Below are 144,179 nucleotides of genomic sequence, written 5' to 3' on the forward strand. Positions count from 1 at the left end.
CTATACTTTTTAGGCCTCTTAGGGGACATGTACAGTACAGACCAAAAGTTTGGACACACCTTCTCATTCAAAGAGTTCTTTATTTTCATGACTATGAAAATTGTAGATTCACACTGAAGGCATCAAAACTATGAATTAACACATGTGGAAATAAATACATAACAAACAAGTGTGAAACAACTGAAAATATGTCATATTCTAGGTTCTTCAAAGTAGCCACCTTTTGCTTTGATTACTGCTTTGCACACTCTTGGCATTCTCTTGATGAGCTTCAAGAGGTAGTCCCCTGAAATGGTTTTCACTTCACAAGTGTGCCCTGTCAGGTTTAATAAGTGGGATTTCTTGCCTTATAAATGGGGTTGGGACCATCAGTGGCGTTGAGGAGAAGTCAGGTGGATATACAGCTGATAGTCCTACTGAATAGACTGTTAGAATTTGTATTATGGCAAGAAAAAAAGCAGCTAAGTAAAGAAAAACGAGTGGTCATCATTACTTTAAGAAATGAAGGTCAGTCAGCCGAAAAATTGGGAAAACTTTGAAAGTAAGGGCTATTTGACCATGAAGGAGAGTAATGGGGTGCTGCGCCAGATGACCTGGCCTCCACAGTCACAGGACCTGAACCCAATCGAGATGGTTTGGGGTGAGCTGGACCGCAGAGTGAAGGCAAAAGGGCCAACAAGTGCTAACCATCTCTGGGAACTCCTTCAAGACTGTTGGAAGACCATTTCAGGGGACTACCTATTGAAGCTCATCAAGAGAATGCCAAGAGTGTGCAAAGCAGTAATCAAAGCAAAAGGTGGCTACTTTGAAGAACCTAGAATATTACATATTTTCAGTTGTTTCACACTTGTTTGTTATGTATATAATTCCACATGTGTTAATTCATAGTTTTGATGCCTTCATAGTCATAAAAATAAAGAAAACTCTTTGAATGAGAAGGTGTGTCCAAACTTTTGGTCTGTACTGTATATGTGATCTTCCGATAGCACGTCCCAAAGACTGAGATAGAATACTGTTGCAGTCTATGGGATTTTCACAGGCTGCCTGTCAGACTGTGCCTCAGGCTTGGCTTTGCAGGCAGCTTACTATGACAACGCTTGGAGCCTCCACAATTGCCACCTTCACTATTGACAGCAGAATCTGAGTGGTTAAATAACCCGGATTGGAGTAATTTCCATTCCTGATAACTGCCGACGCATGTCAGCTGTATTACTCATCTGGCACCTGCCATGTATGGAGTGAGCTTTGCGCTTGAGCCCCCCTCAGTACAACCCTTTAATTCACGGGTATGTCACAGTGGGTTAAGCTATTTGGATCTTTGAGCTTGGTTTTATTTTGGCTAGGGCTCCATAATGATGCCGTCACCTCGTAGTTTTATTGTGACTTGGCCACATTCTCAAAGTTCCCTACAAACAGGGAAAAAATTCTTGACATTGGTGTGGGATACATGGCCACAACCTTTTCACTTGAGAACTGTGGTAATTCTGGGGATTTCACTACAAGTCGCAGGCAACCCCATTTTAACGTGAAGCACAAGCCTAGAGGTGAGACAACCCCTTTAAACTCTTGGTGCACCCACTTGATGATAGCTTGGCAGACACGCATTTAGTATGTGGGGCACAACAAATAACATCAGTCCGGTCATACCCACTATTTTCCAGTGTTCCAGCACTATTCTACTCCAGAGTGTAGTCTTGTCTGAAATAATGCCATCCAGTTTGATACAATAAGATCCTTTTCCATTAGTGTGTGTGCGTTTTCGTGTTACAAGTACTGAACATGGCTGTCATTAAAGTGAACTTCTAAAGCTGATCAACAATAACGTGAGCTATTTTAATTAATACCATTGTATAAAATATATATTTTTATTGAGGTACAGGAGAAGTGGTTGAAGCCTGTTGTACAAAGTAGCGCTACTAACCAATGAACACTTTGATCGTATGACTCCAGTACAAAAAAGCACGCTTGGTTGATACATGGCTTAGAAGTGGGGCTATGAATCTCCAACTTAAGGTGATGTTGGTGGTCAGTCAAGTAGTGGGGTGCAGATGATTTGAACTCGTTTCATAGTTCTTGGCTTTCCAGGAGTCATGGAGCTGCTGGAGATGTTTGTATGCTGATAAGCTTACATTCAGTGCTGGGTGTACTTCATTAATACCGGATTCTCCCATCAATGAAAGGCCACAGATTCCAAAGTATGCATGCAAGGCATCTAGGGCATTGAGAAAAAAAAAAAAAAACAAGGTGGGGAATGAGGAGACACATCTAATGCACATACATATTTGTCACAAATACAATAGATTGTGTTGAGCCACTAGAAGAATTAAAAAAAGGAGGGGGGGGGGGGAACCCAAAATCAACATCTGTCACCAACCCATCGGATAGGTCAGGGATCAGCAACCTTCAGCACTCCAGCTGTGATGAAACTACAACTCCCAGCATGCACACTCTTAGCTGTTTTCAGAACTCCCATAGAAGTGAATGAAGCATGCTGGGAGTTGTAGTCTGACCACATCTGGCGTGCCAAAGGTTGCCGACCACTGGGATAGGCGATACATGAATGATCACTGGAAGCTGGACTGCCACGATTATGACTAAAGGGAACCTCTGTATGAACAGGGTGGTCGTGTACACGAGTGCCCACTGCTCTATTCACCGTCTATGCAACTGATGGAAAGTATACGAGTGCTGTACTCCGCTATCTCTGAATGAACAGGTAACCACAATGCACACTACCACTACTTTTATACAAGGAACCTGGGTCCCCCTATTCTTGTGACTGATGGGGATCCCACAGCGTTTACACATAATTTGTTGTGCATAGGTGATAAATAAGGTCTGTGTGCCAACACTTTTAAAGATACAACTGATTCATATTGCTCTTACCCTAGTGTAAACTGCCAGTGATATGAAATGAGCCTAGGTGCCACATATAGCTAGGACGATACAAGCTGGTGAACACTGCTCCACAACATTCCATAGGAAGACATATGAAATCTGTCAGCAGCCAGTAATGTACAATTGGTACGAGGATGCCTTCCCTACAAGATACCCTTAGGGATCTTTCACACGAGTGAAAAAGAGAGCCAAGCCCCGTTCCGGACAGCACATACACAGAGCTTTAACATGATTAATAATACTCTCTGCCTCTCTGATCTTTTTGCTACAAAATCACAGTGAGATAAAGTTGTCACCGTGATTTTGTAGTAAAAAGTTCAGAGAGGCAAAGAGCATTATAAGTCATATTTATGCTCTGTGTCTCTGCTGTCCGGAACGGGGCTTAGGCCTCTTTCACACTTGCGTTGTCCGGATCCGTCGTGCACTCCATTTGCCGGAATTACACGCCGGATCCGGAAAAACGCAAGTGAACTGAAAGCATTTGAAGACGGATCCGTCTTCAAAATGCGTTCAGTGTTACTATGGCACCCAGGATGCTATTAAAGTCCTGGCTGCCATAGTAGTAGTGGGGAGCGGGGGAGCAGTATACTTACAGTCCGTGCGGCTCCCGGGGCGCTCCAGAATGACGTCAGAGCGCCCCATGCGCATGGATGACGTGATCCATGCGACACGTCATCCATGAGCGTGGGGCGCCCTGACGTCACTCTGGAGTGCCCCGGGAGCCGCACGGACAGTAAGTATACTGCTCCCCCGCTCCCCACTACACTTTACCATGGCAAACAGGACTTTAGCGTCCTGGTAGCCATGGTAACCATTCAGAAAAAGCTAAACGTCGGATCCGGCAATGCGCCGAAACGACGTTTAGCTTAAGGCCGGATCCGGATCAATGCCTTTCAATGGGCATTAATTCCGGATACGGCCTTACGGCAAGTGTTCAGAATTTTTGGCCGGAGCAAAAAGCGCAGCATGCTGCGGTATTTTCTCCGGCCAAAAAACGTTCCGTTCCGGAACTGAAGACATCCTGATGCATCCTGAACGGATTTCTCTCCATTCAGAATGCATTAGGATAAAACTGATCAGGATTCTTCCGGCATAGAGCCCCGACGACGGAACTCTATGCCGGAAGAAAAGAACGCAAGTGTGAAAGAGCCCTAACACAGGATAATGGACCTTGGCCAAATACATTTTTTGTTTACACAAAACCCACTGAATAAGAGTTTGTAAAATCTGTGGCACTTGGCATACAGGCAGGTCAGCTAAATGGGAGGTTTTGTAATCCAGGCTAAAGACGGTGACCACATTAAAGGGAATTTGTCACCTCCGACAAGCTCTAATAAGTACAGTAATATATGTACAGAACAACCCCATTCTTTTGCTGTGCATATGCAAACTAGCCATGGAATGCATTGAGAGGACACCTGTGCATGCGTACATGATGGAAAGAAGAAGTCCTCTATGCATTCCACGCCTGGTTTGTGGGCACAAAGTGGGTGAATAAGGCGAGTACTGACATGGAGTCAGCGGCAGGTATTCCACATGTATATTACTGTAGTAAGCAGGGCTTGCCGTATGTGACAGATTCCCTTTAGGCCACCTGCACACGAGTGTGGTCGAACACACACAGATCCGCACAAATTTCCGTAAAGACTCAGGCGTGTTTCTGCACCATAGCCACACCAAAAACTGTCATTTTTAATTTCGGTGCAGATTAGATGCGGTTTTTACGCGCATCTCAACCTTCATTGGATAATGGTGAAAGCTGCAGCTTTAGAAATCCGCAATGCAGGTCAATTTCTGCACGGAAACAACCCGCAAAATGTACATGAGATTTGCTTACTCATACACTGTGCTGGTACTGTACTACGCTTCATTTTTTTTTAGAACACGGAATTCCCAGTGGAAAAAGCATGCATATTCTGCAAGGTGTTCAGATGCCCTTAAGGGGTTTTCTGGGGAGATTTTTTATTTTATTTTTTTAAAGGGCCACAAAGGGTTAAAATAAATGGCTTGTAATGCCCACTCAAAAAAATCACTGCCAGGTCACTGCAGCAGCCATTACAAGCAATTTCCTGTGTGTTGAGCTGGGACCAGGAAGTGGAGAACAGCAGGGACCAGAGTTCCATCAGAAAGGGGGGGGGGGGAACTGTCGAAATTAGTGAGGGTCAGTAATGTTTTTTAATTTTTTTTTTTAGCTCTTTCTGCTCCCATACCCCAAGAAAACCCCATTAAACCATTGTGAATGATGCAGCAAAAAATAAACTGGATGTGGTCAGCTTGTGTTCTCTCCATTTTGGTGAATCTTCTTATTTAGCGAACCATTAGGGCTTATGTGCATATTTTGATTTTAGAGATATATTTACATGCATAAGTAATAGTAATAAAAAAAATGTACCTGGATGGCTATCTGGCCACTTAGCAAAACCACCAACTAGACGGTCTTGAGTAGATAAAATAAAATTTCTGTTTTTCTCAAAATTTGTGTACTTGAAGATGTCTAGCAGCTGCAATAACCAGCAAAAAATAAAAGATTCAAAGAGATTAGTAAATGAAGAATATAAGGCAATGCAACAATAAAAAGGTGTCATTATAATAAATCAAAAAGGCATGAACTTCAATCTGTAGAAGACATTGACACTATATTCTATTACTAGAAGAAGCGTTACAGCTGATGCAAGTCTTTACGGCTACAGAAATCTTTACCGTCAAAGTTGCTCCCACCCAGAAGGAATAGCAGGTGTCAACTGGTTTGTTAGGTCGCCCATGGAAGCCATTCTGTTGCCTCATGATGCACCATCTTCTTATTCGGTCGAGTTCTTTTACAGAGAATATATCTTCAAGTTTTCCCATCAGACACAGAGAAGCAACGCCACAAAATGTTGACCCACCTAAATTAAAAGAACGCCAACCAAAATGATATATTTATTGTTCTGATCCTTAAACAAAATGTAAAATTAGGCAAAAAAATATGTTTAAATAATGTATTTTTTATTGAACCTGTGACACTGAAAATGCAATTCAACCCATACACACACACACACACACACACACACACACACACACACACTCTCTTAACTTCTTTTGCTCTAGAAACATGCACATTGCACCATACATGCAATGTGGTGACGGGTTCACTTTAAGAAACAATGTAACCCCTTCCTGACTGCCATACGGCTATATACGTGCTATCTGCACATGCACCGTACAGCTAGCACATATATAAACATTCTGGAAGCTCTTTAAACAAAGCGCTGCAAAACACTTGGATTAAAGCTTCCGCCCCTGGACTGCCGTCGTCAGGGACAGTCAACAGTCCAGTAATTCCAGCAAGGGACCAATCAGAGTGGTCCCTTGCCGGCGATCGCTCCGATTGGTTAGTCTGTGCAGACTAACCAATCGGATCGCGGCAGTGTAAAAATGCCGGTTTCAGGCTTGGTTCTGCACTCTGCAGATCGGAGCCTAAAATCAGGCACTTGCTTCTCCATGCCCCGCTTTGTGCCCCCTGATGTGGCCTGTCTGCCCTTTGATGTCTTGCCTGCTGCTCCCTGGTGTCTGGGTGCCCCATCTGTGCCGACCATGCTCTGTACGTTGTGGCTGTGGGCTGTGTTTCCTCCATGCCCGCCCTGCATCCATCTGTGCCGGCTCTGCCCCCATTTCGACTTCCCCCAGCCCCTGGTGGGTCCCCCTGCACTTTGTGATGGCGGTGGCTCCGTTCCTGAGCCGCCGCCATCAGAACCTTGTGTCAGCTGTATGCTGACACTGCTGTAACCCCTTAGTTGCCGTGGTCAGCGGCATCCAAGGGGGTTAACAGAGGGAGGGGGCTCCCTCTCTCAACCATCGGTCTGCCGCTCTGCAATGGCAGCGGCCCGATGGTTGCCATGGCAACCTGACACCTTGCAAAGGCGTCCGGTGTTGCCATCTATCAGGAAACCTGATAGTACTGTACTATACTATACTACTAAAAAATAAAAAAAAAAGAGTCAAAAAAAGCAATTTTTGTCACCTTACATCACAAAAAGTGCAACACCAAGCAATCAAAAAGGCGTATGTCCCACAAAATAATAAAACAGTCTTCTCATCCCGCAAAAAATGAGCTCCTACATAAGAAAACCGCTCTTAGAACATGGAGACACTAAAACGTCATTTTATTTGTTTCAAATATGCTATTATTGCGTTAAAGTTAAATAAATTAAAAAGTATACATATTTGGTATTGCCGCGTCCGTAACAACCAGCTCTATAAAAATATTACATGACCTAACCCCTCTGCTGAACACCGTAAAAAAATAAAAACAAAAGCAGTGCCAAAAAAAGCCATTTTTTGTCACCTTACATCACAAAAAATTGCAACACCAAGCGATCAAAAAGGCGTATGCCCCCCAAAATAGTACCAATCAAAGTCACCTCATCCCGCAAAAAATTACACCCTACCTAAGACAATCAGTCAAAAAATAAAAAGCTATGGCTCTCAGACTATGGAGACACTAAAACATCATTTCTTTGGTTTCAAAATTACTATTATTGTTTAAAAACTTAAGTAAAAAAAAGTATACATATTAGGTATTGCCACGTCCGTAACAATCTGCTCTATAAAAATGTCACATGACCTAACCCCTCAGGTGAACGCTGTAAAAATAAATAAATAAAAAAACTGTTTCAAAACAACCAATTTTTTGGTCACCTTGCCCCATAAAGTTTAATAATGAATTAATATGTACCCAAAAATGGTACCAATAAAAATATCAACTCTTCCTGCAAAAAACGAGCCCCTGCACAAGATGATCAGCAGAAAAAATAAATTAAAATAAGGCATACTGAGACAAATTTTTTTTTTCAAAAATGCTTTATTATGTAAAACTGAAACAAACAAATAGAAAGTAGACATATTTGATATCATTGCGTCTGTAACAACCTGCTCTATAAAAATAGCACATGATCTACCCTGTCAGATAAATCTTGTAAATCTTCAAATGGGACATTGCATCTAAAAACCAGTCCAGCAAAATCTGCCTTCCAAAAACCATATGGCATTCCTTTTCTTCTGCACCCTGCCGTGTGCCCTTATAGCAGTTTACGACCACATATGGGGTGTTTCTGGAAACCGCAGAATTGGGGTAATAAATATTGAGTTTTGTTTGGCTGTTAACCCTCAATGTGTTAAAATGGAAAATCTGACAAAAAAGTGAAATTTTTAAATTTCATCTCTATTTTCCTTCTATTCTTGTGGAACACCTAAAAGGGTTAACAAAGTTTGTAAAATCAGTTTTGATTAACTTGAGGGGTGTAGTTTCTGCAATGGGGTCATTTATGGGGGGTTTCCACCATGTAAGCCCCACAAAGGGACTTCAGACCTCAACTGGTCCTTAAAGAGTACCTTTCACGGGTCCGAACATTTTAAGATAACTATGTGGACATGTAGAGCCGCGCCCAGGGATCTCACTGCACTTATTATCCCTGGGAGCAGCTCCGTTTGCCCGCTGTGGCCCAGTTACCTTCTCCCGCACTGTATGGTAATTGCTACCATCTGTAAACCAGGGAGGAGTTTGCCCTGTTTCTCCCTGGGAGTTCCTTCTCCCTGGCTGTAGTGCTGTCCAAATCACAGCGCAGAGCTCACAGACTGGGAGAAACAGGGCAAACTCCTCCCTAGTTTACCGATAGTAGCAATTACCATACAGCACGGGAGAAGGTAACGGGGCCACAGCGGGCGAATGGAGTGGCGCCCAGGGATAATAGTAAGTGCAGTGAGATCCCTGGGCGCCGCTCTACATGTCCACATAGTTATCTTAAAATATTCGGACCCATGAAAGGTCCTCTTTAACCCCTTAAGGACTCAGCCCTATTTCACCTTAAGGACTTGGCCATTTTTTGCAAATCTGACCAGTGTCGTAAGTGCTGATAACTTTAAAATGCTTTGACTTATCGTCACATATTGTACTTCATGACACTGGTAAAATGAAGTAAAAAAAAAATCATTTTTATTTATAAAAAAAATAAAATACCAAAATTACCATTTTTTAAAAAAAATTGCAAATTTCCAAGTTTCAATTTCTCTACTTTTATAATACATAGTAATACCTCCAAAAATAGTTAGGGCGTTGTGACAGGATGCCTGCTGAATGATTTCAGTGGACATCCTGTTGCGATTAACCCCCGCCGCATTCGCAATTTAAAGTTAGGACGTAGCGGTACACCCTAAGTCCATAAGGGGTTAAAGAGTGGGTTCTGGAAATTTTCTAAAATTTTTTTAAGAATTGCTTCTAAAATTCTAAGCCTTCTAACGTCCTAAAAAATTAAAATGACATTTACAAAAAGATGCCAACATAAAGAAGACATATGTACATTTTACAAAAGTAAAAGACCTGCTCATCTTAGAACTAATGAACATGATGAAAGAGCGCTCTAGGCCAAACTGACTCCCGATATCAGGCGGAACACGCACCCACCGCAAAGTGCAGAAATATGGGTGCTACTATTACCCTTCATGAACCTTTGGATGCTGGTTACAATCTAACTAGACTACTTGATATGGTACATGAGGTTTTAGCTCAGCATCAGTCAATCTAGAATTACATGGTTTACATGTGGAATACACATTCTGTTCTACCTGTGCCAGTACGAAGGTGGTTAATGGAGCCCATTTGGGTGTGAATTTTGGATAAATTCCACATGTTTTAAAGTGTTAAAATAGGCTCCTCATTTTGGTATAATGCATATAGTTTCAGATGACTGGACGGACTGTTGGGCTGGTGGTGTGAGTTTCCCTCCTTTTTACTTGATTTGTAGTGTTTATAATATTTTTTTTTTATTTTACATTTATTTTTGACATAATATGTCCCCAAGCATTCATAACAGACAAGTATTTTTGGAACCTTTGGCCAAGAGTTCATGTTTATGAGAAAGGGACAAGCAGCTACACATTACAATGTCTTTGGGTCACTGGCATTGAAATTATGAGCTTAGACAGCACTACAGTGGAATTATTGTAAAAAAATCATGACAGACGTAAAGGCAGCTGTGCCAGGTCAGAAAAAAAAAATGCCTTCTGGTAACACGTTTTATATGTATGTGTAACTATATCTTGTAATGTCCTATTATTTCTGATTAGACAGACGGACAGATAGCACACATTTGCCCGCTGAGCGCTGGATGGCACACAGAAAGCACATTACCAATTTTGGGCATAAAAAGTTCACTTGGCAAAAGTAAAAGCATCACTTTCCCACATTTCATCTCCTTTACTAGGATTCCACAGACCAATGGCCCTGGACCAATGACAATATTAAGAGGAATACAATCTCACTGGTTCACAGGGGTGATGACTTCTCTCTCACGGCTTAATTTATAAATCTGGGAAAATGCACACAGTTTGGCGTCCTTGGATGTTTACACTTATTATATTAAAGGGGTTGTCCAAGATAATTAAAAATCTCAGACAAGCCCCCTCATTGACAAAAGTATATACATCATCCCCTCTTTCTCTAGCGCTGTGCCGCTGGTCTAGTCCTCCTACAGCTACTTGTTACAAACTGTTTAGTGATTTGTCGGTATAGGACACATGACGGCTGCAGCCAATCACTGTCTTCAGTAGTCTAAGGGCTCATGCACACGGCCGTTGCTCAGCTATGCCCGTATTGCAGCCCACAAACAGCAGGTCCGCAAAATCCAGGCACCGGCCTCGTGCACCCGCATCACGGATATCCGGAAGGTGCAGAACGGAGGCACGGAACCCCCACAGAAGCACTACGGAGTGCTTCCGTGGGGTTTCTCTCCATGCCTCCGCACCGCAAAAAAAACATTTTTTAGTTATTTTTTGCGGTGCGGACAAATCACAGACACATTCAAGATTATTGGGTCTGGATCAGTCTGCGGAATCTGTACAGATGTTGCCTGTGCATTGGGGACCTCAAACTGCGGACCCCACTGCACGGAACGGCCGAGCAACGGCCGTGTACATGAGCCCTAACACAGGGATTAGTGTTTAGTTGTCAAATAAATACTTAAAACCACCAAAATGAGAGTTCTCCCCAGGTTGTGCCAATTTTGAAGTTATCCCCTATCCCCTGCTGCTCCATTCATTCGCTCCCATAGAGAATGTAAAGAGCGGTAGGGCACATGCCGGACCTGCTACCCCATCAGATTGTGAGAAGAGGACCTCCGTTCTCTGGATCATTAGAGGTTCCAGTGGTCGGACCCCCAATGATCACCTAGTTATGACTTATGAACTTGGCAGAATCCCTTTATTTAGAAAAAAACAATAATTAAAATTGCAACCACAGATAGAGAATGACATCATCACTGCTGCAAACCTACGCTCACCCTTCTCAGCAAATTCAGCTTTGAAGGGGTTGTCCGGGTTCAGAGCTGAACCCGGACAAACCCATATTTTCACCCAGACAGCCCCCCTGATGTTAGCATCGGAGCATCTCATGCTCCGATGCGCTCCCTTGCCCTGCGCTAGATCGCGTAGGTCACGGGCTCTTTTGTTTACAATAACACACTGCCGGGCGGTGGCTTCCGCCAAGCAGTGTGTTCGGTGACGTCACCCGCTCTGATGGGCAAGCTTTAGCGCTGCCCTAGCTGTTTTACTGGCTAGGGCAGTGCTAAAGCCCACCCATCAGTGCCGGTTACGTCACCGGGCTTCCTGGCAGCCCCATGGAGAACGCTCATGTTGCAGTGTAATACTACCGCGGATGAACGAGTAAACGCTGCCTAATGGCGATCTGCCGCTGGCAAACCACTAGACAGTAAAAGACACTAGACAGTAATAGCAGCAGTCTCCGTTAGCTAGCAAGCAATTGCCGGGAGAGAACGCTTCCCTTCCGAGGATTGCTTGCTGATCTGCCAGTCTAAGAGTCCATTCACACATCTGCAAGTGTTTTGCTGTCCGCAAATTGCAGATCCGCAAAACACAGACACCGACCATGTGCATTCCGCATTTTGTGGACCGCACATGGCCAGCACTTTAAATAGAAATGCCTTTTCTTGTTAGATGTCCGCATCTTTTACGGCCCCATTGAAAATTAATGGGTCCAGATCCGTTCCGCAACGTTGCCGAACAGATCCAGACCCATTTTGCGGACGTGTGAATGGACCCTAATACAGGCTTAGGTCACAGGAGGTCACTGATAACAGATTGCCTTTAAGCCGCCTGACTTTAATCTGTTATCAGTGATCTCCCTTTCCTATTATTTTCATAGCCACATAGCTGTGGTTCATGGGATTAAAATGCAGTTTTTCTTTTGTTGAGCTGAGGCTCCGTTTCAGAGTTATGATACTTTTTCTTAAAGGGGTTCTCTGGGAATTAAGAAAATGAAAATACTTAAATATTACTTTATTATAGATATATTCTCAAATACCTTTCATTAGTTCTAAATGTCTCGTTTTGTCTCGGGAGCAAATCATCAGTGGAAACAAAACGGCTGCTGTCCCATTAGTTCACACAAAACCTGTCCCAATCACACGAGGACAAGTTACTTTACAACACTGAGGTAAAGAGTTGCCTCATCCTTCTCCTCCTCTCTACTTGTCAGGGATTATGTTCCTGAATACAGATAAGAACTTTAGCTGAATCTCTGGGGAATGTAGTTCATGAGGAGACATGAAGTACAGAGAGGACGGACAGGACAGGCTATGGTAATTTTGGGCTGTGGTAATGGAGACTGCACACAAGGGCTGCTGCTCATTAGCCACACCTCACCCTCCTCATCTTTTCCATCCCCACAGAGATTTACCTGTAATCAGGACCATGATTCCTGACAAGCAGAGCAGCAGAGAGGAGGATGAGGCAGCACTATGGCTCATTGTGGTTAATTAACTTGTCCTCCTGTGTGATTAGGACAGGTTTTGTGTGTACCGATAGGACGGCAGCCATTTTATTTCTTCTAATAATTGCTCCCTAGACAAAACAAGCCATTCTAAGTAATTAAAGTGCATATTGGTGCATTGAAGGCATTGAAGGCCTTTGGTGCATTGAAGGCATCACCATCACTTTTGTTGCACCCAAGCTCCACTCGTTTCTGTGACCAGACCCTCTCTTGCTGCTTTACCACTGCCTGGTCCTGTCAATCAAAGCAGTGAGGGAGGGGCTGGTCACAGAAATGAATAAAGTATGAGTGCAACAAGAGCAATGGTGATGCCCTCATTGCACTAAAGGACCAATCTACATATTTGGAAAAAGTATCAATTATTGAACGAAGCCCCGGATCAATAAAAGAAAAACACACAGTTTTAATCAGGTGAACCACAGCCATGTGTCTATGCAAACAGTTTGATAGGAAGGTCGCTGGTTAAGGTCTCCCTTTAATAAACCCGCAGATTTTTTTCTGGTACACGTACATAAGGAAATCAAAGCAGCTTATTCACATATCTAGACAGAAACCCTAACAGTACTGAAGAAAACCTATGTTAAAATGACATGTACATCACATGATCTTACCGTGAGCTTCTAGTCCAGCTCCTTGCCCCAGTGCATTCTCGTATGACTGGAACGGAAATAAAAAAAATGGCAATTTATGGATGAGCAAAACTTTACTCCCACCTTCTCAAAACAATCATTTCGGAGGTAGACTCAGGAACTGCTCCAACTCGCCACAAAATTTTATGTCAAGCAAGAGTTTCAGATGCTGAAAAACACTGCACACCAACAGAAAGTATACAGTTGAACGAGTAGTGAAAGACAATGGTGTTACATTTAAGATCCCTTTCAAAAATAATTTCTAACTTTTTTGTTTGATCTGAATACTAGTAGATAATTGCATACAAAGAACCAAAAAGCAAAAAAAGTATAAACTAATTACATACTGCCAAGAAGGCACATTACACCAGTACATAGTAAGAATCTCTCTAGTGCAGGGATCAACAACCTTCGGCATGCCAGCTGCTCTAAAACCACAACTCCCAAAATCCCCCCTTCACTTCTATGAGAGTTACAAGAACAGCCGATTAAGTGTGCATGCTGGGAGTTGTAGTTTCACAGCAGCTGGAGAGCCCAAGGTTGCCGATCCCTGCTCTAGTACAATAAATGTTCCACTAACACAGTTATACCTCTCTGTCAATGTATTATCACAGACTATTTACTATTACAGTAAAAATAAATCTACCAAATACATATATTTATCTATCTATATAAAGAAGGATGTATATATGTGTGTATGTTCCGCGATCACTCAAAATGCAACCATCGATTTCAACTAAACTTGGTATACACACCCCTTGCCATCTGGAAAGAAATCTCGTGGGGTCATACTCCCCTACACAGCAGATGCATGGAGTTTGTATGCTCCAACAGTTTTTACCACACACATATTGCTCTGTAAACTCAAAAACTCATCGATCAATTTCTACTAAACTTGGTACACATATCACTTACTATCTGAGAAAGAATACTGTGGAGGTAACATGAATAAGTTTGTCTGTCCTGACGTCTGTCTGCCTGTTCTTTATGCGCGACCAATTGACTGGACCGATCACCAAATTTGGCACACAGGTACATCAGGTGTCCAGGAAGGTTTTAGAGCGGGTGTCAGCTCTCTACGATGTACCGTTTCTGAGCTATTCCCAAAAAATGACCTGCATTAGCCAATAGAAGCCTGAAAGTCATTCTCTTCATATCCCAACTGCCATACACACAGTCACATGTCCCTTATCAGCCAATAGAAGCTCACAGGCCCTTAGTCTCCACATACACACAGTTTTACTCCAAGTTTCCATAACAACCCAGCCATTTTTCTTCACTGCTGTAGGTCAGCTTTAGGCTAAGGCTACACAACGACATGTGTCACACGACACATAGGGCACAACTAGATTGCTACATGTGTTGCGTGACATTGATGTAACACAACAATTTTTATAGTGATAGGCTATGGTGTCGCATTGCGACATGTGACATGCTGTGACTGCGACACGACAGTCGCAGAAAAAACCCCATCTTGGATGGATTTTTGCGACTGTCGTGTCGCAGTAGGTCACATGTCTCAGTGCGACACCATAGCCTATCATTATAAAAATTGTTGCGACAAAATGTTGCGCGACACATGTCGTCGTGTAGCCCTAGCATTAAGGGGGCAGGCGCTGTGGAGGTCACTGTTAAGGTAGCAGGGGCTACTATTAAAGGGGCAACTGCTGTGGAGGTCACTGTTAGTGCAGGAGTTCACTGTTAAAGTGGCAGGGTGCTGTAGAGGTTACTGTTAAGAGGGATACTGTCGATATCTTTTTAACGACACACACAAACATTTAATGAAATAGAAGAAATATACCCGTGCAAAGCCGGATCCGTGTGCGCATATATATATATATATACATATATACACATACACACACGTGTCAGCTCATACAAAGAGCCTTTTTCAAGCGAAAAAGGCACTTTGTACGAGCTGAAACGTTGCCTATAACACATGGGTGAATAAAACCACTTATTTTTTTTACCTGGAGCGCTGTCCGGTTTCACACATTATATATATATATATATATATATATATATATATATATATATATATATATATATATATATATATATTGAAGAAAGACACCGCAGCACGTCCATTTGGTGAAAAAAGTGGGACCCTTTATTCACCTGTGCGACTTTTCGGTCCACTTACTGGGACCATTTTAAAATGGTCCCAGTAAGCGGACCGAAACGTCGCACAGGTGAATAAAGGGTCCCACTTTTTTCACCAAATGGACGTGCTGCGGTGTCTTTCTTCATTATATATATATATATATATATATATATATATATATATACATACACATACACACACACACACACACACACACATATATATACAGAAAATGGCAGGGCAGCACTCCTTGCTTCAAGTAGTTCAGGTGCCAGCGTTTTCCCCTTGGTCCTGGGGTCCAAACACAATCCAAGGAGTGCTGCGTTACATTTATTTGCAAACAAAAATCAAAAAAGAGAAAATGGGTGCACAGCCCAGTGGGAATAAACTCACCCAATATGCAGGATACAAAAAGTGGGCAGCACTCCGGACTTGTGAAACAATGTAGAAGACTTTATTCACCCATGTTGCAAGGCAATGTTTCAGCTTAATATACTTTTTCAAGCTAACAAACAAGGGATTCTGTCACCTCGTTTTCGGCTATAGAGATGCGGACATGCACGGCTAGATTGCCGCTAGCATGTCGGCAATATACCTGTCCTATAGGGCTGTGTCCTTTTATTTTGTTTAAAAAATGTTTCTATAGATATATAAATGACCCTAGTAAGGAGCCCAAGGGGCTGTACTAAACTTCCTGGTGCCCAGCCACGCCGCCCTGTGAAGGAGCCCAGCACCGCCTATGTCCTCCGAATCTCCTCCTTTTGTCACAGTTAGATTGCCGTAATCTTGCGATGCACGAGCTCGCGCATGCTCAGTGCCGGTATAGTGTTCCTTCCCTGTGCTGGCATCAGCCTCAGGGAAGGAACTGCGCATCGCAAGATTACTGGCAATCTAACTGACGAAAGGAGGAGATTCGGAGGACACAGGCGGTGCTGGGCTCCTTCACAGGGCGGCGTGGCTGGGCACCAGGAAGGTTAGTACATCCCCTTGGGCTCCTTACAAGGCTCATTTACATATCTCTAAAATCATTTTTTAAACAAATAAAAAGGACACAGCCCTATAGGACCGGTGTATTGCGGACATGCTAGCGGCAATCTAGCCGTGCATGTCCGCACTACTGCGAGAGCTGCGGCCTTCTCACAGCTTTTCCTAGGCCAGTGATGACACATTCATCAGTCATGTGGACTAGGCGCAGCTCAGCCCCGGAGAAGTGAATGGGGCTGAACACGATACCAAGCACAGCTGCTATACAACGTACGGCACTCTGCTTGGCAAGCTGGGAAAGCAGCGATGCTCACAGGAGTGCCAATGCCTTCTCATACAGTGGTCCTGAGTGTTCGACCACCACCGAGTAGATCCTGAGGATAGGGCATCAGTAGTAAAATCTCGAAAAAAAACCTTTTCATTTTACTGTACTAGGCTTGTCATAATACATTGAGGGGTACAAATGTGTTCGTATAACATTTATAACACTTGATCGGTAGATGTTAACTAGGTTCTTGATACTGTTGGAGTGAAAGGAGGTCACCTAAGAAGGGACAATGAGAGGGCTGCAGAGATGTGCTAGATGCTGTAAGGAGTGCACTACAACGTCTGGCTTTAGAAGGTGTGGTCTTCTTGTTTGCTGGAGTCTGAGGAGACAGCCAGTCTGTGCCTACAGGCTACGGAGATGTAAATACAGTGATGCTACTATAATGCTAAGAGCACTGGACCCATCACAGTAGTGCATTAGAGCTCACAAGCTGGTTACTTGTATTATCTCATGACCAGCACAGACTATCATCCCATGGATATAAACAGTGAAGGTTCACATTCAATGTCAACAAGCAGAGATTTTGAAAGCTGTGAAACACGGATACACAACCTAACACATAACTTTCCACTATTTATTTGAAGAAACCAGAGTACTCCATGACCGACAGAGTTACCAAGATACTGTGCAGGCCACCTAAAACACACAATGATGGACTGTTCTGATGAAACGGTCAAACAGGCTGCCTAGGACATGGATCTAGCCAGTAACAGTCTGCCAATGTAGTGCCCTGTAGCAGGGGTACTGTGAAGTCTGGACATTTTTCTGACCCCCCCAGTGGGGGCCGCCCTATAAAGGTAGGATAATAATTAGACTAGAGCTAGCCTGATGAAAGGTCCTCTTTAACCTCTACAACAATGTTGGCAGCACTCACACGTCTATTTTAAAAAGACAACCTCTGGATAGGACGCCGTTAGAATTTGAAATCTCGCGCCTGCGCCGTACCTGTCTTCAATCGGCGCAGGCGCACTGAGAGGCGGCCGCTCGCTCGACCGCTCCATCCTCAATGCGCCTGCGTCGATGACGTCATCAAGTACACCCGCAAGAGAAGACGCCGGCATCGCTGGAAGGAGGCGGAGAGTCTGGTGACGTCGCTGGATGCTCGAATCAGGTAAGTATGTACATAATAAGCATGCTGCCACAAAAACCACCAACGAAATGGGAATAAATTTTATAAAAATGACAGTTATTAACACTATACCACCAACGATTATTAATAATAAATCTCTTCCGGGTGTACTTGATGACGTCATCGACGCAGGCGCATTGAGGATGGAGCGGTCGAGGGAGCGGTCGAGAGAGCGGCCGCCTCTCAGTGCGCCTGCGCCGATTGAAGACAGGTACGGCGCAGGCGCGAGATTTCAAATTCTAACAGCGCCAGCAGAGAACGATTCCCTTCCCTGGCCCTGTCAATCAGCATGCCGAGGGGGCGTCATTACCATCGGAGGATGCGGCTGCTACCAGCAAGTAGCCGCCCTACTTGCTAGTAGCAAGGTAATTAGCATATTTTAAAAATCGATTTTTAGCAAATTCTACTGAACCAAAATGATTAATTTGCTTATGTATCATGAGATTGCACTATAGGGAATATTAGTAAAGAAAAAAAAAAAAAAAACGGTTTAATGGGGTGACAGAAACCCTTTAAAGGAAATCTGTCACAAGAATAATTGCTATTGAAGTAAAGCCATGGCCTAATAGCACTTAGCACCTTATTTCAAGATGTGCCTTTGATCCAGCAATAGATGTTTTTATCCTCTGAAAATCCAGTTTATTTGGTATGCAAATGAGCCAGTAAGATGCCCAGAGGGGCGTCACTCTTGCAGGAAGGAGCCCAGACACGCCCGCCACCACAATGTGTCCACCCTCAAAAGACAAACTTAAAACCCCGCCCCCATGCCCACTAAACCACGCCCCCTCCCACTCCACAGCCGACGGGGATTGAAAAAATGAAGGTAAAAATTAACTTCTGTTAGCTGCAGGGGTGGGAGGAAGGGTGACTTTTTCCCTGCATCTTACACTCAGACAGCACAGTGCTGCTGTCTTAGAGTGAGCTGTTGAAAAGGACATGCCCTGATCTGGTTAGGCCACGCCCGCTCCCACTCCTCAGCCGACAGGGATTGAAAAAATAAGTTAAAAATCAACTTCTGTCAGCTGCAGAGGTGGGAGGGACAGTGACTTTCTCCCTGCAGCTCACACTCAGACAGCACAGTGATACTGTCAGAGTGAGCTGTTCAACAGGACATCCTTGTGTCCGTCCAGACCCTGCGCCAGATGAAGGACAGGGAGTCTGAAAACTTGACCTCTGGCCACCCTAGGGGCAGGCTGCTGTGGAGGTCACAAATAAGGGGATAGTCCGCTATGGAGGTCAGTTTTAAGGGGCAGATTGCTGTAACGGTCACTTTTAAGGGGGTCACTGTCAAGGGGGTGGTGTGCTGTGAAACGCACTGTTAAAGGGCAAGGCTGCTGTAAAGGTCAAAGTTAAGGGGGTGGGCTGCTGTGGAGGGCCAATTTTAAGGGACGGGGCACAGTGTTAAGGGGTGGGGAGCTGTGGAGGTCACTGTTAAGGGGGCGGGGTGCTGTAGATGTCACTGTTATAGTGGATGGTGTTGATATCTTTTAACAACACACACAATAAACTATAAAATATATAAACTACAAGTTTTACAGAATGAGCGGGCAGCTCCTTCTGCTCTATAACATGCTGCCCGCTGATTGCACTCCATTTTCATGGTGACAGGTTCCCTTTAAGTGTTAGTCAACCAAAACACAGAATGCAAAGATGCCCATTGTTCAATGAGAATATTTCCATACAACGGAGTGCGGTTTCTACATCATGAAGTTACTATTATTTGAAAGGTGATTTATTCATAGGGACTTGTCATTACTCGTGTTAAAACAGAGTTGTAATTTGCAAGTAGTTCATGGAAATCTTGAAGACCTCACAGTGGATCTGATTGTTAGTGCTGCACAACGTCACACAGTGCACACATAAAAAAAAAAATCCATGCAAAACACAAGCATTTAGGCAAATATGTCAAAAGAGGGACATTTAGCATTTGCATATTAACAAGCATAAATATTTAACCAGGTCAGGAACACTGTCAGCACCATTTTCTGCTATATTGATCCTACAGTAGCAGCCTAAATGAATGCACCTACAAAAACAGAAGGTAAGAACAAGAGAGAATAAACCTGGGTTAGATTGTTCATACATACTGGCAAGGGCCCAACCAAATTGACAGAAGCCATACCATCTTCCAGCCTGAGGTCTTAGATGCCTGCGTCATCTGTACACTGCCTCAGAGGCTTCAAGCTTAGTGGCCTGCTTTCTATGAGGGATGCCATGCGGTCCTGTGCCCACCACAGTATTCGACTGTATCACCGTCTTGATAATGGGGATACAACTGAATTGAGGAGGACACCTGTGGTGCCCGGCTGGGGACATATGTACCTGTAGCTCCCTTAGTTAATTGAAGAGGTTTTACCATCACAGACAATGGGGGCATATCGCTAGAATAGGCGCTCCTACACTGAGAATGGAGCAGGGAAAGGTGGTAGAGGGCGCAGTGCGCAGACCGCCCTCTATTCATTTCTACGGAGCCGCCAAAAATGGCTTAGCACTGGCTCGGCTATTTCTGTCGGCCCCATAGAAATTAATGGGAGTGGTGGCCGTGCAAGCGTGGTGCACTTCTATTATCTCCAGCCTCCGTTCTCGGCGTAGGTGCGGCTCCCACCTATCAGACAATGGGGGCATATCCTAGCGATACGCCCCCATTGTCTATGATGGTAATACCCCTTTAACTCTGGGAGTGTCAGATTGTCATGTACCGCAGAAGGGCTCAGAATGCCCCCTGGGTATCAGCCCATCAGGAAATTTCCTTGTCCAGTCTATGGCCAGTCCATGCAAACTAGACACGTGGCAAAACGAAAATGTGAATTGGGACTGCCTAGCTGTTTCCTTCACCTGCAGATGTACCTTTATTTAGAAACTTCTAGCAGGAATAAACAGAGGAATGGCACATCATAGAGTCTTAAGAAATAAAATAGATGCTCCAGAATTGTTATTACATGGGAAATACAATTATTTGCCAAGACAGAAATGTCAGGCTAGGGGACAGGTCCTTTTTCGCAATGTTGCATTTAAAAATCCAAATCAAACTTTACAATCTGATTCAGATTTTTGTGTTCAATTCAATAAACGGTTTACATTTAACCCCTTGAAGGGGTTGTCCGGGCTAAAATAAAAAAAAAAAATAAAAAAATAAAAAAATTATAAAGTGTACTCACTATTAACAGCTTATTCAAGGTCTCCCCATATGTTTTTAGGTATTTTCGCCAGTTTTACAGGGCTCAGACGGTCCCCCATGCACTGTTTACATCTATGTTTATGTTTGCCTAAATTCCTGCCGCACTGCCCTGTGGGTCCCAGCACAGCATCACGTGGTTTCAGATGACTAATCTGTGCCACGACTCATATCCCCCCTCCTGCCGAACATATTGCCTCTTTCATTGAGAAGAAAACGCCCTGCCCAGTGAAGTCACCGGACCGGAGGGGCGTGGCTTAGCGTGATCTGTTACCGCCTAGTTACCACCCCTCCAAGCGCTCTGCATAATCACCGTGGCTGATTGGTGACGTCACTGGGCTCCCTGCGAAGCAGAGGCTTCTCTGGGCAGAAAGGGACCCGGTACGTCACTGAATCTGAGAAAAGACTCAATTCCGGCTGAGAATTTGTGCAATGAATACGGGGAATCAGAAAAGTCTGGCAAAAGGTAGGACAGTCATGCATGTAATATTTATGTGCTTGTTAAACAATTACACCAATGTCCCCAATCCCGGACAACCCCTTTAAGTACTGTGCCCATTTTTTGTTTTGCATTTCTTTTTTTCCTTCCCATGTTCCAGTAGCCATAACTTTTTTAATTTTCCATTCATGAAGCCATATGAGGGATTATTTTTTGCGAAAAGTTGTATTTTCTTTTAGAATTAAAGCGTTTGTTGGGTTTTACACTTTTTTTTAAACAGAGAATTGTACAGGTGACAAAAGTAGGACGACTGATTTACATAGGAAATTGCAAGTACAATATTGTAGAGTGACATAACCTTAGAATTTGAACAGATAAGAGGTATGTAGCAACTAATAATGCATGCATATTTAGCACTTCAAGTAGAGTCTAGGCTCTACATAAAGTATTAATATAAGCACTCGCAGAAGCTGTTTGGAATATCATTCTAATAACAATGCTGAGAGATACGTCTGCCCTTCTAGTGAAAAATAGGGCCTGATTGTACATTCTTGTTTATATACAATAAAAAACCACAACAATTGAAAAGGGAGAAAGAAAATTAAAATAAGATTTATTGTATTGGCCCCCCCCCCCCCCCCCAATACAATAAATTGTTCAAGAGGAAGAGAACAATAGGAGGGAAGCAATACAAAACAGAAGAAAGAGAAGTCAGAGACATATAGAAGGAGATATGTTTAGAAGTAAACAGATCCCATCATTGAGGCAGACTACAATGTCCTGTATGTCCCCGAGATACGAAAATCCTCCCAGGAGCTCCAAGTCTTCAGGAATCGTGCGTGTTTCTGGGGGGTATGGGCTATGCCTTCGTCGCTTGGATGAGAAATTTGAGCAGTGAATTTTTATATGCAGGGATATTAAAGGTCGAAAACGTATAAGAGAAAGGCTTCTGGTGTGTTTGGCAATGGGAAACCTGTTATTTTGAGTATAGCCTTGTGGACCGAGTCCCAAAACGCTCGAAGGGCCGGGCATTGCCACCAAATATGTAGAATCGTGCCCTCAGCCGTCCCACACCTCCAACGTCTGTCTGTGACAGAGGGATACCATTTATGTAGCAGTGTCGGTACCCTGTACCACCGGGACAGGATCTTATAGCAAGTCTCTTGTGCTCTTGTGGCTAACAGTGCTTTGTGTGAGAATATGTAACATCTGAGCCAATGAGAAGAGGACAACTGGATGCCTAAATCCTTTTCCCACGCCGCACAGAACGGAGGAGGTAGGGAGGATCTCTGCTGTAGGTAGAGGTAGGGGGGGAGGGGGAAGGAAATAGGTGGTGATCAGTAATGGGAGTGAGGGGTCCCAGCGGATCTATGAGTGAAAGCTCTGAGCTGATACCCCCCAAGAATGGCAAATGTATGGTTCGAAGTAAAGGAAAGGACAGATCGCTCCACAGCCACGGGAGAGAGGTCAATGCTAGGAAGAAAGTCGGGGAATGTCCAAAAGCCTGGAGTATGTTGTGGAATAGTAATATAGAGAAGTTGTATTTTTAAAGGGCACTATTTAAATTTACCATGTCTGTTATTGGAAAACAGGAAAAATACTTTGTAGGGTTAAACTGAGAAGAAAATAAAATAAACAACTCTAACGTTTAGGGGTTTTGACATCACAGCGTTCACTGTGTGCTAAAAATGACATGACATTCTGATTATGCGGTTTAATATGAATACAGTGACCCCAAACTTGTATAAGTTTTTTTTTTGTTTCACTACTGTTTAAAAAAAAAAAAAAATAATCTAAAAATTTTCTTTGCATCCCCATTTTCTGACCGCCATAATTTTTTTTTTACATTTTTATCCAGAGTTGTATGAGGGTTTGTTTTTTGCGGAACAAACTGTAGTTTTATTGGTACCATTTTGTGGTGTGTACAACTTTTTGATCACGGTTATTAATTATTTTTTTACTGTTACGGCGTTTACAGCACAGGATTTTTTTTTTTACATATTTTAGTTCAGGCATTTTTGGACACGGCGATACCGGATATGTTTTATTGTTAATATATTTTTAAAAGTAAAATGAGGAAAGGGGGTGATTTAAACTTAAGATTTGTAACTTTTTATTTAATAACTATTAGCCCCCTTAGGGGGCTACAACCTGGGATCTTTTTCGCCTTAGACATCTATTAGGGTGAATAGGATTTTACACTGTCCCTGCTGCGCTGTGTCTCATGCACAGATCAGCAAAGAACTTACTATGGCAGGCCTGGAAGGCTTCAGCAGAGTTCAGGCCGCCATGGTAACCGATCAGAGGACCGTGATTTTACTGCAGGGGTTCCGATCGGAAGGCAGAGGGAGCTACATCCGACTGCCTTGCCTCAGTGGGTAAAAGACCTGGTTCAGTGGGACCGCCATTCCCAGTCATTGCGGCTGGGTGCCTGCTGTATTATAGAGCTGGCACCCACCGCATATGGAGCGGGCTCACTGCAGCAGGCCACTCCATACTTATTCCATAAAGGTGATCGCGCTGCTGCGTGCAAGTAAAGGCTTCTGAGTTAGGTCAGATTATATCAGGCTCTTCTTATGCAACCGAACATCCGAGTTCCAGCAGGGATAGTCTCATCACAAACGATCCTTCTGCGGAGGTTAGAGTTTCGTGCACATAGTGAAGATCCACCAAAGATTAAATCTTTAAAAAGTTTTATTATACTCACAAAGGAGATGAATAAAAACGCATTGAACAAACATCCACACTCATGTATCCGCCTGATCCAGGTTTCCCCTAATTTGCTTCATCCCGCTCCATACATTACCTCAATCACCGTGATGTATGGGTACTGCATGGTGGTTGAAGGCATTAGTATGGTTGAAGTCCGTATGGACGGACTTTATATTTTTGGGTATCAATTTGGTATCCAATATTGTGATAATTGGTATGAAAATCAAAGTCAAAATTCTGGTATCGTGACATCCCTACTGCATGGCAATTAATGATACAGACTGACTAAAGCCTGTTGCACACGAGCGAGTCCATTGCAGGAATTATTCTCTGTGTGTGAGCGCGATCCTCCATTCTGGACGTGCAGGCGCACACGGCATTATCATGATTTATAATGCTATGTGCCTATGTTTGACCTTACTTCTACAAAATGAGGCCTCATGCACACGACCGTTTTTTTTTTGCGGTCCGCAAAACGGATTTCCGTTGTTCCGTGAACGTTTTTTCTTCCGTGGGTCTTCCTTGATTTTTGGAGGATCCACGGACATGAAAAAAAAAGTAGTTTTGGTGTCCGCCTGACCGTGCGGAGCTAAACGGATCCGTCCTGACTTACAATGCAAGTCAATGGGTCCGCGAAAAAAAAAAACTGAACACGGAACAACGGCCGCGGATGCACACAACGGTTGTGTGCATGAGGCCTGATAGTGACATAAAGCTATTAGTATGATTCTGACCTAAACAGTCCAGGCCTGAATAAATAAGAGTCATTGTGGATCATACGGCCGTATCGTACTCAATTGCAGCACAACAGTGTCGCAACTGTGGGACAACTGCGCCATGTGGTCATACCTTAAATGACATTTGGTGCTTAAGTGCAACCAAGAACAGTCTGATGTCTTAACTGAAAGCAGTCGCCTCATGACCGCCATCCCTTTAATTAAAAAAAGAAAAATAAAGCCCCATGATCATCTGATTGTCCCAGTCTGGATTCCATAGCCTCCTGGAGATCGGCTGTGATTGCATTACATGCTAAGGGTACTTTCACACTAGCGTTCTTCTTTTCCGGCATAGAGTCCTGTCCTAGGAGCTCAATACTGGAAAAGAACTGATCAGTTTTATCCCCATGCATTCTGAATGGAGAGCAATCCGTTCAGGATGCTTTAGGATGTCTTCAGTTCAGTCTTTTTGACTTCTCAGGACAGAGATAAAACCGCAGCATGCTACGGTTTTATCTCTGGCCAAAAAAACTCAACATTTGCCTGTGCATACCGAAAAAAAAAAAGTAAAAAAAAAAAGTAAAATGCCGGATCTGTTTTTCCGGAAATGCGGATCCGGCATTTGAGACTGATCAGGATCCTGATCAGTCTTACAAATGCCATCAGTTGGCATACGTTTTGCCAGTTGCTTGGAACTGCTTGCCGCATCACTCTGCCGCAAGTGTGAAAGTAGCCTAATGAATGGACAGGCTCGGTCTGCTGAAATGGGAGACCATCTTAGGCTGCGCTCACACGGGCGAGATCTCCGCGCGGGTGCAATGCGGTAGGTGAACGTATTGCACCCGCACTGAATCCTGACCCATTCATTTCAATAGGGTTGTTCAGATGAGCGGTGATTTTCACGCATCACTTGTGCGTTGCGTGAAAATCGCAGCATGCTCTATATTCTGCGTTTTTTCACGCAACGCAGGCCCCATAGAAGTGAATGGGGTTGCGTGAAAATCGCAAGCATCCGCAAGCAAGTGCGGATGCGGTGCGATTTTCACGCACGGTTGCTAGGAGACGATCGGGATGGAGACCTGATCATTATTTTCCCTTATAACATGGTTATAAGGGAAAATAATAGCATTCTGAATACAGAATGCATAGTAAACTAGCGCTGGAGGGGTTAAAAAATAAATAAAAAAATTTAACTCACCTTAGTCCACTTGATCGCGTAGCCGGCATCTCCTTCTGTCTCCTTTGCTGAACAGGACCTGTGGTGAGCATTAATTACAGGTAAAGGACCTTTGGTGACGTCACTCCGGTCATCACATGATCTTTTACCATGGTGATGGATCATGTGATGACCGGAGCGACGTCACCAAAGGTCCTTTAGCTGTAATTAATGCTCACCACAGGTCCTGTTCAGCAAAGGAGACAGAAGGAGATGCCGGGCTACGCGATCAAGTGGAAGAATAATAATAATAATAATAATAATAATAATTATTATTATTTTAACCCCTCCAGCGCTAGTTTACTATGCATTCTGTATTCAGAATGCTATTATTTTCTCTTATAACTATGTTCTAAGGGGAAATAATACAATCTACAGAACACCGATCCCAAGCCCGAACTTCTGTGAAGAAGTTCGGGTACCAAACATGCGCGATTTTTCTCACGCGAGTGCAAAACGCATTACAATGTTTTGCACTCGCGCGCAAAAATCGCGGGTGTTCCCGCAACGCACCCGCACATTTTCCCCCAACGCCCGTGTGAACCCAGCCTTACAAATTACCTATCAGTACTGGCTCAGAGCAAATCTCTATGGCAATGATGGCGAACCTATGGCACGGGTGCCAGAGGCAGCACTCAGAGCCCTCTCTGTGGGCACCCGCACCCTGGAGAAAGTCTATGGTGTACCAATATGCCTTAGACTTTTCCTGCCATTCATCAGTGCAGGACATGCTATGAACAGCACAGGCAGCTGTAGGCAGGTTATTATAGCTAAATGATAAAGTACATGGAAGATATATGATATTGGTGTTCAGGTTAAATTGCCGTGTTGGCACTTTGCGATAAATAAGTAGGTTTTTGGTTGCAGTTTGGGCACTCGGTCTCTAAGAGGTTCACCATCACTGCTCTATGGTATCCATATGTCCTAAATGCACTAATTGTTATAAGACAACCCCTTTAACATCTATAAGACATGTCTATTTTTATGAGCAAAACAAAGAATCTCCCAAAATATGTTCCAATGGTCAGAGGGCCTGGCACAATAAAAGGATGACTGCGCATGTGTTCAGTTCTAATATCCTCCTGAGGGCCTTACTGTACATTACATTTTCAATGTTGCAGGATACATGCAAGTAAGAGAGGAAAAGGGTACTCACCATACTTCTTCTAATGTATTCTATTGACTTTTCCATATCCATCCCTGACCAGTCGTTGAGCATATAACAAATGCATGAAGCACAGTACACAAACCTCATGTCATTCTCGCTTCCCTCCGGCACCGCACAAAAACTGCGGAGATAAAGACGACGGTGTTTTGTATCTGCAACCACAGTGATGACCCACATCTCCTCCTCATATTTCTATCACACATTTATAACCTTTCATTTAAATACACAGCAACAGGTTTTCAAGGGTTTTTCTGAGAATTAGAAAAAAGAAAAAAGAAAGAAAAAAAAAAGAAATATAGTTCACGCTTCCTGAGGCTTACCAGCAGCATGGTCCATGACCTCTCATGCTCACACACAGATACATAGAGCATGAGAGAGAAGATACGATAGATAGAGATATAGATATATATATATATATATATACACACACACACATAAAAAAAATCTTTATTAAACTTTTTTCCATTTTAGCCCCTCTGACTCCTTTATTGCAGTATTGGACTGGCTTAGGCCTCATGCACACGGCCTTTGCTCCACAAATTGCCGTCCCCAATGCACGGGGCAACATCCGTGTGGCTGCCGCAAATGGATCCAGACCGATTCAACTTGTTCTATTTTGTGCAGTGCGGAGGCACGGCGAGAAACCCCCCACGGAAGCACTCTGTAGTGCTTCAGTGGGGTTCTGTGCCTCCATTCCAAACCGCATCTTCCAGACTGCGGACCCATTCAAGTGGATGGGTCCGCATCAGTGATGCAGTGTGCACACAGCTGGGGACCGTGTACTATGGACCCGCTGTTTGCTGCCGCAATACAGGAATGGCCGGGCAACGTCCGTCTGCATGAGGCCTTACCAGATGGGCCCTTCCTTCCTAATGCTTCCCACCGATAAACAGTTTTTAGCAGGAGTCGTAAGCTGCTACCCCCGATTAGGGCCCCTTTACATGGCCCGATATAGCAAGCAATTCTCTGGATGGAAGCGTTCCTTCCTGACAATCGCTTGCTCTTTATTTACATAGTGATCTCCTCTACAGTATGGGGAGGAGTGATTGCAAATGCCATCGCTTGTCCCCATACAGAGTCATTGTTTGCCAGCAGCAGAGGCTGTGCAGATCTGCTGCCTGCAAAAACTAATAGACCACACACTGGCATCATTCCTCCTCATTGATACAGACCCTGCATCTGCTGACGGAACGGTGAAGTAGCCTTCTGTATACATGAGGCTGTACGCGCATGTGCCCGTCGTGTGTATACATGAGGCTGTACGCGCATGTGCCCGTCGTGTGTATACATGAGGCTGTACGCGCATGTGCCCGTCGTGTGTACACATGAGGCTGTGCGCGCATGTGCCCGTCGTGTGTACACATGAGGCTGTGCGCGCATGTGCCCGTCGTGTGTACACATGAGGCTGTACGCGCATGTGCCCGTCGTGTGTATATGAGACGGTATGTACACTACCACAAAATGAACATCTAGACTAGAGTTAAGATATAAAAAAATAAAATTATGATATGGCAATGCTGGAGGGTGTTACATGTAGTGATCAAAGTTCCAAGATCCTTACTTTACACGTTCTACACACATAGATCCAGTATGTATATCACGTAAATGTGTGTATAATATCTATACACACACACATGTAAAATATATGTGTTATCAGAGGTCACACTACATTTTTTTCCGAAAGAGTAAAATACTCCTACCATTTTTGAGGAGTATTTTTAGCCTAGGAGGAGAAAGAAAGTTGTAGTAATTCAAATAAATAACACGTCAGCCTACTTAAAGGGAACCTGTCACCGGGATATCGGGTATAGAACTGAGGACATGGTTTGCTAGATGGCCGCTAGCACATCCGCAATATCCAGTCCCCATAGCTCTGTGTGCTTTTATTGTGTAAAAAAACCGATTTGATACATATGCAAATTAACATAAAAGAGTCATATCTTACTTGTGTGACCAGAGAAGAGTCATATTTTCAAGCTCTGACTCATCTCAGGTTAATTTGCATATGGATCAAATCGTTTTTTTACACAATAAAAGCACACAGAGCTATGGGGACTGGGTATTGTGGATGTGCTAGTGACCATCTAGCAACCCATGTCCTCAGCTCTATACCCAAAATCCTGGTGACAGGGTCCCTTTAACGTTAAGGACTTGCTCACATCTGCCTTGGAGGCTCAGATCGGGGTATTTGTCACAGATACCGTCAAAAAGACCGGACTAAAAAGCCTTGCATGCAGGACTGGTAAACAAGACAGGATCCAAAACAGTAACTGAACGGATCCCATTATTGTCAATGGAGCCTGTTCAGCTTTGTTCCTGTCAGTTATTTGCCCGATCCAGCACTTTCATTATTTCTGTTGTTCTGCTCATCTAATGGAAAACAGAAATAAATATGTTGGTATTTATGCAGGGGAACCATTACAAGTCTAAATAACATCGCTCCCCTCCGTTCAGACTCCCTCCAACATACAGTCCCATGTAAAAACCAGCCTCCCTTCCCTCCAGGATAGGGTCTGGAGTGAATACAGAGCAGGCAGTTATAGACAAGTGATAAAGTACAGTCCAATACACTGTATATGACTTCTCTGTACTTTATCCCTGGGCTATAACTGCCTGCTCCGCATTCATTCCAGACCCCTCTCAGGGGTTTACTAACCCCAGGCAGGCACCCTGAGCAACATTCTAGGGTTGTCATGATACCAAAATTTTGATTAGATTTCGATACCATAAAAAAGTATTGTAGTACTCGATACTATTCGATACCACAAGAAGAAAAAAAACAAACAAAAAAAAACCTGCATGCTTTCTGTATTTTATGGAACGTCCGGCCCATAATAGAACAGTGAAGATGACAAAAAAAAAATGGCATATTGGGCCTTTTTTTTTTTTTTTTTTTTTTTTTTTTTTTTTGTTATGGCGTTCACCGCATAGGAAATATTTTTATAGTTCCCACTTTTTCGGGCATGGCGATATGTAATATTTTTATTGTTTATAAATTTTATATGTAAAATTGGGAAAGGGTTTTACTAACTATTAGCCCCCTTAGGGGGGCTAGAACCCTTGTCCTATTCACCCACTGCGCCACCAATGGTTATAATTTATAAAACTAGGGTTTGGGGAAGGGCCACTGTGTCACCAATGTTTATAATACTTAGTAAGTGTAGGCTGCGGGTGCCTGCAGCGGTATGGTATCACATACCAGACCTCTATGACAGGCCACTGCAATCCCCGTCAATTTACCCCTCAGGTGTGACACCTGAGTTTTTTTTTGCCGTGGTTCGGCAGATCGCCCTGCCCTGTTATTGAGGCCAGGTGTCGGGTATGCGATTCTGCCGCCAGCACCCGTAGCCTACATTTGAATTAATATGTAAATTACATTCATTGGTGGCGCAGTGGCCACAGCCCCTCCTCCTCTCTCTTCTCATTGGTGGCAGCGGCATAGTGGGGAGGGAGAGACTGCCTCCTTCTCCACTGTGCTGCTGAGGAGAACATGGTGCTCGCTGAGAGCGGTGTGTGCCATGTTCTCTAACTGATACTAGGCTGTGCAGCATATCACCTGCTTAAGGCCTCATGCACACGACCGTATGGCTTTTTCAGTGTATTGCGGTCCGTTTTTCACGGATCCGTTATTCCGTTTTTTGTTTCCGTTGTGTTTCCATTTTTGTTCCGTTTTTCCGTATGGCATATACAGTATACAGTAATTACATAGATAAAATTGGGCTGGGCATAACATTTTCAATAGATGGTTCAGCAAAAAACGAAACGGAAACGGAAGACATACGGACGCATTTCCGTATGTGTTCAGTTTTTTTTGCGGACCCATTGACTTGAATGGAGCCAAGCACCGTGATTTGCGGACAAGAATAGGACATGTTCTATCTTTTCACGGCACGGAAATACTGAAATACTGAAACTGAATGCACACGGAGACACTTCAGTATTTTTTGCTGAACCATTGAAATGAATGGTTCAGTATATGTTCCGTATACTGAACGCAAAATACTGTCGTGTGTATGAGCCCTAATACTAAGGAAATCCTGAAAACATGACTCGTAGGTGGCTCCCGAGGACCGGAGTTGAGAAACCCTGGCTAACACATTAATATGCCAGCGGCGAGCAGGAAGAGAGACTGGAGATGGCACATGCGCGAGCAGTCTCCTCGTACAGAGGATCGGCGGGGTGCCGGGTGTCAGACCCCTGCCGATCTGGTATTGATGACCTATCTTGAGGATAGGTCATCAATATCAAAAGCTCGGAGAACCCCTTTTAAAGTCAATGTACATTATGCATCAGAGTCATCTGTTCAATGCATACGTTCCAGGCATATACATTAAATGGAGCCCATGTAATATGAGCGTTATATGTACAGTATTTTTATTACATTTGTGAGATACATGAAAGGTGGGCCCAACGTACCCCAGTCCAGTACCGAGTGTATAGAGACCATCTAGGTCAGTGGTGGCAAACCTATGGCACGGGTGCCAGAGGCGGCACTCAGAGCCCTCTCTGTGGGCACCCGCCCCCTGTAAAAAGTCTAAGGTGTATCAATATGCCTTAGACCTTTCCTGCCATTCATCAGCGCAGGGCGCACTATGAACAGCACAGGCAGCGCACTGAATGTACAGTGCTGCCCATAATTATTCATACCCCTGGCAAATTTTGACTTAAAGTTACTTTTATTCAACCAGCAAGTAATTTTTTGACGGGACATGACATAGGTGTCTCCCAAAAGATAAGACGATGTACAAGAGTCATTGTTGTGGAAAAAAAAACATTTATCAGCTTTTATTTACATTTGAGCAAAAAAAGTGTCCCGTCCAAAATTATTCATACCCTTCTCATTAATCAATAGAAAAGCCTTTATTGGCTATTACAGCAATCACGCTTGCTATAATTGCAGACCAGCTTTTTGCAGGTCTCCACAGGTAATTTTGCCCATTCATCTTTAGCAATGAGCTCCAAATCTTTCAGGTTGGAGGGTCTTCTTGCCATCACCCTGATCTTAAGCATCCCCCACAGATTCTCAATTGGATTCAAGTCTGGACTCTGGCTGGGCCACTTTAAAACGTTACTGTTGTTGTCTGCTAACCATTTCTTCACCACTGTTGCTGTGTGTTTTGGGTCATTGTCATGCTGAAATGTCCACTGGTGCCCAAGGCCAAGTTTCTCTGCAGACTGCCTGATGTTGTCGTTGAGAATCCTCATGTATTGCTCTTTTTTCATGGTGCCGTTTACTGTGATTAGCTTCCCTGGTCCATTGGCTGAAAAACACCCCCAAAGCATTAGGTTCCCACCACCATGTTTGACAGTGGGGATGGTGTTCTTTGGGTTGAAGGCTTCTCCTTTTTTACGCCAAATGAAGGAAACATCATTGTGACCAAACAATTCAATTTCTGTTTCATCTGACCATAACACAGAAGACCAGAAGTCTTCTTCTTTGTCCAGATGAGCTTTTGCAAAGGCCAAGCGAGCTTTTGTGTGCCTTAGGCCTCATGCACACAACCGTTTTTGTGGTCTGCATCCGGCCCGCATTTTTTGCGGCTCGGGTGCGGACTCGTTCACTTCAATGGGGCCGCAAAAGATGTGGACAGCACTCAGTGTGCTCTCCGCATCCGTTGCACCGTTCCATGGCCCCGCAAAAAAAAATGTAGCATGTCCTATTCTTGTTCGTTTTGCGGACAAGAATAGACATTTCTACAATGGGCCGCCCGTTCCGCAAATTGTGGAAGGCACATGGGTGGCTTCCGTTTTTTGCGGATCCGCGGTTTGCGGACCGCAATAAAACGGCACGGTCTTGTGCATGAGGCCTTATATGGAGAAGTGGAACCCAGCAGTGTGCAGTGTCCGTTGGATTGTCTGCCTTGAGACATTGCCACTAAGATGGCCTTGGTGGTGATCCTTGGATTCTTTTTCACCTCTCTAACTATCCTCCTGGCCAGCACAGGTGTCACTTTTGGCTTCCGATCACGTCCTCTTAGATTTTCCACAGTGCGGAACATCTTGTATTTTTTGCTCAAATGTAAATAAGAGCTGAGAAATGTTTTTTTTCCGACAATAACGCCTCTTGTACATCGTCGTATTATCTTTTGGGAGACACCTATGTCATTTCCCGTCAAAAAATTACTTGCTGGTTGAATAAAAATAACTTTAAGTCAAAATTTGCCAGGGGTATGAATAATTATGGGCAGCACTGTAGGTAGGTTATTATAGCTAAATGATAAAGTACACAGAAGATAGACTATACTGCACTGTAGTATTCAGGTTAAATTGCGGTGTTGGCACCTTGCCATAAGTGGGGTTTGGTTTGCAGTTTGGGCACTTGGTCTCTAAAAGGTTAAAAATCACTGTTCTAGGTTGTTAAGGTGTTAACTGACAAGACAGTGTATAAATTTCTTCTAGACTACTCACATTTAAAGGGGTTGGGCGCTGTATATATCACTAGTGGCAAATGTGTGGGTACAGGTAGAAAAAGGAGTTACTGAACCATGGGCACCAATGTCGAATAGCTTAAAATGCTGCATTTATGCTTACTAGCAGGTCTGGCGCTGTCCCTCCATTCACTTACACCGGTGAGACATGCATTATGTTCCAGGTCCTGATGGGCAGGACTGGTCACAAAAACATTGGCACCAATAGTTTATTAACACCTACTACTAGCTGTATGTATGTGTCATTCAGCTAGTAATCTATATATAGTGGTCTACCCCTTTAAGGTTATGTGCACACGGTCATTCAGTGATCCGGTATACATCAGATTCCGCACATCACTGTGGTGACGAACCAGGCACAGGATGCAGATGTGAACAGAGTCTAAGGTAATAGGGGAAAAGAGACACACACCCGACACTGCAACAAGGGAAAGCGTTCATGCACCGCTAAATATCTGGAATTTTAACATTCAGCTCTGAAATGCGGCCATAATGAGAGCTCTACATAATGGAGACGTCACCCCCTTCCAATTCCATTATTTAAACAGCTCAGAAATGATCGGCCCCCACTGAAGTCTGAACTTATTTCTTTTTTTAGGCTGTACGTTGAAGGATTTACTTAAAGGCAATGGATCCTCAGAAAATGACCTGCTGTTTAAATCACTTTTTTATGTTTAACATATTTTTTTAATCATTTTTGATGATATTATTTTTCATTTTCCATGTCACTTTTTATATTTAAAAGAAAACAAAAAAAAGCCTGCAGTTTTCGCACTGGCCACTATGTGAAATAATTGGCGCCACTTCTTGGTTTGTACAGATCACTTTACTGCAGTAAACTCATTCTAATCCTGCCTGTATAGATATCACCTCGGTGTACAGATAAGACAGGATCCACCATGCACAATAGGTGATTATCAAAATCTTATCTCTTCTTTCCTTTTACAATGACTCTGCACAGGTCACTGAGCATGCCTAGAAAACTCTCCCATAGAAGTCAATGAGGTCTCCTCCTGTCCATTGTGTCTATGGACCATGGGGCTGCCATAAAGCAATTTTTTTTAATGCTGTGTAAATGCTGTTAAGAACAGCTCAGGCAAGATGGCCGCCCCCATAATAATGTTCAGGAAATAGAATAAAAAAAAACTCAAGATAAAAACAGATGAGAAAAAAAAAAGGATGTGTTACCATCTTGGTTTTAACTGGCAGATAACCTTTTTGGCGACACATTTCCCACCTTAAAGCACCTAAACCCCTATTTTCTCAGTATGTATTGCAACCACCTGGTTTACCTTTCCAGGGCACATTTACATGGCTGGCGCAGGGTAATGGTCAGGTACATCGTTGCCAGTTCATTTAGCTGTATTTACATGCAGCAATGATTCCGTCTGTATGGGGATGAATGATGGCTACTGCGATCATTCATCCCTATACTGTTTCATTGTTTGTAGGCAGCACATCCCCGATTACACAGGGTGATGCGCTGCCGACAGATTATTTTATGTGCCACATAAACAATGGACCACTCGAAAGACAAGCATTTTGTTTTCTTTTCATGTAATCTGTGGCATTTTTACAAGGGCTAATTATCAGGAATGAGCGCTCGCAGAAAAGTTTATTCTTGATAATATGTCCATGTAAATAAGCATGCTGTAAGGGACTAATCTGGGGGCATATATTAGGCAGGTGTTACAATGGAGGAGGGAGCGAGGAGCTGCATTTCAGGTTTCCTTTGCAGCAAATACTTCTATGCCAGGCATGGCCAATCTGCGGCTCTCCAGCTGTTGTAAAACTACAACTCCCACCATGCCCTGCTGTAGGCCGATAGCTGTAGACAGTCTGGGCATGCTGGGAGTTGTAGTTTTGCAACAGCTGGAGGGCCGCAGGTTGGCCATCCCTGTTCTATGCAGTTAAATGGGTTGTGTCACTTCAGCAAATGGCAGTCATCATGTAGAGGAAGTTAATACAAGGCACTTACTATAATGTATTGTGATTGTCCATATTGCTTCCTTTACTGGCTGGATTCATTTTTCCATTACATTATACACGGCTTGTATCCATTAGTTATGGCCACAGCTGCAGCCTATGCATACTGCTACAATACTGGCCACCGCTGTGGGATTGCAGTGCATAATGTGATGGAAAAATGAATCCAGCCAGTAAAGGAAGCAATATGGATAATCACGATACATTAGTAAGTGTCTGGTATTAACTTTCTCTACATGATAAATGCCATTTACTGAGGTGAGACGACCCCTTTAAGCTATTGAATATCCCAGATAGACGGATTTTTAGTATACAGTGAGATCACATGTAGGACTCATACACAAGACTGTATCTGTTTTTGCTGTCCAATAACCGCAGATCCGCAAAAGACGGATCCGGGCTGTGTGCATGCTTTTTTCTATTTTTTTGCACTCCTTTAGAAATGCCTTATCCTTGTCCGCAAAACAGACAAGAATAGGACATGTTCTCTCTTTTACGCGGGGCCGCGGAGTGGTCAAATGGATGTGGACATTTGCAGCCTCGTTGAAACTAATGGGTCTGCATCCAATCCACAAAAAAAAAAAAATGGAGGATCGGATGTGGGCCAAAACTTCAATCGTGTGCATGAGCCCTTAAACAGTAGTGAAATGGGGAGTGTACCTTCCATCAGGAAGCTGGAGAGCCCGTAGTCCTGCAAGACACGCTTCCTTATGGACACGGCTCAGATCATCACCTAGTATAAGCAAGCTGGAGAGAGCCGTGTAGGTCATCGCTATGTGGCCACTGTCATATGGGTGGTAAATTCCATGGCCCTGTAAAGTAACAGAAGAATATAAGGGTGAGGATTGAATGTTAATGTAACGTACTGTATAAGGACTCATGGCAAAATATGGTCTGTAAACCAAAATTTATGTTAATTGACTTTTATCCATTGCTGACACCCACTATATATGAAGTGTCACTGGCTGTCATGAAAAGGGACTTCAATAGAACTATCTATACACAGAAGTCATTCTAAAATCTACGAAATAAGGACATCTGCAGAAAGTGAGACGTCACGTTACTGATCACCGCTGTCAAAATTACAATTCATAAAAGGCTTGTGTAATATGAAAGGAATAACAACAACCCCCATCATCAAATTGCTGTAGACGTATATGAGACACAAGGTTGCCTTTATCTAATTAGGGGACCCCTTGGTGACGTCTGCAACCCTTGTAATCCGCAGTAGGACAGACATAATCCAATATGTTAGAGTGTCTGTTTTTAGGATACAATGGAGAGGCACATATATAATCGCCTGCTGCGGGGAGATGAATGTCCCGACAAGCCAAATGGGTTCTCTTTATTGAATAGTGATGTAAGAATTTCAAATAAAATTAAAATATCCTTCAGAGCTGGTTCATGAAAGTATTACATACCCACCCGCTTACTACTGTACGAGTGACTTCAGTTACGGTAGTACTGCTATATACAAGACATGGCAGCATGCCATGAATAGCACTAGGGTGACACCAGCACAGTAGTAGTAGACCCGCTGTTCATACAGTGTGTACAGTGAAATTCCTTTAATTCTGCCTCTAAAAACACAAAACACTAAGGCCGTATGAACGAGCCCTACAAGAGAGTTTTATCCAAATTATGCAATTTACTAAAGATGTGCTTTAACTGCAGACTGTCAGCTTTAATTTGAGGGTATTTACATCCAAATCAGGTGAACGGTGCAGGAATTACAACAGTTTGCATATGTGCCTCCCACTTGTTAAGGGACCAGAAGTAATGGGACAGAATAATCATTATAAGGCCTCTTTCACACTTGCATTGTCCGGATCCGGCGTGTACTCCACTTGCCGGAATTACACTCCGGATCCGGAAAAACGCAAGTGTACTGAAAGCATTTGAAGACGGAACCGTCTTCCAAATGCGTTCAGTGTTACTATGGCACCCAGGACGCTATTAAAGTCCTGGTTGCCATAGTAGTAGTGGGGAGCGGTATACTTACAGTCCGTGCGGCTCCCTGGGCGCTCCAGAATGACGTCAGAGCGCCCCATGCGCATGGATGACGTGATCCATGTGATCACATGATCCATGCGCTTGGGGCGCCCTGACGTCACTCTGGAGCGCCCGGGGAGCCGCACGGACGGTAAGTACACTGCTCCCCGCTCCCCACTACACTTTACCATGGCTGCCAGGACTTTAGCGTCCCGGCAGCCATGGTAACCACTCTGAAAAAGCTAAATGTCGGATGCGGCAATGCGCCGAAACGACGTTTAGCTTAAGGCCGGATCCGGATCAATGCCTTTCAATGGGCATTAATTCCGGATCCGGCCTTGCGGCAAGTGTTCCGGATTTTTGGCCGGAGCAAAAAGCGCAGCATGCTGCGGTATTTTCTCCGGCCAAAAAACGTTCCGTTCCGGAACTGAAGACATCCTGAACGGATTTCTCTCCATTCAGAATGCATTAGGATAATCCTGATCAGGATTCTTCCGGCATAGAGCCCCGACGACGGAACTCTATGCCGGAACACAACAACGCAGGTGTGAAAGAGCCCTAAATCAAACTTTCACTTTTTAATACTTGGTTGCAAATCCTTTGCAGTCAATTACAGCCTGAAGTCTGGAACGCATAGACATCACCAGACGCTGGGTTTCATCCCTGGTGATGCTCTGCCAGGCCTCTACTGCAACTGTCTTCAATGAAATGCATGCTCAATCGGATTCAGGTCATGGGATTGACTTGGCCATTGCAGAACATTCCACTTCTTTCCCTTAAACTCTTTGGTTGCTTTTGCAGTATGCTTTGGGTCATTGTCCATCTGCACTGTAAAGCGCTGTCCAATGAGTTCTGAAGCATTTGGCTGAATATGAGCAGATAATATTGCCCCAAACACTTCAGAATTCATCCTGCTGCTTTTGTCAGCAGTCACATCATCAATAAATACAAGAGAACCAGTTCCATTGGCAGCCATACATGCCCATGCGATGACACTACCACCACCATGCTTCACTGATGAGGTGGTGTGCTTAGGATCATGAGCAGTTCCTTTTCTTCTCCATACTCTTCTCTTCCCATCACTCTGGTACAAGTTGATCTTGGTCTCATCTGTCCATAGGATGTTGTTCCAGAACTGGGAAGGTTTTTTTAGATGTCGTTGGGCAAACTCTAATCTGGCCTTCCTGTTTTTGAGGCTCACCAATAGGTTTACATCTTGTGGTGACCCCTCTGTATTCACTCTGGTGAAGTCTTCTCTTGAATGTTGACTTTGACACACATGCACCTACCTCCTGGAGAGTGTTCTAGATCTGGCCAACTATTGTGAAAGGTGTTTTCTTCACCAGGGAAAGAATTCTTCAGTCATCCACCACAGTTGTTTTCCGTTGTCTTCCGGGTGTTTTGGTGTTGCTGAGCTTACCGGTGCGTTCCTTCTTTTTAAGAATGTTCCAAACAGTTGTTTTGGCCACGCCTAATGTTTCTGCTATCTCTCTGATGGGTTTGTTTTGTTTTTTCAGCCTAATGATGGCTTGCTTCACTGATAGTGACAGCTCTTTGGATCTCATCTTGAGAGTTGACAGCAAGAGATTCAAAATGCAAATAGCACACTTGAAATGAACTCTGGACCTTTTATCTGCTCATTGTAATTGGGAAAATGAGGGAATAACACACACCATTGACTGGCTTAAGCAGTGATGTGCCAATGACTGGCTTCAGCAGAGCATGCGACCATGCAGCGACAGAAGAAAAAACTGTGCGGGGAGAGGAATATGGAGGCAGCATGGAGGACCAGAGCAGCTAGGAAACACGCAAGTATGAATCCTTAGCTTAATGGGGCAGGCTGCTGGCACTTGGTAAAATGGCATTAACGGAGAACCCCTTTAATAACTGTAAGGGGCAGTTCACACCAGAAGTTCAATAGAGCAGGAATGGACCGCAGCAGGAATGTGTAAATATGGCTGAGCTCATATAGCAGATACAGGGTTTCTGTTTTTATGATTAATTGAGGTCCCAGCGATTGGACCATACCAGTCAGACAGTTATCCCATTTCCTGTGGACAGGGGACATGTTTATATCTTGCGTCAACGCCTTTATCGTATGATCCTCCAGCTCAGGCTCTGCCCACATTTGCATTAGGACCCTCTGTCGGGGGTTCTGTTAAGGTCTCAATCACGTTTAACAGCAAGAATAGCACTCATTTTACTATCAGAACGGCAAAACCCAGACAGCTCCCTTTATAGGTCATGAGGGATGCAGCACAGCATCATGGCTCCATTTATAAAGAGAAACCAAGACGCTAGGTGAGCAGGGCCTTACAAAGCAAAAATATCCAGTAAACGTGTATAAAAGGGGAAGCAGAATTGTCGTCATCTGCAAATCTCAGTTTTATTAGGGAATTCTCCTTACGTAGGTCACTGGCATTGTGAATGACCATGCGGATGTCTTTATTTAATTGCACAATTACACTTGTCAAGTATTAACATACCTTGGAAGGATTGAACGGTAACCCCAAACATGAGGAACCTCGAAAACCGCATCGATCTAGATTGGATTCTAAAGAAATAAGAAAGGTGTGTAATATTACCAAACTATAACCTTAATATATATATATATATTTTTTAAAAACAAAAAGAAAACCGCATTCTCACATTTTAGCTGTCATTAATACAACAGAGCAGGGATCAGCAACCTCCAACAACTCCCTTCACCTCTACAGGGGTTACATGAAAAGCCAAGCAAGTGTGCATGTCAGGAGTTGTAGCTTCATAGCAGATGGAATGTCGAAGGTTGCCGACTCCTCAGCCAGCAGTGCATACAGATTAATAATTCTAGATAAGAAAAAAAAAAAAAAAAAAAAAAAAAAAAAAGAAAAGAAAAAAAAAAAAAAAATGCAACAAAAAAAACAAAACTATTATTGCATTCTACTCATTTTGGGCTAAAAATCATGTTTTTCAATTGATCTTTATTAAAAGTTTTCAAAAGCTTTTCCTGCACAGCTTTCAGTTTCTGTGCATTTGCAGACTGGCAGGCTCTGCCTTCACAATGAATCCCATCAGACAGCAGCCTAAACTGATAAGTGTTGAGATAGAGTGTCTATGAGCTGTCAGTGCTGCCCACTCGCCCCAAAGATCACCCTGAACGGTGAGTGTTTAGGCAGGAAAGGACAATACTGTTTTCAATGAACACCATTCAGTCTGTGTGGATACAGCAGGAGGCCACTTTTTTGGGCTATTTCTTGGGTTGTCATTAGGCTGTCACTGGTCTACAGCCGAATTGCAAGTTAAAGCCTTTAAAAATGGGTCTTAGTGAAAGATGTATATACAGCTTTCACTTGTGACCTGATTTCTTATCGCTTCAAATCTCTCCATGTATTTCACCTAGCACTGTTAAACGGTTAGATTATCATCTTTCAAACAAGACCTGGCTCTCATCGAAAGCTGCTACCCAGCCTTAGATATGAAGGGTTAAAATAGCCCTGCCCCCACTTCAGCTCGCTGTGATCTCAGCCAGCCTGGAGGGGGGCAGTGTGGAGAGGTTGATGGACGAGAGAAAAATTAAATCCTCTGTTTCATCTATACATGTCCCCAGGGAAGGGTAACATGGACTTCTGTGCATGTTTTTAATCTCCCTTCACCCACCAATCAGACACCATGCCCGTTCTTGTCTTATTGTCACATTTAGGCGTCTTTTTTTTTTCAGAAAAGGAGTGTGAAGACGAGGACTTGTTCATCTAATCACCCCTCTGTGCCATTCATGAATGTAGCAGTAGTTTGCATGTCAGTCCACCGTTCCATTAACTTCTTTGGGACTGATGGAACTCTGTCTAACACAGTCTCATAAGTGAATGGAGTGGTGGACTGACATGAACAAACTTGCTCTATTTAGACAGGGGTGACCCTCCATTCTCAGGATTCTCCAGCTTTCAGAACCCCAGCAATCTGACATTTCTCATCTACCTTTTGACTAGTTGTCATCTCCGAAAAACTATTTAAAAAGGGTTCTCTCGTTATAACATATCCCCTATCCACACAATATGGTATAAGACAAGTGCCTGATCAGCGGGAATGTGACTGCTGGCACACCAGCTCATCACTAGAATGGGAACCAGTGTTCCCCCATTCGAATGGAGCGGTTGACATGCGTGTTGGCTGCCAGAGCCCTATAGAGATGAATAAAACAGCAGCATGTATGTGTGTCTACTACTCCATTGAAATGTGGGAACATGGACCCACCCCATTTTAGTAAACAGCGGGGGGTCCCAGTGGTCGGAGCTGGAAGCAAACACTTATCCTGTGGACAGGGGATAAGATTAGTAAAGGGACAACCCCTTTAAGTATCAATGTCTAAAACGCATGCACATTAAAACCTCAATATGATACCATCCACCCCCCACCAATGTAGAGCAGATACATTTCAGAGATATATATTTTTTATATTTCCACTCTAGATAACCCTTTCATTTAGCAGAACACACCCCATGTATACCTGCTCTTTAATTCCATGATGGATGTATCATCTTAGCATAAGGGAAGGAAATGCAAATGAAAGCCTAAGATTTATTCCTATTATTACAATTTCTACCACTGATTAGATAAAGCAAAACATGGAAAAGATATCATACAATTTCAGTCATCCATAACTCAGAAGACCTCAATGGCGAAAGCAGCCCCCCCCCTCCCCCCCAAAAAAAGGAACCCTTTCCGTGACTCTCCTATTCTGTTATCTGCATAGTGATCTGCTGCTGGTCTTGTGAGATTTCAAATTGCTTTTTTGTATCAAGGTCCATTTACATTGGCTAAAGGTAATTATCATCACTATTCTCTCATTTCATAGTAATTGTAATGATAATGATAATGGACAAGGGTGAATGTACAAAAAGGTGAAAAATAAACGTATTGTTCACAGAGAATGGAGCTGGGATAAAAAAAGAAAGAAAAATCAATGCTATCGGTGGCAGCAGCAATCCTCAGTAAAGACGACTATCAGTTTCTGAACAGATGTGGGAATAAAGGAACGTCGATAATAAAGGAACATTCTCTCTGAGGGATTAAACTGGTACCTATATGAGAGGCATAAGAAGAATGGAGGCGCTGACTGACTGGTTCAAATGACTTTGTAGCCTCAATGGGTTGTCCCACGAACATATTCTACATTTTTCAAACCAGTTCTTGGTTTTGAATATTTTTGTAATTGCATATAATTAAACATTTAGTAGAGCTACTGAATTATTTAATAAAATTTGTCTGTATAGTGCCACCTGCTGTTTGTTCTTTTTCTTATTTCTCTTCCTCCTAAATAACATCATAGAGATGGACACACATGCTCAGTTCCAACCTTCAACTGCCCCAGCTGTATCCGTCAGAAGCTGTGATAGGGAGAGAGCTGCAGCAGAAATAACCCCCCCCCACACACACACACTGTGATAGGGAGAGAGCTGCAGCAGAAATACCCCCCCCCCCCACACTGTGATAGGGAGAGAGCTGCAGCAGAAATACCCCCCCCCCCCCCCCGCACTGTGATAGGGAGAGAGCTGCAGCAAAAATAACCCCCCCCCCCCCCGAGCTGTGATAGGGAGAGAACTGCAGAAGAAATAACACCCCCCCCCCCCGCACTGTGATAGGGAGAGAGCTGCAGCAGAAATAACCCCCCCCCCCTGCGCTGTGATAGGGAGAGAACTGCAGCAGAAATAACCCCCCCCCCGCACTGTGATAGGGAGAGAACTGCAGCAGCAGAAATAACCCCCCCCCCCCACACTGTGATAGGGAGAGAGCTGCAGCAGAAATAACCCCCCCCGCACTGTGATAGGGAGAGAGCTGCAGCAGCAGAAATAACCCCCCCCGCACTGTGATAGGGAGAGAGCTGCAGCAGAAATAACCCCCCCCGCACTGTGATAGGGAGAGAGCTGCAGCAGAAATCCCCCCCCCCCCGCACTGTGATAGGGAGAGAGCTGCAGCAGCAGAAATAACCCCCCCCCCACACTGTGATAGGGAGAGAGCTCCAGCAGAAATAACCCCCCCCGCACTGTGATAGGGAGAGAACTGCAGCAGAAATAACCCCCCCCGCACTGTGATAGGGAGAGAGCTGCAGCAGAAATACACACCCGCACTGTGATAGGGAGAGAACTGCAGCAGAAATAACCCCCCCCGCACTGTGATAGGGAGAGAACTGCAGCAGAAATAACCCCCCCCCGCACTGTGATAGGGAGAGAACTGCAGCAGAAATAACACACACCCACACCTGCCAACATGAAAAAAAAAAAAATCTAACAATTAGAGAAATGAACAGTGAGATCTCTGGATCCATGCAAGGCTGGTACTACGGCTGGGTTCACATCACGTTTTTGCCATCCATTTAACGTACATGTTGGCCAAAAAAAGAAAAAGGATACAAAAGCGTAGCGCACCACTTTTTGTACCCTGCAACCCATTAACGTATACACATTTCATATAATTTTTTTTTTTTACAATGGAACCCTATGTTGAACGGATGCCACTGTATGGCATCAGCCTGAGGCATCTGTTTAACATATACGTTTTTTGTATACATTAAACGGATGTCAAAAACGTTATGTGAAAATAGCCTAACTTTGTTAGAAAGAGACTGTCATGTACTATATGACTGATATTCATTTTTCACATCATGGGATAACCCCTTTAAGGACACCGATGAGAGAATGTATTAAGATTGACGTTTTATATGCCAGTTCTGGGCTAAGATGTGCCACATTTGAGGCCTACACCATGTGCCATAAAAGCAAATCGATGCCAGCTATGAGCCGCAATAGATTTGTGCTATAATTTCCACCAGTTTTCGTAGTAAATTATGATAAATGGGATAAGCAGCGGGAGACTGTGCCCCCTTCTAGTTTTTTTTTTCAAGAGTGGCAAAATGCATGTAAAATTGAAAAAGTCACAAAACTTTGCACAAAATGCTGCTTATGTAAAATATGAACAATCTGTATGCCTGAAAAACAGTGTGCAGCCTTTACTAAATTCCCTAAAGTGTATTTCTGAGGTTTTTTGTTTTTTAAAATCACACGTTTTAAGAACCATACCTTTTTATTTTTCTCTGGGCATAGCTGTATGATGGTATGCTTAATAATACAATTAACATAGTAACTTAAATTACTTGTTCCGATTACTGCGATACCAAATATACTTTTTTTTTGCTTTACTACTTTTCTAGAATAAAAGTAGTTTTTAAGGTGTCGGTATCATCAGATTAGGAGAAGCGTAACTTTAGATTTTCATAGATATGTTTATGAGGGCCTGTTTTTTGCGAAGCAAGTTGTAGTACCACCAATAGGGTGACAAAGGGTCTGTGTAACCCCTTAGATGTTGCAGTCACTATAAACTGCAGCATCTAAGGGGATTAATGGCTGGGATCAGAGATTACAGTGGAATGTCAGCTGTATTTTACAGCTGGCATCTGCTGGTGATGGCATGTGTACAGTTAATAATGTGTTGTTTGTGAACAGGTTAGAGTTTTTAGAAAACTTTTTGATTGTTTGGTTGGGTCTGAGCGTTGAGACCCCCACCGATCTGTAGAATGAGAGAGAATCTCTCACATATCAAGCAGAAGAGGAAGCAAGGCAGACTCAGAAACTCTGAGGCGTCTCACTTCAATCTCCTGCAGTAAGGAGAGCGTGCCATGCGAGTGTGTTCTCTCCTCGTTCCCAAGATCGGTGGGGGTCTCGGCACTCAGATCCCCACCCATCAAAACCTTTGATACGTCACTATGACATTTCAAAAATTGCTGAGGGCAACTGCTCCACTTTTCAGTTTTGATTTCTATGAAATTATGGGCTGCATGAGACGACCAGTTCACACCAGACTTATTTTTTGGGCATCTCCTCCTCCCCACAGAATCCCCACTGTCCTTTTTCACCCTGCAGATGTTATGTAGGCAGACAGGCGCTGGCATAAAGAGGACATTAACAAATCAATTATTTTCATGGCTCTAGAACTAACAGAGGCTCATAAATAAAAAACAATTTAAAGTGAAGGACTCTTGGGCAATTTTCCAGGGTGATACATTCCTGCAGGACAGAGGACACGGAGGTGAGCACCGGGTGCCTTGTTAGCAGTCACTATGTGCTGACTCAGCGCGTTCGCTCCACAGAATGCCTGCAAGCCATCGGTCATCTGCTGAGTCAGCGCAATCTCTTGTGCTCACCTACTCAATCCCTTGAGAACTTAATTTGGCAGTCTCATCAGTACTCGCTTGTATGTATAAAAGGCAGCAAAAGAAATGGCTGCAAAAGTAGCAGACCTATAAAAATGTCCAGGGAACAACCATTACTCTCGGCCACGAGCAACTGAACAGTCAAAGGCTTCTTTTAGAAGAGGTGAGCCACCTACCGGCATAGTTTGCTGCAGGGGAAGTGCGACATGCTGGCTAGTCAGATGATTGACCGTTCGTTTATCTCAGGTCCATATGCCCTAATGGGTTCCTGTGGTATGACAAGCCCTTTAAAAGGGGTTGTCCACAATTTTCTTTTTTTTTTTGTTAAAATTCCCCACCCAGTGGGACCTGTGGAGGGATCTATACTTGCCTCATCCCCCACTACTCGGTTCCAGCTTTGTGGGTCCTGGGCCGTCTTCACTGCTCTTCTGGTCCCTGCATGCAAACATCCTGCACAGGCCATGTGTGCTGCTGCAGCCAATGACTGGCCTCAGAGGTGATGTGTCCCCAAACACCAGTTGACCCAGCAGTGAGGTAGCCGTAGACCTATAGAGCCAAAAAAAGGAGCGTCGGGTCGCAGGTAAGTATAGTTCCTTTCAGAGGTCCTGCTTGGCGGAGGCCCCTTTAAAGGGGTTGTGTCCCTTCAGCAAATGGCATTTATCATGTAGAGAAAGTTAATATGAGGCACTTACTAATGTATTGTGATTATCCATATTGCTTCCTTTGCTGGCTGGATTCATCTTTCCATCACATTATACTCTGCTCATTTCCATGGTTACACCCACCCTGTAATCCAGCAGTGGTGGTCGTGCTTGCACATTATAGGAAAAAGTACCAGACTATGCCCACTCCCGCGGTCCTGACAATCGGATACGACACAGCTTTTTCCTATAGTGTACAAACAAGGTAGGGTGGTCATAACCCCAAGATGCAAGCAGTGTATAATGTGATGGAAAAAAATGACTCAAGCCAGCAAAGGAGGCAATATGGCTAATCACAATACATTAGTAAGTGTCTTGTATTAACTGCATCTACATGATAAATGCCATTGGCTGAAGTGAGACAACCCCTTTAAAAGGGGTTCTGCAGTTTTTTTAAACTGATGATCTATCTGCTGGATTGATTAGCATCTGATCGGCAGGGGTCCATTCAAGTGAACAGAGCTTAGCCCCAGGCCATTGATACTATTCGTGACGTCACCGGGCCTGCGGTAAACAGCGAGAAGGCCGTGGCACTGCTGCCAGCGCAGCCGTCTTCTCAAACAGCTGATCGGGGGGCTCCCGGATGTTGGACCCCCGCTGATCAGATGCTGATGATCTATCCAGAGGATAAAAAAACTGCAGAACCCATTTAAGGAAAGTTAAATTGCCACCCCCAACCCACACTGATCTAACCATTATTCTCCAGATCCTTTTTTTAGTTTTTTTCCGGGATACCCCCTTAACTCTAGCTCTATGCAGGGGAGTGGGAATTCTAACCAAGAGAAGTATATATTAAGCAATCAGACCGCTCTGAATTTTGGACTCATTTGTCTCACAAGAAGCTGCAAGTGACTGTTCACACTGGAGTTTCCATTTTCACGATAAGATCTCATCTGTAAGATTTCCACTCTCCTGGACACTTGCTGTCTGCCGGGAAGAGACTAATGGGCCCTGTTCACACACAGCTGCGCACCTGCATTAGAGATGCAGCGTGAACTGAACCAAGGATCCTACAGATACTGCATGACGTATGAAAAAGGTTCTGTATGCTTTATTTTACCCTCTATTTTTTTCACAAGAGTCTATGGGACAAAATTCTAGGAGATCCTCGTACTCAACCCACAGACTAAAATAATGTTACCGGATACAGTCTGTACACAGGTCTGCATGATAAGAAAATAATTCTATCAACACTCAATTTGCTACATATTTACTCTTCAAGATGTGGCTCTACTTACAAGATGGAGTTGGTCAGAAAGACGCATTAGGTAAACGCATCTTGAAGCAATGAGTGAGGAGTATAGGAGTATAAGCATATGCCAGTAAACACTGAACTAACCTGCACTGCCATCTACTGGTACAAGCAGGGCATCATCTATTGCCATACAGATGCCCGATGAATAGAAATCAAAGAACTTGCTTTCTATTATTTGTGAGACAATTCAGCCACATTTCCCACAAATTTACCCCCCCCCCCGTACTTCCTTCCGTGTAGTGGCTCAACTATATTGCAGAAAAAAAAAAAAAAAACACACTTTTTCTAAAAAGTAACCTTTATTACTACAATTAAAAAGATCTCAAAAATATAACCAAGGAAAACCCCAGAAAAAAACCCTACAAAGTCCCTATCCCACCCTACCTAAGAGCAGAACTTCCACCCTGACAAGGGCGATCCCACTGTCTTCTTGGTTGTCCCTAGAAAAAGACACAAATGCAATAGCACTCTGCAACCAGCACTCTGCCCTGCCTCTATGCTGGATGAGGCATTGGTGTACATTTTGGCCAAAGCGTAATAAGCCACTCACCACGTCAAGGTCGCCTCTATGGAGTGGTCCCTAACACTAGTTCCTACCTGTTTATGGGCCATGATAGCCACACAAAGTCCAGGGAATGCAGGTCAGCATGCACGCCAGGCACACTCTGCTTTTAACCCCGTCCGGTGCCATTACAGCTTTCATCGGATCCAGGGATGCAAGTACCAACATGCATGCTGAGCCCACCATATACTTCTCCTGGAGCTAAATGGCTAATGGTAGGTGCTATATAAGCAGACTCAGTTTTATACTGACTTTAAAACCAGCCTCCAGGGCAGACTGACTGGTCAGGTGTGCATGACTGCATGGAGATCGCCACGCCTCCAATATATACTACAAAGAAAAAAATGTGGGGGATTCAATCAGCACAACCCTATATGCAGGTGCACATCGCTATGGCGAAATACATATACAAAGAAAAAGACACAAATGCAATGGCACTCTGCAACCAACACTCTGCCCTGCCTCTATGCTGGATGAGGCATTGGTGTACATTTTGGCCAAAGCGTAATAAGCCACTCACCACGTGAGTGTGCCCATTGGGGTATGCAGGTGAGGAAGTGAGATCGCAAAGAAGTGCTTGTATTTATGTATATGAAAATACCTGTGTATACCATGAGATGGGAAGGTAGGGTTTTATTGTTCTGATGTCTCCGGATATTAGCTATTGGCCCAACGCGTTTCTCCCCAGAGGGTTCACTCTTACTATTGAGAAACAAAGGGGGATAGTTGGTAAAATGAGACAACCTCAGATATTACCCACCATCCCAACCCAAGATAAATATCTCAAGGACTAGACGGCGCGAGACACATGCGTGTATGGTATATGCAAACAAAAAACCTAGGGAAATATGGAGACCGAAGAGAGGTATATCAGATTGTGTGTGTGATGTACACATCGATAGTAATAGAGGTTAGATATACATAGCAGTTAGGCTACTGTCACACTAGCGTTTTTGCTGGATCCGGCAGGGTTCAGCAAAAACGCTTCCGTTAATGATAACACAACCATCCTCATCAGTTATGAACGGATCCGGTTGTATTATCTTTAACATACAAAAGACTGATCCGTCGTGAACTCCACTGAAAGTCAATGGGGAACGGATCGGTTTTCTATTGTGTCAGAGAAAACTGATCAGTCCCCATTGACTTGCATAGCGGGTCATGACTGATCCGTCTTGCTCCGCATCCCATGACGGAAATAAAACTGCGGCACGCTGCGGTTTGCCCTCTGGTATGGGAACGCAACCAAACGGAACGGAATGCATTTTGGAGCCACCGTTCTGTTCAGTTACGTTTTGTCCCCATTGACAATGAATGGGGACAAAACTGAAGCATTTTTTTCCAGTATTGAGACCCTATGACGAATCTCAATACCGGAAAATAGAAACGATAGTGTGAAAGTAGCCTTAGAGTACTTATACTGCCCCCAGTGTAGGTGTGCGATATACACGTGGGGTGCCAAATATATGCAGCAGTTATAATCTAGGCAGCACCATCAGTATAGGCCCTTAACTTGTCTTGCCCAGGCCGACGATGATCCAGTAATCACCCTGGTAGATGATATGTCAATCCTAAGGCCCCTTTCACACGGGCGAGTATTCCGCGCAGATGCGATGCGTGAGTTGAACGCATTGCACCCGCACTGAATCCCGACCCATTCACTTCTATAGGGCTGTTCACATGAGCAGTGATTTTCACGCATCACTTGTGCGTTGCGTGAAAATCGCAGCATGCTCTATTTTGTGCGTTTTTCACGTAACGCAGGCCCCATAGAAATGAATGGGGTTGCATGAAAATCGCAAGCATCCGCAAGCAAGTGCGGATGCGGTGCGATTTTCACGAACGGTTACTAGGAGACGATCGGGATGGAGACCCGATCATTATTATTTTCCCTTATAACATGGTTACATGGTAAAATAGCGCTGGAGGGGTTAAAAAAAAAAAAAAGAAAAAATAATTTAACTCACCTTAATCCACTTGATCATGCAGCCGGCATCTCTTCTGACTTTCTTTGCTCTGTGCAGGAACAGGACCTGTGGTGACGTCACACCGGTCATCACATGGTCCGTCACCATGGTAAAAGATCATGTGACGGACCATGTGATGACCGGAGTGACGTCACCACAGGTCCTGTTCCTGCACAGAGCAAAGAAAGAAGTCAGAAGAGATGCCGGGCTGCGCGATCAAGTGGATTAAGAGGAGTTAAATTTTTTTAAAAATTTTTTTAACCCCTCCAGCGCTATTTTACTTAGCATTCTGTATTCAGAATGCTATTATTTTCCCTTATAACCATGTTATAAGGGAAAATAATAATGATCGGGTCTCCATCCCGATCGTCTCCTAGTAACCGTGCGTGAAAATCGCACCGCATCCGCACTTGCTTGCGGATGCTTGCGATTTTCACGCAACCCCATTCATTTCTATGGGGCCTGCGTTACGTGAAAAACGCACAAAATAGAGCATGCTGCGATTTTCACGCAACGCACAAGTGATGCGTGAAAATCACAGCTCATGTGAACAGCCCCATAGAAATGAATGGGTCGGGATTCAGTGCGGGTGCAATGCGTTCATGTCACGCATTGTACCCGCGCGGAAAAGGGGCCTAAAGGTTTTCCCGGTAGCAGGGACAGTTTCCCAGGGGAAGCTCAACTCAACGTGAGGAGCCAGTCTGCCCAGGAGTGCATGTGCGACCCCACTTCCTTACCTGCATACCCAAGTGGGCACAGGGTTTTCTAGGGACAACAAAGGAGACAGTGGGATCGCCCTTGTCAGGGAGGCAGTTCCGCTCTTAGGTAGGGTGGAACAGGGACTTGGTAGAGTTTTTTACCCTCTGGTTCCCTTAATTATATTTTTGGGATCTTTTTAATTGTAGTAATAAAAGGTTACATTTTAGGCCTCATGCACACGGCTGTCGTGGGGTTCCATGCCTCCGTTCCACACCGCAGCTCCGGATTGCGGACCCATTCAAGTGAGGGGAGCACACGGCCGGTGCCCGCATATTGTGGACCCGCTGTTTGTGGGCCGCAATACGGCCACGGCCGTGTGCATGAGGCCTTAGGGGAAGGTTTTTTTTGTTTGTTTTCTGTGATATACTTATTTGAGTACTTCTCCCAGATCTCTGGACCCACTGAGGGTAGACTTCTCAGGTCTGTGATACTGCAAGGCTCAAAATATCACTGGCTATGGATGGCCAACCCCTTTAAAGTAGTTTGCTCAGTAAATAATATTTAGCCAAAAAATGAATCCTCAAATTCTTCCGTACCTAGTGATGTAAAATGTGTGCATGGTAATGTATAAAAACACTATCTCGCTAAAAACAAAGACCCTATTTTAGCTGTACATGTAGCTTCAGACGCAGTCTCTATACAGGATTACAATCATCCAGGTACAGAAAGGCACTAAGGTAGAACTGGCCTAGGTTACCAGTGATCTATATAGGACAGCCGTGCCGAGAGGACACAGATCGCATCTTCTCCGAATTCCCACCAAACCCCCTCAGCACAGGGAATCCCAGTGATGTCCTCACTGACGTTAAGGTTCCCCAGAAAGTCTAAATGCGGAAGCAACGTTTTCAACAGTTTTCTGTCACAGTACAGGTTCGGGCAGCCTGTGTGACAGCCAGATGCTGCCGATGGCACTGCGGGAGCGCGAGATGCCACCAAATTCATCACAGAAATTAATGGGCTTCAGGCACAAGGAACAGCTCAGATGCCCATCAATTTACATAGTGTGGTCACAGAGAGGTTAAATGGGCTGCCCAAACAACTGGAAGTCGCATGTGACTCGCCGGCCACTTTTCTGTGTCCTGGCTGTGTTATTACAACCAGATCACTGCTTAAAAATAGTTGCAAAAATATTTGTGGGGTTTTTTTGTCGCTTGATACAGGTTACCATGTAGCCCCAGCCTTAAAAGGGATGTGTCACTTCAGCGAATAGCGTTGATCATGTAGAGAAAGTTAATACAAGTCACTTACTAATGTATTATGATTGTCCATATTCATTTTTCCATCACATCAGAGGTCACGCTACATTTTTTCTGGAAGAGTAAAAATACTCCTCTTACCATTTTTGAGAAGTATTTTCAGCCGATAAGGAGTACGAAAGTTACAGTAATTCAAATAGTTAATACAAAGGCCTACATAACATTAAGGGGTTGCTATTTATGCAGGGAAACCATTACTAGTGCTCTAGAACTGTCTTCCATGCATAAATAGCAAATTTAGACAATTTAAAATTTAGCCGAGGTCACTGTTGCGCTGAGGGGGTCGGCCCCACTGAGGTCACTGTTGCGCTGAGGGGGGTCGGTACCACTGAGGTCACTGTTGCGCTGAGGGGGGTCGGTACCACTGAGGTCACTGTTGCGCTGAGGGGGTCGGCACCACTGAGGTCACTGTTGCGCTGAGGGGGTCGGCACCACTGAGGACACTGTTGCGCTGAGGGGGTCGGCACCACTGAGGACACTGTTGCGCTGAGGGGGTCGGCACCACTGAGGACACTGTTGCGCTGAGGGGGTCGGCACCACTGAGGACACTGTTGCGCTGAGGGGGTCGGCACCACTGAGGACACTGTTGCGCTGAGGGGGTCGGCACCACTGAGGACACTGTTGCGCTGAGGGGGTCGGCACCACTGAGGACACTGTTGCGCTGAGGGGGTCGGCACCACTGAGGACACTGTTGCAGTGATTTTATGAGGTTTAAAGGCTTTGTCCTGTTCTGGGGGTAATGTGGCTGATGGGGTTATGACTTATGAACAGCTTCCTCTAATTACAGAACAGGCCGTCTCCGGTTGCTATAGGTAACAGCTGTAATATACTCAGTCCTCATGACGCACGCTGCCTGCACATTAGGAGCTGTATACTACAGATAAGCGCGGGAAACTGAAACGTTGTCGGTGACAACACTCACCATGCTGCTGGCCGTCACTTATGGGTAACCTGTGCGAACTGTGCCGTTACCGAACAGTTACTACTAGCAGGACTGGTCCCTGACAGGGCGCACACCGCGGACGAGCACCGCTATAGCTCACATATCCATATGTGTTCAGGCTCATACAGCATGTGAGGCTGAACAAGTTAAAACAAGGCGCTGCAGCAAGGCCACTTACCCCACCAGTGACGATCGCGTGCACCTCCTTCCTTACTTCAGAGCGGTATGCCATAAGCTACGGCAGCCCGCTCAAACTGACCAATCACTAAGCTCCTTACTGTAAGGAGCTTTGTCATTGGTTGTTTCAGGCAGCAGCCACATCGCTGCGCTGCCCATGCCGTTCACAGCGCTCACTGCGCTGATGAATGGCAGGGAAAAGTCTAAGGCGTATTGGTACGCCTTAGACTTTTTCCAGGGAGTAAAATGGCCTGAACAGGCATCTATGACGCTTGTACAGGCGTTATTGCGACCTCTGCATCATATTATACATTGCTCGTTTCCATGGTTACGACCACCCTGCAATCCAGCAGTGGTGGTCCTGCTTGCACACTATAGAAAAAAGCACCAGCCTATGTGCGCTCCCACGGTCCCAGCCACTAGAGAAGCTGATGCTTTTTTCCCCCCACAATGTGCAGGCACGGCCACCGATGCTGGATTGCAGGGTGGCCGTAACCATGGAAACGAGCAGTATATAATGTGATGGAAAAATTAATCTAGCCAGCCAATGAGGCAATATGGACAATCACAATACATTAGTAAGTGGTTTGTATTAAAGCGAACCTTATAGATTATCCTCATTCTTTTTCAATGCATTCTTGTGCCGCTTTCCTGGGATGTATATTCATGAAAAAAACGACTTATAAAGTCCTCCGGGACCGCGCCGCCTGTACAAGCGCGGTCCCGGCGACTGAGCTGGGTGTCAGTTACACTGCTTAGAGGAGGGGTTAGGGCAGGGGAGTTACAGCCCGGAGTGAGGGAAGGGCTACCCCCTTGACTTCTACCGTGACTTCAGGAGCTGGAGACGAGGACTTTAGAAGTCGTTTTTTTCATCAATATACATCCCAGGAAAGCGGCACAAGAATGCATTGAAAAAGAATGAGGATAATCTATAAGGTACTGGTGATAGTTTATTAATTGAAATCCAGGTGAAAGGTTCGCTTTAACTTTCTCTACATGATGAATGCCACTTGCTGAAGTGAGACAACCCCTTTAAAGGGGTTCCAGTAGCGCCGCGGCCTTCTCACTGTTTACCGCCGGCCCACTGACGTCACGACTATTATCAACTAGCGTGGGCGGGGCTAAGCTCTATTCAAGTGAACAGAGCTTAGCCCCGCCCACACTAGTTGATACTAGTCGTGACGTCAGTGGGCCGGCAGTAAACAGTGAGAAGGCCGCGGCGCTACTGGAGCGCCACTGCCTTCTCAAACAGCTGATCGGCGGGGGTCCCGGTTGTCGGACCCCCGCCGATCAGAAGCTGATGATCTATCCAGAGGATAGATCAGTTAAAACAAAGTGCAGAACCCCTTTAAAGATCTAGATAACAAAATGCAATCTTCAGTTATAGGATCTCCAACACCCCCATATATGAAGACCACCTGCTCCAACAGGCTATATGGACAACCACTGCCCTGATGGGACAAAACTCTTAAAAGTGATATTTTAATCTTAAAGAGGTTATGCCATAAAAATGATTTATCACCTATCCACGGGGTGAACTACTAAGCAGAGAACCTAAAACATCAGCATACCCAGAATGTTATCCCGTTACATAGTTTAATACAGTACTTGTATAACGAGAGTAACGTGTCCAGTATCTGATGGGACAGCAACATTTTACAACACACCCAGTTTATTCACGTGAATATATACAGTACTTATATTTAAAGGGCAATCTCTCACCTGGTTTGGGGCCACTAAACCACCAGCATGGCCGGATTCAGCTGAGGTTTATGTTCCCCAATGTACAGATATCAAACCTGTCCACTTCTGTAATTATTAAAACTGAAGTTGTAACGTACAGGGAGAGGAGTCCGGCACTCATCTCCAGCAGCCTCTGGCCTGAGCCCATTTTGCCGGTGAAGCAGAGGACAGTATACCGCACTTCAGTGCGCATGTGCCAAATGTACAGGGCATGTACAGTGAAGTGTACCAAGCGGATCGGTGCAATGCCACTGCATATGAGTTTCTTCATGTCTTATACTTTGCAGGGGCGAATGGGCTCGATATGAGTGTGCTTGGGACTCTAAATCCAGCAGCAAAAGGGCCGTCTGGTGGTTTAGTGGTCCCAAACCAGGTGACAGGTTCCCTTTCAGGGGGATGTCCAGCAAACAACATTTATTAACTAGCCACAGGACAGTTGGGGTCTTTTCAACGTGCTGGGGGTCCTAATGCTGGAAGCCCCACTGATTAGAATGAGGGTCCTGAACTTGAGCTATGACTGACGTCCAATTCTGGCACCAGATATGGTAAATCTGGTGGAAAGGTTATCTACTTCCAGATATTCCCGATTCCTTTCCTCGCCACTTGTGCTTTTACTGTCCACTAACCTACCTAACCCTGATCTTCTCAGTGCATGGTACCACCATAACTCCTAGGCAGCACATCCTTTGTCTTGGGGTCATGTTGGACTTAGATGGGTCCTTTACTCCTTATATTAGATCCAGAATTGTCCTTTTCTCATTGTGCTAAGAGCCAAGACCCTTGCTGTTACTCCATTCTTGGCTTGGTTACCATAACTCGAGTGTGGAGAAGGGGGACTGGAGTCTGCAAGGAGCGGCGGTCAAGCCTGCAACCTGCTGCTCCCCTCAGCAAAGCTGGACTTGGCCATTTTTCAGTTCTATAGAAATTAAATGCAGTGGCAGGACGCGCGTGTGTGACCACCGCTCTATACAAATCCCTTCTCATTGTGGTCGTACAGAAGAGAGGAACTGGGGGGGGGGGGGGTGCTTAAACCCACATTGTAGTGATTGTGGCAGTCCTCTCTCACACATCCTGTATACATGAGCATCTATCAGCAGACCAAACCCCAATGTGGCTGCTGCTGACCTCTGTGGAACAAGTAGATGAATGAACAGTATATAGCGGTTCCCACCATCGGGTACTAGACATCAGAGTAAAACTCTACTTACTGTCTTCAGTGGGGAGGACCTGAAGTGAATAGATCCACTCTATTATTTCAGCTTTGTCCACAACATGCAACGATTCCAACATGTCCAGTCCAGACAGAGCAAAAAATGCAATAGTTAACCTAAAAGCACAGGAGGAAAATGTCAAAAACCATGAGTTTTCACTGAACCCCTATTCGGAGCACATAGTCAATGTACATGTTCCCAGGCAGACAGGACAATAAAACCGCTACAGTAAAGGATTGAAGGTGCCTAATGTGTCCGGCTTCCTTTCCTAAATTCTAGAGCCCCCATTGTTCCCAATACTACTGGACATTCACTTTCTACCAATGTAACAGGTTAAGGTGTCTGTCTCATATATACAATCCTTTACCAAAATCAACCCAACCCGATGATCAACTATCACAGGGGCACACGGCCGCGCAGTTTATACAGAATTTTCACATCCCAAATGCCCAAGTGTTATTTGCGGATTTTATTGCAGATTTTCTGCACATCTCATTCTTTCCATTGCAAAGGGTGAATTTAGAAAATCTCATTAAGGGTTCATTCACACGACCAGAACAGGTGCGGACCCATTCCTTTCAATGGGGCCGCAAAAGATGACCGTGTGCTGTCCACATCCGTAGTTCTGTTCCACGGTCCAGTGAAAAAGATAGAGCATGCCCTATTCTTGTCCGCAATTGTGGGCAAGAATAGGTATTTTCTATCATAGTGGCGGCCATGTGCGGCCTGCAAATTGTGGAACGCACACTGGCAGGTATCCATGTTTTGCGGATCCGCAATTTGCAGACCGCAAAACACTACAGTCGCGTGAATGTAGCCTAACTTTGCGGTTCCACAGACATAAGGGAAAGGTCTGCTCCTGTTCTGTGTTTAGAGCCGCACCTGGTGTTGGCTCAAAATCACTGACCCGTGAATGAGGCTTTACACTATGGATTTTCCATACAAAAACCCTGAGGCCGGGTTCACATGATGCAGGGGTGGCCAACCTGTGGCTCTTGAGCCGCATGTGGCTCTTTGCTTCTTCAAGTGCGGCTCTAGCTGCGGAGCCAGGAAGCAGTCAGGCGGCTCACTCTCCACCCCAGGCTCAGATCTCTTTTCCCGATCGGGCACTGTTGCTACTTTTCAGCTCCAGCTCACTCTCCACTATGTCCTGATACACACAGTGTGAGAACGTGGTACGTGGAGACACGCACTATGACCTGACGTTGTGCTCCTCAGGTCACAGTAGAGAGCGTGTCAGACCTGCAGAGTAGCAGGAGCCCAGTGCCTGATCAGGAGAGGGAAGAGATTATTTTTTAAATTATAGAACTGAGCATGGGGGTCTGATCTAAGCATGGGAGGTTCTGATCTGAGCATGGGGGAAGGGGCTTTGAGCATGGGGGTCAGATCTGAGCATGGGAGGGGGATCAGAGCATGGGTGTTCAGATTTGAGCGGGGGAGAGATCTGAGCATGGGCGTTCAGATTTGAGCGGGGGAGAGATCTGAGCATGGGCGTCTTGTTTAAGCATGGGGTGGTCAGGTCTGAGCGGGGGACAGATCTGAGCATGGGGGGAGATCTGAGCACTGGGAGTCTGATTTGTGTTGCCCGATCCCAGCATTGGAGGGGTCTTATTTGGAAGTCTGATGAGGTTTGGGAATCTTATTTTAGATCAGATGAGGATTGGGGATCTGATTTAGGAGTCTGATCTGAGGTCTGATGAAAAATATATTTTTTACTTTTTCTCTGCTAATGAAAAATAAGAAAAAAAATATTTTTTATCAGACCTCAGATCAGATGAAAAATCTTTTTTCTCTCTTCTTTTACTTTGTTACAACCTAGGTGCATCTTGTAGGGCGAAAAATACGGTGACTCGAGAGTAAATGTATAGCTTGTGGCTCCTGGTAGTTATACTTTATTTTTTTCCCCGACTCTTTGTGTCTGTAAGGTTGGCCACCCCTGACATAATGTATAAAAATACAGCAAAAAATATGCATATTACATGCAGTATATGCCTGGGAAAGCCAGCAGACTGCACCCTTTCCGTTGCAAAAGGTGAAACCCGGAAGAGAGATTTGCAGCATAAATTGACACGCTGCAGATTTAAAATTCGTGCCGTAATTCACGCAGTATTTTTTCTGTGGTGAGATTTCCTAAAATTGAACCCACTTTTTTGGTACTGTACAAGGCAGCAGAATTGCCATGATGGCAAACCCAGAGCAATTCAGTCATATGTGAACCCAGCCTTAGGCCAAGTTCACACGAACGTATGGCTTTTATAGTTTTTTGCGGTCCGTTTTTCACGGATCCGTTGTTCCGTTTTTGAGTTCCGTTGTGTTTCCGTTTCCTTTCCGTTTTTCCGTATGGCATATACAGTAATTACATAGAAAAAATTGGGCTGGGCATAACATTTTCAATAGATAGTTCAGAAAAAACGGAATGGATACGGAAGACATACGGATGCATTTCCGTATGTGTTCCGTTTTTTTTGCGGACCCATTGACTTTAATGGAGCCACGGATCGTGATTTGCGGCCAAATATAGGACATGTTCTATCTTTCAACGGAACGGAAAAACGGAAATACGGAAACGAAATGCATACGGAACACATTCCGTTTTTTTTGCGGAACCATTGAAATGAATGGTTCCGTATACGGAACACAAAAAAACGGCCCGTACACCCGCAAAAAAAAAAACGTTTGTGTGAACTAGGCCTTAGGCTACTTTCACACTGGCGTTTTGGCTTTCCGTTTGTGAGATCCGTTCAGGGCTCTCACAAGCGGTCCAAAACGGATCAGTTTTGTCCTAATGCATTCTGAATGGATAAGGATCCGCTCAGAATACATCAGTTTGCATCAGTTCCGTCTCCATTCTGCTTGCAGCGTTTTGGTGTCCGTCTGACGAAACTGAGCCAAACGGATCAGTTCTGACACACAATGTAAGTCAACGGGGACGGATCCGTCTTGGCTACGTTAAAGATAATACAAAAAGATCAGTTCTGAACGGATGCAGACAGTTGTATTATCTGAACGGATCCATCTCTGCAGATGCATGACGAATCCGCACCAACCGCGAGTGTTAAAGTAGCCATAGGCTGGTTTCACACGGGCGTTGCGGGAAAAGATGCGGGTGCGTTGCGGGAACATGCGTGATTTTTCCCCGCGAGTGCAAAGCGTTTTAATGCATTTTGCACACGCGTGAGAAAAATCGGCATGTTTGGTACCCAGACCCGAACTTCTTCACAGAAGGTTGGGTTTGGGTTCAGTATTCTGTCAATTTTATTATTTTCCCTTATAACATGGTTATAAGGGAAAATAATAGCATTCTTTAATACAGAATGCTTAGTAGAATAGGGCTGGAGGGGTTAAAAAATAAATAAAAATAAATTAACTCACCTCCTCCAATTGATCGCGTAGCTGCCGGTCTCCTGTTCTTTCTTCAGGACCTGTTAAAGGACCTGTGGTGATATCACTGAGCTCATCACATGGTCCATACATGTGATGTATCATGTGATGAGCACAGTGACGTCACCACAGGTCCTTTGACAGGTCCTAAAGAAAGAACAAGAGACCGGCAGCTACGCGATCAATTGAAGGAGGCGATTTAATTTTATTTAATTTTTTTAACCCTCAATTGACCTTCTACTTAGAATTCTGTATTAAAGAATGCTATTATTTTCCCTTATAACCATGTTATATGGGAAAATAATACAGTGAATAGAATTTCATCCTAGCAACCATGCGTGAAAAATTGCACCACTTGCTTGCGGATGCTTGCGATTTTCACGCAGCCCCATTCACTGCTATGGGGCCTGCGTTGCGTGAAAAACGCACAATATAGCGCATGCTGCGATTTTCACGCAACGCACAAGTGATGCGTGAAAACCACCGCTCATGTGCACAGCCCCATAGAAGTGAATGGGTCCGGATTCAGTGCAGGTGCAATGCGTTCACCTCACGCATTTCACCCGCGCGGAATACTCGCCCCATGTGAAAGGGGTCTTAGGCTTCCTGCACATGGTGCAGATTACGTGCGTTTTTTCTGTGCGGACTTTCATGCAGCAAAACTGCAGCGTATGCAGTACCAGCAAAGTGAATGAGATTTGACAAATGCATATTTTACCAGTGGAAAACGACCTGCCGTGCAATCCGCAGCATGCCAACTGTTTATGCGATTCTGCACCGCACACACAGTGGTTTTCCCTACAGATCATCCGCCCAAAAAAAAAAAATTACTCTGTGTAGTATACTAGATGTATGATACACGAGGATTACTCTGTGTAGTATACTAGATGTATGATACATGAGGATCACTCTGTGTAGTATACTAGATGTATGATACACGAGGATTACTCTGTGTAGTATACTAGATGTATGATACACGAGGATTACTCTGTGTAGTATACTAGATGTATGATACATGAGGATCACTCTGTGTAGTATACTAGATGTATGATACACGAGGATTACTCTGTGTAGTATACTAGATGTATGATACACGAGGATTACTCTGTGTAGTATACTAGATGTATGATACACGAGGATTACTCTGTGTAGTATGCTAGATGTATGATACACGAGGATTACTCTGTGTAGTATACTAGATGTATGATACACGAGGATTACTCTGTGTAGTATACTAGATGTATGATACACGAGGATTACTCTGTGTAGTATACTAGATGTATGATACATGAGGATTACTCTGTGTAGTATACTAGATGTATGATACACGAGGATTACTCTGTGTAGTATACTAGATGTATGATACATGAGGATCACTGTGTAGTATACTAGATGTATGATACATGAGGATTACTCTGTGTAGTATACTAGATGTATGATACATGAGGATCACTCTGTGTAGTATACTAGATGTATGATACATGAGGATCACTGTGTAGTATACTAGATGTATGATACACGAGGATTACTCTGTGTAGTATACTAGATGTATGATACACGAGGATTACTCTGTGTAGTATACTAGATGTATGATACACGAGGATTACTCTGTGTAGTATACTAGATGTATGATACACGAGGATTACTCTGTGTAGTATACTAGATGTATGATACATGAGGATTACTCTGTGTAGTATACTAGATGTATGATACATGAGGATCACTGTGTAGTATACTAGATGTATGATACATGAGGATTACTCTGTGTAGTATACTAGATGTATGATACATGAGGATCACTCTGTGTAGTATACTAGATGTATGATACATGAGGATCACTGTGTAGTATACTAGATGTATGATACATGAGGATCACTCTGTGTAGTATACTAGATGTATGATACACGAGGATTACTCTGTAGTATACTAGATGTATGATACACGAGGATTATTCTGTGTAGTATACATGAGGATCACTCTGTGTAGTATACTAGATGTATGATACACGAGGATTACTCTGTGTAGTATACTAGATGTATGATACATGAGGATCACTCTGTGTAGTATACTAGATGTATGATACATGAGGATCACTCTGTGTAGTATACTAGATGTATGATACATGAGGATTACTCTGTGTAGTATACTAGATGTATGATACATGAGGATTACTCTGTGTAGTATACTAGATGTATGATACATGAGGATTACTCTGTGTAGTATACTAGATGTATGATACATGAGGATTACTCTGTGTAGTATGCTACATAAGGTTCTCTTATAGGGATAACGCTATGACAGCGGACTATGCCGCGGCTAAGACAAGCTGAGAACCTGCCACATACTTTCCTGCAGTAACCAGGTCCTGTGCCTCCCCGGATACCCTGGTGCCCACCCCAGCAGCCGTGCCCCGGTATCCGGCTCTGTGCAGTTACCTGCTGGTCTCCAGTGACGAGCACTGCTCCGGGAGAGCTTGGAGGCTCCGCTGGAAGTAACGGACATGTCGATCTGGGAGGAAAAGTAACCTCTCCCCAAGCAACTCATCATCCTCCTCCTCCGCCATCTCCCTGAAGCCTCTTGAGCCACACCACTTCCCGTAGACCTGGGCTGATGTCACCGTCATGTGACCAGTCACGTGTGGGGAGGAGTCGGGCTCTGTCATGTGCCGCTTGGAGTCGGAACAGGAAGTTTTTGTGCTGGTTCCTGTGGTGTATGAGTGTACGAGAGCTCCATGTGTAATGTGCATAGCTCAGAATTCTGGAGCACATCCCTTAGAGGGGGGTTTCATTTATTTATTTTTATTTTAGAAAATCTCGGAGTCTATTCACCTACAAAAGCTAGTTTCCATAGTGCGTATTAGTCCCTAACACCGCTGTGGTCACCGGCTGCAGGCTTCTCCATTCAGGTCCTGACCCGACGTGCTCCCGAGCACCGCCGGTGTCAGCACAGCAGGGCTGTGGTGTCCCAGCTAGTGGAGTCGGTAGAAATGTACCAGCTCCAGCAGAACCCTTAGACTCTAGAGGGCCAAGCGATTTTCCATTCCTGGTCTTGAAGTTCCCCTTTAACAGCTCAAAAAAAGGGGGAATAGTGACAATGTGTGGTAAAATCCTGCTGCAAAGTACAAAAGTGTATAAATTCAGAGTAGACAGTCTAAAAGTGTGCCCGACTCGTCATTAAAGGGAGTCTTTCACGCAGATTCACCCTATTAACCTAATAACAGTGTTATGTCCACGGCATCCCCCCTATTAAAATGGTTCTTACTGTTTGTTCCTTGCTAGCATCGTTCTGCAGAAAAACACTTTTAATCCGCATGCAAATGAGTCTGTGAAGGTGCCCAGGGGCGGCGTTACAACGACTGGTGCCCAGGCTCCTGGGTCATTTTCATACGAAGGCACTCCCCCTCTGCCGCGTCTGCCCGACCTTAATCTCTCTTCTAACCTCCCTCCTCCCGTCCGTAATCCCGCGCATGCGCACGCTAAACTGCAATGCCCTGGCCCGACTGTGGTCATTCAATGCGCACTTGCAGATATAGCGTTCATCGGCGCATGCGTGGGATTACGGACGGGAGGAGGGAGGTTAGAACAGAGACTAAGGGCGGGCAGACGCGGCGGAGGGGGAGTGCCTTCATATGAAAATGACCCAGGAGCCTGGGCACCGGTCGTTGTAACGCCGCCCCTGGGCACCTTCACAGCCTAATTTGCATGCGGATTGAAAGTGTTTTTCTGCAGAACGATGCTAGCAAGGAACAAACAGTAAGAACCGTTTTAATAGGGGGGATGCCGTGGACATAACACTGTTAATAGGGTGAATCTGCGTGAAAGACTCCCTTTAAGTATAAACCTGGCACGTATTGGGAGACACAATGTGGATAAACCTGTCACACAGATGGCCCCAAAACTCAAAGTCATGCCTCATTCACACGTCAGTGTTCGGTCAGTGATTTTGAGCCAAAACCAGGTGCAGCTCTAAACACAGAACAGGAGCAGATCTTTCCATTATACCTTATGTGTGTGGAGGCTCCAATCCTGATTTTAGCTCACAATGGCCTCATGCACACGACCGTTGTTTTGGTCCGCATCTGAGCCGCAGTTTTTGCGGCTCGGGTGCGGACCCATTCACTTCAATGGGGCCACAAAAGATGCGGACAGCACTCCGTGTACTGTCCACATCCGTTGCTCCGGGTCCGCAAAAAATATATAACCTGCCCTATTCTTGTCCGTTTTGCGTACAAGAATAGGCAGTTATATCAATGGCTGTCCGTGCCGTTCCGCAAATTGCGGAACACATACGGACGCCATCCGTGTTTTGCGGATCCGCAATTTGCAGACCGAAAAACACACAACAGTCGTGTGCATGAGGCCAATCACTGACGTGTGAACGAGGCATTAGTCCTTTTTTTTATAATTGACGACTTGCTGTATGTAAGTCTATGTGGTCCAGCACTGGTACTGCTAAATACTGACTTGATCAATTCAAACACTTGACCCGGCCTTTTGCTCGGGGTCTGTTACCAGTTTATGTTGCCCTCAAACAGAGAAGCATAAAACTGGTGATAGATTCCCTTTACATCTATTTACTGCGCACAGCTCCGGGCCAAGGATCCGCCTCAATGTCTAAAATAACACACCCGGATAGAAATATGGATTGATGGCTCTGGAAGATATGTTAATGATTACAGGTGTGGTCTGATAAGACACTGGGTCTTGCCACAAGAGGATGTGAAAGTGTTTCCCCCACTGCCCTATAAAAAGGCTCTCAGAGGCTACTTTTGTGTAGTGTACCTCTTAAACTTAAAAAAGATCTTTGACGGCTAGACATGCCTCTGTGACACACTCCAAGACATTCTACCCAGTTGAGAGACTTTGCGAGGGGTGCATCATTGGACTGAGAGAAGCAGTTTGGTCGTTTCAATGAGTTCCTCCTCTAGGCTGTTCTGACCTAGCTGTTAGGAGGTGTCGGGCGCAGTGGTTACAAACGGGCATGCACACACTATGAACAGGCTCCGGAGGGCCCAGACAGACCACCAGTACATAGGATCATTTCATTCACCAACAAGCATGAGCAGTTCTGACAGTTTTGCCCACCATCCAGACACAGGTGTTACTTTTTTTACATACTTCTTTCTCTGCCCAGACCACAGTCCAGGCTGTTAGCAGAAGGAAATATGCTGTCCTGCCATCGACAGCCAGCCACTGTCGCCTTTGTTTGCAATGGTGTCGTGAATGGGCAACTTGGACTGCCACAGACTGGAATCATATTGTCTATAGTGATGAACAGAGCAGGTCTCTAGTGTAATAGTAACTCTTCTGCCTGCCATACAGACGGTCTGGGGTTCAATTCCTGATAAAGACCTGTTAAATTATTTCTTCAGTAAAAACTTAAAGTATACAGTGCCTTGCAAAAGTATTCACCCCCTTGACTTTTTTCGTATTTTGTTACATTACAGCCTTGAAGTCAATGTTTGGGCAGCTCAGCCTCTGTTGGTGGTGGACCTTGTCCCAGCCCCGTTCAGAAGTCCCATAATTTTGAAGTGATGTCCACCTGTGTGCAATCTAAGTGTCACATGATCTGTCATTACATAATTACATATACACACCTTTTTTGAAAGGCCGCAGAGGCTGCAACACCTAAGCAAGAGGCATCACTAACCAAACACTGCCATGAAGACCAAGGAACTCTCCAAACAAGTAAGGGACAATGTTGTTAAGAAGTACAAGTCAGGGTTAGGTTATAAAGAAATATGCAAATCTTTGATTATCCCCAGGAGCACCATCAAATCTATCATAACCAAATGGAAAGAACATGGCACAACAGCAAACCTGCCAAGAGATGGCAGCCCACCAAAACTCACGGACCAGGCAAGGAGGGCATTAATCAGACAGGCAGCACAGAGACCTAAGGTAACCCTGGAGGAGCTGCAGAGCTCCACAGCAGAGACTGGAGTATCTGTACATAGGACGACAATAAGCCGTACACACCATAGATTTGGGCTTTATGGCAGAGTGGCCAGAAGAAAGCCATTACTTTCAGCTAAAAACAATAAGGCACGTTGTCAGTTCGCGAAAAGGCATGTGGGAGACTCCCATAATGTATGGAGGAAGGTGCTCTGGTCTGATGAGACTAAAACGGAACTTTTTGGCCATCAAAGAAAACGCTATGTCTGGTGCAAACCTAACACATCTCATCACCCGGAGAACACCATCCCCACAGTGAAACATGGTGGTGGTAGCATCATGCTGTGGGGATGTTTTTCAGCAGCCGGGACTGGGAAACTGGTCAGAGTTGGGGGGAAAGATGGATGGTGCTATATACAGGGATATTCTTGAGCAAAATCTATACCACTCTGTGATTTGAGGCTAGGACAGAGGGTCACCTTCCAGCAGGACAATGACCCCATACACACTGCTAAAGCAACACTTGAGTGGTTTAAGGGGAAACATGTAAATGTGTTAGAATGGCCTAGTCAAAGCCCAGATCTCAATCCAATAGAAAATCTGTGGTCAGACTTAAAGAGGACCTTTCACCATAATAAAACCTCTAAACTAACTATACAGACATGTAGAGCGGCGCCCAGGGATCCCCCTGCACTTACTGTTATCCCCGGGCGCCTCTCCGTTCTCCGGTATCTTCATAGTTAGGCTCCACCCAGGGGAACCTGACACCGTCTCTTTCTCCTATGCTGTAGCGCTGGCCAATCGCAGCGCTCAGCTCATAGCCTGAGAGGTTTTTTTTTCTCTCAGGCTATGAGCTGAGCGCTGCGATTGGCCAGCGCTACAGCATGGAAGAATGAGACGCCGGCAGGTTCCCCTGGGTGGAGCCTAACTATGAAGATACCGGAGGCCATACCGGGCGAACGGAGCGGCGCCCAGGTATAACAGTAAGTGCAGGGGGATCCCTGGGCGCCGCTCTACGCGTCTGTATAGTTAGTTTTTATTATGGTGAAAGGTCCTCTTTAAAGATTGCTGTTCACAAGCGCAAACCATCCAACTTGAAGGAGCTGGAGTCGTTTTGCAAGGAGGAATGGGCAAAAATCCCAGTGGTAAAGATGTGGCAAGCTCATAGAGACTTATCCAAAGCGACTTGGAGCTGTGATTGCCGCAAAAGGTGGCTCTACAAAATATTTACTTTAGGGGGTGAATAGTTATGCACATTGACTTTTTCTGTTATTTTGTCCTATTTGTTGTTTGCTTCACAATAAATAAAAAAAAAACATCTTCAAAGTTGTCGGCATGTTCTGTAAATTAAATGATGCAAATCCTCAAACAATCCATGTTAATTCCAGGTTGTGAGGCACCAAAGTACGAAAAAAGTCTAGGGAGGTGCTGGAAGAGGCCCCCAAGCCATATCTAACACAGCTTCATTATTATTCACTGCAATGAAGTAAAACAATAAAGCCTGTGAGCCCTGCTTGAATTTGTGATGTTCCAGCTGGGAGGGGAAGGAGAAGCAGATACCTGAGTCTTGCTTTGGCATGCAATCACACGGTGTGGGTCACAGACTGCAATTACATTGGGGGACTCCAAGTGCACTCAGAATTCCCTCATCTGACTTACATAACGCAGTACAGTTCAATACTGGTGTTCTTTACGTCAACAAAAACTGCAGTTCAGAATGTCCAAATGTAAAATAAAGCATTTTGGGAGAAGGAACCCTCTATCATATTGGCAGTTCTGTGTTAGCCAAAACTTCAGAAGAGAAAGATCTAGGGTCCCTGATATTAGACAGCTTCAAAATGAGTGCACAGTGTGGGCAGAAAATATTTTTACACCGACAGAGAAGTTCAGGCTTGGAACAAACTACCAGCATTTGTGGTTTGGAAATAGACAGTAAATTTAACCCCTTAAGGACCCGCGCCGTACATGTACTGCGCAGTGATTGGGCGGCTGCAGGAGATGCGCCCGCCCTATTCGCAGGCAGGGGTCCGGCGTTCACTGATAGCCGGACCCCTGCTGCATGCGCCAGCATTGGTGAAATCACTGATGCCGGCACATTAACCCTTGATGTGCCGCAGTCAGCGCTGACTGCGGCACGTGCGATGTCTGTGCAGGGAGGAAGCAGCCATCGGGGACCCGATGCATTCCTTAGGTATCATGGCTGCCTTCTGTGACAGCTTATGAGATACAGCCCCCTGGATCTCACAGGAAGCAGGCTGTAAGTGAAATAAAGTGGGAAAAAAAAAGTTTTACAAAAAAAATTATGTTTCAAGTAAAAAAAAAAAAAAGCATCCTTTTCCCAAAATAAAGTAAACAAAATTTGTTAAAAAACAGGAAAAAAAAAGTTGACATAAGGTATCGCCCCATCCATATCAATCGGCTCTATAAAAATATCACATGACCTAACCCCTCAGATGAACACCGTCCAAAAAAAAAATCTGCAAAAAAAAAAAATAGTGCAACACCAAGCGATCAAAAAGGCGTATGTCCCCCAAAATGGTACCAATCTAACAGTCACCTCATCCCGCAAAAAATAAAACTGGCTCTCAGAATATGGAGACACTAAAACATAAATTTTTTGTTTTCAAAATGCTGTTATTGTGTAAATATTTTCTTTTTAGATATTAGGTATCCCTGCATCTGTAACAACCTGCTCTTTAAAAATATCACATGACCTAACCCCTCGAGTGAACACCATAAAATAAAAACGGTGTCAAAAGCCATTTTTTCTCAACTTACATCACAAAAAGTGTAATAGCAAGCGATCAAAAAGTCATATGCACTCCAAAATAGTACCAATCAAACCGTCATCTCATCCCGCAAAAATGATACCCTACCTGAGAAAATCGCCCAAAACATAAAAGAACTATAGTGCTCAGAACATGCAGGAGACACTAAAACATGACTTTTTGTTTCAAAAATGATATATTATTGTGTAAAACTTTAACCACTTCCCGCCACGCTAACGCCGAAAGGCGTCATTTCTGCGGAGCTCCCAGGTCACACTAACGCCGATTGGCGTCATCTCGCGTGAGCCGAGATTTCCTGTGAACGCGCGCACACAGGCGCGCGCGCTCACAGGAACGGAAGGTAAGAGAGTGGATCTCCAGCCTGCCAGCGGCGATCGTTCGCTGGCAGGCTGGAGATGTGATTTTTTTTTAACCCCTAACAGGTATATTAGACGCTGTTTTGATAACAGCGTCTAATATACCTGCTACCTGGTCCTCTGGTGGTCCCTTTTGTTTGGATCGACCACCAGAGGACACAGGTAGCTCAGTAATATGTTGCACCAAGCACCACTACACTACACCCCCCCCCCTGTCACTTATTAACCCCTTATTCACCCTTGATCACCCCATATAGACTCCCTGATCACCCCCCTGTCATTGATTACCCCCCTGTCATTGATCACGCCCCTGTAAAGCTCCATTCAGATGTCCGCATGATTTTTACGGATCCACTGATAGATGGATCGGATCCGCAAAACGCATACGGACGTCTGAATGGAGCCTTACAGGGGCGTGATCAATGACTGTGGTGATCACCCCATATAGACTCCCTGATCACCCCCCTGTCATTGATTACACCCCTGTCATTGATCAACCCCCTATAAAGCTCCATTCAGATGTCCGCATGATTTTTACGGATCCACTGATAGATGGATCGGATCCGCAAAACGCATACGGACATCTGAATGGAGCCTTACAGGGGCGTGATCAATGACTGTGGTGATCACCCCATATAGACTCCCTGATCACCCCCCTGTCATTGATCAACCCCCTGTAAAGCTCCATTCAGATGTCCGCATGATTTTTACGGATCCACTGATAGATGGATCGGATCCGCAAAACGCATACGGACGTCTGAATGGAGCCTTACAGGGGCGTGATCAATGACTGTGGTGATCACCCCAAATAGACTCCCTGATCACCCCCCTGTCATTGATTACACCCCTGTCATTGATCAACCCCCTGTAAAGCTCCATTCAGATGTCCGCATGATTTTTACGGATCCACTGATAGATGGATCGGATCCGCAAAACGCATACGGACGTCTGAATGGAGCCTTACAGGGGCGTGATCAATGACTGTGGTGATCACCCCATATAGACTCCCTGATCACCCCCCTGTCATTGATCAACCCCCTGTAAAGCTCCATTCAGATGTCCACATGATTTTTACAGATCCACTGATAGATGGATCCGATCCGCAAAACACATACAGGCGTCTCCCTGGAGCCTTCCAGGGGGGGTGATCACCCCATATAGACTCCCTGATCACCCCCCTGTCATTGATCACCCCCCCCTGTCATTGATCACCCCCCTGTCAGGCTGCATTCAGATGTCTGTATGATTTTTACGGATCCACGGATACATGGATCGGATCTGCAAAACACATACAGGCGTCTCCCTGGAGCCTTCCAGGGGGGGTGATCACCCCATATAGACTCTCTGATCACCCCCCTGTCATTGATCACCCCCCTGTCATTGATCACCCCCCTGTAAGGCTCCATTCAGACATTTTTTTGGCCCAAGTTAGCGGAAATTATATATTTTTTTTCTTACAAAGTCTCATATTCCACTAACTTGTGTCGAAAAATAAAATCTCACATGAACTCACCATACCCCTCACGGAATCCAAATGCGTAAAATTTTTTAGACATTTATATTCCAGACTTCTTCTCACGCTAGAATGCCAGGGCAGTATAAATACCCCACATGTGACCCCATTTCGGAAAGAAGACACCCCAAGGTATTCCGTGAGGGGCATATTGAGTCCATGAAAGATTGAAATTTTTGTCCCAAGTTAGCGGAAAGAGAGACTTTGTGAGAAAAAAATAAAAAATATCAATTTCCGCTAACTTGTGCCAAAAAAAAAAAATTTCTATGAACTCGCCATGCCCCTCATTGAATACCTTGGGGTGTCTTCTTTCCAAAATGGGGTCACATGTGGGGTATTTATACTGCCCTGGCATTCTAGGGGCCCCAAAGCGTGAGAAGAAGTCTGGTATCCAAATGTCTAAAAATGCCCTCCTAAAAGGAATTTGGGCACCTTTGCGCATCTAGGCTGCAAAAAAGTGTCACACATCTGGTATCGCCGTACTCAGGAGAAGTTGGGGAATGTGTTTTGGGGTGTCATTTTACATATACCCATGCTGGGTGAGAGAAATATCTTGGTCAAATGCCAACTTTGTATAAAAAAAATGGGAAAAGTTGTCTTTTGCCAAGATATTTCTCTCACCCAGCATGGGTATATGTAAAATGACACCCCAAAACACATTCCCCAACTTCTCCTGAATACGGCAATACCACATGTGTGACACTTTTTTGCAGCCTAGGTGGGCAAAGGGGCCCATATTCCAAAGAGCACCTTTAGGATTTCACAGGTCATTTACCTACTTACCACACATTAGGGCCCCTAAAATGCCAGGGCAGTATAACTACCCCACAAGTGACCCCATTTTGGAAAGAAGACACCCCAAGGTATTCCGTGAGGGGCATGGCGAGTTCCTAGAATTTTTTATTTTTTGTCACAAGTTAGTGGAAAATGATGACTTTTTTTTTTTCTTACAAAGTCTCATATTCCACTAAGTTGTGACAAAAAATAAAAACTTCCTTGAACTCACTATGCCCATCAGTGAATACCTTGGGGTGTCTTCTTTCGAAAATGGGGTCACTTGTGGGGTAGTTATACTGCCCTGGCATTCTAGGGGCCCAAATGTGTGGTAAGGAGTTTGAAATCAAATTCTGTAAAAAATGACCAGTGAAATCCGAAAGGTGCTCTTTGGAATATGGGCCCCATTGCCCACCTAGGCTGCAAAAAAGTGTCACACATCTGGTATCTCCGTATTCAGGAGAAGTTGGGGAATGTGTTTTGGGGTGTCATTTTACATATACCCATGCTGGGTGAGAGAAATATCTTGGCAAAAGACAACTTTTACTATTTTTTTATACAAAGTTGTCTTTTGCCAAGATATTTCTCTCACCCAGCATGGGTATATGTAAAATGACACCCCAAAACACATTCCCCAACTTCTCCTGAATACGGAGATACCAGATGTGTGACACTTTTTTCCAGCCTAGGTGGGCAAAGGGGCCCACATTCCAAAGAGCACCTTTCGGATTTCACCAGCCATTTTTTACAGAATTTGATTTCAAACTCCTTACCACACATTTGGGCCCCTAGAATGCCAGGGCAGTATAACTATCCCACAAGTGACCCCATTTTGGAAAGAAGACATCCCAAGGTATTCGCTGATGGGCATAGTAAGTTCATGCAAGTTTTTATTTTTTGTCACAAGTTAGTGGAATATGAGACTTTGTAAGAAAAAAAAATAAAAATAAAAATCATCATTTTCCGCTAACTTGTGACAAAAAATAAAAAAGTTCTATGAACTCACTATGCCATCAGCGAATACCTTAGGGTGTCTACTTTCCGAAATGGGGTCATTTGTGGGGTGTTTGTACTGTCTGGGCATTGTAGAACCTCAGGAAACATGACAGGTGCTCAGAAAGTCAGAGCTGCTTCAAAAAGCGGAAATTCACATTTTTGTACCATAGTTTGTAAACGCTATAACTTTTACCCAAACCATTTTTTTTTTACCTAAACATTTTTTTCTTATCAAAGACATGTAGAACAATAAATTTAGAGCAAAATTTATATATGGATGTCGTTTTTTTTTGCAAAATTTTACAACTGAAAGTGAAAAATGTCATTTTTTTGCAAAAAAATCGTTAAATTTCGATTAATAACAAAAAAAGTAAAAATGTCAGCAGCAATGAAATACCACCAAATGAAAGCTCTATTGGTGAGAAGGAAAGGAGGTAAAATTCATTTGGGTGGTAAGTTGCATGACCGAGCAATAAACCGATTTGTAAAAAAGGACCTGGTCTTTAGGGGGGTATAAACCTGTGGTCCTTAAGTAGTTAATAAATAAAAAAAAGTATACATATTCGGTATTGCCATCCGTAACGACCTGCTCTATAAAAATATCACATGACCTAACCCCTCAGATGAACACCATCAAAAAAATAAAATAAAAAGTAAAAAAAAAGACATTTATTGTCAACTTACAATCACAAAGTGTAATACCAAGCGATCAAAAAGTCATATGCACCCTAAAATAGTACCAATCAAATAGTCATCTCATACCGAAAAAAATGCTTTATTATGTAAAACTGAAACAAACAACCAAAAAAAGTCATATTTGGTATTGTCGCGTCTGTAACAACCTGCTCTATAAAAATACCACATGATCTAACCTCTCAGATGAACATTGTAAATAACAAAAAATTAAAACTCTGCCAAAACCTTGCCTCACAAAAAGTGTAATATAGTGCAACCAAAAATCATATGTACCCTAAAATAGTACCAACAAAACTGCCACCTTATGCCGTAGTTTCCAAAATGGGGTCACTTTTTTGGAGTTTCTACTCTTGGGGGGCTTCAAATAGGACATGGTGTCAAAAATCCAGTCCAGCAAAATCTGCCGTCCAAAAACCATATGGCGTTCCTTTCTTCTGCGCCCTGCCGTGTGCCCGTACAGCAGTTTGTGACCACATATGGGGTGTTTCTGTAAACTACAGAATCAGGGCAATAAATATTGAGTTTTGTTTGGCTGTTAACCCCTGCTTTGTTACTGGAAAAAATGGAAAATCTGCCAAAAAAGTGAAATTCTGAAATTTCATCTCCATTTTTACATGAATTCTTGTGGAACACCTAAAGGGTTAACAAAGTTTGTAAAATCAGTTTTGAATACCTTGAGGAGTGTAGTTTCTAAAATGGGGCTATTTATGGGTGGTTTCTATTATGTAAGCCTAACAAAGTGACCTGAATTTTCAGAAAAATTTCAAGATTTGCTTCTAAACCTTATAATGTACCAAAAAAAGAAAGTCATTTATTAAATTATCCAAACATGAAGTAGACAAATGGGAAATGTAAAGTAATAACTATTATAGTTGGTATGACTATCTGTTTTAAAAGTAGAGAAATTGAAATTTAGAAAATTGCGCATTTTTCAAAATTTTGGGTAAATTTGGATTTTTTTATAAAGAAAAATGACATTTTTTTACTCCAATTTACCACTATCATGAATTACAATATGTGACGAGAAAACAATCTCAGAATGGCCTGGATAAGTAAAAGCGTTTTAAAGGGAGTCTTTCACGACGATTCACCATATTAACCTAATAACAGACTTATGTCCACGGCATCCCCCTATTAAAACTGTGCTTACCGTATGTTGCTTGCTATCATTGTTGTTGAGGAAGGGTTGAGACGCATGCATATATATACATATATGCATGCAAACACGTGCATGCATGTATGAAATATATGCATGCATTAATGATCACTTTATAGGATGAAGTGCGCAGATGTGCCCAGCATCTGCGCACATCTGCCCATGGTGGCCCCTGTGGGAAATATGTGGTCCCTGGAAGGTGTGCCCCCTTATAATATGTAGCTGTGCACCCTTATAATATGCATATAATCATCTGTGCCCCCTTTAGATATATACAGTGGGGGAAATAATTATTTGACCCCTCACTGATTTTGTAAGTTTGTCCAATGACAAAGAAATGAAAAGTCTCAGAACAGTATCATTTCAATGGTAGGTTTATTGTAACAGTGGCAGATAGCACATCAAAAGGAAAATCGAAAAAATAACTTTAAATAAAAGATAGCAACTGATTTGCATTTCATTGAGTGAAATAAGTATTTGAACCCCTACCAACCATTAAGAGTTCTGGCTCCCACAGAGTGGTTAGACACTTCTACTCAATTAGTCACCCTCATTAAGGACACCTGTCTTAACTAGTCACCTGTATAAAAGACACCTGTCCACAGAATCAATCAATCAAGCAGACTCCAAACTCTCCAACATGGGAAAGACCAAAGAGCTGTCCAAGGATGTCAGAGACAAAATTGTAGACCTGCACAAGGCTGGAATGGGCTACAAAACCATTAGCAAGAAGCTGGGAGAGAAGGTGACAACTGTTGGTGCGATTGTTCGAAAATGGAAGGAGCACAAAATGACCATCAATCGACCTCGCTCTGGGGCTCCACGCAAGATCTGACCTCGTGGGGTGTCAATGGTTCTGAGAAAGGTGAAAAAGCATCCTAGAACTACACGGGAGGAGTTAGTTAATGACCTCAAATTAGCAGGGACCACAGTCACCAAGAAAACCATTGGAAACACATTACACCGCAATGGATTAAAATCCTGCAGGGCTCGCAAGGTCCCCCTGCTCAGGAAGGCACATGTGCAGGCCCGTCTGAAGTTTGCCAATGAACACCTGAATGATTCAGAGAGTGACTGGGAGAAGGTGCTGTGGTCTGATGAGACCAAAATAGAGCTCTTTGGCATTAACTCAACTCGCTGTGTTTGGAGGAAGAAAAATGCTGCCTATGACCCCCAAAACACCGTCCCCACCGTCAAGCATGGGGGTGGAAACATTTTGCTTTGGGGGTGTTTTTCTGCTAAGGGCACAGGACAACTTATTCGCATAAACGGGAAAATGGACGGAGCCATGTATCGTGAAATCCTGAGCGACAACCTCCTTCCCTCTGCCAGGAAACTGAAAATGGGTCGTGGATGGGTGTTCCAGCACGACAATGACCCAAAACATACAGCAAAGGCAACAAAGGAGTGGCTCAAGAAGAAGCACATTAAGGTCATGGAGTGGCCTAGTCAGTCTCCGGACCTTAATCCAATCGAAAACCTATGGAGGGAGCTCAAGCTCAGAGTTGCACAGAGACAGCCTCGAAACCTTAGGGATTTAGAGATGATCTGCAAAGAGGAGTGGACCAACATTCCTCCTAAAATGTGCGCAAACTTGGTCATCAATTACAAGAAACGTTTGACCTCTGTGCTTGCAAACAAGGGTTTTTCCACCAAGTATTAAGTCTTTTTTTGTTAGAGGGTTCAAATACTTATTTCACTCAATGAAATGCAAATCAGTTGCTATCTTTTATTTAAAGTTATTTTTTCGATTTTCCTTTTGATGTGCTATCTGCCACTGTTACAATAAACCTACCATTGAAATGATACTGTTCTGAGACTTTTCATTTCTTTGTCATTGGACAAACTTACAAAATCAGTGAGGGGTCAAATAATTATTTCCCCCACTGTATATCCATGTCCCTTATATTGGTGTATACATGTGTATGGATGTGCCCCATGCATCCATACACATGTATATTATACAATATTCCCCCCCTATACCTGAAACCAGGTGCATCAGTGTGAATGTGCCCTAAGTGACTAAGGTGCGGTCATCCTGAGAACTACAAAGAACTCAGATCCAACAGAATCTGAGTCCTTTGTTGTAATTATCTCCAGCGCTGCTGGAGATAATTATGCATGACAGGTTGGTAGAAACCTCCCCTCCTTCTATTATGCACATTCCGGCAACGCGATTACTATTGCGCCGTCCGGAATGCAAGGTGCTGCAGGCGGGAGATCAAAGACTTCTCCCGCCTGTCAGCAAGTCGCGGCCCCGCTGTGCGCGTGCAGGGACGCGCGCGCTGGCGCGGTGACGTCACATCACCGCGCCGGCCCACGTGTCTAGGCCCGTGGAGCGCGGGCTGCAGGGTATAAAGCCCGGCAGCCCTGCACTAGAGAGAGACCCCTACCTGCCCACGCTGAAGGAGAGCGCGATCGCCGCTCAGGGTAACGGAGCGCCCTGCCCCGGCTGGAGAGAGCCCGACCCCCCCCCACCCCCCCCCCCCCCCCCCCCCCCCGTCTGAGAGAGAGCGCAATCGGCGCTCAGGAGGGTACGGAGCGGCACCCCCGGCTGACAACGCTGAGTATCACCACCCCTTTTGATTAACCCCTACCGCTACCACACCAACAATTTCCCCTGAACCTCTCTATCTTGACCCCTCTACCCCACCAACAATTACACCCCTAAGCCCATACTATTATCCCCTGTATATCCATACCCCTACTCCCCTGATTCACCCCCCTCACTGTACACTTGTAGGGTATTAACCCTTGCATTGCTGTGCAGCCATGATCACCCCCACTGTACCTCACCCCTATTACTGTATTTATGTCTGTGGCCTGCATACACCCCTGCAGTGCCACCGTTAACCCTCGTCGTACCCCATAGGGACAGTTAGAACCAGGTGGGTGGGCTGCTAATATATATGTGTGAGTGTATTGTATAGTTAGTTTGTGGGTGGAACTTGGGATTGTGTAGTGTAGTTTAGTACTGTATATTTAGTGCTGTATTGTTAGTGTATTGCGTGCGTAGTGTACTAGGTATTAATAAATATCTTGTTTTACTTGTAACTATCTGTGTAACGTGTGGTTATTGGCGATAGTGAGTTCAGTAAGGCGCATGCAGTTAGTTTAGTGATTAGCGTAAGGCAAAGTATTGTATTATTGTTATATAAAGGTATAAATAGGCGGAGTCATCGCTAGACTGCTCCTCCTATTTATGAATATTAATTGATATTTGCATAAATATTGGTGATTAATATTCCCCCTTTACAATCGTTCTGCCGAAAAACACTTAATCCATATGCAAATTAGGCTGTGAAGGTGCCCAGGGGCGGCGTTACAACGGCCGGTGCCCAGGCCCCTGGGTCATTTTTATACGAATCCACTCCCCCTCCGCCGTATCTGCCTGCCCTTGGTCTCTGCTCTAACCTCCCTCCTCCCGTCCGTAATCCCGCGCATGCGCCGATGACCGCGATATCGGCGCGTGCGCATTGAATGACCACAGTCTGGCCGGGGCATAACAGTTTACTGTGCGCATGCGCCGGCCCGGGCCTAACTTACGTTCTTGCCGTGATCACGGCATGCGCACGGTAAACTGTGATGCCCCGGCCAGACTGTGGTCATTCAATGCGCACGCGCCGATATCGCGGTCATCGGCGCATGCGCGGGATTACGGACGGGAGGAGGGAGGTTAGAGCAGAGACCAAGGGCAGGCAGATGCGGCGGAGGGGGAGTGGATTCGTATGAAAATGACCCAGGGGCCTGGGCACCGGCCGTTGTAAAGCCGCCCCTGGGCACCTTCACAGCCTAATTTGCATATGGATTAAGTGTTTTTCGGCAGAACGATGATAGCAAGCAACATACGGTAAGCACAGTTTTAATAGGGGGGATGCCGTGGACATAAGTCTGTTATTAGGTTAATACGGTGAATCGGCGTGAAAGACTCCCTTTAAAGTTATCACCACATAAAGCGACACTGGTCCGATTTGCAAAAAATGACCTGGTCCTTAAGGTGAAAATGAGCCCGGTCCTTAAGGAGTTAAACATGCCTGGGATAAACACATCTATCCTACAATAAGTAATTATATAAAGGCAGAGTAGATGGACCAGGCAGTCTTTTTCTGCTGTCAATCTTCTATGTTTTTATGAATCCAAGAACTCACGACAGTCGGGTTTGAGTATGGAGGCCTGGTGGTGAGCGCTTCAGTCCTTCCTTTGCTGTGGACAACAGACTGTCCCAACTGCTGGTGTGATGATCTGGGGAGCCATTACATACCCTAGTAGTGCTGCGTGGGACACGAACAGCTCAGCGATATTTACAGGACATCCTGCGGCCACCTGTGTTGTCTCTCATGGTAGGGCTTCCAAATGGCATTTTCAGCAGGATCATTTTTACCCACACACCCAGTAAGGGGTTCCCAAGAATGTCTTCGCCAGATTGCAACACTTCCTTGTACTGCTCGGTCACCAAATTTATCGCCAATCAAGTATTTATGGGACCAGCTGGGACACCAGCTCCGGCAACCTACGAGTATACAGGATCTACAGGCTCAGGTGCAACATCTGTGGGCAAATGTGGAGTAGGATACCATACAAAACCTGTATGCCTCCATGCTCAGGCTAGAGGCGCCCCAACAGGGTACTAGAGGTTCCTTTCAGCTGTACCATTTCCCCAGTAAATACATCCTTTTGTTCTAATATTGTAGTCGCTTCCATATATATCATCATTACATTCACACACGAGTGTATGTAGCGTCTATGTTATTTACAACTGAGAGGTAGTCCATACAGATGTGTCAGGTAATTCAACTGGTGGAGAATAGGGACCCTTAGGACTTCCCAACATGAAAGAATCTATATGGCCCTGAATTCCTTTACTGCTGCCATTGGAAATCTCCAATACAGTGCTATATGGTACAATAGTTGTCTAGTTGTTGATCATCCCGTTTACATATTTTTGAGAATAAGTAACAATGTGAAGCAAACTATTCAGTTTGCATCTTCCATGAATAAATAGCTATTCAGTATATGACTTAAAGGGGTATTCCAGTTATACTAATTCATTCACCAAAACATTTTAACAAAATAAAGTTTAATATAAAAACTTGATTGGAACAGTAATGAGCCTTTAATGAAAATGAATCACTGCAAAAGTTGGAGATGTCCTTTCACTGCCATTAATGGACGTTCGTGGTTCAAGAAGCCTCACATGTTAACAGCTTATAAACCTTGTCTCCATGTTGGCACAGCCCTAAAAATAAAAAATAATAATAATGTCATATTATTTTAAATTTACTAATATATTGCCAGTATATGCTGCGGAACTTTACAAAGATTAAAAATATCATTTAAGACATTTATGTAAAATATAAACTGAACAGATTGACATTTGCGTGCCCTATTCTATATAGTTTTTTAATGCAGTTTCTCTATAATTTCATTTACACAATCAATTACATAGGTAAGGCTACATTCACACGACCGTGCAGTGTCTTGCGTTCTGCAAATTGCGGATCCGCAAAACAAGAATGCCGCCCAGACATGTTGTATTCTTTTTGTGGGGCCATGGAACGGAGCAACGGATGTGGACAGCACACGGAGTGTTCTCCGCATCTTTTGCAGCCCCATTGAAGTGAATCGCATCCGAGCCGCAAAAAATGCGGCTCGCATGCAGACCATAACAACGGTCAAAAATAGTTTGTCACCAGTCAAACTTCAAAGTAAAAGCCTGAATTAGTAGTAGTAGTCACCAGACCTGTGAAAACATGCATATGAAACATTCCAGTCAAAACTATGGACATAGCGGAATCCACTGTAAGACCCTGGGTGCTGGTGGTATCCATCGTACAACAGATCCACTGTGAATAGAAACCACAACACATGAGCAGAGCTAGAGGTGTACAAATATAAAGCTGCATTACCGGTGTGGAATATGTGCTAGTGGGGCGGATCCTGTTGGGCCTATGTTTTTATAGCGCTCTTCCCATCCTTTGGTAAGCTTACAGAGTCTGGAAGGATCTCTATCAACATGAACTTGCACCTGTAAAAATAAAAATCACAACAAATTGGTTAGATGTAATTTACCTACCCCCAGTGCATGATCACTTTAAAAATCTCCATGATCATTATGGCTTATTCTGTGTCATTCTTGTTTGCATGTTAAATTGGAAGTGTCATGTTGGGGAAGGCATTGCCTTTTGGTTAAATGGTCACAAACTTTTCACACAACTTTGTATAAATCAATAGTACAAGTGACCTTAAAACCTGTGTAATATATCTTATCAGAGAGAAATGTCTAGTTTTCCTGTTATCAGCCGTTTACCTCTCCCCCACAAACGGACAGACTGCACAAACAAGTTTCTGTCTGGGCCCAAGTGCTTTATTCACATATATACAGGTCAGTACTTCTCTATTATGTCCTCAATGATTTTGGGACAGCTTCTGAGTAAGAGAAAGTTAGGGAGCAGATTTTCTTCTACATTCTGTGTGCAGTGGATGGGAGCTAACTACCACATCTGGGAAAACTGCAGATTGGAGATACAGCCTTCAGAGTTGAAAACTGCTAAAGGTGGGTGCCAGATACAAGTTGTCTAGTAGCTAGAAACACTGTTATTCCTCACCTACACACACTGTAGTATTGATCCATGCAAAGTTTGTCGAAAGGTTAAGATTTAGCGGCATACATTTTACACCAGATGCTAACGGCATGCAGACTTGCCTATTTTAAAAGTCTATATAAGGTTGCATTTCAAAAATCTGGTTAATTAAATAACTCTGATAACCGCGACCTCTTAGCTAACAAGTATCATAAAGTGTCATACACACCTGTACGTATACATAAAGGTGCACAGTATGCACCGTTCTCTCCACCATACGTAGCTTATAAACACGTATTTCAGGTTTTCTTAGGCTAATATATTTAATGCATATTGAATTCAAGTGTTAAAAAACATTGTAATAAAAATATACAAAGTGCAGATTGTGATCTCCTTTCCTACAAGAGAAAGCAATATATTGTATAGGCTGGAGCACCTCCACTAAGGCTCTAACTACAATACCAATTACAGTAGATTTCCCATAATTCATATCAAGAGGACCATATGCAAGGCCAAGGTTTTGAGCCCTTTAAACAGCTGAGAGCAGTATATAGTTGAGTAGACATACCTAGAGAGCAGGGTGCATGACTGAGAAATTGATGTTTTCATGCCATCCTGAAACCACAACCGCAATCCCTGGGCTCTCTGCAGTGAACTTTTCCCAACAGCTCCAGCATCAAATCCGGAGACCGCCAGAGCCGTCACGCAGAGGGGAGGGACTGGGAAGTGTTCAGTGCAGAGTCCACTATGATGTCACTTTTTAAATTCAGGTCCTTGCAAATCAGAGAGAATGTATCACCTTTTCTTTTAGTTTTGCCAGTCTTCTCTCTTTCTCTTTTTCAGCTTCTTCTTTGGCTCTTTTTTCAAATGTCTTTTCCTCAATTTTATGTTGATCCTATAATCAAAGAGGAAATGTTAGGAAACCTCTATGACCCCTACATTACAAAGGTGCTTGTGACAACTAAAAGAAAACATGCGTTGGATCCAGAGGCAATTTTAGGCTTTGAAAAAAGGGTAATGCGTATAAATACGCATTAAGGCTTTTCATGCAGTTAACCGGCGCACTGCACGCTGTGAATCTCATGGGCAGCACAGCAATACTGCTGTAGCCCAAAACATCCAATAGCAAAGCTCCTTACTCACATGTGTAGGGTTGGCAGCGAGTAAGGAGCTTGTTACTACGGAGGGAGGCTGCTCATTGGCCAATTTTGGCACACTGCTTCTCCATACTGCTCCAGAGTCCCTGACTGTAGGCTAACTAGTGGCTGGCAGAGGAAAGATCCATGAAGACTGGAGAGCAGCTGTGAGGAGGCCAACTGATGTCTGGGGACAAACTGATAGGGAGCGGCTGACGGACAGCAGAGCACTGATCTTTGCTCTGCAGCGGGGTAATGGGATCACTTAGAGTGCAGCGTGCCTGCGGAGCCAGCTGCCGAAATCAGAGGTGAGGAGGTGACTGCCAGACAAGAGGTCATCATACCTCTCAGAGTCTTGACACCGGAATGTAAAACAAGATTTTTGTATAACTTACCAGTAAAATCTCTTTCTCGCTCTTCCTTGGGGGACACAGGAAACCTTGGGTATAGCTCATCTCCATAGGAGGCGTGACACTAAGTGAAAGACTGTTAAGCCCCTCCTCCAGCAGCTATACCCTCAGCCTGGAGCGAGCGACTACCAGTTATGTGCCCAAGTAGTTAAAACAAAGGCAAGGATCAACCAAATGAACACCAACAAGTCAAAACTCCCGTCAGGGCAACCAAAACAATGGGTGGGTGCTGTGTCCCCCAAGGAAGAGCGAGAAAGAGATTTTACTGGTAAGTTATACAAAAATCTTGTTTTCTCGCCCAATTCCTTGGGGGACACAGGAAACCTTGGGACGTTCAAAAGCAGTCCACAAATAGGGAGGGACCACAACCCAAGAAGAATTAAAGCACCATAGGCATTAAGGCACCACCGCCTGCAAGACCAGGCGGCCCAAAGCAGCATCCGCCGATGCATAAGTGTTCACCTTGTAGAACTTGGTGAAAGTGTGCAAAGAAGACCAGGTGGCCGCCTTACACAATTGTTCAGCCGAAGCTCGATTTCGCTGAGCCCAGGAAGCCCCGACCGCTCTGGTAGAATGAGCGGTAACACCAAAGGGCGGTTCCCTGCCCTTAGCACGGTAAGCCTCAGCAATAGCCATCTTGATGAAGCGGGCAATAACCACTTTAGATGCCGCCAGCCCCCTGCGCGGACCCTCCGGAACCACAAATAGAGAATCCGAGCGCCGAAAGGGTCTAGTTACATCCAAGTAGATCCTCAGAGCCCTAACAACATCCAGACGGTGAAGATCCCGTTCCCGAGGATGAGACGGGGACGGGCACAGAGAAGGAAGGACAATATCTTCATTCAGGTGAAAAGCGGACACCACCTTCGGAAGGAAATCCGGAACCGGGCGGAGAACCACCTTGTCCTGGTGAAAAACCAAGAGGGGTTCTACGCAAGAAAGTGCCGCCAATTCAGACACACGCCGAAGAGACGTGATGGCAACGAGGAAAAAAACTTTGCAAGACAACAAGCGAAGGGAAACCCTGCGCAGAGGCTCGAAAGGAGAAGATTGGAAAGCCGTCAGCACAACATTAAGATCCCAAGATGGAACGGGAGCGCGATACGGGGGAGCATAGTGAGCAACCCCCTGAAGAAAAGTCTTAACTGGACCGAGCGGAGCCAGAGGTCGCTGAAAAAGGATCGAAAGCGCTGAGATCTGACCCTTCAGGGTACTGAGACCCAAACCCAAGTCCAGACCAGACTGCAAGAAGGATAAAATCGTGGGGAGAGAAAACCGAAGGGGATGAACGTCTAAGGTCTCGCAGAAATTCAAATAGGCCCGCCAGGTTCGGTAATAAATCCTGGACGATGCCGGTTTACGCGCACGAATCATGGTACGGACCACGTCAGCAGAAAACCCCCGCCGTGTTAGGACCGCGGTTTTAATAGCCACGCCGCTAAACGTAGCGACCCTAAATGCTGGTGGAAGATCGGCCCTTGAGAGAGGAGGTCTTCTCTTAGAGGCAGAGGCAAGGGGGCGTCTGCCAGGAGCAACATAAGGTCGGCGTACCAAGGACGACGAGGCCAATCCGGGGCTATTAGGATCGCAGGCGTGCCCTCCGCCGCGATCTTCCGAAGGACTCGTGGAAGCAGAGGCAGGGGCGGAAAAACGTAGAGGAGAGAGAACTCCGTCCAGGGAAGGACGAGCGCGTCCGCGCCGTAAGCGTCCGGATCCTTGGTTCTGGCCATGAAGGTGGGGAGCTTGTGGTTGAATCTGGAGGCCATGAGATCCACGTCCGGACGACCCCAACGGAGGCAAAGAGACTCGAAGACGTCGGGGTGCAGAGACCACTCGCCCGGGTCGATCGTCGTCCGGCTGAGGAAATCCGCCGCCCAATTGTCCACCCCCGGGATGTAAACGGCCGAAATGGCTGGAACATGAACTTCCGCCCAGCGAAGGATTAGAGACACCTCCCTCATTGCCGCCGCGCTGCGAGTGCCCCCTTGATGATTTATGTATGCCACAGCCGTGGCATTGTCCGATTGGACACGAACAGGGTGACCCTGAAGCAGCGAAGTCCAATGCCGGAGTGAGAGGAGAACCGCCCTCAGCTCCAGAACATTGATTGGCAGTTTGGACTCCGATGGAGACCAAGTGCCTTGTACGGACCGAGGAGGAAACACCCCCCCCCAACCCCGCAGACTGGCATCGGTGGTAATCACCAACCAAGTTATCGGTAGGAAGGACTTCCCTTGGAAAGGGGTCCGTAACCACCAGAGTAGAGAGGAGCGAACCTGGGGGGGAAGGGGAAAGTGCTGATCCAGACTTTCCTGGGACTTGTCCCATGCAGACAGAATGGCAGTCTGGAAGGTGTGGGAGTGATACTGCGCATAGGGGATTGCTTCGAAACAGGACACCATCTGTCCCAAGACCCGCATGCTGAACCGGAAGGAAGGACGGCGGTGGTTCAGAAGGCTCCGAACCGACTGATGAAGGAGCTGGCGCTTCTCTGACGGAAGCCGAACCTCCGCTGCATCTGTATCCAGCAGCATCCCCAGAAAGATCAGTTGCCTGGATGGAACAAGAGCGGATTTGGGAAGATTGATAATCCAACCGAACCGGCGTAAGGTTTGTAGCGAGAGGTCCACACTGGCAGATGTCAGTGACAGAGAGGGTGCCTTGATAAGGAGATCGTCCAAATATGGAAGAAGAAAAACTCCCCTGGAACGAAGTAAGGCGAGGACAGGGGCTAGGACCTTTGTGAAAACGCGAGGGGCCGTCGCCAGCCCGAAGGGGAGGGCAACGAACTGGTAGTGGTCGGACCCCACTGCAAAGCGCAGAAAGCACTGATGACACCGAGCGATTGGAATATGAAGGTAGGCGTCCTGGATGTCGATAGAGGCCAGGAACTCCCCTTTTTCCAGAGAGGCCACCACCGACCTGAGAGACTCCATCCGGAACCGCTGAAGACGAAGGAAACGGTTTAACCGTTTTAGATCCAGAATGGGACGAACCGAGCCTTCTTTTTTGGGGACCACAAAAAGGTTCGAATAGAACCCTTTGAATCTTTCCTCCATAGGAACCGGAGCGATGACCCCTTTGTCCAGAAGGGTACGAGTGGCAGTAAAGAAATCGGCCGCCCCTTGGGGATCCCGAGGAACCCGGGAGCGAAAGAACCGAACTGGGGGGAGGGACGCAAACTCGAGTTTGTACCCGGAAGACACCACCTCGAGAGCCCAGGCGTCGGAAACGTGCGCCTGCCAGAAGTCCCTGAACAGGAGGAGACGTCCCCCCACCCGGGTGGGTGGGGGCGCACCTTCAGGTAGGGTTCTGCTTGGTCGCGGGAGGGCGAGCAGGCTGTGACTTGCGCCAGGAGGGCTGGGTCCGAAAAAAAGGTTTCTTACGTCTGTCTTGGACAGGGTTAGAGGATGGACCTGAAGTGGTGCGAGGTGTGGGAGCCCTGCGGGAAGACCTGAAGCGAGAAAAGGTGGGACGGCCTCGAGTGGTGCTCCTAGTCCTGGATTGGGGAAGATGTGTACTCTTCCCTCCCGTGGCTTCAGAGATGATTTCATCCAAGCGGGTCCCGAACAATCGAGAACCAGTGAAGGGAAGGCCAGTAAGAGACCGCTTTGACGTGGCGTCCGCCGTCCAAACCTTTAACCAAAGCTCCCTTCTAGCCGAAACGGCCAGGGCAGATGAACGGGCTATGAGAGCCCCCGCATCCAGGGATGCCTCACAGACAAATTTTCCGGCTTGAACGATAAGTTGGGCCAGAGCCCGGAGGTCCTGAATAGGGACGTCGGATTCAAGCTCCTGATCCAGCTGAGACGCCCATTCTGAAACCGCTTTTCCAGCCCAAGCGGAGGCAAAGACCGGCCTGAGGGCGGAACCGGAGGCTGCAAAGATACCCTTTGTAATGGCCTCTATCCGGCGATCTTCAGTGGATTGTAAGGAAGAACCATCTGCAACGGGAATAGCCGTGCTTTTGGACAAACGGGCCACAGGGGGGTCGACTTTAGGTGGTGACGCCCAGTTTGTAATGCAATCCGCCGGGAATGGATAACAGATATCCAACTTCTTAGGCGGGGTAAAACGGGCATCAGGACGGGCCCAGGCCTTAGAAACCACCGACGAGAAGTCAGCGTGGAGGGGAAAAAACCGCAGACGCCTGTTTTTGGCGAAAAAAGGAAACACTGGTCTTTTCAGAATTAGGAGGGTCATCGTGAATCTTAAAGGTATCACGGATATTGTTAATAAGATGGCCCACGGCAGAAGCCAGCTTTGAAGGCAAGGCCGAGTCCATATCCCAATCAGAATCGGCTAGTTCCCCTTCAGAGGGCATATCCTGTAATGAGGAAGGACCCGACTGAGGGCGCACCCTTGGGGGTGATACCGAAGCATCCGAGGATGATAGGTGCTCCGCCCTGGACCGCTTCTGGGGTTGACAGGCTCTGGAGGTGTCGCCTGGAGAGAGAGACTCAGACGGGTCAGCTAAGGTAGCGGACCCGGAGGGCCCAGCAGGGGAATTATCCGGCTGCGGTAAGGGCAATGCATCTGCAAGGCGGCCCACAACATTAGTGAGACTGACCACAGCCTGGGAAAGGGATCTAGCCCAGTCAGGGGGATCCAAGAGGCCAGGGGGGTGACACAGCAGATGGCGGACCCTGTAATGGGGCTTTGCAAGCCGAGCAATGCGGGTCAGGCTGCCCTTGAGGAAGGGGTGCCTTACATGCGGTGCAGGTATGATACCAAGGACCAGCAGGCACTGAGGGGTCAGACATGTTGGCTGGAAGTAATATACAAAAAACGTCCAGACCAGAGGGCTGTAGTGCTAGAAGGGGTCAACAGTCCTACCAGGTCACAGTGGGAGCAGACAGCACAGCAGCGGCAACAGCAGCGGTCCTCAGAGCCCTGAGGTAATCCGTCCGGAGAGCAGGCAGGCACGAAGAGGAGGCGGGGCTAGTGAGGGGCGGGAAGAAAGACGTCCGCCCCTTGACTGAAGCCTAACATGTACAGTGGAAACAGAACGAAGCTCCGCCCACCGATGAAACTTCTCGCGCGCGCGATTCAAAATATTACATGCCGCCGAAAAACCCACAGAATAATGTCCCCCGTTCACCTCCATATAAGCGGAGGCGAACGCACACCGGTGGCAGGACAAGAGCGTGCGCTTGTCAGAATGTCAGCCGGCAGTTGAACACAGCCGCAGTACAAGTGCGCCTGCTATCCAGCAGCTGATAACGAAAGGCGGCCCACGGCCGCCGCACCTGAGGTAAACTGCGCTGTAACTCTCCCCCTCGAGCATCGCACCGCTTTGCCCCCACACAAAGGAGCCGCAGACTCACAGCTAAGAGAGCTGTAAATTGTAATCGACATGAAGGTCAGGCAGAGGGGACAGCAGGATCAGGCCCTGACAGGGGGGGGGGGAGGGGGTAGGAACGGCTGCACAGCCACCTCACCATTCGACGTTTTCACCCTCTGTCCATCCAGCAGGGACGCCCCTTCAGCCACTGGCACCGAAGTGGCAGGGAGCTGGAGAGGGGCTTGCAGGTGGGCGACCCTTGTGCTGGCGGGATGCAGGGGAGCTGGGCTGCCCTGGTCCTCCTTTTCTTCTGTGGGGGAGGCAGCAGTGCGGATAACCGGCACTGGCGCAGCTCAACCCCGGGAAAACAGAGAGGTCTATTGCGACTCTGTTGTCCCTGTTGGAAAAAATAAAAAATAAAATAAAATAAAATAAAATCTTTAGCAGTGCAGAGAGTGTCTTGCCTCCTTGACACTAAGCAAAAAACTGGTAGTCGCTCGCTCCAGGCTGAGGGTATAGCTGCTGGAGGAGGGGCTTAACAGTCTTTCACTTAGTGTCACGCCTCCTATGGAGATGAGCTATACCCAAGGTTTCCTGTGTCCCCCAAGGAATTGGGCGAGAAAGTACGATACTAAACTCTCCTCGTTAGGTGCTTAGCCACAACCTGCTGGTGCAGTGATCAGTGAGTCAGTAGGCTGAGCACCTGAGCCTGAGCCAGCAGACTCACTGATCACTGCAGTAGGCCCTGACTGAGTGCAAGAGCCCGCTGTGCAGTGATCAAAAAGTCCAGAGGCTAAGCATCTGAGTCAGAGGACTCACTGATCACTGCACCAGCAGGTTCTGGCTCAGTTGCTCAGCCAGGGCCTGCTGGTGCAGCGAGTCAGTGTATTTGCCTCATATCAGTCTATATGTTTATGCAGTGCTCTGTGTATTTTTTTGCCTCATCCGCATCATCCCAGCAAAGACATTTCTGCGCTGTTCGGTCATCTCATATGTGGGCACTGGATCTACACAGCAGAACATTGTGGGGATAATCATAGTGCTGATGGGCCAATGTAATTCTGGAGATGCAGAGCACTGATAACCTTATATTTAAAATATGATGGAGAAAACAGGAGGTTTTAAATTGCACAAAAGTCAGAAATGTAAAATTGTCTAAATTAGCTATTTATGTATGGAAGACCATTCTAGAGTAGACTGGTAACGGTTTCCTGCAAAATAGCAGCCTCTTAACGTTATTTAGGCCTTATTATTATATCTATTCATTACTTCAACTTTCTTACTGAAAATACTCCTCAAAAACGGTAAGAGGAGTATTTTTACTGTTTCGGAAAAAATGTAGTGCGACCTCTGGCTCTGGTTGGATCTATGAATTTGTAATGTGGGTGGAAGTAACTGTTGGGTGTCATGTGGCACCTTTTTAGAAGAAAGAAGTCACCACTGATACTCACCCTTTCTTGAAACCTACAAATCTCATAAGCAGCTATTCTTCTCCTCTCTTCATGCTCTGCTTCCTCCCTCATCTCTTCCTCCAGCCTTAGAAACTCTTCCTGCTCCTTCCTGATCCTTGCATTTTCCTCAACTATAAGCTTGACTTCTAGTTGCCGCTGGCGTTCCTTCCTCTGTTTTCTCTGACGCTCTTCCTCTTCCTTTAATTTTGCCTCCAGTTTTGCAGCAGCCTCTATTTCCTTCTGCCTCTTCCAGGCCACCAGTTCTTGTTGCCTCTTCCTCTTCTCCTCCTCCAGCTTTTGCCTCTGGGCCTCTTCCTGCTGTAGCTGATCAAACTCTGAAACGTCTTTTGTCTTCTCTTGCATTTTTGACATTTCCATTTTTTCCTGTTGTTTCTTAGCTTTCCACTTCTGAATAGACTGGGAAACAAAAGTAAAATTGATGGTAGATTACCAGAATAAGATGTATTTATTGAACATTACACGCTTATCTTGTCAGAGTAACAGAAGGAGATAAACAATGCTTTTGGTACTAAATCTATCAGTCGCATTCAACAACGTTTCTTGAGCAGGCAGCCATTTTCCCCACACCATGCATGGTCATATCGTCTGAACATGCATATTTATAGCGATAGTAAAACTTGATGACTTATAACTTGTCCCAACTGCTGCTTCTCACTTGAGGGAGAAGAACAGTTTCAGATTTACTAATCGAACATTTTTCCTGGATGTTTGATAAAGGTCTCATGTACACAGGCGTATCATGACTGCTGTGTGAATGATGTTGCACTGCATTGTGGTTTCAGTTATACAATAAAACCATGACGCAGAACAATGAACAATGCCTAAGTAGCTCGTCTAGAAGAAGTTTCAATTCAGGTCCTTGTGGAATAGCAAAACACTACATTTCCAAAAGTACACTTATTGAATCAACACTATGAAAACAAAAAATGCCATAATATTATTAATTGTTCTTACCTCTTTCTTTTTCTCTTCTAAGAAGAGAAACTCCTTATACCAAGTTTCATGTTTTTCAACATCCTCTCTTGTCCTACTTGGAAGGTATGCCAGGGCCTCTTCCAAATAGGAGGGCTTGCCTTTGTGCTTTGTCCAAACTTTTAGAAAGCTTTGGTGGTCAAAGTCATCCCATCCTCCTAAGCGACCACCTGTCTGTTGGAGAAACCTCTCAAATGCCACAACTTCTTCTGGAAGCTGACTGTTGTCCATAGCATCCAACTGTGCTTTACCAGAGGGAACCTTGAAGGACTTTTCCTGAACAGTGCTGAACGATGCCTCGATTTTTTTCTCCAGAGCATTTAGCTCAATAACAGTTGTCTTTTCTTCTTTCATAAGCTCTTCATAACTAAAACATACCATAAATGCAGAATAAGTCAAATGAAGTACGGTAATAGGTCTACAGTGGAGCTCCACCTCAGAGCAATCATAAGCAATTCCCTTTTAAAAGAAAAGACATCTGTCTGGTGCCATATCTGAGGGCAGCATAAACTTGGGTCACTTCCATTTTATCAATCCTCTTAAAATCTTTGGTGGGAAGCCCCAGCACGAGCCAAGCACTGCAGTCCCGATACTGAACTGCAGTTGCTCCTGCCATATGCCATGCGTACAAGGACTCCCGAACTTATGCATTGTATTGAGTGGACTCCAGCACTTGGTTAATTCTAGAGCTGCTTAATAAAGATTTTAAATGACTAATCGGAACAAGTATCTGAGGGCAGAATAAACTGGTCACGGATTCCATTTAAAGGCTACAGATACCTTTGTTTTTTGTTTATTTTTTATTATTGCACTCTACTCATTTTAGGCTATGTTGGTCTTTATTAGATATTTTCAACAGTTTTTCCTCTACAGCTTTCAGTGTATCTGCAGAATCTTGCTTTCTGCTTCACACAAAATCAGTCAGAGATGCTCTGACAGCTCAATCCGCAGCCCTGAGCTCCTGACAGCTCATAAACCCTCACTTAGGCTTCTTGCACACGGCCGTAGTGCTCCAGTGGCCGTATTGCGGGCTGCATACGGCGGTTCCGCAATACACGGGGCACCGGCCGTGTGCATTCCGCATCACGGATGCGGACCCATTCACTTGAATGGGTCCGCAAATCCAGAGATGCGGTGTGGAACGGAACCCCACGGAAGCACTCCGTTCCGTGCTTCCGTTGAGCAAAAACATAGAACTTGTTCTATCTTTTTGCAGAACGGATGGATCGCGGACCCCATTCATGTGAATGGGTCCGCGATCCGCATGCGGCTGCCCCGCGGTCGGTACCGGTGCATTGCGGACCGCAATTTGCAGTCCGCAGCACAGGCTTGGAGCCCTTACGTTCGTGGGCAAGAGGCCTTAAGCTAAATTGTTATCAAACTAATAAAAAATTTGCCATAATGAGTATTTATGAGCACTGATAAGGGCACAGCATAAGTGGATGCTGTAGAGTAAAACGGTTATAATTTTTAATAACTAAAAAAATTATTGGGCAAAAATTTAGTACAATGCAGTAAATTAAAAAAAAAGTACCCCATATGGTGTCCATAGCTTTTAAAGGTGTTGTCTGAAATTTTCATCTTGACGGCCTACCCTCAGGATAAGCTATCAATATCTGATCAGTAGGGGTCCGATTCCCAGCACCCCTGCAGATCAGCACTGCGGCGCTCCAGTTAGCACTACGGTCTATTCCAAGGCCTGTAATGTCACATTCATCGGTCACATGGCCTAGGCGCAAGCTCAGTCCCATTCAAATGAATTGGGCTAAGCTGCAATACAAAGCACATCCTCTAACCACTGGACAGCACTGTGCTTGATAAGCTGTGAGGAGGCTGGGAGTCAGACCTCGGACGATCTGATATTGAAGACCTATCCTGAGGATAGGTCGTCAATATAAAGCACCCGGATATCCCATTGAAGCATCTACTACTAGAACAGACACCATCCCTGTAGCAGAAATCTCATCAGAATACAGATGCAGTTTATCGCAGTGTCTCAAAGGGCTTTTGAACAGGCTTCTTGATCCTCAACCAGGTTGTGCGGTCTTTTGCCCTATAGCTTGTTGTTCCTAAATTTTGGACCAGCCAAGATTTGTCCAGGCCTGTGATTAATATATTAATATTGTGTGACAGCATCAGAATCCGGTGTGTGAATGAGCCCTGTGCCCAAACAGTCCAGTAAAGAGTTCTTGAGCAGCGATGGACTGTCCCTGCCGCGCAAGATGCAATTCCTTGCCGCTTGATTGCCAGGCGAGATGTCCATCCCTGTCAATCAAGCGATTCATCTTCAGCAGCAGCCCCTTTCTGGTCAAGAACTCTTTCTGATGAACGAATCAATTTGTTAATCTCGATGGGTTATCAATTTAAAAAATCTGGACAACCCTTTTTAGTAGAAAAAATGAGGACAGGAATGTTACACGGCAAGCAGGCTGATACCAATACTGGTCTGCAGGTTTCCTTCTAATGTTTGCCTACATCATTCACTGTAAGCAAAGCAGGAAAGGTTTCCTAAATGGTCGTGACAATGGCAGGTAGTTGGCTTATGTAACTTACATTATCCTCTGTTCTTCCTTAAAAGCACAAATTGCATTGTCTACTTCTTCCATCATTTCTCTAAGCTTTTCAACAACTACAAGGGAAACAGTAAAATGCGATATTCGGTGTAATTAGTGGCTAATGGTTTTGCATACATTACCTATTCTGTAACACATGGATGTGATTTGGATTTAATATCAATGTAGCTATGACTGGAGCACAAAGAGGTCCATTTCTACTCCGCTGAAACCTCTGCATAATAACCTGCACTCATGTGCTATGCCAGGCTTCATCAGAACGGAGCCAGGACAGGCAGGAGCAGCGAAGCGTGCTCCTGCCAATACAGCTTGGACAACAATAAATACTATATATTACAAAAATGATTATTATGGTATTTGTAACCGTTTAAAAAAAAAAATACTTAAAGTACACCTTACTGCTTCCGTAGGAATTAAGAGGGTAAGTAGCAGCCAGGTACTGCAAATCAAATGTCCTTTATTAACTGCTTGATGGTCTGGGGAATTAGAACATGTGTTAACACAATGCCAAGGAGAAAAGACATCAGCAATGGCCTTAGAGAAACAATTGTGGCTGCCCATCAGTCTGTCAATCTGCGAATGGTTCTAAAGCCATTTCCAAACAATTTGAAGTCAATTATTCTACAGAGAGATTATTCACAATTGTAAAACCTTTACGAAGGCTGACCATCTTCCGATGAGGATGTCCTGCAAATTCACCCTAAAGTCAGACCGTGCAATGCTCAGTGAAAAAAAACCACCAAGAGCTACATCTGAGACTCTATAGACATCAATTAGCATTTTAAAATGTTCAAGTTTATGACAGTACAATTAGAAAAAGAAAGAACAAGTATGACTTGCTTGGAAGGAGAAAGCCTCTTTCTAAAAAGAACATGGCAGAACACCTTACGTTTGCAAAAATCCATCTGAACAAACAAGTTTTAGACCACTGGAACAATATTAGACTGAAGGGCTTGTTTTGCAGTCACAGGACCTTGGCACCTTTCAGTCATTAAGTCCTTTGTAAACAAATAGATGAAGTGAGGCCATCTATCCAACAGGTAGAGCTTGGCCGAATTGGGTCATGTAATAGGGCAATGGTGTCAAGCACACCAGCAAAATGTACAACAAAATGGCTGAAAAAGAAAAGAAGGTGTTGCAATGGTCAAATCCAAAGCTCAACTCAACGTAAATGCTGTGGAGGGACCTTAAGAGCTGAGCCACGAATCTCAATAAACTGAAGAAACATTGCAAAGAAGAGCGGGCCAAAATTCCTTCAGAAACGAATGCACGACTGATGAAGTCATAGAGAAAACGATTACTTCAAGTTACTATTACTAAGGGTGGTTCTACAAGCTGTTGATTCAAGGGGGATGGGGCCTAGTTTTTTCACACATGGCTTAAGTTTTTTGAACATATAATGAAACATCAGAATAAATAATGAATTCAACAGACTGCCGAACATCCCTCTACAATGTACTTACACTCTGGAGAAGGTCTGACATCTTTTAACTGAAGCTGCAGCCGTCTGACATGGTTATGTATTTTTGACAGTTGTTGTTCCGTTTTAACTTCTGTGAACAAAAGGAAAAGAAACAGATTATATCACAGGAGGGTTGGGCGATATCAAAAATATTCCCACAATGCCAATATTAAGAAATCTATCGCAATAAATGTGTTTCAGGACTTTAATTGAAAACGATAAAACATTTTATAATTAGTCTACTACTATTACAAGTAGGAATATGATTTAAAGAAGAAAAAAAAAAAAATTATATATATATATATATATATATATATATATATATATATATATTTCCATATTCTTTAGCAAATAATAGTAATAAGTGAAAATTCAATGTAACAGAAACATGACTTGAACTGTCTGCTGTAGTCAATGGATGGCCATACACATTAAAATGTCATTGGCCGGAACGACCAATTTAGGCTGTTCGGCTGTCCAAAAAGTAGTCACTAATCTGCGACTAAAGTCTGGATGGTAGTTGATCTGTCAGGTTGGATAGAAATTATGCAAATCACTTGAACTGCTTGATCATGCTGTGGATGGTGGGATCGTTCATATGATGGACAGCCAAATGATAGTCGTTTGTTATCTTATGTGTATGGCTACCTTTAGTCTAAAAATGAGTCCTATACACTATAATGTCTCTCTGACCCCGTACACTATAATGTCTCTCTATCTATACATCCAGTGCAGGATTCACACACACATCCAGTGCAGACTAAACATTCATACATACATTGAGTGTAGGCTCCGCTGAGGTAAGTGTTCAGGGTAGGGAGTCAGTGTCACACACTCACCAGAGATGCCATACTCCTCCTCCGCTGGGCATCGCTGCCACATACCTTTGTCCACTTCATTTGTTACCACAACAACCATGACATCATTTCAGTCACGTGGACAGAACGTGTTGTGCGGTGGCACACACACGTCAGTACGTGCCGCCCACTTTAGAAGCAGTCAGTGCTGTCAAGTGTGAGCCCAATATGACGTTACTAAAATACCATGGCAATTAAGAAACGGTGATATCGCCGTTTCTTAATACCATGGTATACCATAGATATCGGTATATATTGCCCAACTCTATATCACAATGGACACAAACACAGTAAAAACATAAGATGGCAAGCTCTGTGGACCTAAAGGAGGCCTCCATCTTCACAAGAGATTATCGAACACTGCTTCAAACCACCATACTACCTTCAAAGGGGTCGTCTCACCTCAGTAAAAGGCATTTATAATGTAGACAAAATTAATACAGGGCACTTACTAATGTATTGTAATTGTCCATATTGCCTCGTTTGCCAGCTTGATTCATTTATCCATCACATTCTACACTGCTTGTATCTGGGGTTACGACCACCCTACAATCCAGCAGCGGTGGCCATGCTTGCACACTGTAGGAAAAAGCACCGGCAGCTTTGGTGGCTGGGACAGCGGGAGTGCACATAAGCATGCATGCGCAGCAGCTCCCAGCCACCTTGTATCTGCGCTGCAGCCTTGGCCGTAACCCCTAGAAACAAGCACTGTATAATGTGATGGACAAATGAATCACGTCAGTAAAGGAGGCAATATGGACAATCACAATACATTAGTAAGTGCCTTGTATTAACTTTCTCTACATGATAAATGTAATTTGCTGAAGTGAGACAACCCCTTTAAGATCCCTACTAATTGAAAGCACACATTCATCCCTAGCATACTGGGTAATCTGAGTTTTTCTACACAATTATCAGCTTGTGCTGGTTTATTACATGCTTACAATAAGTATAAGGGTAAAATGTCACTGGCCGAGTAGCAGTGATCCCATATAAATTAATGGGATCGCCGCATTGGTCACAAGAAATCGAACACTGCAGTATTGTCGTGTAGCCATACCCTAAGAGTCTAGTGAATAGCTATGCAAAATTTGCTTCCTGGCTGATGTTTTGGTCACTTTTGAATGCTGGCGGTGCTTTCACTCTAGTGGTAGCATGAGACGGAGTCTACAACCCACACAAGTGGCTCAGGTAGTGCAGCTTATCCAGGATGGCACATTAATGCGAACTGTGGCAAGAAGGTTTGCTGTGTCTGTCAGCGTAGTGTCCAGAGCATGGAGGCGCTACCAGGAGACAGGCCAGTACATCAGGAGACGTGGAGGAGGCCGTAGGAGGGCAACAACCCAGCAGCAGGACCGCTACCTCCGCCTTTGTGCAAGGAGGAACAGGAGGAGCACTGCCAGAGCCCTGCAAAATGACCTCCAGCAGGCCACAAATGTGCATGTGTCTGCTCAAACGGTCAGAAACAGACTCCATGAGGGTGATATGAGGGCCCGACGTCCACAGGTGGGGGTTGTGCTTACAGCCCAACACCGTGCAGGACGTTTGGCATTTGCCAGAGAACACCAAGATTGGCAAATTCGCCACTGGCGCCCTGTGCTCTTCACAGATGAAAGCAGGTTCACACTGAGCACATGTGACAGACGTGACAGAGTCTTGAGACGCCGTGGAGAACGTTCTGCTGCCTGCAACATCCTCCAGCATGACCGGTTTGGCATTGGGTCAGTAATGGTGTGGGGTGGCATTTCTTTGGAGGGCCGCACAGCCCTCCATGTGCTCGCCAGAGGTAGCCTGACTGCCATTAGGTACCGAGATGAGATCCTCAGACCCCTTGTGAGACCATATGCTGGTGCGGTTGGCCCTGGGTTCCTCCTAATGCAAGACAATGCTAGACCTCATGTGGCTGGAGTGTGTCAGCAGTTCCTGCAAGACGAAGGCATTGATGCTATGGACTGGCCCGCCCGTTCCCCAGACCTGAATCCAATTGAGCACATCTGGGACATCATGTCTCGCTCTATCCACCAACGTCACGTTGCACCACAGACTGTCCAGGAGTTGGCAGATGCTTTAGTCCAGGTCTGGGAGGAGATCCCTCAGGAGACCGTCCGCCACCTCATCAGGAGCATGCACAGGCGTTGTAGGGAGGTCATACAGGCACGTGGAGGCCACACACACTACTGAGCCTCATTTTGACTTGTTTTAAGGACATTACATCAAAGTTGGATCAGCCTGTAGTGTGTTTTTCCACTTTAATTTTGAGTGTGACTCCAAATCCAGACCTCCATTTTTTTATTTTTGTGTGATTTTGTTGTCAGCGCATTCAACTATGTAAAGAACAAAGTATTTCAGAATAATATTTAATTAATTCAGATCTAGGATGTGTTATTTTTGTGTTCCCTTTATTTTTTTGAGCAGTGTATATATTTGTGCTCGGAATTTAATATGTAATGGATAATAGCAGAGATAAAAAGTTGGTTGTGGTGTGCCGAAACCAACGTCCGAGTGGGCCTGTAAATAAAAGAGGGCCCACCAAGGAGAATTGTATGTATTAAGGGTGCCGGTGGGTGGGGGACACTTGCACTTGAACGTCAGAGGTGAGTAGGGGCTGGATGTTTAAGTAGGGGACTTACTCCTCCCACAAATTCAGGCCTAATGGCCTTTCTACTTGTTCTCGGAATTTAATATGTAATGGATAATGTCAGAGATAAAAAGTTGGTTGTGGTGTGCCGAAACCAACGTCCGAGTGGGCCTGTAAATAAAAGAGGGCAAAGAGAAGTTCAAAAACCACACTTTATTGCATTTGTTTACATGACTAAATTCCTGAAGGCTTGGCGAAGTTCTTTTTCTGGTCGTGGAATATACGTATGGTATACAGAGGACTTCCAGCGGCCCAGTCTCTTTATGATGTGGACCGGGGTGTTAGTGCTAGAGGCTGATGAAGCGGCTCCTATACGAAAGGAATGCCCGGAGAATGAAGTTGGGTTGTGACCCAATTTTCCCAATAAGGTTCTAACGTGCGTGGTGAATTTTGCTGTAGTGAGTGGGTGCCCTTGTGTTGTAAGAGTGGTGAGTCTGATAAGTGCAAGTTATAGTTTGACCGTAAGAGGTCTAGTGTCTTAACTGGGCACCAAGCATTGTCTGTTGGAAAGAGAGGAATGATAGTGGGGTGTAGGGACTGATTAGTTTTGGTAGATGGGATTGTGAGAATGTAATGGTCGTCTACTTTAGTGAGTTGTGAGGTTTTAAGGCTGTGAGTGGTATCTCCTTGGCAAACAACGGTAAATTCCCTAGGTCTTAAGAACCCATAAAAGGCCAAATAGATAGCAGATTTGATCACCAGGTTAGTGTTGGGATCAAAAGGGGATTCGTCGAGGAGGTTGCTAAGTGCTCTAAAGATAGGCCCATCTATAGGTAGTCTGGTGGTGATAGGTGGAATCGATACTTTAAAGATCTCCTTTAAGATTTTCTTGATGGGGTATGATGACAGAAAGGGGGTATTGTTAGGGAAATTTGTGAGGCTGTGATGCTGCACCCCCGTGAGGTATAATTTGATTGTGTTGTGGGAGAGTTTTAAGTGTAAGTGGCAAAAAGAGGCAAAAGCCACCATAGTTTGGGTTGAGAAATCGCCTTGTAATCCGAATTCAGCTGTAAAGTTGTTGAAAATGGTAAGTGCCCTACTGTAGGTGATAGTAGTGTTTGGTGATAGTGCTTGGTGCGTAAGAGTCCTAGCATGGTGCATAAGTGTGTTCAATCCAAGATTAACTCGTAAAAATTCGGTGTTCTGGATGGTTGATGGTGGGCTGACGGGAGTGCCTGGAAAAACACCTGAAATTGAGATCGAGACAGAGCGTCAGCAGCTGTGTTGTGAATGCCCGGGATGTGAAGGCAAATTAAGTGGAACTGGACGGTTGCTGCCAACCAGGTCAGCTTGCAAATCAGCCGCATGATGGTAAGAGAGGAAGAGCGACCTTTGTTAATGATGTCGCAAGCTGAAGAGTTGTCGGAATAACATTTTACTGCCTTGCCGGAACAGAGGTGACCCCAAGTGTGTGCGGCTGCCACAATGGGGTAAATCTCAAACAGAGCTGAAGTTTCTCTAAACCCCGGCAAGGCATCCGTCTCCGCTGGCCAGTGACCCCCTAAACCAGTGATTACCAAATATAGCTGCAAAACCCGTGTTGGCTGCAGCGTCAGTGTAAATGCAGGGAGAGGAGTCGGAGAGAGGGGGAATAAACATGGAGATGCCGTTCCATTGAGTCAAAAACTTCCCCCACATGAGTAGGTCAGCTTTGGCGTGATGGGCCAACGCGATTGGGCAGGCGTCTGGAACCCCGTGAAGCAGACAGAGGAGCCTGGACAGAAAGGATCTACCCTGCGGAACGATGCGCATCGCGAAATTCAGGGACCCCAATAAGGACTGAAGTTCTTTCCTGGTGCATACATCGTTCCGCGGGAACATATCTACTTCCCCTCTTAGACGGACCAGTTTCTCAGGGGGAAGGCTGGCGTGGAAGGTACCAGAGTCCAGCTCGATCCCTAAGAAAGTGAGTTTAGTGGTGGGGCCAATTGTTTTAGCGGGAGACAAAGGTACCCCGAGGGTGGCGAAAAGTGCAGAGGTGCTGAGGATATCTGTGGGTGTACGTGTGCTTGGTTCTATGATGAGGAAGTCATCTAAGTAGTGAATGACGGTGTGACACCTAATGATGTTCAGAAGCAGCCAGCATAGAGTTTCTGCGAAAATATCAAACAGTTTAGGGCTGCTTCTGGACCCAAAAGTGAGTCGTGTGGAAAAGTAGTATTTGTTTCGCCATTTAACACCGTGCAAGTGCCAAAGTGATGGGTGCATGGGCAGTAATTTGAATCCGTTGGTAATGTCTGTTTTGCTAAGCCAAGTGTTGCTACCAGTTGAAATGATGGTTTGTATAGCGTAGTCTATTTTTACGTATTGTAGTGAGAATTCGTCTGCGGGAATGAGTGCGTTGATGCTAGGGACAAAAGAAGAGTGCGGTGCCGATAAATCAATAATCATGCGCTTTTTATTTGAATATTTGTGTACAGCTATACCAATAGGGTTAGTGCGCCAGGAGGAAAACGGTGAGGAGATGAAGGGGCCGATCATGAAACCTTGTGCTATTTCTGTGGAGAGGAGAACGTCTGTGGCCTCCGGGTCTAGGCAGGCTGATAGGAGATTGGGGCATTCCAGTATCCCTGAGGGAATGGCCACGAGACCCGTGAGAAAGCCCTGGGTGAAACCTGTTATTAAATACTCCACCAGATGTTTACTTGGATAATTTTTTAAGTAAAAAAACAGGTTGTCGATATTAACGTTGGTTAGTCATTTGTTGGGGTCCAACCTGGCCGGGCACATGGTCTTGGTGTGTGCCCTGAAACAGATAGAGCAGATGTGCAACAATCTACAAGTGCTGAAGCTGCAGGAACCTGCATTGAAGTTGTTGCACACCTGAGCCTTCCCTAAAAAGGAGATCGGCCTCCCCAGTTTATCCCGCTGTCCGCCTTCCTGTTTGAGTTGAGGAGTGGAAGAGGATTGAGGGGTGGATGTGGGGGTGGATGGGTCGGCCATGGATGGGCACAAATCGGCCAAGTGGGTTGAGGAATTGCATATGGCGCAGGACGGGGGCCTCAGACCAGCAAAGTGGCGACAGAATAGTTCTGTATCCCTTTGACACCAGTTAATTTTAACATTAAACTGTTTCAAATGTGTCGCCGCTTTCGCCGATATCGATTTATGGTAATCATAAAAAGATGAGCCCCCGTACTTGACGCCCAAATCCACAACTTTATAGAGATAGAGGTCCAGTTCCTCTCTCCTGTGGGGATATACGGAGCAGAAGACATCACGGTATATCCCGAAGGCTAACAAGAAATTGGGAATCGACAATTTCTTGTTGAGCCTTGGGTCTCTGGTTTTAAGAACCACCGAGATATCGCCAAAATTATAAGCCCTGTTCTCCAGTACGTCTTGGGAGGCAATGAGTAATGACACCAGACACGTCCTTCCCATCTAGGATTTCTTTCCTAATGGAGTCTGGGACGGAGTGAGCTGGTGACACGTGAATGGAGCAGGAGCTGGAAGTGTGGGGACGGGTGTTGGTGCCGTAGGTGCCGCCGGGACAGAGGCTGAATGATCAGGAAGGTTACCTCGGGAGGCTATGGCACTTTCCACCTTGCTTAACCTGCTGTTCAAGGTCTGTAGGTTGGCCAGGATTTCTGCAAGGGTGTCCTGGGTGGCAATGCCAGCGCCAGAAGGTTGAATTTGAGAGCTTGTGCCTGGCCTAGGCTCAGGGGCTTGGTTGGTTAACAGTCTGTACAATTCCACCTTTCTGGCCGTAGCAGGAAAGGGGAGGCCCCTAAGCCTAAGTTCGGTCGTGATTTTGGGTATAGTCCATGCTCTCAAAGAAGTAGGGGTAGAAGGGGCGAGAGATACTCCTGGGGATACTGGTCTGATAGGAGTGGATATTATATCCTCATCAGGCACCTCATTCATGGGAGACGTATCTTGCGACATTCTAGAAAATAATTAAATGAGTTGGATTTAGTAGGGGCGTCTTCAAGGGGTGGGGGGATTGCTCCTGTAAGGTTAATGCCGAAGCGAAAAACTTAACTTAGACTAGTGACGGATGAGACCCTGCTAATGCCAAGTGGCGGTGAGAGGCTCTATCTATGATTTGGGCGAGGTGAACTACGTTGCCACAGATGTGGTGGCGGGATGTTGGCCTCTCGATGACAGTAAAAGGTTCAAAACGTGTGGCCGTGAAAGGTGAGGCCCTGACTATGGCCCTATAGAAGAGCGAATGAGGCGTTTAACTATGATTTGGGCGTTGGGCCGTACCTCCGTGTTGAGGTGGGAGATGGTTAGTAAATGCCTCGGTGAGCTAGGTCTGACACCCAGACCCTGTGAGCCAGTTCACGTACCATCTATGGGATAAATTGGCGAATTTATGTGATGGTAGGATACTAACCTTGGTAGTGATTATACCCGGGGATTTGATCCTTGAGTATATGGAAGACAGGCTCAGTGGTAGTTGATATCGCCGACGAAGCCTAAGGGGTTTGAGACAGATGTAGATCTGTGAGCGTGGCGTATGAGAGCCTGATGAATTACTGGGGGCGTAATGAGTGATACGAGAGCGTGGCAAATGACAATGAGGCTGACTGCGGCCTTGAAACCGAACTGAAGTAATAAATACTGAAGTGTGAAAACAAAAAATACTATACCTGGATATAAGGGACGAGAACCAGAGTCTAGCGATTTATTAGGAGAAGCAAAGCTTGTTTGATGTTTTTTATAATAGAAGAACCTAAGGGTTTTAAGACAGATGTAAATCTGAGCAAGCGTGACGTATGAGCGTATTTTGTGAAGAAAAGTGGAAAAAATAAATAAAATAACTATACCTGGATTACGTACAAGAATCAGGGTTTGACATATAGAATGAGCACACCGGTTGGTGCTATTGAAGAAAGAGAACCTGGATTTTTTGAGGAAAAGAACCCCCCCCCCCCTTTTTTTTTTGTATTACACAGTATGATCTGTGGAGAAAAAAGAAAGCTTTTTTTATTTTTTATTTTTTTTATTTAACAGGGCTGAGCTTAACTGTGCGTAAAGGCATAGTGTAGTATAATGTGAATAGTTATAGCGTGGTAACCTCCAATAAGTATGCTACTAGCTGCTGCTATAGTTTAGGTGCAGGGGAAAAAATACATTAATACAGAATAAGACAGAAAATACCCTAAGAACCACTAGGTGGCGATGGCAGGCCAAACTGAGTAAGTGATTTAAAGAGGACCTTTCACCGATTATTACACTATGAACTAAGTATACAGACATGTAGAGCGGCGCCCGGGGATCTCACTGCACTTACTATTATCCCTGGGCGCCGCTCCGTTCTCCCGCTATGCCCTCCGGTATCTCCGCTCACTAAGTTATAGTAGGCGGAGTCTGCCCTTGTTCTGCTCTAGCGCTGGCCAATCGCAGCGCAGAGCTCACAGCCTGGGAGGTTATTTTCTCCCAGGCTGTGAGCTCTGCAATGCGATTGGCCAGCGCTACAGAAGAACAAGGGCAGACTCCGCCTACCATAACTTAGGGAACGGAGATACCGGAGGACATAGCAGGAGAACGGAGCGGCGCCCAGGGATAATAGTAAGTGCAGTGAGATCCCCGGGCGCCGCTCTACATGTCTGTATAGTTAGTTCATAGTGTAATAATCGTTGAAAGGTCCTCTTTAATACAATGACCAGTGTGAATGAGTTTGTAGACGATAGATTTGCTATAGATATATATATATATCTTGACTTTCCCACATGCAGTATAGTTTTGTTCAGCATGATTAGCCCCCCCCACCCCCCGGCAGGTGCATGGAAGGCCGCATACATGCCGACGTGAGGGGGGCCGCTGGTGGTTCCCGGTAAATTCCCGAAATGTGCGCTCCGGTACGCAGTACCTTACAAATAGGCTGAAAGCCAAGACCGGACCGACGAGACCGGAGGATTTCCGCCGTGCAGCCAAAACGACAGACGCCCGAACCGGAAGTGACGCGAACCTGCACACACGCGAACCGGAAGTGGGACAAGGGACACTTGCACTCGAACGTCAGAGGTGAGTAGGGGCTGGATGTTTAAGTAGGGGACTTACTCCTCCCACAAATTCAGGCCTAATGGCCTTTCTACATGCGCGCAACACTTTCGGTTTTGCTCCCATTTTGCATGAGCTGAACTCAAAGATCTGAAACATTTTCTACATACACAAAAGACCCATTACTCTCAAATATTGTTCACAAATCTGTATAAATCTGTGTTAGTGAGCACTTCTCCTTTGCCGAGATCATCCATCCCACCTCACAGGTGTGGCATATCAAGGTGCTGATTAGACAGCATGAATATTTCACAGGTGTGCCTTAGACTGCCCACAATAAAAGGACACTCTGAAATGCGCAGTTTGATCACACAGCACAATGCCACAGATGTCGCAACGTTTGGAGGAGCGTGCAATTGCCATGCTGACTGCAGGAATGTCTACCATAAGCCGTCTCCAAAAGGTGTTTCAGAGAATTTGGCAGGACATCCAACCGGCCTCACAACCGCAGACCACGTGTAACCACACCAGCCCAGGACCTCCACATCCAGCATGTTCACCTCCATGATCGTCTGAGACCAGCCACCCGGACAGCGGCAGCAACAATTGGTTTGCATAACCAATGAATTTCTGCACAAACTGTCAGAAACCGTCTCAGGGAAGCTCATCTGCATGCTCGTCGTCCTCATCGGGGTCTGGACCGGACTGCAGTTTGTCGTAGTAACCGACTTGAGTGGGCAAATGCAATCTCTTCACGGATGAGTCCCGGTTTTTACTGTTCAGGACAGATGGCAGACAGCATGTGTGGGTGAGCGGTTTGCTGACGTCAACGTTGTGGATCGAGGGGCCCATGGTAGCGGTTGGGTTATGGTATGGGCCGGTGTATGTTATGGACAGCGAACACAGGTGCATTTTATTGATGGCATTTTGAATGCACAGAGATACTGTGACGAGATCCTGAAGCCCATTGTTGTGCTATTCATCCACGACCATCACCTCATGTTGCAGCATGATAATGCACGACCACATATTGCAAGGATCTGTACACAATTCCTGGAAGCTGAAAACATCCCAGTTCTTGCATGGCCAGCATACTCACCGGACATGTCACCCATTGAGCATGTTTGGGATGCTCTGGATTGGCGTATACGATCGCGTGTTCCAGTTCCTGCCAATATTCTGCAACTTCGCACAGCTATTGAAGAGGAGAGGACCAACATTCCACAGGCCACAATCAACAACCTGATCCACTCTATGCGACGGAGATGTGTTGCACTACGTGAGGCAAATGGTGGCCACACCAGATACTAACTGGTTTTCTGACCCCCCTGAAAAAAAGGCAAAAAACTGTGCACATTTCAGAGTGGACTTTTATTGTGGGCAGTCTAAGGCACACCTGTGCAATATTCAAATATTCATGCTGTCTAATAAGCACCTTGATATGCCACACCTGTGATATAGAAAATGTTTCAGATCTTTGAGTTCAGCTCATGCAAAATAGGAGCAAAACCAAAAGTTTTGCATAATTATATATATATATATATATATATATATATATATATATATATATATACACACACACACACACACATATACACACACACACACACACATATATATACACACACATAATGTCAGATTTGATTTATGAGTGCAGAAATCACAAGATTTGACTAAAAGAAGAAATATACATGATCACCACTAGAGGGAGATACCGTACCTACAAACTGAAAAGGAGGAAGATGACAGTAGAAGCATTATTATAATAAGTAGATACCACTATTGCAATGTCTAAAGAAAGCCATATATCATGTTTTTTTGGCAGCCTTAAAGTACACCTATCAATTTTAAGCGCAAAGAGCAGCATCTACAAGCCACTACAATACTGTTATATAACTTGTTGTGCATTTTCATAAGTGTACAATGTATCTGATGATACTATATTCAATATGGATGATCATTGCCTTTAACAACATGTGATCAGCATGAACCTGAAAAAAACCAAGATGGGTTCATAGCAAGTTCAATGTGTTAAAAGTGAATATATAGAGAAGACTATACTTTTATTATTGTTTAGAGACATGGATTTATCTACACAGGTTTCTCTAAACTTGTCTGTCTGAGGAACAATGGGTGTTTCATGGCTAAACCATGATCTGATAAGAGACATCCATAAAACACATCTGGTGTGGAACAGATATCTATTCATATATTCGCATATAGATATATATTCCTGTGTGCATTTATTTAGCGTTTGAACTTATTAATGATTCATATATACTATGCAATATTGATGTATTATAACCAAATATTATTAATGTATCTTTATGTGTCTGTATCTCATTTAGAGGATATATTCTAGGGGATATAGAATTTTCTTAAATAGGGTTTATTTTAGAGGAGCTGATGTTATTTCAAACATCATTACTCAATAGCTGAAGACAGTTAAGGTACACAAACCAGAAAAACCATCATTACTCCTATCTGCCCCATAAATTCAGGGATTAGGGAAACTTCTGATACCGCCAGTCAGTCTGAGCAAAGTGTCAGAAAGAGCCCCTCCTAATTGATTTAAGGTGTGAAAGGGCAAAGTTTAAGTAGTAATAAAACAATCTGTATATATGTTAATTCTTAAAATATTCAAAATTGTTATATGATACAACAGTGCCATCAAGTGGTAGATGGGCAGAAGTTTCCTAGGAATGTCAATTAGTGACATCATCCCCATGTTTAACATACGTCACACCCACCTTATCTAATTGGTAATCCCTATTCCAAGAGGGGATGGGCATAGATAAGGATGGGGGATATCTGATCCAGTTTTTGGGAGAGCAAAAACTTCTTCACAGACACTTCACAAACTTCACAAAAAGAAAAACTTCACAAGGACTTCTTCACAAGGAACATTTCACAAAGATTCATTCATCAGCATCACTCACACGTCAGGAACATACTGCAGGACGGGACATATCTAAATCTTGGAAAGCTGGGTCCATTCTAAAAGTTCTTTATCCCAAAGCCAGGGGTAATGTATAATCTATTTCATTTGCAGTAATTATAAATCGCTCCAATTGGCACATAGTTGAGACCCCATTATTAGTGGGTCAGTAGTGTTAAAACAATAATTTTATGGGAAATTTTAATGAACGTGCACATCATTCGAATTCCTGTAATATTGATATCAGAGTAGAATCTCTGATCGGATATTATTATCCGTAGTTAGGCCAACGGGCGTATTTATAATGTGTCTCTTACTGCCATATTCTTTGATTGAGCATAAGGGATTTTCCACAGATTCATTTCTATTGTTTTATTGTCGTTGTTACATTATAATAATTTGATGATAATTTGAATAACATTATATTGTATTTGGTGTACTAAATTAAGTGAGCCCGGCATAAACGGCGGAGCATCATCTTGTGGTCAATTTTGATATTATCCTTGTATTCATTTGTATGCCATTTTTACTGCATGTATTTATTTGTAATAAATTATATTTTATATAATTAATTGCACCCTGTTTCAGTATCTGCACAAATTAACTTTAGATCTCATCAAGAAAAGAACTGGCGTTTATATGTCCGCCAATTAAATTTTTAATTTTTCATATTTCATAAAAATATGAAATCATAATTTTTATGATTTCATATCTTATATGAAATAAATACCCGACAAACTAAATATTCTACAAGAGTGCACAAGGGAACATTCAGAGCTCTGTATGAGAGGAAACCGCTCTCTAACCCAATTCTAATAATGTTCTTACCAATAATAGAGCCGTTCCCCTGCACAGTGGATGGACAGGAGAACCTCTATAGAAGGAAAGGTGGGGTTCTGAAAGGTGGAACAGCACCAATCAAGATACAATGGCATACCCTAGCTATATGACTTCCCCTTTTGATTTGAAGAATCAGGCTACTTTAGACTGAATAGTTGGTTATGAGCTATTATGGTTTCTGTCTTTAACTAGTGTGTTTGGTTGTAGCATATGAAGGTCTCCTTCCTGACTATGCGGCATGATAGCAGCTACTGTATGAGAATAGGAAGACAAATAATAATTACAGGAGTGAACCGTATGCTATGTGGAACATCTGGTAAATCTTTGCATTAGGGTTCATGCACAAGAAAGTTTTTTTGCATTCCGTATGCGGACCGTATTTTGATTTCATATACGGAACCATTCATTTCAATGGGTCTGCAAAAGATCTGTGCTGTCCGCATCCATTGCTCAGTTCCGTGGCCCCGCAAAAATTATGAGGCATGTCCTATTCTTGTCAGTTTTGCGGATAAGAATAGGCATTTCTATAATGGGCCTCCTGTTCCATTCCGCAAATTGCGGAAGGCACACGGACGGCATCCGTTATTTGCAGACCACAAAAAACGGCACAGTCATGTGCATGAGCTCTTAGGGTTCATGCACACGAATGTGTGCCGGCCAGTTCGCAATGCACGGACACCGACCGTAGGGCAGCTGCATGCGGATCGCGGACCCTTTCACTTGAACGGGGTCCGCGATCGGCATCGCAAAAAAGTTGTGCATGCACTACTTTTGTGCGGTGCGGAGGCATGGAGAGAAACAGACCTGCTGTTTGCGGGCCGCAATATGGGCATAGCTGGGCAACGGCCGTGTGCATGATCCCTTAGTCTCACAATGCATGGGCAAAAAAAATAAAAAATTAGAAAGAGACGCTCAGCTTTGTTCTGGGAACATCACTGGCATGCTGTTGTCCTCTGCAGGGGAAGCAGATCTATATGCACTGTGTATACACTGACAGTATAGATTATGGCGCTAAATGTCTGGTCCTAGGAGCACTAATGGCCTATAAGAAGGGATACCAGCCTTCAGAAAATGGCTCTGACTAGTACAGTTCAAGAATTTGAATACATCTTTTACTGTACTGATGGCCATGTATCAAAGAAAATTTAAAGAGAACCTGTCACCAGGATTTTGTGTATAGAGCTGAGGACATGGGCTGCTAGATGGCCGCTAGCACATCCCCAATACCCAGTCCCCATAGCTCTGTGTGCTTTTATTGTGTAAAAAAAAAAAAAACGAATTAACCTGAGATGAGTCCTGTAAAGTGAGATGAGTCAGGGACAGGACTCATCTCAGGTTAATTTGCATATGTATCAAATCGTTTTTTTTTTACACAATAAAAGCACACAGAGCAATGGGGACTGGGTATTGCGGATGTGCTAGCGGACAGAAACCTAACAGGTTTAAAGTAAAGCGGATAACATTAGGAGCTCATCACTCATTGCATGGTGCATGTGCTGGTCTTGGCTTCTAAACATTGTCATGTGAGAAATATATAAAACTGGGGGGGGGGGGGGTGACGACTCTTTCAGTAGTGTAGGAAGGCACAAGGGTCCGTCATTGACGGAAGGTATGTGTCACCGAGGTTCCTGGCCTTGGTGAAGTAAGAGCCAGTATTTTCAGGTGTCAGCGGCAGCTAATGCTGATTGACACTTTGTTATTTTAGTATGGCTGTATAGCTGATCCGGGACGACTCTTACTGGGAGTAGTTAAAGTGATGGGTGGGTGACTACTCCCCACGTTCCAGGCCGGGTCTTGACTGGCCTATAATAAACCGAGCCAACAGTGTCAGCTGGAAGTGATTACCTCTCTGACAGAGGAGCTATGGCAATCGCTGGTGTGGGAACTGAGCCCTGTGCTGGGCTGAAAAGCTAAGACCTGTGTGTTGGGAGAGCAGACCACCTAAAGCCTGCATTTTGACTGCTGGAGGCAGAACCGCTGACAAGGTGATGTTTTTTTGTTATGCACGAACTTTCTACTTGGTGTGAATAAACACGGACATTTGAATTACGAACTTGTACTTTGCCTCTGTACTGCACCCGCTTATCCCAACTACCAGAGCGAATCCCCACAGTAGCTAAAATAAGAGTATAAGTTAATACAATGAATATATTATTTATATAATATTATTTATATATTTAATATAAAATATAAATTAATACAACACATAAATATGTGGTACACATATGTTACATTACATACTGTCTGCTTTCCTGCTGTTGGCCAGCTTTTCCTCATACTCTTGAAGTGTACTATACTCAACCCTGGAGTCATTCTTCTTGCTATAGAGATGCCCATTCTTGTCCCTCTCCAAAATATCTATTCTGCAAGCAGAAAAAAAGAAAGGTAACAAATATTACATATCAGAAATCTCAAATACGGCTGTGCAAATCAACTTGGTTGCAAAGGTTTATAACACTGATCTAAAGGCCCCCCAAGAGAAAAGCTGGCGCAGCCTGCAGATTTCGCCCAAATGTCTTAAGTTTATGGCGGCCTCCCAAATCTGCCCAGACATATGATGTCCTTCCTAGGAGAGATAACCCAGCGCAGTGAGTATGGGCACCCATTATAAAATCAATCTCATTACAACAGCACAGCTGCTTCCATGTTCAAAGCCTCTGTTTGATACTTCCGCTCAGTGGTGCCCTGAATGCATCATATGATGCCGCTCAGAGCGTATATGTTACATACACCGTGAACGGTGGGGGGGGGGGATGTTAACAAGTTGTTACAATTATGGTAACACCAAAAAATGTTTTTAATTTAGGTTTTAATACTTTTGCCCAAAGAAACAATACTTAGACAAAAAAAAAAAAAAGTGTCATTTTGGGGACTGCTGCAAACTACATAGGGATGCTGTACATAGCATCAGCAGAACACAACTTCTTGCTAAAATGACGTGGAGTTGTCCAATTTAATATTTCCACCTACATCACAAATTAAGCAGATTTGCATATCATGTGAAAAAAATTTTTTCAGAAGGTCCAGAAGAATAGCTTTACATTTTTGGAGAATGATTCTGAACCATTTTGGATGATTCACACAATTATATGTGTGGGCACCAAATGGCTGCCAAATTTAAAATGCTTCATCACAAAAGGAGGAAGAAGGAATGATGCCCATGAATCTGATGGGCATCACACTGAGCAGTGCTGAAAGGTAAATCATAGTAACTGCTTAGTGTCTTTACAGGGTACCTTGCCAAGTGAAAAATCACAGGAACATGTATAAAATACAAAAGACTGAAGAGAAAAGGATTTGTGAGGAGAAAAGTGTCATTTGTCGAGGATTCTATCATGGAACCATATAATGAGAATTTTACCAATCTGGAAAGTCTTCAGACCCTTTCATTTTTCACATTTTGTTATGTTGTGGTCTTGTGCCAAAATAAAAATAAGTTTGAATATTTTCTGATCATTCTGCACTCAGTACTTCATAATGAGAAAGTGAAAACAGAAGCAAAATATTAGCTTATTTATTGAAAAGAAAAAACGAAAATATTGCGTTACATAGTGTAAGAAGGTACAAGGAATCATCGTGGATGATAGGTACTTGTCACCGAGGTTCCTGGCCTCGGTGGAGTAAGAGCCGGTTTTTATGTGTCAGCAGCAGTTGCTGTTTGACACCTTGATACTTAGTATGGCTGTAATAGCTGATCCGGTACGGCTCTTACTGGGAGTAGTGAAAGTGCTGGGTGAGTGGCTACTCCCCATGTTCCAGGCCGGGTTTTGCCAGGCATAAAAACCAGCCAGCACTGCCAGGTGAAGAGGATTACCTCCGTCTGACAGTGGAGCTCAGGAGGTCTCTGTGTTGGGATCAGACTAGAGGGCATAGACCCGTGTGCAGGGGGAACAGGCCCCCTAAAGCCTTTTGTGGACTACTGGAGGCAGAACTACCAACAATGTGACTTGTGCAATATGAACTTTCCATTGTGTGTGAATTAACACCAAAGACTGCAAAGTGACATGTTGTTTTATGCAACTGCCTGAAGTGTGAATAAACACTGAAGTTTTGCGTTAAGAACTTGTATTTTGCCTCTGTACTGCATCCGCTTACCCTATCTACCAGAGCGAAACCCCACAATAGTTAATACGGTTGAAAAAAGTCCATCAAGTTCAATCAAGGGATAGGTGGGGACGCGAATCCCAGAAGGGAGTGAGACTCCGATTTCTACCCGTTTTTATAAGCAATAATGTCATTTACTTTTAAGAATTCATCTAAACCCTTTTTAAAACGGTCCACTGTTCCTGATGTGACCACGTCCTGAGGTAGTCTATTCCACAGAGTCACAGTTCTTATAGTAAAGAAGCTTTGACACTTCTGGAGACTGAACTTTTTCTTCTCCAGTAGGAGGCAGTGCCCCCTTGTCTTTTGAGGGCATTTTACATGGAACAGTTTTTCACCATATTTTTGTATGGCCCATTTATATATTTGTATAGGTCACCCCCAAAACTCATTTTTGGGTATATTAAAATCCTTATTAATGCACTAAATCAAAAAACAAACTGACTTTGTGTCATCATATCAGCATACATACATGAATAAATGTGTGAAAATAGGTATGTAAGTGCGGAGCTCACGCACAAACCTATATAGCTGGAGTACTCCTAAAATATGACCAAATAGCTAATTTTAGCTATTTGGTCATATTTTTAGGAGTACTCCAGCTATATAGGTTTGTGCGTGAGCTCCGCACTTACATACCTATTTTCACACATTTATTCATGTATGTATGCTGATATGATGACACAAAGTCAGTTTGTTTTTTGATTTAGTGCATTAATAAAAAAAATTATGCAAAAATACTGTGAGCCAGCCTATATTACTATTGATTTATTCCTCTTTTCAGCTGGTAACTGAAAGGCTGAGCTCCAGTAGTTTGCTGGTGGAGCCTTTTCTAAATATTTGACAATAGTTATATTAAAATCCTTATTGGACGACTATTCCCTATATAGGGCTCTTACCTTGTTCTGTGGCTTAGTTTCAATAAAAATCGAGCTTTTAAAATATGCAAATGACTTCACTACCAGCAAGTAGGGCGTCTACTTGCTGGTAGCCGCCGCATCCTCCTTTTAAAAAAACTTCCCCTCCTCCAGTTGATTGACAGGGCCAGCGAGCGCTCTCCTCCTCCAGCTGGCCCTGTCTGCAATTCAAATCCCGCACCTTAGGTGTCTTCATTCGGCGCAGACGCTCTGAGACAAGGACGCTCGTTTCCTCAGCACTCCCTCAGTGCGCCTGCGCCGATGACGTCTTCTCTTTCGGGTTTAGAGGTGACGTCATCGGCGTCACACTGAGGGAGTGCTGAGGAAGCGAGCGTCCTTCTCTCAGTGCGCCTGCGCCGAATGAAGACACGTAAGGCGCAGGCGCGGGATTTGAAATGCTGACAGGGCCAGCCGGAGGAGGAGAGCGCTCGCTGGCCCTGTCAATCAACTGGAGGAGGGGGCATTTTTTTTAAAAGGAGAATGCGGCGGCTACCAGCAAGTAGACGCCCTACTTGCTGGTAGTGAAGTAATTTGCATATTTTAAAAGCTCGATTTTTAATGAAACTAAGCCACAGAACAAGGTAAGAGCCCTATATAGGGAATAGTCGTCCAATAAGGATTTTAATATGCCCAAAAATGAAAAATTAGTTTTGGGGGGTGACAGAAGCCCTTTAAGTCCTGAGTAAGTATTCAGAACTAGTGTTGAGCGAACTTGTGTTTTTAAGTTCGGTGTACAAGGTTTGGGTTATCTAAGAATTCAGTTATGGATTCCGCTACCACGGACCATAACTTATGGTCCATGGTAGCGGAATCCATAACGAGATTCTTAGATAACCCAAACCTTGTACGCCAAACTTGAAAACACAAGTTAGCTCAATACTATTCAGAACCCTTACTCAGGACTTAATTGAAGCACCTTTCGCAGCAATTACCGCCTCCAGGCTTCTTGGGTATGATGCCACAAAGTTTGAACATATGAAGTTTAGGATTTTCTGCCATTCTTCCCTGCAAATACTGTCAAGCTATCAGGTTGGCAACCGTAAGTGGACAGCCATCTTCAGAGATGTTCGATTAGGTTCAAGTCAGGGCTCTGGCTGGGCCCCTCAAGGACATTCAGAGTTGTCCTTAAGCCACTCCTGTGTTGTCTTGACTTTGTGCTTATGGTCACTGTCTTGTTGGAAGGAGAACCTTTGGCGCACTCTGAGTTCCAGAGCACAATAGATCAGGTTTTCATTAAGAGTATCTCTTTCAGATTTCCCTTAACTCTGTCCAGTCTCCCTGAAAAACGTCCCCACTGCATGGTGCTGCCACTACCATGCGCCATTGTAGGAACGGTATTGCCTGGTTTCCGCCAAACATGAATTGAGGCAAAAAAGTTCATTTTTGGCTTCATCAGACCAGAATCTTGTTTCACATAGCCTGAGTCTTTTAGGGGCTTTTTTTTTTTACAAACTTTTATGTGTCTTTTATTGAGGAGATACTTTTTTTTCTGGCCACCATGCCATAAAGTTCAGACTGGTTAAATGCTGCAGTGACTGTTGACCTTCCAGAAGTTTCTTTCATCTGGGCACAGGATCTTTGGAGCACAGCTAGACTGACCATTGAGTTCTTGGTCACCTTTCTTACCAAAGCACTTTTCCTCTGATTACTTAGTTTGGAGGGGTAGCCAGCTCTAAGTAGAGTCCTGATTGTTCCAAACTTCTTCTGTTTAAGAAGTATGAAGGCCACTGTGCTCTTTGGAACTTTCAGTGCAGCAGAATTTTGTATACACTTTTTCAGATCTGTACCTCCACACAGGCCTATCTCTGGACTTTACAGGCAGTTCTTTCCACCTCATGACTTGTTTTTTTGGTCTGATAAGCACCATCGGCTGTGAGACCTTATATCACAGCACTCCAGCTGCTGTGAAGCTACAACTCTCAGCATGCACTCTTATCTGTTCTTGTAATTCCCATAGAAATGACAGGAGGATTCTGGGAGTTGTAGTTTCAGAACAGCTGGAGGTTGCTGATCCGTGCCTTATATAGACAGGGGTATGTCTTTCCAAATCATGTCCTATCCACTGAATTTATCACAGGTGACTCCAATCAAGGTGTAAAAACAAAGATGATCAAGAGAAATAGGAGGCCCCCAGAGCTAAATGTCAAGTGTCATAGCAAAGGCTCTGAATACTTATGTCCATGTGAAATTTTAGTTTTTCCCTTTTAATAAACTGGAAAAAAAATTGAACATCTTGGGAGAAAACTTGAATTTTTTTATTTTAATTTTAGCACAAGGCCGCAACATAAAAAAAAAAAAAATGAAAGGGTCTGAAGACTTTCTGAATACACTGTACAGTCACCCCATGGATGGAGCATGGATGACCCTGGGAAGACATATGCACAATAGTGCATAAGCTATTATATGTTTCGGGGATCCTGACCAAACAACTTAGGCTACGTCTACACGACAACATTTATTGGTGCAACAAAATGTTGCGCGACAATTTTTATAATGGCAGTCTATGGTGTCGCACTGCAACATGCAACATGCTGCGACTGCGACGCAACAGTCGCAGAAATCCATTTGAGATGGATTACAAATGTTGCGCCCTATCTGTCGCGCGACAAATGTCGTCATGTAGACGTAGCCTTAGGCTACTTTCACACTCGCGTTTTGGGCGGATCCGTCGTGGATCTGCAAAAACAGATCCGTTACAATAATACAACCACATAGATCCGTCATGAACTCCATTGAAAGTCAATGGGAGACAGATCCGTTTTCCATTGTGCCAGATTGTGTCAGACAAAACGGATCTGTCCCCATTGACTTACATGGTGTGCCAGGACGGATCCATTTGGCTCAGATTCATCAAGGGGACAGCAAAACGCTGCAGGTGTCCGCCTCCAGAGCGGAATGGTGACTGAACGGAGGCAAACTGATGCATTCTGAGCGGGTCCTTTTCCATTCAGAATGCATCAGGGAAAAACGGATCCGTTTTGGACCGCTTGTGAGAGCCCATGACTGATCTCAGAAACGGAAAGCCAAAACGCTAGTGTGAAAGTAGCCTTAGTCCATTAGTCAGCTACTCACACTCATGGCTTTGAATGGGCTACATTTCAAGTTTATGAATGAGACCCGTAGAACAGAAGTCACTGACCACTTACTGGTGTCTGAGTTTTTCAGCTTCACGGACAAATTCTGCTTTTTTGGCTTGTTCAGCCTTCAGCTTCCAGTTCCGAGCGCTATCTCCACCAGGAATGGAAAAACTTTCATCGTCCTGCACAAAATAAATCACCCACAAATGTGAGACCCAGAGGTCAGTGTGTTTTCCAGTTATATGGAGTTTTTTTTTTTTGTGTAAAGATTTTCGGTTATTTTCACAATAATTTTACAGAGGATTTCAAGGGTTTTTTAGGGAGTAAAATATCGCTGTCCTTAGGATAGGTCACCAATATCTGATCAGTGATCGGTTGTTGACTAGTTGGCCAGTGACGTCACATTCATCAGTCACATGACCTATGTGCTGGTCAGTCCCATTCAAGTGAATGGACCTCGGCTGCAATACCAAGCACAGCCACTATTCAATGTACAGCGCTGTGTTATCTCTTCAAACAGCTGATCGTCGGCAGTGCTGGGTGTCCAACCCCCTCCGATCAGATATTGATGACCTAAACTGAAGATAGATCATCAATAGAACACTCCCAGAAAACCCCTTAAACCTCTTGGCACACAAACAATTTTTGTTATTTAGTTTTTTTTTAAAGCTCAATTTGCTGCTCCATTAATTTGGGTGTACAGTGCTCCCCTACTCATGATTGGTGGAAGTCCTGCAGTCAGACCCCCGCTAACCTAAGAGTTTGGCCCTATCATGTGGATACCCTTATACAGTATAATCGGAATACCACTTTAAGACCCACAGGAATATTTTTTGTTTTTGCTTTACCTCATTCAGAGAGTTCTAACTTTTTTATTTTTCCATTGATGTAGCTGTATGGGGGATTGTTTTTTATGGGACGAGTTGTAGTTTCTAAATACACAATTTTGGACTAGGGTTGTCACAATACCAAAATTTTGATTCGATTTCGATACCATAAAAAAGTATTGTAACACTTGATACTACGCGAAAAATATAAAACACCAAAAAAAGCTGTGTGCAATCCATATTTTATGGAACGTCCGGCCCATAATAGAACAGTCCTAACCTATGTTTTAGGGGGACAAGGTGACTAAAAATGGTGACTCGCAAGGTTTTGATTTTTTTTTCTGTTACGGCGTTCACCGCATAGGAAATATTTCTTAATACTTTAATAGTTCACACTTTTTTGGGCGTGGCGATATGTAATCTTTATTTTTTATTGTTTGTAAATTTTATATGTAAAATTGGGAAAGGGGATGATTTAAACTTTTAGGATTTTGGTGTTTTTTTTTTTACTTTTTATTTGCTATTAGCCCCCTTAGGGGCTAGAGCCCTTGTCCTATTCACCCTAATAGAGCTCTATTAGGGCGAATAGGACTTTACGCTCTCCCTGCTGCCCTGTGCATAGTGCACACAACAGCAGGGAGCTGACCATGGCAGTCAGTGCTTCAGTAGGGTCCTGGCTGCCATGGTAACCGATAGGATCCCCAGGATGACGCTGCTGGGGCTCCGATCAGAACTGCCACTGCCACCAATGAAGAGGGGGGAGGGGACCCTGTGGCCACTGCCACCAATGAATATAACAAGGGGGGGGGTTGGAGGCAGCAGGTGCCGGCGGTGGTATCACAGACCTGGCACTCAGCCTCAATAACCGGGCATGCGATCCGCCAAACCTCAGCAATTAACCCCTCAGGTGTGGCACCTCCCCTTCTCATCCTTGCCATCTCCCCATTGGTGGCATCGGCAGCCGCGTCACAGTGGGGAGGGAGAGAGCGAGCGAGAGAGAGAGAGAGAGAGAGAGAGAGAGAGAGAGAGAGACTCCCTCCCTCTCCACTGTGCTAGTGAAGAGAACATGGCGCGCGCTGAAAGCAGCGCATGCCATGTTCTCTAATTGATACTAGGCTGGGTATCGATACTTCAATACCCAGTGCAACCCTATTTTGGACTACATATAACTTATTAATGTGCTGTTCACAATGCAGCATTAGGGCTCATGCACACAACCGTATGTATTTTGCGGTCCGCAAAAAATACGGATGACGTCCATGTGCATTCCTTATTTTACAGAACTGAACAGCCGGCCCCTCATAGAACAGAACTATCCTGGTCCGTAATGTGGACAATAATAGGACATGTTCTATTTTTTAGCGGAACGGAAATACGGAATGCACAAGGAGTAACTTCCATTTTATTTGCGGACCCATTGAAATGAATGGTTCCGCATACGGTCCGTAAAAAACAAAACGGAACAGACATGGAAAGAAAATACGTTTGTGTGCATGAGCGCTAACTGTTAGGGCTCATTCAGACGGCCGTATGCTGTCCGCAAAAATGTATAACGGTATCGGAGTGATGAAAAGAGAAAACAAAAGTGCAAAAAAATGAAAACTGGTCCAGACACATTACGGACCCCAACGGTGCCTGACGCACTGCATGCTGTGTCCTGTGGTGCAGTGAGAAGATTAGCAGGGTATTGTAGGGCCCAGAACTCAGAAGGCTCCATCTTCTACAGCGCCCAGGTGCGGCCGGTCACGTGATCGCAGCAGTTATGGTCACGTGATACGTCCGCGGCAGCTCTATAACGTATAATAACGGCACACTACACGGTCCGGCTGTATCCGGTGTCTGCAGAGCAGGGCTCCTCTCTGTCCTCTCATCACCCCTCACGTTACACCACACACCTACCTGCACCACCGCCTCTCTGGTCTCCGTGCTCCCGGTTGCTAAGGTGGCCATGTTATCACCACAACCAGCACTGAGCTCAGGACACACCCCGGGGGCGGAGCCAAGTCCTGGGAGAGGAGGCGCGAGGCGCCTCATACCTGAGCGCGGGCAGGTTGGGAGACGCGCGGGAAGCGCCGCCATGTCTAGATAGTGTGGTAGTCTGCGAGAGGACGTCGTCATTTAGTTACCAGGATATGAGGGACCCCATACTGCACTGATTACCCTTTGGAGGGCAGACATGTAGGCTGGCGGCGCGCTGGAGCCTTTATTGCGGTGTTATTCATGGCACCCGGTGCCTGCCCTTTGGGGAAGGATGACAGCTCCTACATAGGGCGCCCAGCAGTGGAGCAGACCCATGATGGTGGTCTCAGACTCCTATCCTCCTTTTGTGGGAGGGCTGGTGGTCCAAGTTTTTTTTCTTCCTTTTCTCTCCTGTTTCTCAGCCCTGTTATCAGAGACTGGGGGACATTTATTAATAATGACGTAATTTGTGCAAACACCCCCCCCCCAACATTACAAATCAAAAGTGGTGATTTGTTTAACCTCATTTCAAAAAGCGCACGCCACTTTTAACCACCTCAGCCCCCCTAGCTTAAAGAGGACCTTTCACTTGTAAAAACTATGTGAACTAAGTATGCTGCCATGTAGAGCGGCGCCCGGGGATCTCCCTGCACTTACTATTATCCCCGGGCGCCGCTCCGTTCTCCCGTTATGCCCTACGGTACCTTTGCTCCTTAAGTTATAGTAGGCGGGTCTTCCCTTGTCCTGTGGGCGTCTCCTTCTCCTAGGCTGCAGCGCTGGCCAATCGCAGCTCACAGCCTGGGAGGTTTTTTTCTCCCAGGCTGTGAGCTGTGCGCTGCGATTGGCCAGCGCTACAGCCTAGGAGAAGGAGACGCCCACAGGACAAGGGAAGACCCGCCTACTATAACTTAAGGAGCAAAGGTACCGTAGGGCATAACGGGAGAACGGAGCGGCGCCCGGGGATAATAGTAAGTGCAGTGAGATCCCCGGGCGCCGCTCTACATGGCAGCATACTTAGTTCACATAGTTTTTACAAGTGAAAGGTCCTCTTTAAACCCCCTTAATGACCAGGCCACTTTTTACACTTCTGACCTACACTACTTTCACCGTTTATTGCTCGGTCATGCAACTTACCACCCAAATGAATTTTACCTCCTTTTCTTCTCACTAATAGAGCTTTCATTTGGTGGTATTTCATTGCTGCTGACATTTTTACTTTTTTTTGTTATTAATCGAAATTTACCGATTTTTAATTTTTTTTTTTTTAAAAAAACGACATCCATATATACATTTTTCTCTAAATTTATTGTTCTACATGTCTTTGATAAAAAAAAATGGGTAAAAAAAAAATGGTTTGGGTAAAAGCTATAGCGTTTACAAACTATGGTACAAAAATGTGAATTTCCGCTTTTTGAAGCAGCTCTGACTTTCTGAGCACCTGTCATGTTTCCTGAGGTTCTACAATGCCCAGACAGTAGAAAACCCCACAAATGACCCCATTTTGGAAAGTAGACAAGGGCCTAAGGTATTCGCTGATGGGCATAGTAAGTTCATAGAACTTTTTATTTTTTGTCACAAGTTAGCGTAAAATGATGATTTTTATTTTTCCTTACAAAGTCTCATATTCCACTAACTTGTGACAAAAAATAAAAACTTCCATGAACTCACTATGCCCATCACAAAATACCTTGGGGTGTCTTCTTTCCAAAATGGGGTCACTTGTGGGGTAGTTATACTGCCCTGCCAATTTAGGGGCCCTAATGTGTGGGAAGTAGTTTGAAATCAAAATGTGTAAAAAATGACCTGTGAAATCCTAAAGGTGCTCTTTGGAATGTGGGCCCCTTTGCCCACCTAGGCTGCAAAAAAGTGTCACACATCTGGTATCTCCGTATTCAGGAGAAGTTGGGCAATGTGTTTTGGGGTGTCATTTTACATATACCCATGCTGGGTGAGAGAAATATCTCAGTCAAATGCCAACTTTGTATAAAAAAATGGGAAAAGTTGTCTTTTGCCGAGATATTTCTCTCACCCAGCATGGGTATATGTAAAATGACACTCCAAAACACATTGCCCAACTTTTCCTGAGTACGGCGATACCAGATGTGTGACACTTTTTTGCAGCCTAGATGCGCGAAGGGGTCGAAATTCCTTTTAGGAGGGCATTTTTAGACATTTGGATTCCAGACTTCTCACTCTTTAGGGCCCCTAAAATGCCAGGGCAGTATAAATACCCCACATGCGACCCCATTTTGGAAAGAAGACACCCCAAGGTATTCAATGAGGGGCATGGCGAGTTCATAGAATTTATTTTTTTTTGGCACAAGTTAGCAGAAATTGATTTTTTTATTTTTTTTTTCTCACAAAGTCTCCCTTTCCGCTAACTTGAAACAAAAATTTAAATCTTTCATGGACTCAATATGCCCCTCAGCGAATACCTTGGGGTGTCTTCTTTCCAAAATGGGGTCATTTGTGGGGTGTTTGTACTGCCCTGGCATTTGAGGGTCTCCGCAATCATTACATGTATGGCCAGCATTAGGAGTTTCTGCTATTCTCCTTATATTGAGCATACGGGTAATGAGATTTTTTTTTTCTGTTCAGCCTCTGGGCTGAAAGAAAAAATGAACGCCACAGATTTCTTCATTCGCGTCGATCAATGTGGATGAAAAAGTCTCTGCCAAAAAAAAAAAGGAGGGGAAAGGCGTCTGCCAGGACATAGGAGCTCCGCCCAACATCTATACCCACTTAGCCCGTATGCCCTGGCAAACCAGATTTCTCCATTCACATCAATCGATGTGAATGAATAAATCATTGCCGGGATTTTTTTTTTTTTATATATATACAAAGTCTTCGCCGAAGTATATGAACACCGCCGCCTCCTCAGCTCATATGCCTCGGCAAACGTATCTTTTACTGCAGAGGAGAAATCTCGTCTTGCAGCGCCGCATACACCGACTTGTGTGTAATCTGACAGCAGCGCAATGCTTCTGTCAGAATGCACATCAGTGCTGCAGCTAGTCGATCGGTTGGTCCACCTGGAAGGTAAAAAAAAAAAAAAGAAAAAACCAGGCCGCAACGCAATAAATTTATTAACTTTATAAAAACATTTGAACGGAACATATAAACTTTATTAAACTTTTTGAACAGAACGTTAACTTTTTTGCTTACCGGTGATTTTTTTTTTTTTTTTTTACCTTTATAGGACAAACCTCTCCTTCCCCATGGGACAATGTGCAAAGCGCAAATTGCCCAGAGATGTGGCGAAGTACGTTATGCACTTTGTCCCAGGTGAAAGGAGAGGTTTGCAGCAGCTTGGAGTGAAAGGGCCCTAATAGCCCTGTGTGCCTGTCATGTGAGATGCAATCCCTATGCTAAGTGTACCTGTGTGTGGTACTTCCGGAAACACTCCCTAAAGCATAGGTCACGGCAGTCAGGACAGAAATAGCGGGTGTCACACCTTATTCCACTCCTGCTACAGACACAACATTTTTTTCGGGGTGGCGGTCGGTTTGAGGTACCAGCAACGACACTGGGGAAATGTCGCTCGTGTAGACGGCTCACTACACTGGTGGTTGGGGCCACGGAACCTCCTGGATACAGGAGGTTCGCGATGATCTCTTCCTGAAATTTGAGGAAGGATCCTGTTCTCCCAGCCTTACTGTAGAGAACAAAACTATTATATGCAGCCAATTGAATCAAATATACAGACACCTTCTTATACCAGCGTCTGATGCGTCGGGAAACTAAATAGGGAGCCAACATCTGGTCATTGAAGTCCACCCCTCCCATGAGCGCATTATAGTCGTGGACACAGAGGGGCTTTTCAATGACACTGGTTGCCCGTTCAATTTGGATTGTCGTGTCTGCGTGAATGGAGGAGAGCATGTAAACGTCACGCTTGTCTCTCCATTTCACCGCGAGCAGTTCTTGGTTACACAAGGCAGCCCTCTCCCCCCTTGCAAGATGGGTGGTAACCGTAACGAGCCGTTGGGGGAAGCCCCGGCGACTAGGTCGTGCGGTGCCACAGCAGCCAATCTGTTCTAGGAACAAATGCCTGAAGAGGGGCACACGAAATTGTCCACATAAAGATGGTACCCCTTGCCAAATAAGGGTGACACCAAGTCCCAGACTGTCTTCCCACTGCTCCCCAGGTAGTCAGGGCAACCGACCGGCTCCAGGGTCTGATCTTTACCCTCATAGATCCGAAATTTGTGGGTATAGCCTGTGGCCCTTTCACAGAGCTTATACAATTTGACCCCATACCGGGCGCCCTTGCTTGGGATGTATTGTTTGAAGCCAAGGCGCCCGGTAAAATGTATAAGGGACTCGTCTACGCAGATGTTTTGCTCAGGGGTATACAAATCTGCAAATTTGTTGTTGAAGTGGTCTATGAGGGGCCGAATTTTGTGGAGCCGGTCAAAAGCTGGGTGGCCTCTGGGACGGGAGGTGGTGTTGTCGCTAAAGTGCAGGAAACGCAGGATGGCCTCAAATCGTGTCCTGGACATAGCAGCAGAGAACATGGGCATGTGATGAATCGGGTTCGTGGACCAATATGACCGCAATTCATGCTTTTTGGTTAGACCCATGTTGAGGAGAAGGCCCAGAAAAATTTTAAATTCGGAAACTTGGACGGGTTTCCACCGGAAAGACTGGGCATAAGAGCTTCCCGGGTTGGCGGCTATAAATTGAGTGGCATACCGATTTGTTTCTGCCACGACTAAGTCAAAGAGCTCCGCAGTCAAGAACAGCTCAAAAAATCACAGTGCCGAACCGATCTGAGCTGTCTCAACCCGAACTCCAGACTGGGCGGTGAAAGGGGGAACTAATGGTGCGGCTGAAGTTGGGGACTGCCAATCAGGGTTTGCCAGCACCTCAGGGACTCTAGGGGCTCTACGGGCCTGTCTGTGCGGTGGCTGCGACGAGGTAACTATTGCACGTGCCACCGTACCAGCTTCAACTGCCCTTCTGGTGCTCGCCACTTCACCATGTTGTACGGCAGTTCTGGTACTAGGTCCAGGATGGGCTGTGCTGCTGGTGTATGCCATACCACGTAATCCGACAGCGCCAGCCCCACTCTGCTGCCCTTGAAACGGATCCTGCGCAACCTGTGGTCTAGCAACAAGGGGCCGGGTACGCCTGCTGCTATCAGGGACCTCAACCTCCTCGTCCGAACTTTGGGTCAGACTGCCACTGCTTTCTACAGGTTCATATTCTGACCCGCTAGATTCATCAGATGAGGGTTCCCATTCCTCATCCGACTGGGTCAGAATACTGTAGGCCTCTTCAGAAGAATACCCCCTGTTTGACATTTGGACTACTAAATTTAGGGGTATTCCCTGAGACTACCCAAGAAAAAAAAAGCAAGCCTGTCTTACAAATGGGAGGCTAGCGAAGTACCGGAGGCCGCTGCGACTGATAAAAAATATCAAAACAGATTTATTTTATTGCCACAGCGCTTGTAAAGTGATTGTGCAGTGATCAAAAAAAAAAAAATTTTTTGTCACTGCAGCGGGGCGGGCGTGGGTGAACGCACGTGTGGGCGACCGATCAGGCCTGATCGGGCAAACACTGCGTTTTGGGTGGAGGGTGAACTAAGGTGACACTAATACTATTATAGATTTGACTGTGATCAGTTTTGATCACTTACAGATACTATAAAAGTACAAATGCTGATTAGCGATACGCTAATCAGTGAATAAGTGACTGCGGTGGGCTGGGCGCTAAACGATCGCTAACTACCTAACTAAGGGGCCTAAACTATCCTAAAACCTAACAGCCAATACCAGTGGAAAAAAAAAAGTGACAGTTTACACTGATCACTTTTTTCCCTTTCACTAGGTGATTGACAGGGGGCGATCAAGGGGGTGATGGAGGGTGATCTGGGGCTTAGTGTGGTGTTGGTGTGTACTCACAGTGATGTCTGCTCCTCTGCTGGGACCAACGACGAAAAGGACCAGCAGAGGAGCACAGAAGCCATTTAACACATTATATTTATAAATATAATGTGTTAGATGGCTTCTGATTGGATTTTTTGAAAATCATCAACCTGCCAGCGACGATCATTGGCTGGCAGGTTGATGACGAAGTTGTCTTTTAAATTTTGCCGGCCGCAATGCGCGGGCCGGCTTTGCCCGAAATCTCGCGTCTCGCGAGAGGACGCACCGGCGCGTCCACCCAGAGTAACAGGACCGCCGCAAAGACGCAATCCTGCGTACGGCGGTCCTGAGGAGGTTAAAATGTAACTTTTTGTAAATATAAACTTGATTATTTGCCTACCGCAGCGATGTATCAGCGAGGAGGGGCTGGAGGCCGGCAAATTGCGGCAGGGCCCGGTGCAGTCACTGTACTCTTACACGGGGCCCCACCGCTCACAACAGTATACATATCTAAGCACTAATCCTTAAAGGGCTTCTGTCACCTCCCAAAACTCATTTTTCATTTTTGGGCATATTAAAATCCTTATTGGACGACTATTCCCTATATAGGGCTCTTACCTTGTTCTGTGGCTTCGTTTCATTAAACATCAAGCTTTTAAAATATGCAAATTACTTTACTACTTGACAGGGCCAGCGAGCGCTCTCCTCCTCCGGCTGGCCCTATCTGCAATTCAAATCCCACGCCTGCGCCTTATGTGTCTTCATTCGGCGCAGGCGCTCTGAGAGAAGGACGCTCGCTTCCTCAGCACTTCCTCAGTGCGCCTGCGCCGATGACGTCGCATTTTGTTGACACCATGTCCCATTTGAAGCCCCCCTGATGCACCCCTAGTGTAGAAACTCCATAAAAGTGGCCCCATTTTAGTTGGCTAGCATCACAGGATTCTCACGTATGACTACTGTACATCTACACTGCTCTGATGCGGCAATTAATGGCAAACACTAAGGGCTGTTTTACACGATCGGATGCCGTGCGGGACATGTTCTGCGTGAATGAGCGCCAAGACCCACTGCGGACAGAAGAAGCACGGAGCATTAACATGACTGATAATGCTCCGTGCCTCTCTGTGATCTTTTTACTACAAAATCACAGTGAGATAAAGTTGTCTCTGTGATTTATTTTTTTTGTTGTAAAAGATCACAGAGAGGCACGGAGCTTTATCAATCATGTTAAAGGGTTTCTGTCACCCCATTAAACCGTTTATTTTTTTTTCTTTACTAATAATCCCTATAGTGCGATCTCATGATACATAAGCAAATTAATCATTTTGGTTCAGTAGAATTTGCTAAAAATCGATTTTTAAAATATGCTAATTACCTTGCTACCAGCAAGTAGGGCGGCTACTTGCTGGTAGCAGCCGCATCCTCCGATGGTAATGACGCCCCCTCGGCATGCTGATTGACAGGGCCAGGGAAGGGAATCGTTCTCTGCTGGCGCTGTTAGAATTTGAAATCTCGCGCCTGCGCCGTACCTGTCTTCAATCGGCGCAGGCGCACTGAGAGGCGGCCGCTCGCTCGACCGCGCCATCTTCAATGCGCCTGCGTCGATGACGTCATCAAGTACACCCGGAAGAGAAGACGCCAGCATCGCTGGAAGGAGGCGGAGAGTCTGGTGACGTCGCTGGATGCTCGAATCAGGTAAGTATGTACATAATAAGCATGCTGCCACAAAAACCACCAACGAAATGGGAATAAATAATTTTATAAAAATGACAGTTATTAACACTATACCACCAACGATTATTAATAATAAATCTCTTCCGGGTGTACTTGATGACGTCATCGACGCAGGCGCATTGAGGATGGAGCGGTCGAGAGAGCGGCCGCCTCTCAGTGCGCCTGCGCCGATTGAAGACAGGTACGGCGCAGGCGCGAGATTTCAAATTCTAACAGCGCCAGCAGAGAATGATTCCCTTCCCTGGCCCTGTCAATCAGCATGCCGAGGGGGCGTCATTACCATCGGAGGATGCGGCTGCTACCAGCAAGTAGCCGCCCTACTTGCTGGTAGCAAGGTAATTAGCATATTTTAAAAATCGATTTTTAGCAAATTCTACTGAACCAAAATGATTAATTTGCTTATGTATCATGAGATCGCACTATAGGGATTATTAGTAAAGAAAAAAAAAAAAAAAACGTTTTAATGGGGTGACAGAAGCCCTTTAATGCTCCGTACTTCTTCTGTCCACATCAGGTCTTGGCTCTCATTTACGCAGCGGATGTCACGCACGGCATCCAATCGTGTGAAGCAGCCTTAATGGTCAGTGATGAAAGGAGGTTCTGCCTTGGTACTAATGATAGCCACATTTGGCTACCTGAACACGAGTGCGGGTGAACGCCCATAGGATCCGCACAAATTTCCATGTACATTTGTGCATTTCTGCAGCATGTCCGCACCAAAATCCGCAATGTCTAACATCGGTTTTTGGTGTGTATTTGATGCGGTTTTGCTGCAGAACTCACCCTTCCATTGTAAAGGGTGAAATCCGCAGCTTAAACCACAAAAGTAATTGACATGCTATTTAATTAGAAAAATGCAATGCAGGTCGATTTCCGCACGAAAAAAATCAATGAAGTGTACATGAGATTAGTGTAATCTTATACACTTTGATGGTACTGTAATGCTGTGGTTTTTCCAGACTGGAATCTGTGTGGAATAACTGCATGTATTCTGCAACTTGTGCAGATGCCTTAGAGTTCAAAGGTTAGCTATTATGACCTTTCTCGTCTGGTATTCATGGAGGGAATATTGACCAGCCTTGGGTACATCCAGGACATTGTGGAACCAATCCTATTGCCTTTTTGACTCAGGAGACTTGGTGCTCCAATAAGATAATGCTCACCGACACAGCATGCTGTTTCTAGTATCCAGCAGCTCCTCTGGCCAGCTTGAGTGCCAGATCTGTCCCCAGAATGTCTGGGACTGGATTAGGTGTTGGATCTTCCATGCACAACAGCCTTTAATCACCTTGGCTGAACTATAAGTCCAAGTTGAAAGAGCTTAAAATGACATACCACAGGAGGATATCCAGCATCTGTATGACTGTTACCATCCCAGAGTGTAACAGTGGATGCTGTCCGCCGATGTTCCCCTGCTTACCGCCTCAGTTCCGGGCTCCGTGTTCAGCGGTGATCTGCTGCCGGTGTTTCACCATTCACCGCTGCAGTCCTGGTTATTTAAGGGTTAGCTCATGTGACCTTGCTGACCGATCCTAGCCCTCCTGTATATATATAAGTGGCTCAGCCCCCTTCCCAGGTGCCTGAGCGTCAATGTCCTTGTGTCCTGCTTGTGTTCCTGTGTACCTGACCCGTGCTTTTGTTTCTAGATTATGCTACCCGTTTGGTCCCTGCCTGCATGCCTTGATTCTCCTGTTGCCGACCCACATTGCCTGACCTGTACCTGTGCTGTCTGCCCTGATCTATTGCTTGTTTGACTTCGCCTCTACCTCATCCTTCGGTCCTGCACTGTTGCTCCTGGTTACGACTCAGCTGTCTCGTGTGCCAATCCTCCTCAAGACATAGCAACATGGTGTTCCACTTGGGAAAGTCTATCCCCACCATAAAGGGTACTGTGAAGAATGAAGGGCTCACTTAGACAACACCCTCAGAGGAGGTGGGACAGTGGGTTCACACCCACTGGTTCATGACAGAGAGTGGTAATCTGTATTACAGAAAGGGGAGATGCCACCCAGTTTTAATGTGACCCTGTCTCAACATATACCCTGCTGCAGATCCCAAAACAAAGGGTTATCATTGATCAAGCACCACAGTCAGTTAGTTTTTTGTAAATTTCAGTTTTTGCAGGTGCTTTAAGTTTTGCAGGTGTTATTTTTTTTATTTTCCAGTAGTGTAATTTGATTATAAATGTTTTTGCTGAAAAAGGTCATCCTGTTGTGCAGATGTACAGAATGAGTCACTTTAAAATAATGTAGGCTGGTTAGCGAATATCTTAATGTGTTCTTCCGCCCTTATTTTAGCTAGCTACTGCACATTTTAAAGGCTCTTGATAATTTACCTGAGCAGTTGAAAGCCATTTACAGACTGATCTGCTAGTCAACATGTTCAGAGGTCATTTCTGTGAATGGTACATGTCATATATTTTTGGAACAAATGACTAATGCTATGCTGTAGTTACCTGTGCCTTAGCAACAGTGGCTACTCGGCGATTAGAGATATAAAACATTTTTTTGTTTCATTTCTTTCTTTCATTTCTATCATTTATGATTAATGTGACCACAAATGATGAATCATATGTCCTTTAACCCTTCGTGTTTACCAGGCTGTAGGTGGGAGTTAACTCCAGCAGTACTAATTAGACACCTCTTCAAGTTCCAACAATATCAGGGCTGATCTGTGCAGATATCCTTTCTAATAGTTTGTACCCCACTGAAGCTAATGCTAGGATAATGATAGAAGTTACAGGTTGAGTGCATGAAATAGATGATTTCTAATATTTAGCATTTGCATTTTTCTGTATAATCCTATAGTAGTCACAATCGCTACTCACGGGACTCATGACTGCAAGGGGTTAATGATATTTCTTCACTTACAACTTACTACCCTCTTGTATTACCTTGTTCTTTCACTGGCTGTGGCATTTGAAAGAACAGGGGAAGTATCCCCAGGTGAGCAGTATGAGCCCCCACACCAGCAGCTTTCACAGTGTGCACACTTGCTTCTTTTGCCAGCTGCCCTCCGAGGACTGGATACTGAATGCAGGAACCACTTCTACTGCTCAGGCGCCAAACACTTGATGTGAAGTCTGCGCAGTAGAAAACAGGATGGGACTGCACACTGCTGGCAGGATGGGGAAGCCTAAGGAGCCATTTCTTGTAAGTTACAAACACAATACAGAGGCACTGTTTAAAGGGGCACCAGCCACGCCCAAAAACAGCACAGGAAAAAGAATATGGATGGATTTTTATGAAGACATTTTGCAGTGACAGATATTTAGTCATTTTAGACGCCGTTCTTAATAAACCCCTATACCTGGCGGGGGATCTGTCAGAGTCAGGGGCAGATTGGCCATAGACACTACAGAAAATTGCCCAGGGGGCCACCCAAGCTCTCCTGATGGCAGCAGGCCAGGTACATAATGATCTGATGCTCAACAGCCGCAGTTGCCCTCCTGAACATAACTGTAATACTGTCCCCAGGTTGGTGATACAGTTGAATACTGTGGACAGGGTGGCAGTATTTTTTGCTGCACTGTGGTATTTGATTCTGCTGGGGCGGTACTCTGTATTGCCCTAAGGTATTTCAGGCCCTGCCTACTTCTGTTGTTTCCGCCTACTTGTGTTGACCCTGCCTACTTATGTTGCCCCGTCTTCTATCAATTTAGTCCCACCTATAACATGGGACTACTTTTAGTTTTTTTTCCAGGACCACTTTAAGTTCCCCTGGCCGGAGTTATGAAGAGGCGCAGGCTTATTCATAACTACGATGGATACACCAACCCCTTTTCTAAATGTAAGATAGCTTCCTAGCTGTCTTACATTTAGACTTTTTTCTACGCCTGAAACCGGCATATGAAATGCTAAATGAGATGGGCCTGCCGGCCACTCCCCTTCCGTGCCACACCCACTTTTTTACACTTGGAAAGAGTGGGGAAAAGCCGCAGAATGTGGAGCAACTACCTGTTGCGCCACAATCTGCGCCTGAAATACGCCTAATATAGGCATATTTCAGCTTCATAAATGACCCCCATAGTGAGTAACCAAAAAAATATTGCAAAGTGGTCAACTCCTTCAATTGTTTTCTACTGTGATTTTGGTGTAGAAATCAGCACAAAAATCCAAGTCAAAATGCTGCCTTGTGAACTAACCCTGACAATGTGGATGTGCACTATATAGACCACTCTCTCTGGATATGTACAGGAGTAGGGGGCGGAAAGAGGGCTGTAAGAGAGTGTAAGCGCACAGTGGTAGTACTAGTAAAATCCTTACTAGCTTCTTTGCCTTTTTCCAAGATCCAATTTCAAATAATGAATGTGTATTTTATGAAAGTATCCTAATTTGCTATCATCCAGTATGTTGGATGGATTTTTGTTTTTTGCCACTAGATGTCCCTACTATGTACATTACACATTGCATCCTACAGGCATTTAGCAGCATTTCATATTGTCACGCACTTAGCAATTTGCCTTGTGTAAGCACGCCAAAGAAAAACATGATCCACATACTTTTTTGTTACCAAAAAAACTATTATCTGATGGGAAGGATTTTCCCATCAGATAATAGTTTTTTTTGGTAACAAAGGCTGGTTTTGGTTTAAAGTTTGGCTTTACACAGAGTTTACCTTGCCACTTAGCTGTGTGGTGCCGGAGGCTGCAGGGAACAGCTGAATGGTGGGGGTGCACAGTATCTGACACTCACTGAGTGGATATTAGTGACTTATTCTGAGGACTAGTCATCAATATTAGGAGCCTTGAAAAGTTTACTTAAACATTGTTTACAAGATTCATTATGTAGGCACCCTGTAAATATGAGCTTATGATATATATATGAAATAGATACACAAAGTCAGGGAAAGGACTAGGGATTGACCGATATAGATTTTTTAAAGCCGATACCGATATCGATAACCTGTGAACTTTCAGGCCGATAGCCGATAACTTATACCGATATTCTGTGCATTTTCATAAAAAAATAAAAATAAAATCCTACACAAATCTGTGAACATGTTTATTGTTAACGTTTAGTTTTTTTGTAAATCTTTCTTTTTCATTGGTAAATAAAGATAAATAATGCAGAAACATACCAGTCAGATTGCAGCAAAACAATGGTGATATGGGTCAAATACAACAAATTGGAGCACTTTTTTTTTTTTTATAAATATGTCAAAAGGTAACAAGAACAACAATGTTCAATTGCACATAGCCACATATTCCATACGATTAGTCATCATACGGGTATTGGTCTTGGATAGCAGAGGAAATGGTAGTGGGCACAGGGTAGGGTACACTACAATACAAACAGGACAAGTTCCCGGAGCAACCCAGATCATTCAGCGAATGCCAAGCCATGTTAACCTGCTATCCACCTTTAAGGTTACAAAAAAGTGAGTTAAGACGGACATTAACATTTTTATGAAAACTATGCTAAACTAATATAAAACTTTAGAATTTCTTCAATACTTCCAGTTGAGAAGGAGTACATTGTAGTGCAGAAAGCACAACATTTCAGCATTTTCTCCTGTTAAACGGCTTCTGTTTCTTTCGTAGATTGCTGACACAGAGGAGGGTGTGGAGAAAAGGTATCTTCTGGCATAAGAAGCAAGGGTTTTAAAGCGTGTCTCATTTTCTTTCCACCACTCGTGGATTGCCCTTTCTATTGATCACTGGTTCTTTCAAATAAAGATGAAGCTCATCATCAAGGCTGACTTTTGTTAAAGTTAGAGAATCCTCTACATGAGGCCCCAATAAAACGCTGAACATGGCATCAATTTGGCCATGTTTAAGCCTTTTTTCCATTTGTTTCCTTTTTGGGAAGTTGTATGTTTCTGTTGCATCATCATCCTTTTCTTCCAGACTAGTACTACTAGTAGTAGCTTGCTCTTCCAGACTAGTACTACTAGTAGCATGCTCTTCCAGACTAATAGCATCAGGCTCTTCCAGATGTGACCTTTCTATAACCTGCACCTCCTTTTGCATATCTTCTGTGAGACATTGCCCAATACATTATCAGAAGAAAAAGCATGATGTTTGAATCGAGGATCTAAAAGACATGCCAACACTACATTTATATTCTATTCATACTTCAAAAATAGTTTGTTGTGGCTTTCCTTCATGACCTCCCTGAGTGTTTTAATGCCACATGTAGTGGGCCCTTCATTCTATTGAAGAAGCATCTTCAGCACTCTCACACGTGGAATGACGGATGACACTTTTGAGTCGTTATGGCTAACCTCTAGGGTCACTTCCTCTATTGGGAGGAGGGTCTGAATAAGATTTCCCACAATCTCCCACTGATCAGCATTAGGGCAAGAATATCCTCCATGTTCAGCAGCATAGATGCTAAGAGCTTGCTTCTGTTCCAGCATTCTTTGTAGCATGTGGAGTTCCACCGTGTTGGAACAGCCTGAATCAGGCTGTTTTTGGGCAGGCCAAGGTCTGACTGAATGCACCTCAGTTGGTTCTTGGCAATTAATGAATGGTGGAAATGACTTGCGCACTTCTTTAACCTGGCAATTATGTCAATCACAGCTCTCTGGCTTGACAGACCATCATTTACTACAAGTTGCAGGGTGTGTGCCATGCAGCTGAGATCTGACACTTCAGCAAGCTTCATTCCTTTCACCATGTTTGCTCCACTGTCTTGAGCACAAGCAGCACTCGATCTTTGTTTATCTCCCAGTCATCAAGCATGCCTAGAAACATTTATTTAATGTACTCGCCCGTGAGGGATCCTTGCATCACCTTTGTGTTCAACACCAACTGCCTTTTTGTCCATCCATTATCAATGAAGTGACACATAAGACTCATTAGTGATTCTGTTGATCCGGACCAGCAGTGTTATCGTAATTTGTGCAATTCCCTTCTTCTTTGTGTGGGGCCAAATCAGTTAGGATTATAAGTATGAGCTCATACAGCTTTCTTAATGAGACCAATACAGGCTGGTATCATGGAAAATATGCCATCCTTTATTCAAGTAGCATACACTTATATAGTCAATGTGAGGTGGACAAAAAGGGTGGTCCTAAATGAAAGTTTATTGGCTCTGTGACAAAAAGGGAGTAGTTTGCTAACTTTATCCCTGAGTTTCATTAGCACATTTGAAAGTGGCAACCTAACTCCCCCTCCCTTTCCCCAATAACCTTAAAACAAAGAAAATGCACACGAAGCTCTTGATTGATTTGTGTACTACACTATATATACACAGAGAGAAAAACCTGTCTTTCACAAATCCCTCCTTTTTGCGGTAAATAGATACAAGATGAATAAGCAAAGTGAGGTACTATCCTAACGCCCTAAATGGCAAAGAGCTGGACTTTCCTTATTACTTCACCAGGTCCCCCCAACTCCCTTTCGGGTTTGCTTTCATCTGGTTCTATTTATTCCGCAACTATCAACAAGGTTTTATTTGTTTTAGGACGGAATTGCGTTCCTCAAAGAGGTGCTCATAATAATCTTTTGGTTTGAAAGTGTTACAATGCATGCACATGGTGTTTGCAGGTATGGTTGAATTAAACATTTAAAAAACGATTTTCCTAAAACAAGGAACCACACAACACCCTATTAATGCCAATACCAAAAATACTACCACCAGAGTAATTAACAGATTAGCCAACACACTAGAGTTCCCAAACCACTGTTCTAGCCATGAAGTAAATGGGTTATTGAGTCCAGAGTTTTCTTCTAGTTTGTTCGATAAAGCCGTCAGTCCTTTCAAAGCCTTGGTAATGTTTCCATAAGGGGCAGTGTTGTTCGGAATAAAGGTGCAGCAGGAACTTCCAATCATCTTGCAGACGCCTCCTTTTTCCACCAGGATCATGTCGAGGGCCAATCAATTCTGTAACGCCATCACTGATGAAGAGCTCAGTTGTTCCGCTATTCCTTTCACCGCATCTCGGGTATAATTCACGAATCTCTATTGATTATAATACAAATAGTTAATCCAGCCTACATTTTTATTTACGCCAATTATGGGAAATATCTATTAGAAACCAGCAGCTGGTTTCTAGCCTTGAATTCATCAGGAACTCCTCTAGGGACTCCTATAGCATATATATATATATATATATATATAATCAAATAGAAAGCAGGACTGCACTCCAAAATGTGATGAAAAAATCAAAGCAGTTTATTCACCCATGTTATGGCAAAGTTTGCGACGTTTCAGCTCTTGCGAGCCTTTCTCAAGCATGGAGACAGTGAAAGTGAGCACATTTAAAGCATTACAAAAAGTGTTCCACCCATCAGGGTGTGGTTACAATCATCTTAAATTACAGACATGTGATACAATTATAAAGTGCATGTTTAACATAGTGACTAGTGTTATACGTTCTATCATACCAGGATACCATCCCTCTTATATAGAACAAAATATATGTAGAACTTGTGTTCCAATTAGAATCATAAAACAGTGCAGACATACTGAATGGGGATCCCAGGAGTGAAATTCGGAAAGCCATGGAGCCCACATATACCATCATGTTCCCTATGCGTCTCGATCTCCTTAATGCGCATGCCCAGAGTAACAACATCATGTGAATCACAATGTCAAAATAGTTCGCATGCGCTCTATAGGGTAACATCTACCAGCGCCATTTTGGTTCAGGGAAGAATGCTCTAGATGTCCGCTCTATGTTCGTCACGTGAATAATAACCATACAGAGTATATACTCAAAGTCGTGACCATAGAATGGAACACATAGAAAATGTGCAGCAGACCGCAGCAGGGATCTCCTACAGGTGCCAGCATCAGGACCGGGATCCCCACCTCTCGGGAGGGACACCGGACCTTGGGGCCGTGTACGTCGGAGGGGGACATCTCCATGAGCCCCACCGACCTACCTAACCCACTTGCTGGAAAAAGCGGTCATAGAGGGATTGTCCCTCAACATATACAGAAAACAGCATCGCACTATAACTTAATAATGTCTCTGGAATAGCGCATGTACGATAGGACACTGTAGTTGGTACTGGGCTGCATCGCTTCCAACAAATTAAAGTCCAGGGATCCGCATCCAGCATCGTGAGGGTTAAAAATTCTAAAAGGCAAGAAAAAATATATATAAGTTTCCAACTTTATACTCTATTACGTTTGCAGTTGTATATAGTACTTTCACAATTCTCCGACACTATTATAAGTATGGGGAAAGTGTAACACATAAATGCATGGAAAAAGGGGGCAAGCAACAGATCACTAGGCACCTATCTGAACTCTACATTTAATCCTCTGGGGTGCAAGCTATCTAAATCATAAATCCACCGCAATTCCTTTTTCTTGAGAATAGCTAGACGGTCTCCACCTCTCCTAGGGAGTTCAACATGGTCCAGTATCCAGCATCTTAGATCCTGCTCAGTGTGCCCAAGGGATCCAAAATGCCTGGAGACCGGAAGATCAGCACGTTTTTTTCTTATTGAATTCCTGTGATTGTTCAGTCTTAGTTTTAATTCTGTGGACGTTTCCCCAATATATATTAGGTTACACGGGCATGCTAGCACATATATTACATAAGAAGATGAACAATTTAAATGGAACTTGATGGGATATTCTTTATGTGTAGAGGGATGTATGAAGGATCTAGCTTTGCATATATAGCGACAGTTGACGCAATTGAGACACGGATAGCAGCCATGTCCCGATTTAGACAATGTTCGCTGTACACTAATTTTCTTAGGGCCTACATCCGCTCTAACCAAGTGGTCCTTGATGTTTTTACTTTTTCGATATGATAAAAGGGGAGGAGACTTCAGTTCAGGTACATCTTTGATTGACCTGCCGAGGATGCTCCAATTGTCCTTGAGGATACGTCCCATCTCCACACTACACTCAGAGTATGTGGACATGAAAGGTATCCTCCGGATTTTCTGTGAGGCAGATGAAGTTTTTTTGGGGCTATTGAGTAAAATCTCATTTTTTTGATCATCCAGCAATCGGTGGGGGTAACCCCGTTCCCTAAATCTACCTGTCATCATATCCAATGTAGATACTAACTCAGTCTGTTGTGATATAATGCGTTTAGCACGTAAGAATTGTGAGTGCGGTAAGTGTTTGATTAAACTACGAGGATGACTACTTTCATATCGTAGGATAGTGTTCCTGTCAGTTGGCTTGATGTATAGGCCTGTATTAATCAAACCATCAACCAATCTGACATTGGTGTCAAGAAAGGATAATTCTGTCTTGGAATAAGACACAGTATATTGGAGGTCAGGATCGATACTGTTCAGATATGTATGGAACTCAACCAATTGTGTTTCTGTACCTGACCACAGGAGGAAGACGTCATCTATGTACCGCCACCACCCAATGACATATTGGAAGTGGTGGGATACATAGATGAAGTCCTCCTCCATGTGCCGCATGTAGATATTTGCGTACGTTGGGGCCACATTGGACCCCATCGCAACGCCACGTTTTTGACTGAAAAAGGTGTCCTGGAAAAGAAAATAATTATTTTCCAGAATAAGCCTCAGCAGGATATTAATAAAATATTTTGAATGTTGTGTGATGGACGACCCATCCAGATATTTGTTGACAGCAGAGATGCCCTTCTCGTGTCCTATTGACGTGTACAAAGATACAACGTCAAAGGACACGAGAGTAGCAGTCTGTACATCTGCAGCATCAACAGATCTCAATTGTTGCAAAAAATGCCCAGTGTCCTGAATATATGACTTTCCAGCCGTCGAAAATTCACGCAGAATCCTATCAAGAAACATAGCGATTCTACTAAACACAGAGTCCGTACCAGAGACGATGGGGCGACCGGGGGGGTCCACAAGGGTTTTGTGGACTTTGGGCAATATATATAAAACTGGAGTAACGGGAGAAGTAACCGTTAAATACTCCCTTAGCCCTTCATCAATGATGCCCCCGGCCACCGCATCGGACAAAATATTTTTGATGGTATTCATAATCTGAAATTTAGGATCATTCTGCAGTACACCATACACATCTACATCACACAGTTGGCGTTCAATTTCTTTTACATAATTACATGTATCAAGAACAACCACTCCACCCCCTTTATCAGCGGGTTTAATGGTTAACTGGGGGTTGTTCCTGAGTTCAGATAGTGCCTCTATTTCAGCAGTTGTCAGATTGGGTTTATTTAATCTCGCTGCATCACCAAAACGGGATTTTAGCTCTCTGACATCCCTTTTAACTGCGGAAATGTAGGCCTCTATAGCAGGTTCATCCACATAGGGGAGAAAGGTACTTTTATTCATTAGACCCAATTTCTTGAGCGAAAATTCACTCGAGTGTGTTAGTGTATCAGCAGTATGACCCTTAAAAAACACCTTCAACTTAATTGACCGAAAAAAATCATTTAGATCCATTTCTAGATCGAACCAATTCACCTTGGAGTTTGGGCAAAATGTAAGCCCTTTAGAAAGGACACTGTGTTGAGCTGCAGTCAATTCAACTGAAGATAGATTGAACACTATTGTCTCTTTCTCTGGGGCAATACTTTCGTCGATTGTTGTCTGGTCCGGTTGTATCGCTGCTTTCCCTTTTCGTTTATACCTGCGGCCTCCTCGCCTGGTTCTTGATCCTTTCCTTTTGTGTCTAGACTGTCCCCTAAAAAAGATTTCTCCTCATCTGGGGGTAATTGCATAAATCTCCTACTTTTTTTATTGTTGCGGTTGGAGCCCATAGATGGTATATCAGATTGCCAAGTATATATGTCGCCTCGTTTATAATCATCTGCGTCACGCACCCATTTACTCCTTTTGCCCTCCTCCAATTCCATCTGTAATTTATTGAGTTGGTTTTTTAATTTCCTCTTTATATTGCGCCAGTTCATCCACGGATGATTGCACCTGCAAGGCCCTTTCAACATCCAACAGTTCGTCCGTAAGTGAAGCAACCTCTAATTGTAAAAACTCAATGTTGAGTAAAATATAATCCAATGAGTATCTATTTGATAATGCTTCAAACCGTTTGCAAAACAAATCATTACTGGGAAAGAGGTTAGGGCGTAAATTTGAGCGCATGCCTCTAGGAATCTTTTTCTCTTTAAAGTACTGTCCCAGTGTAGCCATGTGTAGTCTCATGGAAATAAGGCGTTTAGAGATGGTTAAATACTTGCGTTTAAGTTCCTTGACCGTAGGTGCCTGCAGAAAAGAAGCATCACCCTCGATTCCACGCATGATGCGGTCGACCTCCTCCACAGTAAAAGTGCCGCCATAAGGTGTTTCCGTATTAGACATGTTGTATACTTTAAGGTGTGCTCACTCACGGTGCCGAGTATATGAAAAAAGAAAGTCCAACGGGAGCACCAACCTGACAAGCGGGTGCAATGTCCAAAAGGGGGCAACGGCAATCCCCAATAGTATAATCAAATAGAAAGCAGGACTGCACTCCAAAATGTGATGAAAAAATCAAAGCAGTTTATTCACCCATGTTATGGCAAAGTTTGCGACGTTTCAGCTCTTGGTTACCCCCACCGATTGCTGGATGATCAAAAAAATGAGATTTTACTCAATAGCCCCAAAAAAACTTCATCTGCCTCACAGAAAATCCGGAGGATACCTTTCATGTCCACATACTCTGAGTGTAGTGTGGAGATGGGACGTATCCTCAAGGACAATTGGAGCATCCTCGGCAGGTCGGCAGGTCAATCAAAGATGTACCTGAACTGAAGTCTCCTCCCCTTTTATCATATCGAAAAAGTAAAAACATCAAGGACCACTTGGTTAGAGCGGATGTAGGCCCTAAGAAAATTAGTGTACAGCGAACATTGTCTAAATCGGGACATGGCTGCTATCCGTGTCTCAATTGCGTCAACTGTCGCTATATATGCAAAGCTAGATCCTTCATACATCCCTCTACACATAAAGAATATCCCATCAAGTTCCATTTAAATTGTTCATCTTCTTATGTAATATATGTGCTAGCATGCCCGTGTAACCTAATATATATTGGGGAAACGTCCACAGAATTAAAACTAAGACTGAACAATCACAGGAATTCAATAAGAAAAAAACGTGCTGATCTTCCGGTCTCCAGGCATTTTGGATCCCTTGGGCACACTGAGCGGGATCTAAGATGCTGGATACTGGACCATGTTGAACTCCCTAGGAGAGGTGGAGACCGTCTAGCTATTCTCAAGAAAAAGGAATTGCGGTGGATTTATGATTTAGATAGCTTGCACCCCAGAGGATTAAATGTAGAGTTCAGATAGGTGCCTAGTGATCTGTTGCTTGCCCCCTTTTTCCATGCATTTATGTGTTACACTTTCCCCATACTTATAATAGTGTCGGAGAATTGTGAAAGTACTATATACAACTGCAAACGTAATAGAGTATAAAGTTGGAAACTTATATATATTTTTTCTTGCCTTTTAGAATTTTTAACCCTCACGATGCTGGATGCGGATCCCTGGACTTTAATTTGTTGGAAGCGATGCAGCCCAGTACCAACTACAGTGTCCTATCGTACATGCGCTATTCCAGAGACATTATTAAGTTATAGTGCGATGCTGTTTTCTGTATATGTTGAGGGACAATCCCTCTATGACCGCTTTTTCCAGCAAGTGGGTTAGGTAGGTCGGTGGGGCTCATGGAGATGTCCCCCTCCGACGTACACGGCCCCAAGGTCCGGTGTCCCTCCCGAGAGGTGGGGATCCCGGTCCTGATGCTGGCACCTGTAGGAGATCCCTGCTGCGGTCTGCTGCACATTTTCTATGTGTTCCATTCTATGGTCACGACTTTGAGTATATACTCTGTATGGTTATTATTCACGTGACGAACATAGAGCGGACATCTAGAGCATTCTTCCCTGAACCAAAATGGCGCTGGTAGATGTTACCCTATAGAGCGCATGCGAACTATTTTGACATTGTGATTCACATGATGTTGTTACTCTGGGCATGCGCATTAAGGAGATCGAGACGCATAGGGAACATGATGGTATATGTGGGCTCCATGGCTTTCCGAATTTCACTCCTGGGATCCCCATTCAGTATGTCTGCACTGTTTTATGATTCTAATTGGAACACAAGTTCTACATATATTTTGTTCTATATAAGAGGGATGGTATCCTGGTATGATAGAACGTATAACACTAGTCACTATGTTAAACATGCACTTTATAATTGTATCACATGTCTGTAATTTAAGATGATTGTAACCACACCCTGATGGGTGGAACACTTTTTGTAATGCTTTAAATGTGCTCACTTTCACTGTCTCCATGCTTGAGAAAGGCTCGCAAGAGCTGAAACGTCGCAAACTTTGCCATAACATGGGTGAATAAACTGCTTTGATTTTTTCATCACATTTTGGAGTGCAGTCCTGCTTTCTATTTGATTATACTATTGGGGATTGCCGTTGCCCCCTTTTGGACATTGCACCCGCTTGTCAGGTTGGTGCTCCCGTTGGACTTTCTTTTTTCATATACTCGGCACCGTGAGTGAGCACACCTTAAAGTATACAACATGTCTAATACGGAAACACCTTATGGCGGCACTTTTACTGTGGAGGAGGTCGACCGCATCATGCGTGGAATCGAGGGTGATGCTTCTTTTCTGCAGGCACCTACGGTCAAGGAACTTAAACGCAAGTATTTAACCATCTCTAAACGCCTTATTTCCATGAGACTACACATGGCTACACTGGGACAGTACTTTAAAGAGAAAAAGATTCCTAGAGGCATGCGCTCAAATTTACGCCCTAACCTCTTTCCCAGTAATGATTTGTTTTGCAAACGGTTTGAAGCATTATCAAATAGATACTCATTGGATTATATTTTACTCAACATTGAGTTTTTACAATTAGAGGTTGCTTCACTTACGGACGAACTGTTGGATGTTGAAAGGGCCTTGCAGGTGCAATCATCCGTGGATGAACTGGCGCAATATAAAGAGGAAATTAAAGACCAACTCAATAAATTACAGATGGAATTGGAGGAGGGCAAAAGGAGTAAATGGGTGCGTGACGCAGATGATTATAAACGAGGCGACATATATACTTGGCAATCTGATATACCATCTATGGGCTCCAACCGCAACAATAAAAAAAGTAGGAGATTTATGCAATTACCCCCAGATGAGGAGAAATCTTTTTTAGGGGACAGTCTAGACACAAAAGGAAAGGATCAAGAACCAGGCGAGGAGGCCGCAGGTATAAACGAAAAGGGAAAGCAGCGATACAACCGGACCAGACAACAATCGACGAAAGTATTGCCCCAGAGAAAGAGACAATAGTGTTCAATCTATCTTCAGTTGAATTGACTGCAGCTCAACACAGTGTCCTTTCTAAAGGGCTTACATTTTGCCCAAACTCCAAGGTGAATTGGTTCGATCTAGAAATGGATCTAAATGATTTTTTTCGGTCAATTAAGTTGAAGGTGTTTTTTAAGGGTCATACTGCTGATACACTAACACACTCGAGTGAATTTTCGCTCAAGAAATTGGGTCTAATGAATAAAAGTACCTTTCTCCCCTATGTGGATGAACCTGCTATAGAGGCCTACATTTCCGCAGTTAAAAGGGATGTCAGAGAGCTAAAATCCCGTTTTGGTGATGCAGCGAGATTAAATAAACCCAATCTGACAACTGCTGAAATAGAGGCACTATCTGAACTCAGGAACAACCCCCAGTTAACCATTAAACCCGCTGATAAAGGGGGTGGAGTGGTTGTTCTTGATACATGTAATTATGTAAAAGAAATTGAACGCCAACTGTGTGATGTAGATGTGTATGGTGTACTGCAGAATGATCCTAAATTTCAGATTATGAATACCATCAAAAATATTTTGTCCGATGCGGTGGCCGGGGGCATCATTGATGAAGGGCTAAGGGAGTATTTAACGGTTACTTCTCCCGTTACTCCAGTTTTATATATATTGCCCAAAGTCCACAAAACCCTTGTGGACCCCCCCGGTCGCCCCATCGTCTCTGGTACGGACTCTGTGTTTAGTAGAATCGCTATGTTTCTTGATAGGATTCTGCGTGAATTTTCGACGGCTGGAAAGTCATATATTCAGGACACTGGGCATTTTTTGCAACAATTGAGATCTGTTGATGCTGCAGATGTACAGACTGCTACTCTCGTGTCCTTTGACGTTGTATCTTTGTACACGTCAATAGGACACGAGAAGGGCATCTCTGCTGTCAACAAATATCTGGATGGGTCGTCCATCACACAACATTCAAAATATTTTATTAATATCCTGCTGAGGCTTATTCTGGAAAATAATTATTTTCTTTTCCAGGACACCTTTTTCAGTCAAAAACGTGGCGTTGCGATGGGGTCCAATGTGGCCCCAACGTACGCAAATATCTACATGCGGCACATGGAGGAGGACTTCATCTATGTATCCCACCACTTCCAATATGTCATTGGGTGGTGGCGGTACATAGATGACGTCTTCCTCCTGTGGTCAGGTACAGAAACACAATTGGTTGAGTTCCATACATATCTGAACAGTATCGATCCTGACCTCCAATATACTGTGTCTTATTCCAAGACAGAATTATCCTTTCTTGACACCAATGTCAGATTGGTTGATGGTTTGATTAATACAGGCCTATACATCAAGCCAACTGACAGGAACACTATCCTACGATATGAAAGTAGTCATCCTCGTAGTTTAATCAAACACTTACCGCACTCACAATTCTTACGTGCTAAACGCATTATATCACAACAGACTGAGTTAGTATCTACATTGGATATGATGACAGGTAGATTTAGGGAACGGGGTTACCCCCACCGATTGCTGGATGATCAAAAAAATGAGATTTTACTCAATAGCCCCAAAAAAACTTCATCTGCCTCACAGAAAATCCGGAGGATACCTTTCATGTCCACATACTCTGAGTGTAGTGTGGAGATGGGACGTATCCTCAAGGACAATTGGAGCATCCTCGGCAGGTCAATCAAAGATGTACCTGAACTGAAGTCTCCTCCCCTTTTATCATATCGAAAAAGTAAAAACATCAAGGACCACTTGGTTAGAGCGGATGTAGGCCCTAAGAAAATTAGTGTACAGCGAACATTGTCTAAATCGGGACATGGCTGCTATCCGTGTCTCAATTGCGTCAACTGTCGCTATATATGCAAAGCTAGATCCTTCATACATCCCTCTACACATAAAGAATATCCCATCAAGTTCCATTTAAATTGTTCATCTTCTTATGTAATATATGTGCTAGCATGCCCGTGTAACCTAATATATATTGGGGAAACGTCCACAGAATTAAAACTAAGACTGAACAATCACAGGAATTCAATAAGAAAAAAACGTGCTGATCTTCCGGTCTCCAGGCATTTTGGATCCCTTGGGCACACTGAGCGGGATCTAAGATGCTGGATACTGGACCATGTTGAACTCCCTAGGAGAGGTGGAGACCGTCTAGCTATTCTCAAGAAAAAGGAATTGCGGTGGATTTATGATTTAGATAGCTTGCACCCCAGAGGATTAAATGTAGAGTTCAGATAGGTGCCTAGTGATCTGTTGCTTGCCCCCTTTTTCCATGCATTTATGTGTTACACTTTCCCCATACTTATAATAGTGTCGGAGAATTGTGAAAGTACTATATACAACTGCAAACGTAATAGAGTATAAAGTTGGAAACTTATATATATTTTTTCTTGCCTTTTAGAATTTTTAACCCTCACGATGCTGGATGCGGATCCCTGGACTTTAATTTGTTGGAAGCGATGCAGCCCAGTACCAACTACAGTGTCCTATCGTACATGCGCTATTCCAGAGACATTATTAAGTTATAGTGCGATGCTGTTTTCTGTATATGTTGAGGGACAATCCCTCTATGACCGCTTTTTCCAGCAAGTGGGTTAGGTAGGTCGGTGGGGCTCATGGAGATGTCCCCCTCCGACGTACACGGCCCCAAGGTCCGGTGTCCCTCCCGAGAGGTGGGGATCCCGGTCCTGATGCTGGCACCTGTAGGAGATCCCTGCTGCGGTCTGCTGCACATTTTCTATGTGTTCCATTCTATGGTCACGACTTTGAGTATATACTCTGTATGGTTATTATTCACGTGACGAACATAGAGCGGACATCTAGAGCATTCTTCCCTGAACCAAAATGGCGCTGGTAGATGTTACCCTATATAGCGCATGCGAACTATTTTGACATTGTGATTCACATGATGTTGTGACTCTGGGCATGCGCATTAAGGAGATCGAGACGCATAGGGAACATGATGGTATATGTGGGCTCCATGGCTTTCCGAATTTCACTCCTGGGATCCCCATTCAGTATGTCTGCACTGTTTTATGATTCTAATTGGAACACAAGTTCTACATATATTTTGTTCTATATAAGAGGGATGGTATCCTGGTATGATAGAACGTATAACACTAGTCACTATGTTAAACATGCACTTTATAATTGTATCACATGTCTGTAATTTAAGATGATTGTAACCACACCCTGATGGGTGGAACACTTTTTGTAATGCTTTAAATGTGCTCACTTTCACTGTCTCCATGCTTGAGAAAGGCTCGCAAGAGCTGAAACGTCGCAAACTTTGCCATAACATGGGTGAATAAACTGCTTTGATTTTTTCATCACAT

General features: G+C 44.5%; 2 protein-coding genes and 1 long non-coding RNA gene across 3 annotated transcripts; 1 reads left to right on the forward strand and 2 right to left on the reverse strand.

Moving 5' to 3' along the window:
• Nucleotides 1–970: 970 nt before the first annotated feature.
• On the reverse strand, nt 971–62,461 carry PGGT1B (protein geranylgeranyltransferase type I subunit beta). The gene is made up of 9 exons (XM_040421643.1): nt 62,300–62,461; nt 56,481–56,599; nt 40,211–40,278; nt 36,393–36,544; nt 27,307–27,439; nt 13,330–13,375; nt 5,599–5,783; nt 5,291–5,399; nt 971–2,212 (listed from the first exon to the last, which is right to left on the reverse strand). Exons 1-9 carry the CDS (start codon nt 62,425–62,427, stop codon nt 2,031–2,033), a joined length of 1,122 nt encoding a protein of 373 aa, XP_040277577.1. The 5' UTR covers nt 62,428–62,461; the 3' UTR covers nt 971–2,030.
• A 172-nt stretch (nt 62,462–62,633) lies between these two features.
• Nucleotides 62,634–83,589, forward strand: LOC120992585. Its single transcript, XR_005777006.1, has 3 exons — nt 62,634–62,645; nt 70,539–70,548; nt 83,463–83,589. It is a non-coding gene; the product is annotated as an uncharacterized LOC120992585 (long non-coding RNA).
• On the reverse strand, nt 79,140–118,072 carry CCDC112 (coiled-coil domain containing 112). The gene is made up of 10 exons (XM_040421644.1): nt 117,978–118,072; nt 115,321–115,433; nt 109,395–109,516; nt 93,930–94,019; nt 92,447–92,522; nt 89,876–90,260; nt 88,901–89,317; nt 81,419–81,514; nt 79,945–80,063; nt 79,140–79,274 (listed from the first exon to the last, which is right to left on the reverse strand). Exons 1-10 carry the CDS (start codon nt 118,026–118,028, stop codon nt 79,244–79,246), a joined length of 1,500 nt encoding a protein of 499 aa, XP_040277578.1. The 5' UTR covers nt 118,029–118,072; the 3' UTR covers nt 79,140–79,243.
• Nucleotides 118,073–144,179: the final 26,107 nt, after the last annotated feature.

The sequence above is a fragment of the Bufo bufo genome, chromosome 2 (assembly GCF_905171765.1).
Source record: "Bufo bufo chromosome 2, aBufBuf1.1, whole genome shotgun sequence".
Classification (NCBI taxonomy): Eukaryota; Metazoa; Chordata; class Amphibia; order Anura; family Bufonidae; genus Bufo; species Bufo bufo.

Coding starts and splice junctions, on each gene's coding strand:
- PGGT1B (XM_040421643.1), bottom strand. CDS start 62,427: ATGGCGGAGGAGGAGGATGATGAGTTGCTTGGGGAGAGGTTACTTTTC. Junction 5,784..13,329: donor AGCTGGACTAGAAGCTCACG/GTAAGATCATGT, acceptor CTTTTAATTTAG/GTGGGTCAACATTTTGTGGC. Junction 2,213..5,290: donor GTGGCCAGATAGCCATCCAG/GTACATTTTTTT, acceptor TCAATGCCCTAG/ATGCCTTGCATGCATACTTT.
- CCDC112 (XM_040421644.1), bottom strand. CDS start 118,028: ATGGCCACCTTAGCAACCGGGAGCACGGAGACCAGAGAGGCGGTGGTG. Junction 115,434..117,977: donor CCAGAGAGGCGGTGGTGCAG/GTAGGTGTGTGG, acceptor TATTTTGTGCAG/GACGATGAAAGTTTTTCCAT. Junction 80,064..81,418: donor TGGCAAAACTAAAAGAAAAG/GTGATACATTCT, acceptor TTATTTTTACAG/GTGCAAGTTCATGTTGATAG.